The sequence below is a fragment of the Tenrec ecaudatus genome, chromosome 1, assembly GCF_050624435.1.
Source record: "Tenrec ecaudatus isolate mTenEca1 chromosome 1, mTenEca1.hap1, whole genome shotgun sequence".
In the NCBI taxonomy this organism is placed as follows: domain Eukaryota; kingdom Metazoa; phylum Chordata; class Mammalia; order Afrosoricida; family Tenrecidae; genus Tenrec; species Tenrec ecaudatus.
In genome coordinates this window covers 21,232,016-21,339,132 of record NC_134530.1, presented here as the reverse complement: position 1 = coordinate 21,339,132, position 107,117 = coordinate 21,232,016, and the positions used below count along the sequence as shown (strand labels likewise).

Here is a 107,117-nt window from a genome sequence, read left to right as displayed (position 1 = left end):
CACTATCATAATTCCAATTCTACTTTACAAATCTGGCTAGAACAGAGGATGTACACTGGTACTGATAGGAACTGGAAACACAGGGTATCTATGGTGGATGATCCCTTCAGGATCAGTGGTGTGAGTGGTGATACCGGGAGGGTAGAGGAAGGGTGGGTTGGAAAGGGGGAGCCAATTACAAGGATCTACATGTGACCTCCTCCCTGGAGATGGACGGCAGAGAAGGGGGGGGGGGAAGGGAGATATCAGACAGGGAAAGACATGACAAAATAATAATTTATAAATTATCAAGGGTTCATGAGGGAGAGGGAGCAGGGAGGGAGGGGAAAATGAGGAACTGATGTCAGGGGCTTAGGTGGAGAGCCAATGTTTTCAGAATGATGAGGGCAATGAATGTACAAATGTGCTTTACACAATTGACGTATGTATGGATTGTGATGAGTTGTATGAGCTCCCTAATAAAATGATAAAAAAAAAAAGGAAAATCTCTTCATCTGGTCGGATTCTGGTCAACTCAATGTGGGCTGCCTCACTCAGCCTCCACAGGGTGCCCATTGGTGGCTTTGCCTTTAGACTATGGGCCCCATCACAAATTCTCAACAAGCCTAGCCCCTTGTGCTAGATCATGAACTTCAGACCAGTCAACCTGATCTTGACTTCACCTCTAGTTCCCGTGAACCAAGTCCAAGGTTGTCAGTGGCCAGACTCAACTCCTCTTTTTATTGCTTCATTTCTCCCACTTCCACTCCAAGTAGATCCAGGTGGCCACTTAGCAAGCATTTCAGTCTGCCCACAGGCCCTTTAACATTTAGTATCAGAGAGTTTTCTTCATGGTTCCAGATTTTTTCCAGCTTCTGACAAAGACCACTAGAGTTCAAACTTCAAAATCCAAAGGGTTCCTTTTCCTTTATCATCAATCTGTCAAGCTTGCCCCCAGGCAAGTCTGTTGGAATGCAAATGTCCTGAGTACTCCAAAGTACTGGGTGGGGCTTATCTTTTCTGAGACTTCTCTGCTAGTGTGTCCTAAACCCACTTAATGATCCAATTAATGGCTCAGAGGCAAGTGGGCTTAAGAGCTCTATTTTCATACTTCCCCCAAATCCTTATATCTACAATAATAAGCATAAGGAATCCTAAACTCAATTCTTACAACAGCCAAGGTCAATCCTTATTTCGCTTATCTAAATCCTTATGTAAACTTTTCTATTTATACAAAAATGTGGGGTTAGGTTTCCGAAGGCATCAAAACAGATCCATGCTTTCAGTCAGTCAGTCAGATCTTCTGTCAGCCATTTTCCTTAAGCAGTATGGTTTCTGAGACATTCAAATGGTGATTTCTATCCCTGAGCTCAAAGTATACATTAATCACATTCATGTTTGCCATTTCATATAGGAATAACTAAAAGCTACAACCAAACAAAATAACCAAAGCTTTAACTTCCCATATTCTTTCCAGAAAACAACTCAGTAAACTGCAAGAATATATCTGACATCTGGCTAGCCAAAGAAGAAACAATACCATGAGACAGAAGTCAAACAAACATCTACTTTCTATCTTTATAATTTATTTATCCAGTACCACACTCCCAAGTTACCATAATGTGTTAGTCCAGGTAGACTAGAGAAACAAATTCACAGACACACATATGTATATATAAGGGAGAGGTTTATATACAAGAGGAATTGAACATTGAGAAAATATCTCAACCCAGTCCAGGCCAAGGTCATAAGTCTGATGTTAGCCCACATGTCCGTCAACAATCTATAAAGTCCTCTTCAGACTCACAAAACAAATGCAATGATACTGAATGTAGATCACAGGCCAGTGGGTAGAAATTCTTTGGTGGGAGAGCATCTCAGCGCTGGCAGGAGTCTCCACATGGCTATTCCAGTTTCCAGGGCTGCATCAGGGTAGGTCCATGTGGCATCTACTCAAGGATGCCTCGCAGGAAGTCAGCCTTGTCGGTAAGTCTCCAAGGGAATGAACCAAGAGAGATAGTGTCTCTTGCCTCCAAGAAGGAATTCCCATATTTCTCAGGAGGCCATGCCCACACAGAAGTCTCATTTGCTATCTGCAGATTGAAAGCCTAGACTCCACCCCTACATGCTTAATCCTTAAATTGACCCCGGATTAGGTGTCTACCACAGTCCCCTACCACCTCGAGACCCAATGAACCTCACTGTAGTTAAGTTGTTGTCAGGTGCCATCAGGTTAGCGCTAACCCATAGCACCTCTCTGCCAAACAGAACGGAACTCTCCCGGGTCCTGTGCCAACTTCACTCTTATTCCTATGCCTGAACCCATTGATGCAGCCATCTTTCAATCCATTTCCTCCAAGGCCTTCCTCCTTTTCGCTGCCCCTCCACTGTACCAAGCCTGATGTCCTTCCCCAGGGACTGGTTACTCCTGACATGTCCAAAATATGTCAGATGAAGTCTTGCCATCTTTGACTCTAAGGTGCACTCTGGTCTTACTTCTAAGTTTGTCCTTTTAGCAGTCCATGGTACTTTCAATATTCTTCTCCAGCGCCACAATTCAAATGCATTGATTCTTCTTTGGTCTTCTTTAGTCAATGTCCAACTTTCACATGCATATGAGGGAATGCAGAATACCATGGCTTAGGTCGGGCTCATCGTAGTCTTTCAGGTAACATCCTTGCTCTTCTTGTGCAATGGGACTTACTTAATGCAGTATGTCTTTTGATCTCTTGATGGTTGCTTCTATGAGCATTGATTGTAGATCCAAGTAAGACAAAAATCCTTGACAATTTCAACATTTTCTACATTTATCATGATGTTACCCTATTGGTCTAGTTGTGAGATTTTGGTCTTCTTTTTACATTGAGTTATAATCCATACTGAAGGCCTGATCTTCATCATTAAGTGCTTCAAGTCCTTCTCATTTTCAGCAAGCAAGGTTGTGTCATCTGCATACCCCAGGTTAAAAAGCCTTCCACCAATCCTGATGCTGCATTCTTCTTCATATAGTCCCAATTCTCTGATGATTTGCTCAGCATACAGACTGAACAAGTATGGTGAGAGGATACAACCCTGACACACACCTTTCCTGATTTTAAAACAAGCAGTTTTCCCTTGTTCGGTTTAGACAGTTGTCTCTTGATCCGTGCATTAGTTCTGAGTGAACACAATGAAGTCTGGTGGGATTTCTGTTCTTCTCAAGGTCTTTCAGTTTGTTAGGGTCCACTCAGTTGGATACTTTAGCACAGTCAATAAAGTACAAGTAAACATCTTTCTGGTAATCTCTGCTTTGAGCCAAGATCAATCTGACATCAGTTAGATAGGTCCATAGGTCCATGTCATCCTCTTCTGAATCCAACTTGAACCTCTGGCAGCTCCCCGTCAATGTACTGCCATAACCATTGTTGGATGATTTTAGGCAAAATTTTACTTGTGTGCTTTATCAATGATATTTTATTGTTTGAGCATTCAGTTAGGTCACCTTTCTTTGGAATGGGCACAGATATGGATCTCTTCCAGTCAGTTGGCCAGGTAGCTAACTTCCAAATGTCCTGGTATAGATGAGTACTTCTAGGGCTTCTTCAGCTTTCTGAAATTATTTCAGTGTGTATTCCATCAATTCCTGGAGCCTTTTGTTTGGCTCATGCATTCAGTGCAGCTTGAACGTCTTCCATCAGCACCACTGTTTCTTTCTCATGTGTTAGTTTAGACCCACTCATCTTCCTATGCAGAGATCCCCTTATGAGTGCGGTCTGCTTTCATTCAATTGATGGCAGCAGGTTATTCTAGAATGGGAGGTTGAAAGGGAAAGGCAGCCTTGTTCTTTTTCCTCTATATTCTTTTGTATAGTTAATATTGTTTCATATCTTGCCTTATTAAAAATAAATACATATTTAAAACCAGTCCACTGGTAAAAAAAACTAGTTATGGGCTCGATGATGACTCATGGCAACCCTGTGTATTATAGTCGAATTGTGCTGCACAGGGTCTTCAATGGCTTATTTTCAGAAGTAAATCACCAGGCCTTTCTTCCAAGGCACTTTTAGGTAGACTCAAACCTCCAACCTTCCATTTGAAGCTGACGCTTAACCATGTGAACCACCAGGGACTCCTTTAAAGGTAGTCATGAGAACTATACTATTTCACTTAACATCTTAATCATTCTCTTCTATGGTACTATACACAGTAATATGAAAAAGTAGGAAAAACATATTTAAAATATGAACCATAAAGCAATAGGTAATTTTTATTAAATTGACTCAACTATCAAAATGTTTTGAGTTTGAACTTTCTGAGGGAAATTCGGCTGGGAGCTATACAAGGCAGAATGAACGAATCACCGTGCTCTAAGAGTTCTGGAGACAGCTTTTGGACCTGTCTAGAGCTTATATTTTAAGAGTAGACTTGATTTGTAGTAGTAGCCAAATGTCATCAGAGTCCATTAAATCATGCTAGGTATGATGGTTTTCGTCTAAAATGTAGTGTGACTCTAGAGCAAAATGACTGATTTTATTGTGTGACTGACTTCCAAACTAGCAGGACTAAATTACTTCCCAAAGCATTCATTCCCAGCACCAACAAAAAATTAAGTGAATTATTTAACAAGACAAGACAGTGATGGGGGAGGGCGCTTTAAAGTGGATTAATTCTCTACCTAATTCACAATTAAAAATTATTAAAAAGTAAAACGAAAAAAAAGAAAAACAAAAGAAAAAAAAGTAAAATGAAGATACCTTCTGGTTTCCTTCAAAAAAAAAAAAAAGCTGTTATGCCATATTCAACCACCCTTTGTACCTTCCCAACATATTTTTTTTGTTTCTGATCAGCTTCCATAAATTGCAAAGTATGCAAAATTAGGAGCCAGAAGATATCCACAAATTTTAATATTCTGTAATAAGATATGAAATAATTTGAGAATGATTAAATACAGAGCTAAAAAGAAGTTTATGAATCAATTAGTTGCAATGACCTCCTTTGGTTCTTGCAACTAATAATGTATCTCATGCTTTGTAATAATAAAGATTAGAATTCAACCAGGACCTTATGATTGCCCCCGGTGAAGAGTCCTGGTGGTTTAGTGGGTTATGTGTCGGGCTGCTTGCTAACAGCAAGGTCAACAGTTGGACTCTACCAGTCAGTCCTTGGAAGAAAGATGAAGTTTTCTGAGGCTCAATCTACTCCTTATAGGGATACAATGAGTTGGATGCAACTTGATGGCATTTTGGGGGGTGGGGGGTAGGGCATGAGGAAAAGAAGCCCTATTGGCACGATGGTCAAACATTTGGCTACCAACTAAAAGATTGATGGTTTGAACTCACTGGTTACTCCTCAGGTGGAAGATGAGGTAGTCTGCTTCTATAAAGGCTTGGAAACTCTATGGTGGCAGTGCTACTCTGTTCTATGGGGGTCACTATGAATCAGAGTGAGCTCAGTGGCAACAGGTTTGGTTTTGGTGAAGAACTAGTAAATAGTATGATAGTGAGAATATTATCCCCCCCCCCCACCAAGGGCTGAATTTTTGAAAGTAGATCATGAGGTCTTTCTTCAAGGCACCTCTGGATGGACTCCAACCTCCAACCTTGCAGTTAGCAACCAACGGCATTTGTTTACCCTTTTCACTACTTAAGGACTCCATTATACCCTATTGTATTCATAGATTCTGAAATGTCATCAAGAAAATGTTTTGTCACCGACTTTTTTTTTAGTAACTCAGCTATTTTATAAAACAAGGAGCTGAAAATGTTCACAGTGTGAAGGTAAGGGCAATAGAGGAATTTTTGCAAAATTAACATTGTAAGCTGCAAGAGACCCGTGTCTAACCTTCCCCTCAACGGACCATGAAAATACCAAATGTTTACGATCTCTTGGAGAGTGAAGAGGCTGTCTGCATCCTAAAAGATTCACAGTCTCTGTAACCCTGTATGATTGTTGTGTCTGAATTGACTGAATGGCAGTGGGGTACTCAGGTGCAGTGCTCTGGGAGCCCCAGAAGAGGTTGGGTGGCTTCCGGGTCATATTTCTAGAGGGCACACTAGAGTGTGCCTTGTGTACTGAGTCTTAAAGGTAGGAAACAAGTCACCAGGGCCACCTGGATGGCAGCCAGTACCTTCTCACCAGCAGATCTTGAAAAGTGGCCCAAGTCATTCCCCATTTTAGCTGCTCTGGCCCTTAATTAATGTCCAGCACGGGGCCACTCCAGCCTCCTCTCAACATACCTTAGCCCTTCCACCAGGGGGCCACCTTCAGACTGAGGCTCTCCTCAGCTTCTTCCATCAGTGTTTAGGGGCCCCTCCTTCCATCCTTTTCTATAGGTTCTACCATCACATCCTTCCTACATTTTTGGATGCCCTCCCTCCCATCTCAGGCTTCCGATCTATCCTCTCAAGCCCAGCCCTCGGTCTGTGGAGCCTCTTTCCTGCTCCTCACTGAGTCCCTTGGGTAGTTCCCGGAGGTCCTCCCTCACTCTGAGGTTCGCCTCCAGGGTATATGACTTCTGCAGACCAATCCAGTGCGCCCCCCACCGAAGTTCTCCCAGGAATGTGGGGAGTCCTCCGCCTTAGGACTTCAGATCCCTCCCCTCGGTCAGCTGGGGCTCCCTCCCCTCAGCTTGCGGTGTCCCGCCTGTTTCTTCCCTTCTCAGTCTTCAGGGCCTTCTCGCGACCCTGACTCAGACTGTCTCAGTTCCTTCCCCCGGCCTCCTTCGCTGTCTGCGGGTCACCTCCTCCAACTGCTGGATCCTTAGGCCGACCCCCGCAACGCTGGACGGCCCCCGACCCCGCTCACCTCCGCCGCCAGCTTTCTCCAGCTAGTCCGCGGCGGGGCGGGACGGGCGGGGCAGGGCGCGGCGCGCGCACGCCGGGCGGCAGCGGCGGTGCGGGGCCGCGCGCACAGCGTGCGCGGTGACGTCAACGCGCTGGCGGCGGCGGCGGCGGCGGCAGGGCTGTTTGTTCTGCTCTCCCGCAGCCGAGGAGCCGAAGCGGCGGCGGCGGCGGCGGCTGCCGGCGGTGCCCGCAGGCGAGCGGGGCCTGTGAACGCGGCGGAGCGACGAGCGCGGCGGGCAGGCCCCGGCCGCACGGAGCCCCGAAGCGAAGCGCAGGTCGGCCGGCCGGCGGGGGCGGCGTGCGGCCTAGCGTCTCAGGTGAGCTCCGGTGTCCTTCGCGGCGGCGGGCGGCGGCAGCGCCGGAAGCGCGCGGGGCGCGGGGGCCGGCGCGGCGCGTAACCCGCATTGCGTAACGGGCCGGTGCGCGGCACTACGCCATCGGCGCGGCGGGGGCGGGGGCCGGGGCCGGGGCCGGGGACGCGCGGGCTTGGGCCCCGTACTTCCTCGCCGGGGCCCCGCGTCGTTGGCGGCTGCGCGCTCGCGGGGCGCCTGTCGTTGTGGCGCGGCCGCGGCTTGGGCCAGCGCGCGGGGCCGCGGGTGGGGGGCGCAGGCGAGCGGGCCGGGGGCGGGTGGGGGGCGGGCCGAGGCGCCCGGCACTTCCTGCCGCCGCCATTTTGTCAAGAGAGGAGGAGGAGGAGGAGGAAGCGGCCGACGCTGGGCCCTTGGCGCGGCGCGCCTGGTCCGGTGAGTGCCGGCCGGCGTGGAGGCCGGAGATGCCCGCTGTCTGGGCCACCGTCCCCTGGGCGGTTCCGGGCGCGCTCACGTGGTCCATGTCCAGTGCGCGCCCTTCTGGCGCCCCGGTCCTCCTGTCGGACTGGGGCTATGCGCCCCTGCCCCCATCTGCCCTGGGTCAGCCTGGCTGGGGCTCCGCCGGGAACAGAGCTCGCCTAGGCCGGAGGGAGGGCCTTGGGATCGTGTGGCTGCCCGGGAACAGGCCCCGGGAGGCGGGAGCAGGGCCTTGGGGAAGGGCAGCCAGGCCCCCTTGTCCCACTGCCCACCCCAGCCTCGAAGCCCCTTGCCAGTCGCTTTGTTTTTCTCAGTCGGTGCTTGCTGGCGTCCTTGCCATGATGTGGTCTATTTGCTATTCTGTATGCGTGGAGGCTTGGGGTGTGATTCAGCGAAATAAAATGACCCCCCCACCTCCAACACTGCCCCAAACGGAAATAGCACAACTTCACCCAAGTGCGATGCCCCAGAGGTCCAGCCTTGGACGTACCGGGAATTCCCACTGTGGTGTAGTGGATGGTGTAAATACTTTTGCCGGGGCATGAGTCATGTGCCTTGCGGCTGACCTCTCCCCCCCTCTGGGCCATGCTTTGTCTTTGCCTTATTTGTTTGTTTATTCGTGTGGTGCCTCCTGCAGCTTGGTGGGGTTATCGGGCCTGGTCCGAGAGTCCCTTTCTGGGCATGTGTTGGATGCAAGATGTGACCTCTTTTAGTGTCTGCCTCCGAAGAATCTAAATGTCTTTCTCATGCTACCATCGTTGAAAACAAAACAACCCCCCCGCCCAAAAAAAAAACAAAAAAACCAAAACACCACCACCAAGGCGCTTTGTGTGTTTAAGCCGGTGACTCTTAGGCGCTAGGACAATGGTTTGGGAGATTTTTATGAATGGAGCTGTCAAGTTCCCAGAATTGGGAGTCCTTAAAGTTGTCCTTGGAAGTTGTGAAGAAAGCAGCCCTCCAAAGGATTTATGAATGTGTATTCAATTTGAAGCAGGTTTTAGACAGCACGGTCTGTTTTATGACCTTGCAATTTTGTAATTTTACAAAACATTCTTTTCGGTTTAATTTGGGTGGGGGTTATCTTTCGACCCAATGAGGGAGGCATTTTAGGTAACAACCTTGCTTTCCTTCCAAACTAGCAGTGGGCACTGGATAAGCCATGCACATGGTTCTGTTGACCAGATTGAGAAGCCAGAACTTGCCTCCCTACCTGTTATCCACAATACCCCTTTCTTGGATGGGATACTTAGTATCATACAGCTAGAGCTGTGGAGTAAATCGTCCTGTGATGAATAAGGAAATTTGCTTAGGCTGGAAGCTGCCTTGTGGATATAGTAGCATTTCTGGGGGAGTGGCCTCTACCAGGGAGGGGTGGGGACTAGCTAAGAATTACAAGGGAATCATTGACCACTTGGGAAAATGCCACCAAATTATTGAATTGCTTAAAGGAATTTAGACTTTGTTTCCAAAAGTTCTCTTACTGTGATCTTTGTACCAAATTGCACTTTTCCTTTTGGGGGCGTGTACAATATTTTCATGTTTCACAATTCTGGTTATTGAATGACTTTCAGTTTTACAAACTAGAGGAAGATTGGAGTGTGTGTAGACTCCCCGCCTCTTTTCTTTTTAGGGGGCAAAAAAAGTTGGCATCTCAGTGATTTGTTAAATTTAATGACTGCATAATCTGTTGCATGGATTTGCTCTGTTGTATTTATCCATTTATCCTATGGTCAGCCTGTTTGTTTCCACCTTTTGGTCTAACACTCTTGTTTGCATTTTTGTGTGGGTAGTGTATTTTCATTTCTCTCTCCTGGGTAGATAAGATAGCTGAGTAGCATTGCTGGGCGGTAATGTAGGTAGCTCCTTTTGGGTCTGCCTTTTGGCTTTGGAGAGATGGTGATGGTTTGGAGCTTCCACAGAGGGAGCAGAAAAGATGGTGCAGCCGAGGAAGTAGAAGTATAGTAGAACCATCTACGGGTTCCTCTTGGGGTTTGAGAAGTCGTACATGCCCACTGGACAATTTAAAATGCTGGCTAAGCCTAGAAAATAGTCTAGGATATGCACCTCAAACTTGTTTTGCTAATTTTAAAGTGCTTTTAAAAAAAAGTTGACTGGTAAGTCTTAATGGCCGGGTGTGCTGACAAGTACATTTCAACTCACTGCAACCCATGTGACTGTAGCACTAACTACCCCAAGGGGTTTTGGGGTGGTTATCTTTGTGGAAGCAGATCGCCAGGACTTTCGTTTTCAGTCATCGGTCAAACTGCCATCCCTTGGTAGCACTTAACCATTGCACCACCAGGACCCTTATAAAACAGGTTACAAACTGATTAAATCTCCTACACTTGTCCTGATATAAATCATGGTACATGTTCCATTCTGAAGCGAATGGAGTGTGTCAAAACAGACTGGTCATGTGTCCCATTCAGAACAGAGCCCTAAGGGGGACAAGAACTGGTCGGTCGATCCACAGCATTTGAAAATGAGATGGTAAAGATTTTTATCACTAAGTAAAAGTAATTAATGTGTGCTTCTTTGCAATTATATGGAAAATACAGAATGAACATTTTGGCAGTTGATTATTAAAAATGATTATCTCATAATTAAATTTTTATTTCCTTCCAGTCTTTTTTCCCCCCTAAATGAGTAACAATATTAGATTACACTCTTAAGTTTTACTAAAAATAGTTATATTGTGAGCATTTCCAAAATGCTTTAAGTGGCTTCCTACTATTTTGCTACTTTTGTATATTTGCAAAACATTTTTAAATTCTGAGAACATAAGTTTCCCTGTTTTCTCTCTTCATTTTAAAAAAAAAAAGTTTTCAACAATTTTTACATTGTGATTTAGGCAAGGGCTATATCTATAAAGAAGATAAAACAGAGCCACACTGGAGGAGTGGGTTACTGGTTAAATTACCAACTACAAGGCCAGCAGTTCAAACCCACCAGCCACTCCGTGGGAGAACGATGAGGCTTTTCTGCTTTTGTAAAGATTTACAGCCTCAGAAACTCACAGTGGCAGTTCACTCTGTCCTATATGAGTCAGAATTGACTCAAGTAGCAGTGAGTTTAGTTTTTGTTTTGGTATAGAGATCAAAGAGGTATGTATTTTGAAAACCTAATAGAAACTACTTTTCTAGAAAGATTGCGTAATTTTTATTTCTACAAACAGCTTAACAAAGTCTGGCTCATAGGGGTGAAAACCAGTGTACATCTTCTTGTGTGTGTTCTAAGGCCTTCTGAGTTGTGGCGTGGTTCTAGGGCAGTGGGTCTCCACCTTCCTCAGGCCACAACCCTTTCATACAGTGCCTCGTTGTGACCCCAACCATAAAGTAATTTTCGTTGCTGCTTCATAACTGTAATTTTGCTACTGTTATGAATCGTAATGTAAATACCTGATATGCAGGAAATATTTTCATTGTTACAAATTGAACATAATTAAACATTAAAGCATAGTAGTGATTAATCATAAAACAATATGTGATTATATATTGTGAAATATTTGTGTTTTCCTATGGTCTTAGGTGACCCCTCTGAAAGGGTTGCTTGACCCCCAGGTTGAGAACCTCTGCTCTAAGGTCTTTGACCTTTCCACCTTCAGTTGCCCAGAGTTGGACTTTGCTTCCTGAAATCAAGTCTTGGAATTCTTGACCCTGGTTGGCAGCTGGATGTTATCTGATTGTGGGAAGGTGCCTGGGAAACCTTGAGCAGCCTTTCTACATCCAGGCGCCTCCCCTCCCACCCCTACCCCAGTCCTTGCCCTGTTTAGCTGTCTCCTCCCAAAGACTAATGACACAGAGGTGTAGTGTTCCCTCTGTTCTGCAGTGGAACCTGAGCTTGAATCCTGTGTGAACGTTGCCTTTTCTTTCCACCCTCCTGGGTTCCCCTTGCCCATGTTTCATTGTCGTTAGTTGCTGTTGCATTGTGTCCCGACTTAAAATAGACCACAATGTTACCTAGTCTTGCACCAGCTTCATGGTAGTTGTATGTTTGCTATGTTTGAGTCTATTGTGTCCATTTGTGTCTTGAGTGCCTTATTCACCTGTGGGGTTCATCTTTTAGTACTCTATAGGACAATCTTAGCTTGTGATCTATATGGTTTTATTTGGCTGATTTTGGAAAGTAGTTGGCTAGCCCTTTTCCTGGTTTGTCTTAGCATGGAAACTCCACTGATCCCTATTCACCATGAGGGACTCTTTCTGGTATTTTAAATTCAAGTAGTAGAGACCGCTTCCAGCAACCCACAAGTCACGACAGTCCAACAAGTTAACATCTGGGTGGCGGATCTATCTTTCAGAAGGGGTACAATAAGGCAGTGCCCTCTAGGCTAGCTACTTGTTGTAGTTGTTCAGGATGGGGAGTGGAAGTGGGAAATAGGATGCCAGGGATGGGAATAATGGGCGCAGCAGGTGACCCAGTGGGTTCCAAGTCCTCATGCTAGCATATGTCTTCAGACTTCTCATTACTATTCTTATTCTGAGTGAACTGTGATTGGAGCCTGGCAGAACTGGAAGGGGCATTTAGAAAGGGATCGCATTTGATCTCTTGTGAGAGAGGAGAAATCATGGGACTGGTGGAAATACAGTACTTTGGTGGGAGGGGCATCTACTCTGAGATATTTGCTACAGAGCCTGGGAGACTTGATCCAGGAGTGGATCAGGATGGTCCCATGTGATGTGTCCTGGGGCCTAAAATGTAATTAGTTCCGCCCCCCCCCCAAAAAAACCCCCACAAACCTGATAATTTGGGAAAAGACAATGATGACAAGGGAGCCCAGCAGAGAAGCTGATGGACAGAAGTTTCCCAGACACAGTAACACTTCTCCACCTTCTGCCATGCTGATTCACATTCTGCCATCATCAGGGTTTGGTGATGGGATTCTGGCTTACCAGGAAAGTTGGAGGTGCCACAGTCTCAGAGAAAGGCTTGGTTTGTGTAGGCTGAGCCAGGTAGTGAGATGAGTCAGGGAAGGAAGTGGGTGTTTGGCTGTATGGCTAAGGTCCATTTCCTGGGCCAGAGTCATGGCCACAGCCCTACCAATGGATTTCTGGCTTTTTGATGGAGAAGAACCAGTCACTGTCAAGTCATTCCTTGGGACTCTGGACCAAGTTCCATGTGTGATATCTCGTTTCTGGCAAATGTAATGGGAACAAATGTTTCTCTCAGCGATATTCTGGTTCTGTGAATATTAATATAAAACTAAGAGAATTGTTTCTATTCTTTTTGATCTATGGCATGCTTAACAGATGCTTTGTTTGCCACATTGTTGTTAACTGCCTTACAGTTGCCCACCTCAAGGTTATCCTACCTGCAGTGGGATTGGACTGGTGAGATCCATGGGGTTTCCATTGCTGGTTTTTGGAAATGGACCTTTTCCCCTAGTGTGTCTTAGTCTAAACATAACACACACTTCTGACAGACTGGTGGTGGCTACTCAGAAGGTGCCTTAGTAAGACATGAACCCAGATCTCTTGCCTGGAAGGTGAGAATGCTACCACGGAACCACCACTCCCTCCTAGTGTGCCCTTAACGGAACCAGAAGCCATTGCTATTGAGTCATTTCTGACTCATGGTGACCCCATGTTTCTCTCTGACTGCCATTGAGTTGATTCCAACTCAGTGATCCTATAGGACAACATAGAACTGTCCTGTGGGTTTCTTAGGAGATTAACTTTATATTTTTTTTTTTTGAGATTGACTTTTTATGAGAGTAGAAAGCCTCATTTTTCTTGCACTGAGTGGCTGGTGGTTTTGAATTACTGACCTTGCAGTTAGCAGCCCATCGTGTAACAACCCACTGTGCAACCAGGGCTCCTGACTCATGTGTAATTACTCTGTGGCTATAAATATGGGAGCAGACAGCAGCCACTTTTTCTGTGGACTGACTGGTGAGTTTCATTAGTGGACCTTGTGATTCGCAACACAGAGCATAACCTACTACTTCATAGGCTGTCCTCATGGCAAGTGGACCAGAGAGGAAGACTCAGTTCACTGCCAAGCAAGGTTGAGTCTCAGCCACCCTTGTGACCTTAGGCATGCGACAGCATCTGCCTGATCCTCAGTTTTTGCCATATTTAAAATGGCAGAGCATTGAGTAGGCCCAGGTGCATGGGAGGGAAGGAAGGTAGGTCTCTGTACTGTGTTCAGATGCCATTTTGTTCCAGGTGCTCCTGCTGTGTGTGGTTGCCACTCTGTCCTTGGTCCCCAGTCCAAGCTGAAACTCCTCCTTGCTTCTGTGATGGCAGGAGAGGTGTGAGATTGGGTGTTAGGCAATTTCCAAACATAGATTAGTAATTCCTGTGTCCTTGTGTATTTCTCATACCCCCAGTTGTCTACCTGAGGCAATAACATGTCTTCAAGCTGGGTGGCCTTTGAGTGTGTTTTGTTGGCCTTTGAGTGTGTTTTGTTTCGTTTAAATGGGGATGTAAAAAGGAAGAGAGCCGGATAATTGTGAAGATTTTACATTTGAAACATTTTCTACTCCAGTTCTTAGGCTTGGTCTTCAGTAGCATAGAGTAGAAAGCAGAAACTACAGAGCTAACAGTTCATTTGCTACTGGAAAGCATATTCTGGGCTTTATGACGGGTTGAAACACACACACACACACACACACACACACACACACACAAACTTCAAGAAAGGGGAAGCCTGTCAGCACAGTGGCTTCATAGCCTGGGCTCTGCAGGCAAGTGCTGGGGAGTCAACCCAGGTACTATCTACCAGCTGTTGTCTAACCTCAAGTTCTGATATGTAAAGTGAGTTTGGACTTGGGAGAATTGTGACCAGAAACTGAATCATAAGAGAAAGTAATTCTTTACGTAGGTGATTTTATTTTTTAAGCACACCGGGGCGCTTTATTGAGCTTGCTGGTAGATGGAGATACATGTGCAAATGGCTGTGGACAGGAGTTGGGACAGGCAGGCCAGGGGGTAGGGGGCCAGGTCGTCCAGCAGGGAGGACAGGATGGTTCCGGACACAGCATGGTGCAGTGGCTAGTGGTCTTACTGGCTGATCATCTGTGACAGGGCTTGGAAGCTCATCACTGTGCCGTTGGTGAGAGGAATGATGAAAATGAGAATTCCCAGGAGGCCAAGGGCTGTACAGAAGATGTTCAGGTAACTTGGAGGTGGACGTGTGCGTGGCTCTGTGCCTCAATCATGTCTCCTACCATCTTTCTGGTCCCTAGACTTCTTGGAGTAAGTGTAGGTCCCCGAGCCCAGACAGCAGCAGTTGAGGAAGAGGGACCACCATGTGCTTGGGCACGTGGGTTTCACTCTGGATGTTGATCACAGACTTTGTGGGGCCGGCATGGTATAGGACCCGCAGCTCATGCATCTTGAGCTCTTGAGCCATCTCCTGGGTGTGAGAACACAGATACTTGTGGAATGGGAGAGGTCACGTATGTGATTTTCAAACCATGGGTTGTGAAATGAATTTAATGGGTTGTAGTCAGTGACTAGGGAAAGAAATAGCAGAGGATGTCACACGTTTTAAGAGCACCTAAATGTGTATCTGTGCGTATGAGGGCACGTAAAGTTATTGCTGTTAGGGCTTCTGTTCATACAAGCTCAGGTTTATTCCAAATAAAGTGGGTTTGGACAAGCCTCTGTGATTAGTGGATGGTTGTAGAACACTTCTGGTTTATTTCGTATCATTAGGCTGCTTTCAAAAAAAGTCCAATCAAAACTGACTTCCAAAGGCATCTGTTGGGTCACTTGAATTTAAATGTATGGAGCTGTTTTGGGGGATTTCAAAGGGTTAATCTTGGTAGTTTTTCCTCAAAGGATACAGGATGATCATGGGAGGAGCCGTTTTCAGAAAAGAGGTTTTCAGAAAACTGAAAACTACAATAGTGAGGAAAAGGCCAGGAAAATTGCTCTGAAGCATCTCCTCTCCACCACCACCCCCTATCACAATGCAGCTGAAGTTCTGTAAGGGCTGTCTTAACAAGAATTTTTTGGGGGGGAATCTTACTCCATCCACCCTATAGCCCTGGTCTTGCCCCTTCAGATTTCTTTTTGTTCCCAAAATTTAAAGAACGCTTATGGAGCACAATTTGAGTCCTTGAGGGTTCCAAAACTACTGGAAGTTGTGGGTGGGGACTGTCGAGTTAGTTCAGACTCACAGTGACTGCAGCAGAATGAAGCGGCCACATTTGCACCAGCCTCATACTTGTAGAGCCTGTTGTAGCCGCACTGTGTCAGTCCTTCTCCCGGGGTCTTGTTCTTTTTTGTTGGCCCACCACGTTACCAAGCATGATGCTCTTCTAAAACACATTCACGGTCATACCACCTTCATTTTGAAGGAGCATTCTTGCTGTACTGTTTTCACAGATTTGCTTGCTCCACTGGAACTTCATGGTAGATTTAATATTCTTTGCCAACACCGTAATTTAAAGGCTTCAATTCTTCAGTCTTCCTTATTCATTGTACAGCTTCCATATGCATATGAGTGATTGAAATACTGTGGCTTGTGTCAGGTGCACCTTAGTCTTCAAAATGACATCCCTGCTCTTTAACACTTTAAAAGTGGTCTTTTGTAGCATATTTAACCAGTGCAATATGTCCTTTGATTTCTTGGCTGCTGCTTCCTTGGACATTGATTGTGGATCCAAGCAAAGTAAAATGAAATCCTTGACAACTCCAGTCTTTTCTCATTTTATTGTGTTGTTGCTTAACAGTCCTATTGTGAAGCGTTTAATTCTTATTTATGTTGAGAATGTAATCCATACTAAAAGTTGTGGTCTTTGACCTTAGAAGAGTTATTAGAGGGATGGAAATCCGAAGTGTATAGGTCTAGGTGGAGGGTTTAGCAAGAAAAAGTAGCTTCCCATTTTGATATTTTTGTTTAATGGTTCTATAACTTGTAGCAAAACGTTTTGACTCTTGCCACACATTCTAACTGTAGTCAAAGAAGTATGAATAACATTGCTCACAATGTTACTTTTTAATTGTTTACTGTTTCTCACAGTGTTTCTTCATCAATACCCAAGAGTGACATGCTTTTCAGCACCAAGGAACTGTTTCAAGCTTCACTTTCTCTTCTCTTTCCTACTCACTCCAGAAGGCTGTAACTCTTGTAGGGCTTGGGGTAGGGACAAAACAGTCCTGCAGCCATGCGCTAACAGGCAATCGATAATACAAGAAACGTAGGAGGAGGCTTCAAAGGATTCATGGAAAATGGAATTTAAAAAGTAACAAAATTTCCCACTACTCAAGGAGCCAGTGAAGTATTGCCCAGTTTGCACCCTTTTCATGATAATTTGCACGTTGGAGTCCTCTCACTGCCATTGGGTTGGTTCTGACTCAGAGCAGCCCTATAGGACATTAACACCCCCCCACCCCCCACCCCGGGTTTCAGAGACGTGCTCTTTGCAAGAGTAGAAAGCCTCACCTTTCTCACATGGTGTGTTGATAGTTTTGAATTGCTGATTTGTGATTCACCTGCTACATCACCAGTGCCCTTTGTTGGAATCCAGTGGGACAATATCCTGTTGTGACCCATGGAGATTTACCTTGGTAATGTTTTCAGAAGATCATCAGGCCTTTTTTCATACTCTTGTCTGGAAGTTCACTGTTAACCCATCCGTCACAGGTACAGCTCCTAGCATCACAGAGCCGTGCAAGCCACCACAAGACTAGAAACTGGTGGGTTAGTTGTTTGTCATTTATTCTCACTATCATCCCACCCTTTCATTTTATTTATTTACTTTTTCATCCCACCCTTTTAATTAAGATGTTCTATCTTTTAGGAAATGGCTATTGTAATTAAGTCTTTTGTTATAAATGCAAGCACAAACTTAGTTAAAATAAGAAGACATTGAATAAATGATGTACCGTGCGTGGAAGTCTGGAGAGGACTAGGCCAGGAGCCCACACAGTGACATTAGGGATGAATCAGTCTTCCCTACTTAAGCTCTCAGCAACTGATCGTGGAAGTCTCTGGCTTGGGTCCCCAGTGAACCCTGACCATGTGCTGAATGAGCGGACCTGCTAGCCAGCGGGCCCCAGTACAGCTCCTCCTCCTCCTCCTCCTCCTCCTCCTCCTCCTCCTCCTTCTCCTCCTCCTTCTCCTCCTCCTCTAGGTAGTAGCTCTCCCAGCATCTTGCCTCCGGGTTTGTTGTGAGGCACTCACTAGGATTAGAGGGTGCACCCTCACTTTTGAAGCAGACCGTTTTGGATGACTGAAAGGGAAGCCAGTTCACATTAGGTGGAAAACCAGAAGGAATTTAAAACTGTCTAGGTAGATTAATTACTCCAGGAGAAACTAAGACCTGGCTAAACTGAAGCTGGATCCTCGGTGGTGGATGACAGTGTCAGCTGGGGCATTGGAAGAAAGCCTGCAAGAAGACTACCAGACCTGACTGGTGTTGGAACCCAAGGGGGGGGGGGATTGTGGGAGTAGAGACTAGGGGAGACTCAGAAAAGAGTCCAGTGGAGATTTTTCAGTCAACATTTTCAGGAGAAATTGTGATGAGAGACTATTTTTGTAGACTGATTCATCTATTGTCTGTATCTAAAAAAAACTACCACTGTAATTTTGTGATTCTCTAGGCTGTTTTCTCTTCATAAATTCTTGCAAAGACTGCTTCTTGGCATTCCTCTAGTGTGACAGAAAGCCTACTCAGATTTCTATAATCAAAAACAAGTGTTAAGCACAACTTGTAACTGTCGCTTTCCTGCTGTTTTCTATGTTGAAAATATCCATTCCTCTGTGGAGGCCCCAAATACTCGAGAGTCCAGCGTGAAAACGGAGATCAGTCTTATTCTCAATAGAGTGACTCTTCTTTTTTTGTCTCTGAGGAAGCCAGAGGCCACTGGCATGTGTCATGTGCTGTGTTCTTTCCAGAAAGATACTTCCTTTGCATTGGGTGGGGGACAACGACAATTGATTCTCATTCCCTCAGAGCCCATTGAAGAGCATGCATGGAAAATGAACTTTGAAGTAAAAATGTATGAATCTGCTCATCAAAGGGCTCTTGGGTTTAGGGAGGGCTTTAGGTGGCCTGTGATTTCTGCTTTCCGAAAATCCAAGGTGAAGGTGACTTCCAAAAACCCAAACCAAACTCATTGCTGTTGACTGGGACTCATGGTGACCCAATAGGACGGAGTAGAACTGTCCCGTAGGACCTCCAAGGCGGGTATCTTCACAGAAACATCATCCACAGGTGGCTCCTGAGGAATGGCTAGTGGATTTGAACTGTCAACCTTTATGTTAGTAAGCAATTCCTTAACAAATGTGCTGCAAGGTGCCTTTGTTTATCAAAAATAGCTGGGCAACATTTAAAATATGCAAATGGTCACAACTGGGACCAATGGTTGTGGGGGAGGGCATGATGGAATCAGTCATGTGTAGTAGTAGTCAGTGAGGCAGTCAATCATCTATTTAGTAAGGCTCTGGTTATGCATGTACATTGATGTCCCACTGACTAGTTCAAGGACTTTGGGCCTCTGGATAGATGATGCAAGTAGGAGGACCGGATTGGCTTGGAGGTTCCTTGCTAAAAACTCCTCCCCGACTTATTGTGCATCTCTTCAGGTGTTGTGGTTTTATTAAAAGGTTATTACAAGTGTAGCGCTTCTGTGAGTTTTGAGTCATATACTATTGAATTATCCAGCCTGTCAGAGACACGGATGCCTGCCCGTTTGGCAGTTGGTTAGAAGAAGAGAATTCTAACGAGAGCATAGTGATAGCTCAGATGTTTTGTGAAAGCTCCACCTGTGGATGTGTGTGTGTGTGTGTGTGCGTGCGTGCGTGTGTGTGTTATATTTACACTTTCGTGACTCTGAAATCATGTGGCATACTCAACTTGGTTTGTCCTTATAAAAGGCCTCCAGTGAATTTTAACAGTCATTTCGTGACCTTTCTGTCAGTGGCATTGTGCACCTGGAGCCCACCCTTCCTTTGTGCTCATGTTCCTGGAGCTGGGGAGGGTTGTGTGTGTGTGTGTCTGCAGCTTCAGGTGAAGAAAGGGGCACTTAGCTGAAGCAGCTGCTATTTGGGATGTCACTTCCTGGATCTGGAGTTGATTTGGGGCCTTGACAGCAGAAGGTCACCCAGTGGGCCATGCACCAACCTGATCACTCAGTGGTGCCAGGCGTGAGGACCTGGAATCAATCTATTTACATATTCCTTCACCTGTGGGTGGCCGAGGGGCCTTGTGGGATGGTGCTGCTCTTGGGCATTTTGCTTAGGGTTATTGCTATACTGTAGTAAGTGTTGCACGATGTCACTCTCTGGCTCATCCGCACCCCCTCCCTCCTCCCTCCAGTCTGTTGGATGGAATAGGAAACACAACACCATAAACACGAATAGTTCATTCTTTTGCAATTGGGGTAGAGTTGAGTCAGGATGGAAAAGAATCACTACTTCTAAGAATAGTGCCTGTTAGAAATCCCTTCCTTACCCAAACCAAACTCATTGCCATGGAATAGATTTCAACTTACTGCAGTATTGTAGGGCAGCGTCCAAATGCCCCACAGGAGTCACAAGGCTGTGTGCTCATTTATGTCTCACGGGAGCAGACTGCTGCATCTTTCCTTTCCCCATGGAGCGCCAGTGGTCTTGACCTTCTGTCTTCTAGTTAGCAACCAAGTGCTTGATTACCACACCACCAAGATTTCCCTCAAACACTTTTATTGTTGCTATTGTCATTAAGTTTGTTCTAACTCTTAGCTACTGTGTGTATAACAGTACAAAGCACTGCTGGGTGCTGTGCCATCCTCATAACCACTGCTATGTTGGAGCCGATTATTACAGGCATTGTGCCACTCCGTCTCATTGAGGGTCTTCATTTTTTGCTAGCCTAGCTTAATGTCCTTTCTCATATCTTTCCTGATAACATGTCCAAAGAACGTGAGATGAAGTCTTGTCATCATTTCCGAGGTGCATTTTGACTACTTTTTCCAAGACAGATTTGTTTATGATGTACTCAATACTTTTATTTAATATTTATGCATGACATCACCAGTGTGCCATATTTAATACTTTTCTCCATAACAGTTTAGATGCATAAAATTTTTTCTTGTTTTTTTAAGTTGAGGAAGATTTTATTGAGGCAGGGAAAGAACTCCCAGAGGGGAAGGAGAACAGAGAAAGCCCTCGGGCGGTTCTGAGTCCCAACGAATTAGGTCAGGGAAATTGCCCCTAAATTTTTTTCCGGTTGCATTCATTCATCGTCTAACTTGACATGCATGTAAGGCAATTGCAAATGAAATGGCTTGGCTCAGACCCATTTTAGTCTTCAAAGTGATGTCTTTGTTAACATCTAAAGAGATCTTTTGTAGCAGATTTGCCCAGTGTAGTATGTCATTTGACTTAAAAAATTTTTTTTAATTTAACTTATTTTTTATTAAAACATTTTATTGGGGGCTCTTACAATTCTTATAACAATCCATACATAAGTTCTATCAAGCATATTTGTACATATGTTGCCATCATTTTTCATTTGAGTTCTTGACTGCTGCTTCCCTGAACGTTGATTTTAGATTCAAGTGAAATGGAATCCTCTGTTAACCTTTGGTTCCGTTGTCAAAGTTTTTATTTTCTTTATGTTTTGGTTCGATCCATACTGAAGGCTGTGAGTATCTGATCCTCATCAGTGAGTACTCCAAGTCCGCTTTTGTGCTATAAGTTTTTATGGGCACAGAAAGCCTCCTCTCTCTTCCATAAAGCAGCTGGTGGGTTCCAACTGCCAACTATGAGGTGAACAGCCCAATGTATAACCCACTATGCCACAAGGGTTCCTCCTCAATGAAGGGACACAAATTAAGATTGTAAACATGAAAGAGTTTGTGAAAGGCGGTGCTATTTGTGTGAAGGTGTTTGTTAGTAATCTTTGTGTTAGGTTGTGGTGTCTAGAGTCACAAAACCAGTAACACTGAAATATGTATAAGAAAAATTTGTATCAAGAAGGTGCCCCAGCCCAGGCCAACTCAAGTCCTTAGGTCAGTCCAATGCTTGCTAGAGGCCTCTTCAGATTTACGGAGCTGCAGGGAGATTACAGGCCGGTAGGTACAGAATCATGTGGAATCCAAGGCTGGTGGAAACATGGCAGGGTGCCGGCAGCTCTCCAGGTCAGTGGCCCACGTGGGGCTGCCCCTGGAAGCAGACACAGAGCTCCAGCCAGGAGAAAGGTAAAGGGCCAGAGAGGAAGAGAATTTCCCAGTGTCCTTCATATCTAAACCACATGCCCAAGGAGTCATCATCGGGTTGTGAACTGATTGCTAGGATGACTCCACTCCTACACTTTTGCACAAGTTCAAGTGGATAGAAAACCATTGAATCATAGTGACTTAATACATGGTAGAATGAAACACTGCCCTGTCTTGTTCATCATAGCAACATATAAGTCTCCACTGACACATGGGCGGTGGCTGTGCATTAGGGGGATCATTGGAGCAGTAATGGAACCCTATCCACCTGCATGGCACCTTTATCCCATGAGCCAGCAGAGTACCTGGAAGGAACCCTGTGCCCATGTTGGTCTGTGTTGATATTGACTCACAGGTTGGACTCTCAGGCATGTAGTTTGGAATGAGACCCATGTTAAGAGTCTATTTCTATAGTGCCTCAATGTACCCAGAGCTTCACTGTCACCTCCTGGGTCACTACCCCTAGGCCTGCTTCCTTCTCACTGCATTTGAAATTTCATAAACATTCTTTTCCACATGTAAGTGAATGACTTTCTCTTATGGCTCCTCAGCCTGCCTCTAGAGCCCCCACATTCCACCTTATACTTTAAGGATGTTCTGTTAGTAATCGTTGGCTTGTGAGAAGGTTCAAGGCTTTTAGCAAATAGTTGCCTATGAGCAGTTCATGTGAAATATAGTTAAATTTTCTGAATTCTCCTTGGCAAGGAGTTCCTTATTTTTGTATGCCAACTCTGAAAGTAGTGAAACCACCAAGCAGTAGTCCCTCTAAGCCCTGTGGTAGCCTTAATATTGTGCTGAGCCACCGTAATAAGCACTCTGGCCTTCCCTACTGCCTCCTCCATCCCAGTGGAGAGCCCAAGCACAGCACTGTGGCTGGTGATTGCCTGTTCTAGCAGCATTTGAGTAGTAGCCTCAGTATGGGCCCAGTGAGTGTGCTGTGCTGTATTCTAAGGCTCTGTGTAGTCCTGTGTTCTGATCTGTACCCAGGATCTGGCAGCATTGAACTCCACTGTACATAGGGTTAAAGTGAGCAGCTAACAGCAAAGTGTATTCCTTTAGCCCTCAGAAAACAACTTGATGGGCGACAGCTGAGTGCTGGTGTCATCCTCATTTTACAGATAACAAATTTGATGCCCAGAGACCTGGACTTGGGCCAGAGGGCAAGGTCACAAAGCTAGTCAGCACCTGGCTCCAGAATGTGTGTGTGTGTGTGTGTGTGTGAGAGAGAGATAGACACACACACACACACACACACACACACACACCAGTGTCACAAGCTTGTAAGAGGCCTTTACAAATCCAAATAAAAGGTGTATATAATTAGGTCTGAACTGCTACTGTTTGCCATGTATGGTTGGAATTACACTAAAGTGTCTTCAAGGAAAGCAGTTTGATGGTTCTTCAAAAAGTTGAAGATACAGTCATCATATGGCTGACCTAGCACATCTACTGAAGCATATGTTGGGTCATAGTTGAGCACTTAACCACCGTGTCACCAGGTTTCCTTTAGGGGTGATGAAAATGAACTAGATTGTGGCAACATTTACACAGTGTTTTGAATGCCTAGGATGCCACCAAATTGCACATTTAAAAATAGTTTAAAAAGGCAACTTGTGTGGGAGGAGAAAGGGGGAACTGACCATAATGATTGATGTATAATCGCCCCCTTCCCCCTAGGGTGACGAACAATAGAAACATGGGTTAAGGGAGACAGTGAATAGTGTAAGATAGAAAACTAATAATAATCTGTAATTTACCAAGGGTTCATGAAGGTGGGAGGGTGGGGAGGGAGGAACAAAAAGAGGAGCTGATACCCAGGGGCTCAAGCAGAAATTTGAAAAGGATGGTGCCAACATACTGTGTATACACTCATGTATAAGTCAAGTTTTCCAGTACATTTTTAATGCAATTTTTGTGGTAAAATTAGGTGCTTCAGCTGATATTCGGGTTGGCTTATAGTTGAGTATTTATATGTTATATACAAATGTGCTTGATAACAATGGATTTATGGATTGTTATAAGAGCTGTAAGAGAGAGCCCCCAATAAAATTATTTATTGGAAACCCCTCTGTATTTTACTGCACTGAGAAAACCTCCAAAACTTTCAGTTAAAACAAAAAGCTGACCAGGAAAGTGAATCCATCTGTGTAGCGTGTATCCTCAGGGCCCTTGGCCATGGTTGGGGTGTGGTGAGCCACAGGGTAGGCGCTGCAAGAGGAGGTTCCTTGTTGCTGTGCACATAAGGCAGACTCCGGGGTCCTGTGGAGAGTGACCAGAGGGTGGGCAGGTGTGTAGGCCCGGCAGAGTGCTGCAGGGAGTGGGCTACTGGCTGGTAAGCTCTCTCTTCATCTGGCAGCTGGTTTGTAGAAGCAGTGTTGCCACCTTTGGAGGCTCGAGGGGCATTCACAGGCTTGAGATTTAACCTCAGCTTAAAGTCAGTTCCATCAGGACTCGGGGCTCTTTGCTTTAGTTCCACTGTAAGTTTTCTCTTTCATCTGCCAGTGAAAGTTTAAACAGAAGGGAAAGGGGTAACCAGCCGAACCAGCCCCAGGATGACTAGAATGACCCCTGGTGACTATGATGCCTGCTTTTAGGAGGTCCTTGTGTTGGGGTGAGGATTGAGTCCAGTTCCTGGGTGTGTAAAGGTAAGTTAGTGGGCCTCTCGTTCAGGTGTGTCCTGTAGGAGCCAGTGTCCATTGGGCTTTTCTTGGACATCCTAAGATGACACATGCTCTTGTGGAGCAGGAGTCTAACTCTGAGAGGCTGTGAGAAACACCAGCCCAGAATGGTCAACCGGTCTAAGGCTGAGCCAAGTTGCTTGAATTATCAAAATAGAGCACCTCTTTCACTGCTGTTGATACCCTATTGCAAGGGGGTGGCACTCACACAGCTGGGTGACTGTTCTTCACTTCTCTCAGCCCTTCCGGCGCCAGCTTTCAGGACACAGTTTTTAGGTCTTAACCTCTTTTACAGGGACCTACTCAATTTCTTTGCTTCTCAAGGGGCTAAGTAGTTGTTTTCGGCTGGTAGCCTAAAGGTTGATGATTGAAACCTACCCAGTGGCTCCATAGATGAAACATGTCTACTGTGTAAAGATTATAGCCAGGAAAATCCTGTGATGCTCAGTTCTACTAACCTACTGGCCACCGTGAGACGGAATCAACTCACTGATCATGTTTTTTAATAGTCAGTTTCTAAAGCTGCCCAACCAGTCGGACTTGTGCAGTGATGGGGCATTCTCTGTCTGAATTAACCTTACATGAGCCACTAGCACACATATCAAGTGAGCTAGCCAATGTGCCAGGCTGCCACAGGAGCATTGCAGCTTCTGGGCATGTAACCCATCCACACTGGCAAGTCTTTGAGAGGACAGAGTCATTGTGGCCTGTGTGGTCACTGGGGTGTTCTGGTGGAGGAACATGTAGGTACGTGATTGTGCAGGTGTGGAATTCAGAGACTGGTCTGGGCTAGACTGAGGGCTTGGCAGGGAGGGTGGGGACAGTAGAACTGCCCTTGTGGGTTTCTGAGACTGTAAATCTCAGAAGGAGAAAGCCCCATCTTTTTCTCTCAAGAGTAGCTAGTGGTTTCGAACTGCCGAACTTGTAGTTATTAGCCTAATAGGTATGCCAATCAAGTGTGACACAGGAACTTGGTGAGGGCTAGGGGGTGCTTTTTCGGGAAGTTTCTATCAGGTAGTGAAAAGTTCTTCACTCCCCAATGGAATCCATTTTTTTTCCCTGATACTGTCTTTTTTTTTTTTTTTTTAACATTCAGTCCACACTGCTTTCCACACTGACTTCTGGGAGCCACGGCCTTTGTGGGCAGGGGCAGTCTGCTCGACTGTTGGTAATTGTGTGTGTGAAGTGAGCATAGGTGACACACACCTAGAACTACAGACAGCTCTCATTGTGGAAGGTGCACTAGATCTGCCTCAAGTGGAGATTGAGATCGCCTAAAGGGAAGGTCTGCTGCAGAATTCAGGCAAGGTGCTCTGGGGGCTCCTGTGGGACTGACATGGTAGACTTTAGCCTCTTCCCTGAAATCCCTTGGAGGGGTTTTGGTGGCAGGACTGGGTGCTGAGGTGGTAGGGACTGCAGTTTGGACCAGCAGGGAGGTCTCCTTTATCCTCTACTCTGTGCCTCTAATGAATGAAATCATCTTACAGGCTTGTGAAGTGTGTTTATTTTGAATTTATCATTGAATTCTTATTAACCTTGCATAATGAGTGGACACTCAGGTCCTACCCTAGCTAGTGGGCTGTAGCCCCACCCATTTTGTGGCCTCAGCCTGTGGGCTCGTACCAGATCTCATTTCCTTATCCACCCTGGGTTGTCGGTTCACCAGTGGGAAAGAGCCTTGGCAGCGTAGTGGATTCTGTGTTGGGCTGCTAACTATAGGTCAGCAGATGAGGCTTCTGTAAAGCCTCGCAGCCTTGGAAACCTAAAAGGGCAGTTCCACTTTATACTGTAGAAACGCTATGAGTCAGCATTGACTCGATGACAGGGTTGTTGCTTTCTTTGCGGCTAATGCACGCAGTGAACATGTTCAGATGCTAACTGAACGGTTGGCGATTTTGAGTCTACCCAGAGGTTCCTTACACTAAAGACTTGGTGATCTCCAAAACGAAAGAGCCATTTAAAAACCATCTGGAGGACCTTTACTCTGACACACATGGAGTCACCATCAGGTGGAGTTTACTAGATGCCTCCCTCCCCCCCTCCCCAAACAAGCTGATGAAGCACTGGGGAAAAACAATCGTCTATGCCGGGAAATTTGGAAGACCAGGTACTTGGTCAACTGACACGAAGAGATCCATATTTGTGCACATTCCAAAGAAAGGTGACCCAACAGAATGCTCAAACTGTAGAACCATAGAATTGATAACTGCATGCAAGTAAAATTTTGCTGAAGGTCATCCAACAAGGGTTTCAGCAGGACATTATTGACAGGCAACTGCCAGAGGTTCAGGCTCAATTCAGAAGAGGAAGTGGAACAAGGACTATCATTTTAGATGACAGGTGGATCTTGGCTGAAAGCAGAGGATACCAGAAAGATGATAGCTTGTGTTTTATTGACTGTGCTAAGGCATTGGACTGAGGGGACCATAACAAACTGGACAGCCTTGAGAAGAATGGGAATTCCAGAACACTTGATTGTGTTCATGTGGAACTTGTACGTGGATGAAGAGGCAGTTGTGCAAACTGAACAAAGGAATCTGCATGGCTTAAAATCAGGAAAATTGTGCAGCCAGGGTTGTATGTTCTCACCATACTCAATCAATTTGTATGTGGAGCAAATCATCAGAGTAGCTGACTTTATGAAAAAGAATGTGGCATTAGGAGTGGAAGAAGGGTTATTTAATAAGTTGGGATAAGCAGATGATACAACCTTGCTTGCTGAAAGTGGGGAGGACTTGAGGTGCTTGCTGATGTAGATCAAGGGTTGCAGTGTTCAGTATGGATTGTGACTCACTATAAAGAAGACCAAAATCCTTACAACTGGACCAGTAGGTAACATGATAAATAGATAAAGGATTAAAGTCCACAATGAGTGCTCATGGAAGCAGTAGTCAAGAGATCAAAGGATGTGTTGCCCTGAGTAAATCTGCTACAAAGACCTTTAGACTACAAAAAGCACAACTATTACTTTGAGGAATAAGGTGCTCCTAACCCAAGCACTGGTATTTCCAATTGCATCATATGCACATGAAAGTTGGACATTGAGCAAAGAAGACCGAAAAAGAATTGATGCATTTAAAGTGTAGTACTGGAGAAGAATATTGAAAGTACTATGGACTGATATGTCTTAGAAGAAGTAAGGCCAGGATATTCCTTAGAGTCAAGGATGGCAAGACTTCGTTTTACATACTTTGGACACAGCCAGGAGAGATCAGGCCTGACAGTATGATGCTTGGTAAGGTGGAAGGGCAGCGAAAAAGAGGAAGGCTCTTAATGCGATGGGTTGACACGGGCTGCAACAAGGGGTTTGGGACGATGGTGAAGATGTCACTGGACCGCACCGTGCAGTGTTTTATTCTGTCACGTATAAGGTTGCTGTGGGTCAGACTGAGTTGGCACCTAACGACACCAGTAGATGCCATTTGTCTCTGTTGCATATAGCCCAAACCTAGAAATTGTTTTTGTGTATGAGCTGTGGTAAAATTGTGTTCTTTTATGTAGCCTTTTGCATAGATTCCTTGGAAAAACAGGTTGTGGGATTTTTCCTCTTAGCCCTGAGAAGCTACTTTTGCCCAAGTTTTTGTTCCTCCAGTGGCTCTGTGGGAGTAGGACTTGGTGATTTAGACCCTATGGTGCAGTTTTACTCTTAAATGGGAGCCACTCGGAGTTGAAACTGACAGTGGTGCACCAGTGTTGACTTGACAGCAGACGTGTACCAGGAGAGGTTATATGTCCCTCTAGAGAGCATCCAGGTCTTTGTGCTGGAGCCTTTTAACCCTGGCAGAGGAGAGCTCAGTTCTCACTTCACTGAAGGGGAAGGGGAACTTCTTAGAGCTTTAAAGCCTCCAGACCCTTGAAGTGGAGGAGCTGTTTCCAACGTACCTACCAGTATATCCCACCCTGAGGCATTTCTGTTTTTCTTCATGCATGTTTTCTATATCTGGATAATAGTGAGTGGATACACACAGTCTTTAACAGAACCTTTGCCAGTGTAACAGTTTCTACATATACAAACCAGTGGCACTGATTATGTTCATCATGTTGTTTAGCCGTCACCACTATCCTTTTCCAGATTATTCCAATACTGTTCAAACAGAAACTCAGTGCCCACCAATTACTTCCCCTTGCTTTCCTTTCTCCCACTCCTGGTAACTTGTTAATATGCTTTAGTCTGTCCATTGACTGTTTCACTTAAGTAGATCATTCAATATATGTCCTTTCATGTATGTCTTTGACTTAGTATGATATCTTAAAAGGTCATTGTGTTGTGGCATGTACCAGAACTTTGTATCTTTTTATGGATGAGTAATGTTCTGTTGTATGGGTGGGTCACATTGTGTTTATCTGTTGATGAACATTTAGGCTATGCCACGCCTTTCAGCTATTATGAAAAGTTCTATTATGAATGTGGGTGTACAGGTTTCTGTTTGTGCACCTGTCTGTCTTCACATCTTCCAGGTACTTACCTAGGAGCAGAATTGTGGGACATAAAGGAACCCCCTGGGAATGCTATTGGGTGAGTGTTAGCTAATCTCAAGGTGAGCAGTTCAAACACAACCACTTCTCAGGAGAAAATAGAGGCTTTCTGCTCCTGTAAATATGTACGGTCTTGGAAACCCACAGGGGCAGTTTTAACTCTGGTAGGCTCAAAATGCTAACCTTGTGGTTAGTAGGCCAATGTGTAACTAGTTACACCACCATAATTTCTGCAAACATGCACAGAACCAGCTAATAGATAAGGACGCCAGTTTCTCCACAGAGACATCAGCAACTGTAATTTTCTGTATTTGTGATCATTGCCATTCTGTTGGGGTTTTAATCCTTCTAGTGACTATGGAATCCCAGGGTGGCACTAACAGTCGCTACCCTCTGAAACAGGCGTCCTCAAACCGTGGCCTGTGGGCCACATGCGCGCTGCAGCGCCCCCCCCCCCCCATTTATCCAGCCGCCAGGCGTTTTTGCCCTGTTTGTTTTTTACTTCAAAATAAGATATGTGCAGTGTGCATAGGAATTTGTTCATAGTTTTTTTTAAAAACTATAGTCCGGCCCTCCAATAGGTCTGAGGGACAGTGAAGTGGCCCCCTGTTTGAAAAGTTTGAGGACCCCTGCAAGTCTGAAAGGTTGGAGCTGGCACCCATCTAGAGGTACTTTGGAAGACAGGCTTCTGAAAGGTTACCTCCTTGACAATCCTATAGGACAATTCTGCTCTGCATACATGGGGTCTCAATAAGTGATAATGAACTCAAAGGCATCTATTAGCAGCAGCTGTGGCTAATGACATTGAATATGTTTTCATGCACTTACCGACCATTTGTATATCCTCTAGTGAAATGTCAGTTCAAGTCCACGCATTTTGCAATTTTACTGTTTCTGTTAACATCTCTCCAGTATTTTAACTTCTGAAATGCCTGGGTACATGTTTAATTACATTTTAAATCGCAATGTTTAATTGCGATTTTGGTCAAACTTGGTTGTCCACCCAACAATTCATACACACGGGCCTTCCTGTGCATTCTTTAGCAGAAAATGGGTCAAGGAAGTGACTTCAGTTCCAAGCTAATGTGACTCTGGGCCATCGTCCTGGTCTGAAGGTTCTGCCAACTCCTATCATGTTAGTAAGCTGGGCACCACTTAGTTTTTCTAGTCTCAGGGTCATAGAGGCCAAGGTTCATGTGGGTCTCGTTGGACTAATTGTTTCCATGTGTCTCAGAAGAAGAAAGACCCAACATTGTACCATTAATGGTTGCTCATGAGCAACATCAAAGTAGGGTGTAGAACACTGTTAGTGTGAACTATGTTTGCCAATTTTGCCCAGGTTTTTAATAAAGTTTATGCTGGAAGTGAAATTTTTTTTTTAGCATAGCTGAACAGAAGCTGTTGGTTCACCTGCCTTCTCTGCGCACACTGGTATAGTGAGGCTTGATGCCACCCTTATCTTCACCCCCTGTGCCCTCTCTTTGCATTAGTGGAGACAGAAAAGCTCTAGAGTGGGGTGATTCTTTTCCCTGTGGCAGTTTTTTTAGTTGGGCAAATTTGGGAACTCTACAAGTTGTTGGCCTCAGGCAAAGTTCTGGATTTCTTCCAGTATCAACTTTCTCCTCCCTCCATGGAGGAGCCAGGGTCTGTGTCAGCTGTGTGTCTGAAGAAAGTGGGCGTTTTGGGACCATTGCCATTGATCCAGGGCATGAGCCTTCCACTGAGGGATGCTGAGCTGGGCCTAGAATAACATTCATCCAAAAACTTGTTGATCTTTCTAGTAACCTGTGCAATGTCCACACTTGGAGAACTGGAAACAACCCAAATGGGAAACAAGTGGAGAGTGGTTATGCAAGCTGTAGCCTGGGTGATGGGGTCCTGACTGTCACATGACAGTTAAAGGTGACAGCACATAGCGTACTAGCAGACACATAACATTGATGGTGTGAACTACCCTGATTGTGTGTCTGTGAGATAGTTGGGGACATGCATGTGGTGCTGTTCTGTTGCTCTCTGTCCTGATAGTTTTCTACAACATCAAGGAAGGCTGTATGTGTGGACCTCACTGGATAGGATGCACAGGAATCAAATTGACTGCATCTGCTCTATCAATCAGATGGAGGGCAGAGGTCAACATGGAACACAAACATCTCAGTTTGTATGCAAGTTCAAATTGAAGTGGAAGAAAATGGAAACATCCACAATGAAAAAAAAAAAGGCCCTTGATGAGATTAATTTACACAGTAGCTCCTAAACATCTTTTACAAGTTCGCATGTCAAGAAGATGACAGATGGCACCACCTTGGTGAAACTAGAGTATTTCCAGTTACGCGCACCTCCCTTCCCCCAAGACCCCAGCAACCACCGGTCTGTTTTCAGTTTTACATTTGTTCTTTTTCTAGAATGCCTTGTGGATGAGATCAGTGTGTGTGTGTTGTACACCTTTTGAGTCTGGCATATCACATCTGTCTTAGTGTATATGATACCCTGAGGTGGAGAATTTCAGGAAATGCATTTCATTGCTGGGTGGCTTTCTGTTGACTGGGCGGACCATGGTTTGTTTAGCCACTTCCCAATTCAAGGACAGGGGGCTATTTCTAGTTTTCAGTGGTTATGAATAAAGCTGTTCTAAATGTTTATACACAGGCCTTTGTGTGGCCATAAGTTTTCCTTCCTTTTGAGTAAATACCTACCAGTGGCATTTGTAAGTGGGTTATTAGGGTAAGTGTATATTTAACTTTTTAAAAGTGGCCACACTATTTCCCACCAGCAGTCCACACGAGTTGTAGCTGCTTCCTAACTTGATCGGGACGTGGGGTCGTCTGTAGTTTTCTTTTTACTTTTGCATGTGTGAATGCATTTAATAGGTTGGCAATGCTATCTCAACTTGGCTTGAATGTGCACTTCCACTAAATGACGCTTAGCATCCTTTCATGTACTTGCTGGCCACATAGTGTTCTTCGATTCTTTGCCCCTCCCTTTTGAAAAATTGGGTCAAGAGAGTTCTTCAGTATTCTAGAAACAAGTCATGTTAGATTATGAGTTTTGAAAATACTTTTCCTCAACCAGATGACTTTTTGTGGTCATTTAAGAAAAAATTGTATTGTGTGTGCACACAGGTGTGTGCACAAGCACATGAGTTCAGTCTGTTTATAGATGACATTCATCCCCCCCCCCAGCAATTTTTCTGTTCAGCTGGAGATAAACACTTCATGCTCCACTAGGCAAAGCTTCATAGTACACATTTTTTCCACTAGGTGAGCACAGAGCAACTTGCTCTGAGTTAGTGCACCCAGTGGCATTGCCTGGGAAGGTCCTCTTTGGTCACAGTGAATTTTTTCATAAAAGCAGTTTCACTCAAATCTTAATTTTTGTGAAGACCAATTTAAGAGAACAGCGTGGGGCTGTGAAATTTTGTTTTCTGCTCAGGAAAAATGCTGCAGAAACTGTTGTGATGTTGAACACAGCTTACAAGGCCAGTGCTGTTGGGAAAACTCAAGTGTATGAGTGGTTTTCTTGTTTCAAAAAGATGAGATGTCTATTGATGACAAACCTCCTTTTGCTGGACATCTGTCAACTTCCCGTATGAAATTGTTAACACAATTGTGCTCAAGACCTATGATGGACCATTGAAGAGTTAGGGTTGTTATCTGGACTATATTGGAGCTCTGTCCAGTTCATTTTAATGGAAGATTTGGGAATGAGAAGAGTCGCTGCAAACTGGTTTTGCCAACATGGCAATGCACCTGCTCACACAGCCATCATTGTGCCCGTTTTTTTTTGGGGGGGGGGCGCAGAAAAACAGCATGCCCCTCTTGCTCCACACACCTTACTCACTTGACCTGTGACTTCTCTTTGTTTCTGCAAATGCAGAGGCACATGAAAGGACAGTGATTTGAAGATATAGAAAAGGTGAAGAAAAAAAACAAGGGCGATGCTGTTAGCCATCCAAACAGATGAGCTTGAAAATTGGAATCACAGACTTGACAAACGTAGTAAGTGTAATGGAGAGTACTTTTATTGTTTCATTAAAAAAATTAAATACTTTGGAAAAATTCCCGTTTCTTTTGGGTACCCCCTTTGAGTCCCTGTTTCTTCACCTCTTCCTGCATATGTCTGTTGTAGAAGCCCGTTTGAGGTTGCACACTTAGTGGACTTGTCTGCCAATTTTACAACCCCACCCGCTCTTCTGCTGGGATGGGCCCTAGTCTAGATAACTTGAACCTTCCTGCCATCCACATCCCTTTTCTTCTGCCAGAAGACTCTGAGTCGGTGACTGCTGAGTGAACACATAGGAGCACATATGTCTCTGCAAAAGAATCATGTGACTTTCTGTAAAAATTACAGCATACTTCCGCAACCATTACTCTGACTTGGGAGGATTTATTTTTAATGTATTTGAAATGGGCCTTTTAATGTACTTGGATCAGCTTCTATTGGTGACACTAGGTTTCAGAGGAGGTGGTGTGGGGGCAGAAGCCTCTGAGCCAGGCCAAGGGAGCAGCTGCAACCCTAAACACAAGTGTTCCAAGGGTCTGCTTCAGGGAGGAGGCTGCTGCTGTTTGCTGAGCACCTCCTTGCCAGTGGAGCACCAGGTCTGAGAACTAGCAAGACTGTGAGGGGCTCTCTGGTGAGGCCGAGTTGAGTAGATGGTATGTTTAACTAGGGGCGAGTGGTTTGGCGTTCTCTCCAATAAGCTGATTTTCTGGTTGGAGGAAATGAATTGTTAATTTCAGCTCACCTCCCAAGTGGCCTGGAAGCTGTGGGGAAATGGCTCTGCTGTCGACCGCAAGTGGCTCTTACGTGCCGAGAGCCAAGCAAGCTTGCAGTGCTTTTCTTGACAGCCTTCCGAGTTAACCACAGTCCTGTTGTGACTGTGCCAAGATTCGGGCAGAAACAATCCGAACATTCCAGCAGTCTGTGTTTGCGTCTGTGGACTCCTGCCCTGCATGTCCTTGGCAGAGCCACCAGCATACTGTTGTTTAACCGTGATGCATGTTAGGCTCAGACTGTGATTGATTACGCCTGCTGAGGTTACTGTAATCGGGTGGGGGAGCCTGTATAACCCCTTTTGGCGATTGTTGGTGGCTGTAGAACCCTGATAGCAGGAGTCTGCTAGTGGCATGGGTTATGCCTTGGGCTGCTATCCACAGGCAAGCAGTTTGAAACCATGAGATGCTTTGAGGGAGAAAGACAAGGTTTTTCTATTCCCCTAAAGATTTACTATCAGAAACCCACAGGGGCAGTTCTGTCCTGTTCTGTAGGGTCACTGTGGGTCACACTTGACTCAGTGACAGTGAGTTTTTGTAGTGTAGGCTGCTTGTATGTCTGGCTCTCAGTAACTCTCCGATCTTGGACATGGACTTCCTGTTTGGGTTTGTCTGGTAAAGGAGCTTGCAGAAGCTGACTGGGCAGATGGAGATCGTACCTAGGAGGAGCACTCCTCTCTTCAGCCTGCCCCACAGAGGTCCCTGCCTTGGAGTTCCACACGAGCCAGCTGTTTTCTCCCTCTTACATCATCCCCTGTGCTGACCTCATGTGGACCAGGTGAGGGCTCTCCTTTGTGGAGTTCACAACTCTCCTTGCTTTGTCCCAGGCGGGGCCTCTCCCACTGGATCTTATCCTGCACAGAAGCAGATTTAAAAGCGGGTACTCTTACCTGTATGCCCAGAGAGAGCCTCGTGCAAATGTCAAGCTCCCTGTATTTGTCCAGTAGAGAAAACAAAGGGTGGTACTTGTGGGCTTGCTGGTTTTGTTGAGTCAAAGACCTGAAAAGCTACTGCATCCCCTTAAATGATGGTTTAAAAGTAATGGAAGGGCAGGGATAGCACTTCTGATCTCCTTTGTAGATTATTGGTTCCTTAAGGGAAAAATACTACAACCAGTTGCCCCGGAGTTGACTCTAACTCATGCGGTTCCACGTGTTATCATTTGAGTAGACACATTGGTTTTCAATGACTGGGACTTTTCAGAAGCAAATCATCGGGCTTTTCTTTCGAGGCATCTCTATGTAGATTTGAATCTCCAGTCTTTCAGTGAGTAGCTAGTGCAGAACTGTTGACACCAGCTTAGATTTTCTCAGCAACAGAAGAAAACACGGCGTGCACCTGGAGGATGGTCAGGCATGTACCTTGGCACAGCCGACCCCACTGTTCCTTTGGCCTGGGTGACAGGTTGGGTGGGAGGCCGAGTCCTCTCTGACCTTCCTGAGATGAAAAGCACCACAACAAAGTTGCTAGATGTGGCTGACTGCACAGCCAGAGAATAGGGAGCTCGCTGGCAGCAGCTTCATTTTCACATCTGTGACCACCAGTGTGGAAGGGATTGGTGATTGTGAGCGAGCATTTGAAAGGCACTGTAAGACAGTTTATGCATACAGTGATACCTCAGTTGTTGAATGCCCCACTTTCCACTTCTCACTCAAACGGCAGAATTTAAAAAAAGAAAATCAGTGTTCGTAACTTTGATAATCCAACTGAAAATCTGACTTGAAAAACCCTTACGGGCCAAGTGAGTCATGTGTCCTCTCACTGAGGACACAGGGTGACGCTTCAGTCTAAGCGCAAGCTCTCGCTCATTCAGACAGACATCATACAGTGCTTGTGTTAGTGTTAAAACATTCCTCATTGTACTTTGAGTAAATATCTTAACCACGGCTCCAAAGAACGTGATACCGGCAGTAAAGCGAAAGAACTGAGAGAGAGAGAGAGAGAGAGAGAGAGAGATAGCAAAATCTGAATGCCTGACTGATTTGGTAGCTGAATGCAACATAGCTAAGTTGACATTATCAACGTCTTGGGGGTGGGGGCTGTGATTAATGTAATTAACCACAAAACCAAGAACCCAGACCCTGGAAGAGGATGAGAGATCACCGTTAGTTTGGACGAACCAGAACAACTGGACAGCCATAGCTCATCCGAGACCCTGGTAGGCGAGAAGGCTAACCGCGTCCGTAGTGATTTGATGACAAGTGGTGAGGGGCGAGTGCTGAGCAGCCCTACGTGTTCAGAGCCAGCTAGGGCTGGTTCGAAGAATTCCGAGGGAGCCGCAGACCCAGGGTGGTGAGGCACGGGGAGGGGCAAGAGCAAATAAAGACAATCACGCCAGCGAATGTGCGCCTGGATTTGCTGAATCCGGAGAGGAGGCTGAGGGTTTCGTTCCCCAGCAAGTGTTTGCCTGTGAGGAAGCTGGTCCGTTTGGAGGAGGAAATGCCCAACGGGAAGGCACACTGTGAGGGCACAAGCCCAGGAAAGACAGGCTCACTCTGTGTGTGGAATGCTAGTGGAGATTTTAAAAGTGAAGCCTACAATAGTGAACCATTCCGGGGAAAAACAACAACAACAAAAACCGTTTTTTTAAAACAATGAAAACTAAGATACTATACAATGTTTATACTATACTATACTATACTATACAATGTTTTCATATTTAATGTACCATATTGTGCTTAGTTGTTTTAAGGGGGTATTTCCACAACCTAGAGCTGTTAATTATTTGTGAAAGTCCTAGAAAAGGGAATTTATAAGTGTGGTTTTTGGGCTCCAGAACCAGTTACTTGGTTTTCCATTATTTCTTATGGGAAAAATATGTTCTGTTAATGACCTTTTCAGTGTTCTGAGTGAATTGAATTCATCACTGTAGTTTGTTTAGTATCATCAAACCAAGAGATAGGTGTTACAATGTTACAAAATCCCACAGGAAGCTTCTGGGACCGCATGGGCCACCAGCACAGAATTTTATTGTGGCTGTCAGACTAATGTCCGGCTCTTTTCAAATGTTATTAAAATCGCTTGACCTGTTGAACATATACTCAGTGCTGTCCACACCTTTAAGACTGAGCATTACAGAGTGTTTGATGTGGCACTTGTGACCAGCCAATAACTGGCCACAGCAACACTAAAGGCTGACTTAAGCTAGGGTGGTTTCTTGAGAGAGGGGAGATGCAATGGTGGAGGGTGGGGCCTGGACAGCACAGGCTGGTGCATTCCAGGGAAGAGCTCCAGAGTGCCAGGATGGCCAGGTGCCAGCTACAGTAAGAGCTGACTAGTCTGGCAGAGCCTGGGGCACCATGAGTTACCAGGGACACAGGATGGCCAGGCCCTTGCCCTCCAGGCACTTCAGACTATGGGGTGTTGGAGCTGGAAGCAGAGTAACTTCTCAAGTTGGCTCTAGGATGGGCAGGCTCACCGGGTGCAGTTTGACACCATGTGTTTGTTTCCCTGGGCCCCTGACCCCTTTGAAGAATCTCTGATTGGCAGCCGACTTGAAAATTCCATAGATCACGAGTTGAGAGTTGGTATTAAATGGAGAAGCCATCCTGTCCCAAGCCTGATTTTTGTCCATTCCCTTTCTGGAGAACTTTGGAGCACGGACCCTGCACACCATCTCTTTCCTGACAACAGTGCTGCTGTTTCCTTCCTACACAGGACCCTAGAGGCCAAGCCCCAGCCCCAGCCCCAGCCCCCACTGATATCTTCCTTCCTTGGGAACCAGCAGAGGTAGCCCAGGAGCTGGTTCTGTGGACCTCTAGGATACCACGCCTGTCGTGGGCTGCTGATCCACCTGCATACTGAGATAGCTTCCCCTGCAGAAAACAATCAGGACAAGCCCATGCCGAGACGTCTGCCCTTGGGTCAACTCTTCCAAGCCCAGCCAATTAGACGCTGCTCTGTCTAGCCCTTCCTGGGCTCTTGACTTCTGGGTTGGAACTAGGCAGTAGAGTCGACTCCGTGAGGCCCAGTGAAGCTTCTCCACCTTGATGGTGGAAAGCATGCCAAACGCCCATGTCTGTCTGCCAGATGTATAGGGGCAGCCAGTTTCTTCATATGTCTGTCTGTCACAGCTGCAGGAACACAGGGAAGAGCAGGAGAGCTTCACTTTCTATCAGGAGAAACCTCTACTGTAGGTGACTTATGTGGAAACTCCCAGTGCTCCTGATGTGTTCTGGGGTAGGGGACCCTATTTATAGTTTCTCGATAGTACACTAGTTCCATCTTAGCTCGAAGGTAGAACCATCAGTGCGTTCTTACTAGGGCTAGTACTACCATGCTCCCCTGAAAATAAGACATACCCACAAAATAAGCCATAGCAGGATTTCTAAGCATTTGCGGGCAACCCCATCCCCAAGGTCGGCTCCCCCTGTCAGGTCCCAGTCGTTCCGTGCGGGCTGCAAGCTGGGGCACAGAGGGAGACATGGGCGTGAAAGTCAAAGTCTCCTCAGTGAAGTAGGGGGCTGAAGGAAAGCTGTGGCTGCTGTTGGACTCAGCACTGTGGGTCAATGTTCTAGAAGAAGACGACTTAACTATATTTGAATAAATGTAGATTGAGTTCCATACTTAATAAAATAAGATACCCCCTGTCTTGTTTTATTTAGTGTGTCTTCTTGAGGAAATACAAAGATAAGACAGTGTCTTTATTTTCGGGGAAACACAGTCGTGCTCCCCATCAGACCCTTTGAGTTCTGTGGGACAGGGGCCTGGCAACTAAACCAGTAGATGGCTCAGTCAACCGGGGGCCCACACTGTACAGGCACTCAGTTGATGATCTGGAAGCCACCCTGTCTCTTGAAGAGGCCGAGTCGCCTTTCTCTCTATCCCTGAGGAAAGGTTTCTTGTTTACCTTTGAAACCTATTTTTTTGACATGGAAAAATTTCCTCAGATGATTTACCAGCACTTGAATCCTGAGACTTCCAGTTGCTCTCAAGTTGACCCTGATCCCTAGTGGTCCTGTGTGTGTTTGAGTAGAACTGTTTTGTGGGGTTTTAATGACTTACTGAAACTGGATCGCCAGACCCTTTTTGTGAGGCACGCCTGGAAAGGCTCCAGCTTCTAGCCTTTCAGTTACTAGCTGAGCATTTGCACCACCAGAGGACTCCTTGCCCTGTGAGTCGGGGTAAAAATGGTTGTGCTCGGTGTAAGGTAGCTCGGTGTAAGGTGTGGTTGACATCACTCAGCTGTCATTACAATCTGCCAGGACGGTGGACCCGAGATGGACGGAAGAGGTACCCGACTGCTGTTGGAGAAGTGATGCGTATCTATCCTCTTAAATTGTCAGTTATCAGGCAGAAGGCACCAGGGTCCCCGAGTTGTAGTGATCTGGGGTTATACTTGCCAATTCTAAAAGATAGGTAAGTCTACTTTTCACTGAAAATAAGCGTCAACCACCCAGTGTTGAAAGGAGATGTCTGTTTTGGGCATCTGACTAGAGGTGAGTGAGAGGTCCAGTGGCGAGGGCTTGTTCTTTGGATAGGCCTTTTCGGCTTAATGTGTAAGCAGAGGAAGTGAGAGAAAATAGGAATGGAAGCTGTGCTACCTGGATGTGAAGTCCATCAGGGTTCCAGGTTCCAGACAGCAAGAAGAGAGGTGTGCTAAATTAAAAAAACAGACTCACCGCTGTAGAGTCGATTCCAACTTAGTGACGACCCTGTAGAACAGAGTGGTATTCCAATATTAAACACCCCTGTGGATTTCCAAGACTGTAACTCTTCACTGGGAGTAGCAAGTTTCATCTTACTCTGTGGGACAGTTGGTGGCTTCAAATCGCTGATCTGGCGGTTAGCAGCACAACCATTTTCCACAGTGCCACCCAGCCTCCAGGTCTGGTATTATAGTAATAAATTTCTCACCAAATGGAATCATAAAATATTTGTCTCCTTGTGACCGACTAATTCCACCCAGCATAGTGTTGCTGGGTTCATCTGGGATGTAGCTTGCATCAGGACTTTGTTTCTTTTCCTGAATGAGGAGCCTTGCTAGACCACAAGATATATTGACCACGCTATGCCTTCCATCCATCAGTATGTGGGCATTTAGACCATTCCCCACTCTTGGTTCTGCCCAACGTTGATGTACAAGTATCTGTTTGGGTACCTGCTTTCAGCTTATTCAAAAGACTTACTTTAAGCCTACATTTTTACAGCTGGGACCAACATGAAAATGGAACAGATCAGAAACATGAAAATGACCTGATTTTTGGAAGAAAGAGGGTGGTGGTGTGATTTCAGTAAGGGGTGTGTGTGTGTGTGTGTGTGTGTGTGTGTGTGTGTGTGTGTGTGTGTGTGTGTGTGTGTGAAATACCCACCTCCTCATCCTGTCAGGTGTGGAAGTAGTATCGAGGTCTTATGTGGGGCTAGGGTCCATACATTTGTGTTGAATTCTTGGGTAAACTCCCTTCTCTCCCAGTCTGTAACCTGTGTGTTTGGGTGGTGGCTTGGGGATTTGGGTTTGAATTGGATCTGATGTGGATTTTCATCTTCAGCACCCATGGTGTATTTCTTCACCTGAAAGTATAATGCATTTTGATGCTATTGCTATGGCAACTGGTGAACTCCAAGGGAACAGATTCTATTTTTGTGTTTTAATGCAGCAGCAGGATTGGGGAAAGCACACAGAAAATTCCAAGTCAGTGCTGCATTTTGAAGAGAGTTGAAACTGCCCAGGCCTGCAGTGACTCTCAGATACTATCTCTCTTATAAGCTGCCTGTCCCCACACTTGGTCTCAGTTTTTAATGGCATTGGGTTTTTGGAGGAGCTTGGTGGAAGCTGAATTTTAATCCCTGATACATCCTAGTGTTCCACTGCACTTGCCCTATCCGACCAGAAGATCAGATTGTTTTTCTTCCCGTGTGGTAAATATATTTGTAACAAATGTACTGTTGATTGAAAGCTTGGGGGTGCCTCTACCTAGAGGTGGCTTAGAAGAAAAACCTGTCAATTTATTTCCAAAATCAGCCCTGGGAAACCCTGTGGAGAACAGTTTACCCTTACTCACACTGGGTAGGTAGACATGACACCAACTGGTTCTTACTGGTCCTGTGTTTAAATCAGATGCCATTATTACCACAAAACAAAAACGGGGATCCCTTCCTCAGGGAGCTTTCTCCGACTTGCCCCTGGCTGAAGCTCCTGTGCCACCCTGGCCCTTATTTTCCCTGTCCCCAGTGCCCCTGTGGACACTCTTGCCCATGTGTTACATCTTTTCTAAGTTCCTTCCTTCCTCTTGGATTTGTCCAGTTGAATAATCCGTGTGGTGGTTTTGTCTCAAGGAATGGTGCCTGTCGGTTTGCTGCTTCTGAGTAGATTGAGAAGCTACCTTTCTCCTAGAATAACTGGAGAGGGATGGTGCCAGGTGGCAAGGGTGTGGAACTTGTTAAAGTCCTCCGGAGGTAGGAGGAACTCAGCCTTCCGGCGACTCAGCGCTCACTCTTAGAGACTGCCTGATGGAGCTACCTTGCAGGAAGGGGATGCAGGCATTGAGCTTCAGCAGGCTACAAGTCCAGGCCGCCTCCACTGACCTCCCCCATACTGCTGCCTATCCTCCTTGGCTGGTGAACGAGCTCATTCATAACCATTCACTGAACTTGCTCTGACCCGGCCCTCCATCTGCTGAGAAAGTGCCTTTCCGTGGATGCTGGCTCCAGGGCTGTCCAGCTAGCACCAGCTGCCCAGGGGACAGGAAAGAACAAGGGGAGACTGTGAAGCCTTCAGGGGTCTTTTCCTGGTGGGAAGCCTTGTGAGTTGGGGCAGGGTGCCTAAGAAGGGACTCATGTTTGACAAGGCAACTTGTAATTGCCCCACTTTCCACTGTCCCACCGCCAGCCTTCACTAGCTCTCCTCTCATCATAGCTCCCTCTTTGGTATGTTCTGTTCCCTCAGTCTGAACTCTTCATGTCAAATTGAGAGCAGTTGCTGTGGAGTTGAAATGGCAACCCTGCGCGTGTCAAGAATAGAACCGTGCTCCTTTTAGAAACAATGTCTGCTTTTTCTGAAGTAACCCCTTTCTCTGGACATAGCCAGCTTCTCAGCATGAATCTGTCCATGTGGACACTTGGAGTCAGATAGACGGATAAAACCAGCGTGAAATTCCCCACTGTGTGGCTAATGATTTGGGGATTGAGATTAATCCTGGGATTGGCCTCAGCCACTCTTCCCACTTTTTTGGGGAGGGGGGCCTGCAGTAGCCTGTTCTCCACCCCTTCCTCAATGTTCCCAAAGTAAAGGACATGGCTTTAAGGAGAACCAGGACTTCATCCTGGCCAGGGGTAGTGTGACCCTGGCGCCCCCCACCCCCAGACTCATTGGGCATATGTTGCCCTTGAGGCCAGGCCAGATGACAGCTTAGCTTGACCCCCTCCGAGCAGCACGCCAGCGGTGTGAGTCTCAGGCTTGGTTTCTCTTCAGAGCTGCTGAGACATGCCTCTTCCTCCCCCTTTTTTCCTTCTCATTAAAAATTGGGTTATTCGACATATTAAAGAAATAATAAATTGATTTTCTTAAAATTGTAAATTAGGTGGAGTTTTAAAGTTACACTTCCCTTTCTACCCCTTATTCACATTAATTTCATTCTTGTATATACTGGGGTTTTTGTTTGCTTTTGTTTTTTGCTAAATTATTTAAAAGTAGGTTGCAGATGTGATTGAGCAAGCATCTCTTTAGGCGCCGGGTGCTCTGTAAAACCTAAAAGACCACTATTTTGACATGTGTTGAGATTTCCCATGATGGCTCCAAGAATAGCCTAATTCCCAGGTTCTTTTAATATTTTAATATGTCATTTTGTACAAAGCAAGCTCATTTGGCACAGTGGATGGTGTGGATGGTGTCAGAGATGGGTGGTTGAGGGGCTGATGGTGCTAACCTCCCTCAACACAGGGCAGGGGCTGTGCCTCCTGGTATGAGGGGGAATTTTTGTTTTGCTGTTCTGAATTTTAATATGTCTTAGTTTTCAATCTCATGATTAAGTTGCTGCAGGACTTTAAATATGTTGGGGAGTGCGAGAGGGGTTTGTAGAACTGTTCCTCCCTCAACACAGGGCAGGGGCTGTGCCTCCTGGTATGAGGGGGAATTTTTGTTTTGCTGTTCTGAATTTTAATATGTCTTAGTTTTCAATCTCATGATTAAGTTGCTGCAGGACTTTAAATATGTTGGGGAGTGCGAGAGGGGTTTGTAGAACTGTTTATTAATAAATTTGAGCACTAGTCAAATATTTCTCATGAAAATATAATTTCCGAGCTGTGATGTGCTGTATGTGTGGTCTGTTACTGTTGCCCACTCCCCATCCTGACTCTGGTGAGCATGTGTGCAGGGCAGAACTACTCCATAAGCTGCCCGGCCTTAGCTATTTGCAACACCCAGGAAACCACTTAGAGATTAGTCCTTCCATCCTCCCCAACCTGAAGAAAAGTAAAGCATCTTGATGATTTATGGTACTTCTATGTTGACACAGTATTTTGACTATGTTGGGATTTAGGCACAGTGAGATACATTGTGAAAACGGTTTCTTTTTAGTGATTGTGACTTCTGGGAGGACTGGGGCGTCAAGGAACATGGTGGTGGAGAATTGGGTGTATCTGGGAAGTTTTCAGGGAGTAAATTTCACCATGTGACAGAATCCTGGTTGAAGTGCTGGCCTGCTACAGCCCAGGCACTTGGACACAGCCCCCAGGTTGGCTCCAGGTAGTCTGCCAGCTCACAGAGGGCCTGTAGGGAAGCCCAGGGTGGGAGATGGTGCTTGCTTTGTGTCCTATATGCCCCTTTCTCAGCCAAAGCCTAACAGAAGTGGATGCCAGTCCTGTGCTCACTAGGGTATCATTACTGCACGTGTGCCTTCATAATAAATACTTAAATGCTATACCCTGATGTCCGGGCCCTAGATTCCCTAAATGGTGGCACAATGCTTGCATTAGCTGAGACAGATAAGAACTTGGGGTTTGGTTTGGGCCCTGTGATGCACTGACCTGCCTCCTCCCCCTGCTGGTAGAGTTGACAGGTTGCCATAGAATTGATACTGTTTCATAGCAATCCCATGTGTGTCCAAGTAAACTAGTCCCCTGTAGAGTTTTCAGTGGCTGACTTTTCAATAATAGATTGTCAGGCCTTCCAAGGACCCTCTGCATAGACTTAAGCCTCCAACCTGTCAGTTCACAGCCAAGCTCACTATTCGCACCACGTTGGGCTCCTCAGGGCAGGGTCTTGTGGTAAATCCAGCCATTCTCAAAGGTATCCCCCTCATAGTTCATCTTTAAGCCATCCAGTCTTCAGTTGCTGTTTTGTAAACTAGGACCGAGGTTGTTTGTTGGTTTTTCTTACTCTGTCATTGATTTTGTGTCATTATCTGTTCTCTTTGCGAAAAGATTGCATGGTCCCGTCCCCCGTCCTGCGCCCCCCTCCCCCCGCCACATACAGGCACCCTTCCCCTTGGCCCAGTTCTGTGCCTGGGGGTAGGGAGATAAGAAAAGTGGCTTCTACTGAAAAATCATCTTAGTGTCTAGATACTTACAAATGTCACTCCCCCTCCTGGTCCGCCCCCCCCCCCCGAGCTATCTTTTAAAATTGAGCCCAACAATGATGGGCAGAGGGTGCCGTCATTGAAGAAAAGGTCACCCCTTAAAGCGCCCGCTCTAAGGTAACCAGGCTCTGTCTGAGCTCAAAAGTCACCTTGGGTCCTTGCCCTCATTCCATCTCCTTGAGTGGGTCTCCATTGAAGACCTGACTTGGTCTTCTTTCCCAAGGAGAGTTCCAGTGGCCATCACTGTGTTGTCCAGATGGCAGAGCATGGGTCTCTGGCACCGGTGCCAGTGCTATTCTTTGGACCCATCCAGGACCCGTGGTTGTGGGCGTGTCCAGAGGACGCTGCAGATTACTTTCCCATTGGGTGGTTTGCTCACTGGTTGATTCCAGAGGGCAGCATTGACCTGGATCCCTGGGGTCCAGTGCTTGGGGAACACCATCTGTGTCTATTTTCTAGCTTTAAAGTTTCATCTTTTTGTTGGGAATGAGAAGGATTTAGAGTGACTAGGGTGGTGTTATCTTTAAAAGCTTCCTTTCTGGCCACCCCAGGGACGGTCCAGGACTTTTAACCATCTTGTGGGATTAAACCCAGGTTCTTATTCTTAGGCTTTCCCTCAATTCTGTTCTCCTTTGTCCTCCCAAAGTACGCACCATGCCCCTCTGCTACCAGAGCCTCCTGTTCCCCAAGGCCCTGTGCTTGCTTCTGGCTGGGAACCCCCTCGGGCAGAGGGCCTGCTCTGCAATTGAGACTGTGCTGTCGATAACACTTTCAAGCAGGGTCAGGTGTGTTCCATCAGGACTGCTGTGCATAGTTCGTAATGGTGTGAAGTAGATCTGGTGCCACTGTTCACAGCCAGCTCTGTTGGGAAATGAGTGACTGAAAATAACTGTGTAAAGGGGGTGGGAGGGGTGTCACAGGTTTTAAGAGGAGTGACACTCACTTCAGCTGTGGAATTGAAGCCCAAGGCCCAGACTGAACGCGCATAGTCTGCATGAGTGACACCACTGTGTGCCTGGGACAGCTTCCCAGATTGTAAATGATGCATCCTGGGACTTTGTTTGAGAGGCTGGCAAGAGGCACACACTTTGAGTGGGCTCAGTGAGTGCTCCAGAAGGGCAGATTACATTAGTCTTAGATCCAGATAGTTGGCCATCAGTTACAAACCCAGAGATTGGCAGTTTGAACCCCCAAATTGGTACCGTGGAAGAAAGACCTTGCGATCTGTTTCCATAAGGATCACCGCCCAGAACACCCTGTGGAGCAGTTTGTTCTGCTGTGTAATGTGCAGGATCACCATGAGTTGAAATCTGCTGGATAGTTACAGGTGTGATATCTTTGCTAGAAATTGGAAAATGATAGGCTAAACACTCAGGTGAGTGAAAAAGTACAATTGCTAGGATTCTGATTCAAGACACGTTTAACATGTCTGATCAGGGAATGGCTGAAGACTAAAAGTTTTCCCGATAATAACACTTTGTCTTAGTCTTTTTTAAAAAAATCTTTATTGATATTCCGTAAGACTTATCCATTGGAAGTGTACAAGTTAGTGGTTTTTAGTACCCTCACAGAATTGTGCAATTATCCCAGCAATACATGGTTAGGCCTTTTCATCACCCACAAAGACAACTTCTATGCAGTAGCCATCGTTTTCTGTTTCTCCTTGCACAGGCCCTAGCAACCACTATTCTACTTTCTGCTCTCTTTTTTTAAAAAGATCATTTTATTGGGGGCTCTTACAGCTCTTTTAACATTCCATATATCAGTTGTATCAAGCATATTTTGTACATCTGTTGCCATCATTATTTTCTAAACATTGACATTCTATTTGAGCCCTTGGTATCTGTTCTTTTTACCCTCCCACCCTTGTGACCTCTTGATAAATTATAAATTTTTACTATTTCATATCTTACACCGAGACCGCTGTGTCTCATGCCCAGTGGTTTCTCTCCCATGCCCTCCTGGTATTGTTGTTGTCTTTAAGTCTTTTTAGGGGGCCTTCAAAAAAAAAATCCAGTCTAATCAAAACAGTGGCTCCTGAAGGAGATATTCTAGGCCAGTGAAATTGAAAGTAGAGAAATCAGTGCATAAAGTTAGGGAGACAGTTTTGGGGAGGTGCGACTCCAAAGTGGTGGTGGTGATAGATTTTCTCAGAAGACACAGGACAATCCAGGGACTTAGTATGAAGAAATAGAAAACTGCATTGGTGAGAAAAAGTCCAGGATAGTTGTGCTGAGGATTCCCTGCCTCTCCCCCCCCCCCAAATCAGGACTATGCAGCTGCTGATTGTTGGGAATAGCAAGAGCCGTCCAGTACTATTGTTTCATACTTGCGCGGCCCCTCCCCAGTCACCTAGATATATTTGTGGGCTACTCCTCTCCCTCCCATACCTGTTCAGCCTGTAAGTCTAACCAGCCATCTACTCAGATCCCCACTGTTGCAGGAATATGTATATAAAAGTATCTGCCCCTTTTGCTTTTTACTCATTTCAAACAAAAACTTACTTATTGTGACTTAGGTGAAGATTTACAGAGCAGATCATCAGTCTTACATTCAACAATTCGTGCACGCGTTTCCATTCTTCCATTGCAGTCCCTTAAAGGTACCATTACTTTCCCACCATTTCCCTGTGTTTACTGTTTATCTCTTCCTCCTCTAACCCTCTGAACTCAATCCTTGGGTAAATTCTGCTCCTTTGGTCTTAAATTATTGATCATTGAATTCAGTTCCAGACCTGAAGAGTGAAGGGCCGCCGTTTGGGGTCCCACCAGTCTCGGTCTGACCATGAGTTTGATCTCATGCAATTTTTTGAGCTCTCCTCATTTTTCTGCCACTCTCTCCAGGACCTTCTAATGTGACCGTGTTCAGAGCAGTTGGTAGTGGAGTCAGTTCTCAGAATTGTGGAGACTGATGTTTGTGTGGCCTGTTGGACTGATTGTTTTCATGGGGCATTCCATGTCCACAACTCTTCCTTCTTCTGGACAAGAAGAGATTAGCACACCTTTGATGACTACTCACCAAAGTGTAGGAAGTAAGACATTGTCTTTGTGAACTTTTTTGCCAGGTGATCTTAGTGTCCCTCATGACTGATCCTGATCCCCCAAGTCCCAATTCATTCCCTCCCCATTTTTGGTATGTTTAAGAGGTTTCCCTAATGTTGCCCCTCTGTACTTCACCACATTCCTGGATTTATTTACAGCAAAACTAAATACCCACTGCCATTGACCCTATTCCGATTCATAGTGACTCTTTGGGACAGAGTAGCATGCCTCTTCCTCCCACCCCACCCCCCCACCCCGGTTTCCAAGCTGTAAATCTTTATAGGAGTAGAAAGCCTCATCTTATTCCTGAGGAACGACTGGTTCAAGCTGCTAACCTGTGGATATCAGTCCAATGTGTAACCCACTGTGCCAGCAGGGTTCCTCAGTGGTAAACATACATGTAAAAATACCCTCCATCAAATCTGTGTGTACTCCAGGACACATGCCACTCTTCCTCACTCACATCCCTGTGCAGCCCACGTCTCTAACCAAGCAACTACTCGGAAATCACTATTGCAGGATTGTGTGTATAATAGCAGTTGTCTCTGCTGCCGTTAACTCTTGCAGACCGCCCAGTGTCTTCTCTTGTCTCCATTTTTTTGGCCAACCTTTCTCTTATTGTATGCTGCCTTCACATTCACCTAAGACTCGTCTACCCCCTGGCCACTAACTGCTCACTCGTGGTAACCAGCAAATTGAGAAAAGTTGCACGGAGAATCCTCCCGCCCCATCGTGACAGTGCACCTGCTCATCCTTAAGACTCAAAAAGGCTGTCCTGTGAGAATTTTGGGAAACAGTTCCCCATCCACCCTTCTGTCTTTTTACTCTCCAGATTTGAATAACCTTGACTAAACATGTGGTTTGAGGCCCTCAAAGGTGCCAGCTCTGCTGTTGGACATGTGGTGTACCTTGTTCTTCAGAGAGGCCTAGAAAGATGGCCTTCGCAAGTATTCCGACTGCGATGCAAGAGAGGCCCAGAAGGGTAGTTTCACAGTTTGACGCTATTCTCTAGTGAGGGTGATTTCTGAGCTTTTGCAGCAGTACTTTACCTCAGATCCACAGCAGGCTTTCAGTGTAAGTAGTAGATATGCAGTCATCCATGTGCCACCTGGTAGCTCCATGCACCCGCCCCAGCAACTTGACTCTGTGCATTCTGACTTTTTAAAAAATAGTTTTATTGGCATACTTCATATCAGGAAATTGAATCATTCAGTCATTATTAAGAAGAGTCTGCCATCGTCACCACATCGATTTCAGAACATTTTCTTCTCATACTCATTAACTCCCACATTCTGACTTTCGGTGAAACATTCTCACATAATTTGCTTTGCCACGCCACAAAGTCTGTAAAGTGTGGAGCTTGAGGATCACAGACTGAAGCCCGTGGGCCAGTTAGAGTTTTCACAGCACACAGCTGTTCAAGGATCGTCTAGCAGAGTTTTGAGTGACTGCCGCAGATGTCCTTTGTTAGGGCCCTCGGGGCCAGTAATAATTTGCTTTACAGAAAAGGTTTGCCAATATCTGCTGGAATATGTGTAGTCCAACAGTTTTGCTCTTATTTTTTTGTGAGCGTGTTTTATTTTTTTTAAATTCATTTTATTGGGCGGCCTTTACAGCTTTTATCATAATCCATATACCCATCCATTGTGTCAAGCACATTTGTATGTTTCTATCATCATTTTCAAAATATTTTCTTCCAATTTGCGCTTGGGTGCACCAAAATTGGCTGTTTTTTACTGTAAACTTATCCCAGGACCATGTTTTAATTCACAAATGTGTCACCCAGATGTAACCATCAGTCCAGCATTGTAAGCCCACCAGGTGTCAAGTGATACCTTTGACTACACCTGGACAGCTATGGGTACCTTTTGTAGGGACAGTACAGGACTCTCCCTCCCACCTGTGGCCACAGAGTCAACTTACACACATGTCTACCCCCCACAAGTGTCAGAGGAGGACTGTGCACCCATTGGGCTTTGCAGAAGTAGATGGGCAGACTTCTCTGATGAGGTGCCTTGGGTTGGATGAAGCCTCCTGCCTTGTGCATGGCAGCTGACCTAATTTCACCAGCGGCGGCACCCAGGCCTCCTGCAGGATTCTCAGCGCCCCCCATTGAATTGGCCTGCTGACTAGTTCCTGAAGTAAAGGAACTGGGATTCAGGTTGGCTGGCTTCTGGGCTGCAAGGTCCCTGTGGCTTTCTGTCGTCTTCAGTGGGGAGCAGAGAGCTTGAATGTGCTGTATACCCAGCAGGATGTGCTTGTCTCGTCCTTGGCTCAGCTGCTTTAAGGCAGGCTGCTGGGCTGAGTCAGACGATGGGGGCAGTTTCTGACAACAGGTGTGGGGGCAGGCCATTGCAGGGGCCAATGCTGATCAGGAAAGTCATGCTGCCTTGCTCTCCTTGTGGCACAGTTGGCACTTGCCCGGGGGTCTATTGCCATGAATGTGGGTCAGCTACTTCCTTAGCAGTAGGTGGATGGACTTTGATATCTGCACTGTCACCATGTAACCATCTTAGCAGGAATGTTTCCAGTGCAGGATGAGATTGATTGCAAGTCAACTCTTCTCTAGGAATTAACTCATTTTGCCAAAGTCTTTGTTCCCATGGAGAACTTTGAGTCTCCCCAGTGATTGTACAGGAGTCATGCAAAGGTGAACAGGTAGTCTCGTTTGTCAACGGCAGTATGGGCCAGCACCTGGTTTCTGCCTGCCCAGGCCCTGCCAATGCTTCAGGGGAGCCTTGCACCTTAGTTCTTCCTCAGGACACCAGTCTCTTGTAAATAGACAACCAAGGGACTGGGTGGCCACCTGCTCCTGTTTGGATATGGGCATGATATCTCTGGAAATATCACTATCAGACATTTGCTGGAGTCACATTTTGTGGGCATTGAGACCTTCAGCTGCTTTTCAAGGGTAGAGAATATGGGACACGACACACGAAACTCTGGGTGACTGGGCAGACCAGGTCACTGTCCACTTTTCTTTTGTCATGGGATGATGACAAAGCTGTCACTGCTACCACCTGGTAGCGCTGCTGGAGTGTTCGGTATGCTGGCAGCCGTCTAGTTCTCAGTAAGTAGCCAACCACCCTTACTCTCCTGTAGGTCACTGGCCACGGATGGAGCCTTCTTGATCACCCGGCCTCCCTTGAGGCTTGCTCTCTGTTCTCTTGAGGAGGGTGGACTGTGAGTGGGCAGGAGTGAGGTGATCAGGACCTTCAGGACAAAGTGTGACCGGCAATAACCACATTCTTGTGATGGGTGAGATCGCTGAGGTGCTGAGTTTGGGCAGGCATGCTTGGTCTCCCTCTTGTCCCCTCCTGCAGTCCTCAGTCCCAGACAAGGCCTCCACCCCTGCTTAACCTGCTCCTCATCTCCTTCCCTGGTCTGGGAACAAGTAACTGCACCCAGCTTCTTTGCCACAAGTCAGCCCTGAGAAGAACCTCATCCCACATCAGGGAATCACTTGTAACTCATAGCATCCCCACGTTTTGCAAAGTGTAGCTATTCCTTTGGGTTTCTTGCTATAATCTGCACAGAAAGAGATTGACAGGCCTTTTCTCCCATGGCCCTACCAAGTGGATTTGAACGCCCTTCTTGACATTCTGAATTGGTTTCTGATCTATTTGTGCAACATTTTTCTGTGCCTGATTTTAGACTTACATGTGCAAACTGCCTAGATTGTAAGTATGGTTAAGATTATTTTGAAGGAAGCATTAAATAACTAGAAGAAAGTTGTATGTTTCATTGGCGCTGTACTGTACCCTGAATGGCTCGTCTCTACCTTGTGACCCTTCTGTGAGGGGATGTTCAATTGTCTACAGATGGGCTTTGGGTCTCCACTCTGTCTGCACATACACACTCCCACCACCACCACTGCTGCCCCCCATTCACATTGGTATGATTTTTTGTTCTTGGTCTTTGATGCCTAATCCTATAAATACCTCGTGATCACATAGGTTGATGTGCTTTTTCTTCCATGTAGGCTTTGTTGCTTCTCACCCAAATGGCCGCTTGTTTATCTTCAAGCCTTTAATACTCCAGAGGACGCCATATCTTTTGATAGGCGGGCACTGTTATCCTTCTTCACCATGCTTCAACACCCCCCCCACCCACACACTATCATGACCTCAATTCTACCGTACAAATATGACTAGAACAGATCATGTACACTGCAACAGATAAAGAGCTCACAAAAAAAAATTTAAAAAAAAAAAAGAGCTCACAACACAGGGAATCCAGGACAGATAAACTCCTCAGGACCAATAATGAGAATAGAGATAACCAGGAGGGTAAGGGGAAAGGTGGGGGGAGAAAGGGGAAATCAATCACAATGATTAACTTATAGCACCCCCCCACCATGGGAACAAACAACAGAAAAGTGGGTGAAGGGAGACAGCGGCCGATGTAAAATATGAAAACAATAATTTATAATTTCTCAAGGTTTCATGAGAGGGAGGATGGGGGAAGGAACAAAAATGAGCCAAAATCAAGGGTTCAAGTAGAAAGAAAATGCTTTGAAAATGATGGCAATATATGTAAGAATGTGCTCGACACAATGATGTATATATATGGATTGTGATAAGAGCTGTAAGAGCCCCCAATAAAATGATTTAAGAGGAATGTTTTAAAGAAAAAAATGAAAGTATTTCTCTTGAAAGCCAACCAACATTACAGCTGCAGTGTATTTATAAATGCTGTCTGTCCTTCCAACATCAGAGCCTTCCGAGCAGCTGGGATGATAGCAGAGTGTACCCTGAAAGCCTGGGGGACTTGCTCGGGGTGACGGAGGGCTTGGCATTTTATTTATTTTCCATTTTATTTTCATTAATCTTGAGTTTCCCAAAATTTTTGATGCCAAGTCCTTTGTTAGATGCCATCGAGTCAATTCTGACTCAACACCTTATATACACAACAGTGAAACATGGCCCAATCCAATTGCACCAGCCTCATAATTGTGTTGTGTGAACCCATTGTTCCATCCACTATGTCAACTCATCTCATTACTACCCTTCCCTTTTTTTGCTGTTCCTCCACTTTACCAAGCATGATGTTCTTCTCCAGGGACTGGTCTTTCCCTGGTCACATGTCTAAAGTACTGGACAACCTCACCATCCTTGCCTCTAAGGAGCATTCTGACTGTGCTTCTTCCAAGGCAGATTTGCTTGTTCTTTTGGAAGCTCGTGGGGCTTAGACTGTACTTTGCCAGCACCAGAACTCAAAAGCATCAATTTTTCTTCAATCTTCTTATTTAGTGACTTTCACATACATATGAGGCGATTGAAAAACCCAACAGAATGCTCAAATTGTAGAACAGTATCATTAATAATCACATGCAAGTAAAATTTGGCTGAAGATTATCCAGTAACAATTGCAGCTATACATTGATTGGTCCAGGATAGATTCAGAAGAGAATGTGGAACAAGGGATATATACATCATTGCTGATGTCAGATGGATCTTGCCTGAAAATGAAATGGAAGAAATAAAGATAGATATAGTTTAGTGAGTGGAAATGGACTGGTTGGTATTGGCCATTTCGAAACAGATAGTTATTTGGTTCACTATGCTCAGAATGATGAAATCAAGAGGAACGGGGCTGCATTCATCAACTAAAAAGGACATTTATAGTTCTTTCTTGAAGAACAGTTCTTACAGAATTGTACCTACCTGCATACAAGGAAATCCAATTAGTACAACGGTTATTCATATTTATGCACCAACCACTAAAGCTAGAGATGAAGAAATTGAATTCTACCAACATTCTCCGTCAGAAATTCATTAAACATTTATCAAGATGCACTGATAATTGGCGATTGGAGTGCAAAAAGTTGGGGGTGGGGGAAAGAGGAAGAAACAGTAGTTGGAAAATAAGCTCTAAGTGAGAAAAATGAAGTTGTCTTGCAATATCACTGACTTGTTCATAGCAAATACATTTTTTCCAACAACACAAGTGGCGACTATACACATGAACTACTTTAGAAGGAATACACAGAAATCAACTTCCTTAGTGTCAAATTGTTCATAGCGCTCTTAATACAAAAGAAACAACCAGTTTCTAAAAGAACATTCCTGGTTTGGGCAAGTTTGTTTTACACCACTCACTTTTAGAAAAGACCTGCATTCCTGCCTGCTGTCACTAGTGTCAGATGAGAAGACAGTGGAAAGCCAAGACTAGCAGGCTGCTGGTGGTTTCCCAGTGAGCTGTTACCAGGCAGCGCGCATCCTGAGCAGTGCGGAGTTTCTTTCTCAGAAACTGCGCTCAGCAGCAGACTTTGAACTGGCCGTGGACACTGTGTGCTAAGACTGTTTTTGTTTGTTTTTATGCACTATGCGGTACCATTTGATAGATTATTTTGGGGTTCTAGGAAGTCTTGAATCCCGCCCCCTACCTTCCACCCCCCACCCCAAACCATTTGTAATTGTTTTAGCAGGTACACCTCTTCAGTTGTACCTTTGGATCCGAAGTAATTTGTTGGCTATCGTCCAGTTAACCCACTGCGCACAACAGAATGAAACACTGCCTGCCTAGCCCCTCCACCCTCATAGTTGCTGTGTTTGAGCACATTGGTGGGATCACTGTGCGGATCCATCTCGAGACTTCCTCCTTTTTCCCCGACCTGCTTTATTTACCAAGCATGCTGTCTCTTTGGAAGTCTATCATCCTCCCTTTGGGGGAACATTGTAGCTGTGCTTCTTCTGAAGCAGCTTAGTCCGTTCTTCTGACTCCAGTGTTCTTCATCAACCCCACACTCAAAGACTTTGATTCCTCTTCTGTGTTAGTCTGTAGTCTGCTTTTGTGTTCATGTGAAGTGATGGAAAATACTGTCTTTAGCCAGGTACACCTTGGACCCCAAGATCACTGTGCCCTTAAACATTAAAAGAGGTCTTTCCAACTTGAGCCTATTCTCTGTTTATCATGATGTCAATCGGTCTAGTTGCTAGCATTTTTAAAAACCTGTAACAGTTGTTTAATGCAGTTTGTCAATGAATGTAATAGTGGGGATTTTTTTTTAACATTGAATTGTAATCCATATGGAAGGCTGTATAGCAGCGCTTCTCAACCTGTGGGTTGTGACCCCTTTGGAGGTCAAACGAACCTCCTAACAGTAGCAAGATTACAGTGATGAAGTAGCATTGAAAAGAATGTACTGGTTGGGGGTCAGCACAACATGTGGAACTGTATGAAAGGGCCGTGGCATGGGGAAGGTTGAGAACCACTGCTGTATAGTCTTTGATCTTCCTCAAGAAGGTCTTTCACCAAACAAGTTTGGGTCATCTGCATAGCTAAAATTGTATGAGCCTTCCTCCCATCCTGATGCTGTGTTCTTCTCTGTACAGTCCAACTTCTGAGATTGTTTTCTCAGCATACAGGTAGAGTAAGTGGTGAAAAAAAATCCAACCCTGATGCACACCTGCTGAGGTTTTTAACCCATTGAACTGACCGCCTCGTAATGGATTGAACCTCAGTTGCATTGAGGGTGGTGCTTTGTCACTTGAGTATGGATGGAGGCTGCCCCAACTAGATCATCAGCCTGAGCCTTTTTTTTGGGGGGGGGTGTCCTCATTTACCACTGAAACCACCTAGGAGTCAGGCAGGTTTAGACTCCTGGCTTGTTAGCATGGCTCCTCCACTTTATGCTGATAGTACTATAAGTCACTGAGCTTTGAGACTATGTCTCACAGCTGTTGTGAACTCGGAGTCCCTCTGTGTGGGCTTGGATTGGAGGGGGCGCTTGTTTAAGGTAAGGCAGAGATAGAAAAATGAGTTCTCTGCAGAAAAACATTCATTTGTCTTGTGAGCAGAGAAATCACTGTCCTGCCCCTGGGTTTGCCTAGTGTGAAGGTGAAGTGGTAGGTTGCTGGCCCGTGGCCACAGTGCCCATGTGCCCTCTTGGGGAGAGAACACACGCAGCCCAGCCCAGCTGTTCCAAAGGCCTAGCGAACACCCGTCACCTTGACTTCATCTGCCTGGAGACTTCCAGAACAGCCTGACTTAGTGGAAAACTTCCTGGGACTGCTTCATTTTGCAGTGATGGTGCTGGTACAGGTCTGACCTGGTGCCTCTCGTCCCACATGGTGTCCAGGTAGCCTGCTTGGAGCAAGGTGATGCACTGTCCCTCTGACTTACTCTCAGCACGCCCACTGCTCCCTATCTCCCCACACCCCCAACCTGCTCCCTTCTGTGATGCTACTCTTCTAGTCAGAAAGACAGATCTGTTTGAACTCCCCTCTCATGTCTTTCCTGTGCCCCAGCTCCTGTAGTTGCTAGTGATCCCCTTCTTTCTCTTGTGAGAAGGATGTGTGAGTGGGGGCCTCTCTTCCTCTTGCTTTCTGCTCACTCTTCTTCCAGCTCCCTGGCCTATGATGTGTGCAGCCCTAAGACTCTTGCCTGGCCCCCCGTCCTCACGCCGTTGGTTTATTTAGTGGGTCTTCTATTGGTCTCCCTAGTGTTCTTAGTTTTGTTTTTGAGGAGACAAAGCATTTATTCATGGATGTATTACATAACAGTAAAAACCATACAGAACAAATGTACTAATTAGCTTCACAATGGGATACCTGTTAATTGTATAATATAATTCATTACTAAAAATGATACCCTCACTTGTACTAGATAATAAAATATTTCATTTGGTAGCTGTAATGGATATGTATATGTTTATTTAACATAAGTAAAATGGAGGAAACAAAAGTTCAACAATTTTTTCCCCCACTTTTTTCCCCCGGCCCCGCACCCACCCCTTTCTCCTAAGTTCAACAATTTCACTACTTGAGTTATTTTAATTTTAAATAACAAATTCTATTTTCTGCCATATTCGGTCTTATTTGGGACTTGCATTGTAAGGCTTTTGAAACTTATACGGTGCTATAGTTTATTGTGCCAGCCTGGCCGATAAACACAAGTAGGATTAACTGAAGGGCAGAGGGATAAATGGCTTGCTTGTTCTGTGCCTCAGTTTAAAGGGGTACACTATCTGTGGGATGCCTAGCCTGTGGACTGTGTCACACTAAGTTGAGGTCCCTTTAAGCCCACACGATTGGAATGGTCATCTCTGGAGCTGGGGACTGACAGTTGATGACAGTTGGGTACCTGCCTTGCAGTTTGCTGCCTGGGTATCTATAGCCCAGCTCTCTCTACAGAAGGGGACTAGTAACTGGCAGCTCTCAAAAACTTGAAGGACTGCTAGTGTCTCACTGCTTTATAACTTAACTGTTAATTTCTTGTATTATCTATCTGTATATTATTTAACGGTTTATTTCTTGAATTATATATCTATCTTTATAAATATATTTATATATAATTACTAGCAATCTGGTTTGTCTCTCTAGAGAACCCTGTCCAATACATACGGTTTCCCTGTAAAGTATCCTTGAGCATACCAAAAACCAAACCCACTGCCATCAAGACAATCCTAACTCACATGACACCTCTATGGGGTCTCTGAGTCCATAAATCTTTTTAATTAATTTATTTTTTAAAACATTTTATTAGGGGCTCATACAACTCTTACCACAATCCATACCTATACATACATCAATTGTATAAAGCACATCCGCACATTCCCTGCCCCAATCATTCTCATAGTATTTGCTCTCCACTTAAGCCCTTTGCATCAGGTCCTCTTCCCCCCCCCTCCCTCCCCACTCCCCCCTCCCTCATGTGCCCTTGGTAATTTATACATTGTTATTTTGTCATATCTTGCCCTATCCGGAGTCTGAGTCCATAAATCATTATAGGAACAAATAGCCTCATCTTTTTTTCAGGAGAAGTTTATAGATTTGATCCATCAACCTTGCAGTTAGTAGTCCAGTGCTTGCAGGCCAGGGCCACCAGGACTTCTAACCTTGAACATGCTGCTGTTATTAGGTGTCTTTCATCAATCAGTTCAACTCAGTGCAACCTTTTGTACAAAACAATGCCAACTCCTGTACCGTCTGCACAATTCCTTTTCTGTTCAAGGCCATTGCTGCAGCCACTCTGTTGAGTGCACTACTCACTCATGATAGCAGCTTTAAAATAAATGATATGACATCACCATTCTTGCTTCTAAGGAGCATTCTCGTTGTACTTCTTCCAAGACAGATTTGTTTGTTCTTTTGGCAGCACATGGACCTTTCAATACTCTTCTCCAGTACCATAATTCAAGTGTATCATTTCTTCTTTTCCTTATTCAATGTTCAACTTTCACTTGCATATGAATGCTTGAAAATACCATGGTTTGGGTCAGGCGGTGCTCTTATTTTTAAAGGTAGCTCAGGCATGGCAACCAGCACTCTAAAACCATGAGAACCAAGCACCAGAGTCAAACCTCACAGAGCCCTTCATCTGGGAGTACCTTGGAGCACAGCCTTTCTTTCCATTGGCACCCAACTGGGCCTACTTGTTGGGTGCTGGGATGAGACTGGGGAGAAAGGAAGGTAGTTAATTACCTGAGTGTGACAGCCCATCCCTTTTGCCACCCTGCCTTGAAAGAGCCATACTTGCCTCTGAGAAGGTGGAGGTCCCTGTTAGCCATCAAAAGTCTAGATTTGGAGAAACCGCCTCCCTCTTCTTGCCCCTGCAGTGTCCCTGCCTCTTTGCCTTCCTTGGTCCACACCACCGTGCTTCTTTCTAGGCCTACATGACAGGCAGTTCTGGCAGAATTTCCACCAGAAATTCCCCCAGTGGAGGAGAGGATTCTCTTGTGTCCCCAAGCCTGGCACGGGCTTCCCTAGCCACAGATGTCTGTCCTAAAAATTGCTATCATTCATAACATTTGCTATTGGCTGGTTATAATAAGATTATAGTGTCTTTTGATGTCTCAAACGACTTGCCCTCTACTGGGGTAGGTAGCTCATCTCCATCTTAAGCACCATGTCGCACTCAGGGTGTCCACCCCAACTCCTCTGAGAAAGAGTCCTTAGCCAGGTGGAGCAGGTAGAGTCAGCACCAAGGAAGGGGCCTGCAGTGTGTCCTCTCTATCCACGCCTCAAAGACTTGGAAGGCTTGGACAGTGTGAATACCAGGCTTGTGTCTGGGCTGGAGATGGCAGGTGGGTGGCCATTGTGTACTTTGTGTAGCAGTAGATTTGAGACAAAAGGCACCCTCAAATCTTGTGTGCATATATTGTGGAAAGTCAGGGAGAGAATGAATGTTAATCACTAATTTGGGCAATCCTGGTGGTGGTAGTGGTTTGGCCTGCTAAACACAAGGTCAGCAGTTCGAAACTACCTGCCGCTCTTAAGGGAGAAAGATTAGGCTTTCTACTTCCTAAAGAGTTATAGCCTCAGGACTCCATGGGGACAGTTCTGCCCTCCCTTCATAGGATTTCTGTGAGTCAGCATTGACTCAATGGCAGTGAGTTTGGAGGGTTTTTTCGGCGGGGTGGGGGGGCGGCGGCGATTTGCGGGTATCCAGTTGGTCATGCTCCCTGTAAGGTACATAGAATAGGCCAGTCCCAGGACAGACTGCAGTCTAGGGATGTCAAAAAATGATTAAGCCATTATTCTTCCCAACACAATTGCTGAAGCAAAATGGGTGTATAAGTAAATGTGGAAAAAGCTGATGGTGCTCGACTGTTACAAGATAGAGCATCTGGGATCTTAAAGGCTTGAAGTTAATCAAGCAGCCATCTAGCTGAGAAGCAACAGAACCCATATGGGAGAAGCACACCAGCCCGTGCGATCACAAGGTGTCGACAGGATCAGGCATCAGAAGATCCAAAAACACAAAAGTGAGGGGCCCGGAATGGGGACCCAAAGCCCAAATGTAGGACCTCCCCTTACAGAAGGGCCACAAGGAAGGGACGAGTCAGCCAGGGTGTGGTATAGCACCTACGAAATACAACATTCCTCTCGCTTTTTGGTGCTCACCCACACACACTATCATGACTCCAGTGCTACCTTACAAATCCAGGTAGACCAGGGCATAGACACTGGCACAGATAGCTCTCGACACACGGGGTCCAGGACAGATGAGCCCCTGAGGAACAGTAATGGGAGTAGCGATGCCATGAAGGTAGGGGAAAGGGAAGGAACTGATGGCAATGATTGATATATAACACTACCACCCCTCCAGGGGATGAACAACAGAAATGTGGGTGAAAGGAGACAACGGATGGTGTAAGATGTGAAAATAATAATTTATAAATTATCAAGGGTTCATGAGGGTGGGGGAGGGAGGGATAAAAGGAAGAAATATCAAGTGTTCAAGTAGAAAGAAAATGTTTAAAAAATGATGGCAAATGTGCTTGATATAATTGATGTATGGATTATTTGTAAGAGCCCCCAATAAAATGATTTATATATTACAAAACAAAAAAAGCCTGGGAGCTTTACCCCTTTATGTTGCTTCTCCAAAGCCCGAGGGCAAAGGTAACTGTTTTCCACCCAAGAACCAAGGCAGAGGCCACACATAAAGGAACATCAGTTCAGCACCACAGCAACATCAAAAACATCCAAGCCTCCACTGCTGAAGGACCATTGGCCAGGAATTGAACCACGGCCTCCCACCTGACAACAGAATTTTTCCACTGAGCCACTCAAGTCCCTAGCAGGGAGGAACAAGCTAGGGTTCTGACACAGTCCGAGTCCCATATCACATATTTCTGATGTGGCTAGCCACTGGCCAGTGAAGTACTGTAGTGGGCACAGCCCTCGGACGGAGACAGCCTGTGCAGATGCAGTAGACAGACACCTTATCACTGAGGTGATGCACCAAAAGGCATTAGTGGGACTTGTGACTTGAAAGGACTCTTGGGCAGAGACAATGGGGGGAGGCATGAGGGATGTCAGTGGCAAGGGCATGCCTGGACCTTACTTGGTCTGAGTTGCCTCTCCAGCCACCTAGAGTCTGGGGGTGGGGGGACTGCCACATTGCCCATAATTGAGTGAAAACCTGCTCCTGGGACTTTAGGGAGCACTTTCCAAAGTCAAACCAGCCAGGCCTCCCTGCCTCTCCAGGACCTGTGCCCTTTACCCCCACATCCTTCTCATACTCCTTGGCCAGAAGATTTTCACCCACTAACAACTCCTGGCTTTGTTCTGAAGGGAGTTTGGGAAGGGCAGGCGGCCTCAGCTCACATTGATCTCTTCCTACTACTGAAACTGGTATAACACCAGATCGGCAAAGGTGGCTAAGAGGGGTGTATTTCTATGATCAGGTTAGACCAGCTGGTTATCGCCCGGTTCCCTGTTTGGGTTTTAAATTGCAAATGTGCACAGCAGGTTTAGGGCTACCAAGAAAATGTCCGTCACCAGGATGTCCTCATCCGCCACCCAGCCTGTTTCCGCTCCATGCCTGGTTCAGCTGAGGTCCCTGATGGCTCTGTGGTTGGCACCAACCAATTGGAAGGTTTCAGAAGGCTCACAGACACCGTCCATCTCTTCATTCCACCACCACCACCCCCCTTTACATGCAAGAACGGAAGCGTTTTAGTACTGTGTGGTTCTCATAAGGCAGTTGTAGTATGCTGTGCTGTCTGGGGCCCTTGTTCTTCCTGCCCTGTGGTCACCATAGTGCCTACAGCCATGTCCTTCCCTGCGTGGAAGCAGCTCCCACAGAGCTGGGTGGCTGTAAGCCTAAAGGCCTCCTGACAGTTGCGTGTAGCTCGTGGTACTGCTTCTCCATAACCACCAGTTCTGATGGAGTCTTCCCTCCCCACAGAGTGCCCAGTGGAGAATGTGATGGGATCGGTAGCATGTCTGTGGAGAGTGGCTCTGGGACGAGATTGAGGAATCTGCCCGTGATGGGGGATGGACTAGAAACTACCCAGATGTCCACGCCGCAAGCCCAGCCCCAGCCCCAGCCAACCGCTGCAGCCAGCGCCAACCCCCCACCTCCTGAGACCTCCAACCCCAACAAGCCCAAGAGGCAGACTAACCAGCTGCAATACCTGCTCAAAGTGGTGCTCAAGACACTATGGAGACACCAGTTCGCGTGGCCTTTCCAGCAGCCTGTGGACGCTGTCAAGCTCAACCTCCCTGTGAGTAGTGGACAGGCTGGGGACCCTTGGGAAGTTGAACACCTGGCCCAAGAGGCTTCAGCACTCCTGTGAGTTGAAGTCACAAACAGTAACCGATTGCTCAGATGTAAGGATACTCAAAGGCCCCCATTGTCTGCAATGGGCTAGAACCAGAACCCTTGGGCATGGCTCCTCAGCGCTGTGCGGCGGCGCCTACCCTGGTGCCCTGCGCCGCCCCCGCCCCCCCTCCCCCCCCATATGCTTTCTAGTGAAGTAATTGTTGCCTTTCATCAGAACTGGGACAAAAGAGGCCATGAGTGCACAGGTGAGTGCTCGCAGCCTCTGGTGACGGCCCCAGTAGGCCCTCCTGTGTCTGTGACCATGAGCCATGCACTGCAGGAGCCATGCACTGCAGGCAGTATTGGGAAGGGTGAGTGTTCCTCCAAGTCCAGGTTTCCTAGCTGCTCTCCTGGCGACCAGGATAAGTCGTGTGAGGTTGAGCGGCATTGATGATCACCGGTCGCATGGTAGGTGACATCAGGGCAGCTACTCAGGGGCCAAGGTGTAGACAACCAGAGCAAGTTTCACAGGTGACTTAGGAGGAACCAGCAGAGAGGACACCATGGAAATGTGATTCTCAAAGCCACGTTTCAGCTTCCGGGTTTGCAGAGGGTCAGAGATGAGGGATGGCCTGGTGGCACTTAGAGGGACTGGCATAGTGGTTCACACACATTGAGCCGCTAACCACAAGGCCAGAAGCTGGGCTCCACCAGTGGGGCTTGGAGAAGGCGAGGCTTTCTGTTCCCATGGAAATTTATAGCCCCAGAAACCCAAAGGGACAGTTTTACTCTGTCTTGTAGGGTTTCTGTGAGTTGGAGTGTTGTTTCTGTTGTGTGGAACCAGAGGGGTGGCCCCTAGAAGCAGGACAAGAGCATGCTCCAAGGGGTAGAATGACAGCGCAGCAGCAAGGACAGGAGAAAGGGGAAGCCGAGACCTGGAGAGACCCTGAGAGGGAGGAGGACTGTGTGGCTGAGGGGCCAGAAGCACCTGCAGGACAATTCAGGTGATAGAAGTGCTGCTGCAGGAGACCCCACTGGGCCAGAGCCTGCCCTTCCCCATCTGACCGAGCTGGCTCTCAGGGTGACCCTTCCTCGAGGTGTGGTAGGACCATCAGAACACGGCCCCTGTCACCTGCTTTTTGCCACCTTTTGGGCTTTGAGCTGGGTTTAAACTCTGGCTCTATTGGACTGTTCTCAAAGGTAGCACCCTCCCCAAGGGAAACCCCCCCCCCACCTTTTACCTCCAACTCTGTCCCCTCCTTGATCTGTGTGTCCCCAAGCCACTTAGCACCCTGTGACTGCCTCAGTCTGAAAAACACATCTCAACACCTCACCTTATAAGAGACCCCTGGACATAGAACAAACTCTTGTGTTCCCACCACAGCAGGTATGTTTGAACTTGTTCTTCTGAGTGGTGTCATTAGCAAGTCCCTTCAACCTGTGGCTCCTTTCCCTAGCTACCTTCATCTCCCGTGCCTCCACCTGGGCCCAGTGCCAGAGCCACTTAAAAGAGTCGGGCAAGCAAGTCACTTTAAAGAAGGTGGCTCTTGGAAGGTCTGAGCAGGGCCGACATCCCCGACCTTGGCCGCTGTGTGCAGCCCGATGGCCACCTAGCCCTCCAGTCTCAGCTGGAAGCATAGGCACTGTTGTTCCTATGCCTAAATTCCTTACGGATTTCCCCCACATTTTTCGTTTAGAGTGGGTTTAGGCTTAGAGAACGTCTCAGTGATCATCATTCAATTATTATCATCCAGAGCTTGATTTCAAGGGCTTGGCCCACTCAGTCTTCCAAGGTCAAGCTCAACCTTGGGCACTGACTTGATGGTTGCTGAGCTTGGAGGGACCCATGCTGTCAGGACTTTAGCTCTTTAGACACTGTTCTCTGGGGGATCTGGTGCAGGCTCCCCCCTCCCACCCCCCTTTTCCTTTTCAAGTGGCATGGCTATGTTTACTCTGGCTTAGTGTGTTTCTTACAGGTCTGAGGACTTGGGGAGTTTGTGTTGGGCATCTCATCTCAGTGACCCAATATTCTTTCATGATCCCTGGCCTCGACAGCCCTGTGATTGGTGGGTGTCAGCCAGACGCTGTAGAGGAACTCACTTCTACCACACACAGGCAGGTGTAGCCACCCAGCTGGTTTGGCCCTCACTTCCTCACACCCTGATGCTTACCCGTGGGTCCAGCTCCTATCTGCCTTCCCCGGGGAACTTTCCTTCCACTGCACCCAGCACCTCTGGGGGAGGGCCTTGGCAATTGGCTAGCCCTCCAGTCTTGGCCATCTTCCTGCCGTCACTGACCACATGACAAAGCCCCACATGGAATACTACGCCCCCACCTGTACATGGCCAGGCACAGGAAGTTGGGTGATTTAGGGGTAAGGGCTCTGTTCGGGGCCCCTCAGCGAGGCGGAAAAGCAGCAGCTGGGGAAAGGCTCAAGCTGTCTTCACGGGATTGGGACTTTAAACACCTGTAAGAGGTGCAAGTGGGTGTGAAGAGGACCTGCTAAGCATGCTGTTACCAGCTAAGAACTATTCTGTTTTTACTTAAGGCTGTCTGTTTTGCCTAGTAATTTCTTAAATCAAAAGCCTATTTGAACACTCCCCCTCCAACAAAATTGTACCGGAGAAACCCTAGGTCTCAGCTGTTGGAGAGAGGCTGATGACAGGCCTGCATTTTGACACCCGAGAGGGAATATATTCTTTCCAAAGAGGCCCCAGCACATGGCATGCTCTGCCCTCTCCAGGATTACTACAAGATCATTAAGACCCCCATGGACATGGGAACGATAAAGAAGCGTTTGGAAAACAACTATTACTGGAATGCTCAGGAATGTATTCAGGACTTCAACACAATGTTTACAAACTGTTACATCTACAACAAGGTGAGCTGGGGGCGGCACACAGGAGGGCAGGGGCAGAAGTGGAGAGAAGTTGGGCTTGGGTCTGCAGGAGGAGGAGGTGGTTGGAGTGGAGGTGCTGGGCCTGGGCTGTGTGTGTATGTGTGTCTGTCTTTTATGGGGGAGGAGGGTCTCACCTGTCAAGCTGCCCCTGTTAAGCCTGAAAGTGCCCTGAGGGTGTGGTCCGTGAGCATGTCTAGAGGAGAAGGTGTGAGGATGGGGGCGGTGGTAGCAGTGGGGGCAGCCCAGTACAGCGCCCACATGGGCAACTGAGGAAGTTGTCAGGAGGGCCCTGCTCGGATGTTGCTGTGAAGGGGTGGCTCGAGCTCTGCTCCCAGCCCCCAGCCTTGGAGTCGAGTGTCCCCTTGACCTTGCACATAGACCCACAGGCTGCTCCTTGGCCCATCGCCACAACCCATGGCTCCGCTGTGCCATGAGGCCGGTCCTTTGTTCACAGTGAGACCACAGGCGTGATTAAAACCCACCCTCCCAAATAGAGCGGCTGTGGAGGCAGACCCCAGACAGAACTCAGCTTATGACCTCTGCTGGTGTAGTGGTAGAATGACCCAGAAGAGATGGGTAGGTGAGTTTCCCGAAGCTTCCTCTGCTCGGCCACGCGGCGCTTGCACAGATAAGGTCCCTTCCAGCTGAGAGCCACGTGGGGCAGCGTGTCAGGGCAGAGCGCTCAATGTGGGGAGACTCAGTGCCCCAGCGTGGGACCCGCTGGGGATGGAGCCTAGGGAGGCATCCGTGGCAGGAGGGCCTGCATGACTCACTGGAGCGGGTCTGAAGTATCAGCAGAGCAAGAGTGCAGGGGCATCACTGCCAGGGAGCCGGGAGCATGACAGGTTCCCAAGGCATTCAGATGGTTTCTCAGGCCTGGAGAGGAGGGAGGCATGGGGGCCAGGTGCTTGCTCAGCACCTGAAGACAGGGTTCCTTGGTGACACTAGGCGCTCAGATTGAGAAGGGCCTTGCTGGAGATGGTGCCTGGCGCTTTGGGGCAGGGGTGGCTTGGGTGGGGAAGGGAGCTCTTGCTCAGTCCAGAGAGATGGGACAGACTTACCGGTTCACCCCGTGCTTCTTCATCCAGTCTGGAGATGACATCGTCTTAATGGCTGAAGCCCTGGAGAAGCTCTTCTTGCAAAAAATCAATGAGTTGCCGACCGAGGAGACTGAGATCCTGATTGTCCAGGCGAAGGGACGAGGCCGAGGGAGGAAAGAAGCAGGTGAGCCTGGAGACGGGCCGCCCTTCCTGGCCTTTGCCCCCTTTCCAAGTTTGATTGGGAGGCTGGGGGTGGCTAGGCAATGGCCACTGTTAGGCACAAGCTGCTGCTGGACACGCTGGGTCTGGCTAGTGGTGAGCCTGCCCCATTGGGTCACTCACTGGCCAGAGGACCACCTCTGAACAGAGATAATGGAACTTTTCCTTTTGTGGGGAGGGATCCCTGAATAGTACAATGGGGACCATGCTTAGCTCCTAACCAAAAGGTTGAAGGTTTGAGTCCATCCAGAGCAGCCTGGTGAATCTACTTCTTAAGGTATTTGAATTCCTCCCCTGAACCAGTGCTAGAGCTGGTTTTTGCTTTTCTATTATCGAAAAAGGCAGTGACCTGAACGAAAGTCACTTTCGCCAGTGTCCCATTAGATCTTGACAATTTGGGGCTTGCTCCTTTGCAATACTTGCCTGTGTGTGCCTGGGTCACAGCCATACTTGTTTGGAACCTGGGTTCTCAAGGTCAGCTGGCAGCAGTGGCTTATGTAATAGACAAGGTTCTGGGGCAGCACTGTCTTCAGTGGCTACCTGTGTGCTTCCTGATGCATGCGGCAGGGGTGAGGTTAGCATAGTAGGACTGGGTCAGGCCCCCCGCTGCTTGCCTGGAGTGAAAGCCCATCTCATGGTTTTCTGAAGCCAGGAGTGGGGGCAGGGCTGCAGCTAGGGAAGCATCAAGGGGTGACCAAGGAGCAGGTCTCACCTGGCAGCCTCTGATGTTTCACATGTTTACAACTCGTTCCTGTCTACCTGGTCAGGTACCTTCCCCAGACCAGCAATCTGGTCAGTACATGAACCATGTGACTGCACCTTCTTTGCTCCATTTCTGAGCAGCCTGGCAGCTCAGGGAACCCCATGGTCAGTTTGCTTTTGCTGGACGCTGGGCACGTGTGTGCGTAAGTAGGAGACAAGACTGTTGGCTCAGCCTGGCTCCACTGTCCAGTGTGCTGGTAGACACCCTCCCACATGTGGCATAGTCACCGTTACACTGCTGCCACCCTCGGTTTGGAGTCGCTGGGCATGTCCAGGGGCCGTTGGTGCGTGGACTCCTCGTTCCATTGTGGGTCACTGAGAACAGCAGCCTTTCTGCCTCCCCTGGGGCTCAGGGTGGGCGAGCCAGCTTCTGGAAGCCTTGGTGATGTCTGCTAGCACAGGGCCCTGCAGCAGACATAGTGCTTCTGGAACAGGATATCCCGGCCAAGAATTCGAAGGGCACTTCCTCTACCTTAGCCTCCTCGCTGGTTCCACACCCAGGCAGGCCTCCATGTGTGCTGAGAGGGTCTCTGTCCGAGCCAGGTGCTGTGTGACACGACCCCCTAGCCTTGCTTCCTGGGCAAGGTGCTAGTGTATGTGCAGCGTGAGCTGCGAGCAAGGCCCTCTGTCTCTGCTTGTGGGCTGTATGGGGACATTCCCTGGGAGGAGATCCAGCTCCTTACCACCCTCCCTTTCTCTGTGCTCAGGGACAGCCAAGCCCGGTGTCTCCACGGTACCAAACACGACGCCAGCTTTGACGCCACCCCACACCCAGACCCCTCAGGCTAACCCACCGCCTGTGCAGGCCGCACCCCATCCCTTCCCTGCCGTCACCCCAGACCTCATCGTCCAGACACCTGTTGTGACATTGATGCCCCCCCAGTCCCTGCAGCCGCCCTCATCGGTGCCAACGCAGCCTCCTCCCCCGCCCCCACCAGCCCCCCAGCCTGTGCAAAGCCACCCGCCCATCATGGCAGCTACCCCGCAGCCTGTGAAGGTGAGTAGTTGACAGGGTGGGCCCAGCCTGGGCTACTCTGAGCCTCTGGGGCCCTGGGTGTGTGAGTGGGTGTCTCAGTCTACTGTTTGACGGAGCACAGCCCAGGGGCCCGGGCCACAGTGTGCTGCCACCGGTGGCCACTCCTCTTTGACACAAAGCAGCTCTTTGCATAGAGTTGCAATCTGCACTGTGGGGTTGGACCTCAAGGTCCCCAGCTCAGCATTTCGTAGCTTCTGAAGGTGTTTGAGGCTGGGGGGGAGGGAAGAAGCTCCTGTTGTCATCCTTGGGCCTGTGTCAGAGAATCAGGGCTAGGCAGACAGCTCTGCAGCTGGCCCCTTGCCCCCTCCCGACACTCCTGTGCGCTCTGTAGACCAAGAAGGGGGTGAAGAGGAAAGCAGACACCACCACCCCCACCACCATCGACCCCATCCACGAGCCACCCTCACTGCCACCGGAGCCCAAGGCCACCAAGCTGGGCCCACGGCGGGAGAGTGGGAGGCCTGTGAAGCCCCCGAAGAAGGACGTCCCTGACTCGCAGCAGCACCCGGTACCCGACAAGAGCAGCAAAGTCTCCGAGCAGCTCAAGTGCTGCAGCGGCATCCTCAAGGAGATGTTTGCCAAGAAGCATGCGGCCTACGCGTGGCCCTTCTATAAACCTGTGGACGTGGAGGCGCTGGGTCTGCACGACTACTGCGACATCATCAAGCACCCGATGGACATGAGCACAATCAAGGTGAGCCTTCCCCACACAGCACCCCGTGGACAGGAGCACGGGCTTTGGAGGGGCTCTCTCCTGGAGCCAGCAAGTTTTCTCCGCCTGCCCGAAGGACCCAGCAGCTACTTCTGGGCAAAGTTGAGGGGGGGTGCACCCAGACCATGCACTTAGGGTTTTATGCCAGGGAGATGGTCCTCATGGTCTCCTTCGTGGGCTTTGGGATGATGGATACAACCAGGTCCAGTGGTGCCGGGCGCAGTCCCACAACCTCAGGAGCAAGCACAGGGCGAGCGGATGGCTCAGACGAGAGCAGCGTGTCTGCAGACACCTGTGTGGTTTCTTGCCGCAGCCCCTGAGGTGGGATCCTCTGACCAGGGCCCTGTCTCGTGTCTGCCCAAGTTAGAATGGAGTTCAAGCCTCTTTGGAGGGCTGCTGACCTAGGCAGTGCCTCACCCCACAGATACATGAGTGTGGGTGGCTAGTTCCCAGCTCCGAGGCTCACTGTTGAGTGTGGCCTTTTCTACTTGATAACAGAGAATTGGGCTGATGGCCTCCCCACCACTAGGGTTTGGGTGACCTGAGAAGCCTATTTGCTCCCCAAGCAGCCCTCACGGCTGCCACCACCCCGGAGACAGGTGCGCACAGCTAACAGGCCCGGTCCTGTCTTCCCAGTCTAAACTGGAGGCTCGCGAGTACCGCGACGCTCAGGAATTTGGTGCCGACGTCCGATTGATGTTCTCCAACTGCTACAAGTACAACCCTCCCGACCACGAGGTGGTGGCCATGGCTCGGAAGCTCCAGGTGAGGCTTGGGGTGGGGACCGACCCAGGACAACTTGGCAGGCCTTGTTTTTTGCCGCCTTCTTTGGCAAAGTGGAATGTGGTCTCACTTTGGGATAAAGTGCTAGAAGCCAGAACCTGTGAGGCAGTAAATTTTTTTCATTTTTTTCCACTGTTGTTGGTCTTGTGTGTGTGTGTGTGTGTGTGTGTGTGAGAGAGAGAGAGAGAGAGAGAGAGAGAGAGAGAGAGAGATGCTCTTTTGAGGACCCTCAAGATTTCCCCACCTGCCAATCCGCAGTTGTCTGGCTGGTGGAGTGTCACCCATGGTCAGAGCTTTACTTCAAAACAGGCTTATCTCAGTGGCAGCAGTCATCTGCCTGCCAGGAAAGCCCTGGGCTTCAGTGCTATGACCACCACTGTGACCACCACCCCGGCCCCTGGCAAGATGCTCATGGACCGGGGGTGGGGGGCTGGGCACACAACACAAACACATTGACTGACTCCTTTTCTTTACTTAATCGAAAGCAATAAAAGAAACCACATACCCAAACCTCAACAGTGCCTCTTTGTTTGATCAGATTGAGGATTAAAATAGTGAAGAATAAAGTCAGTATTTGACATTTTATAATTCTATTTCCAGTCTTTAAAATCATGCGTGTGCATCTTGCTCAGTTTGCTTCTACTCCACCACCAGAAAAGACTGGGGTGCAGGGGTGCAGGTTCAGTCCACGCACACCTGCCTGCTGTTACCTCACCCAAGTGCCTCTAGGTCAGAAAGGAGAGATATGTGAAGCCTTGGGCCTCCACGGGGCTATCTCTACATTGGTAGCTGCCTCCTTGTTGTCTAGGCTTGTCACCTGAGCACCCCCCTACCTCCCTCAGAGCCAAGGTGGCAACCCCATTCTTGAAGTGGGCCCAAAGGAATCATCCTTCAGGGTGGGGGTGGAACTGCCACAGCGTGAGTTCAGCAGGCTCCTGCTCTTGGGTGCCTGTCTGGGTTTACGTTGTGTTAACATGCTGACTGGAAGGTCTAGTTTTTGCTTGTTCAGCTTAGTTTCCTTTCCTCTGGGTTTTTGTTTATTTCAAAACCATTTTATTGGGAGCTAATACAGATAGCATATAATTTCATAGTGTAATCACACCAAACAGTATCGCATAATTGCCACCAAAGTTTTGTTGTTTTTTTAAGCAAAAGGGAAGAAATTTATTGGAGCCCATATGGGAAACCCTAGGGGGGCCCCAGCATACCCTACTGTGTAGGCATGCCCAGCAAAGAGTCATACCATTCACTGTACCCCCATGTCCCAGAGGGACTCCCCTTGAGCCAAGCCCCAAAGCCCCAGGACTGGCTGGGGGTGGGGACGGCCACCACAGTTTCAAAACAGCTTTTCCTTCTTGAACTCCTTGATAACAGCTCCCCTTTTACACCAGTTCCCACGCATTTTTTTTGTTTGTTTTTTTGAGGGGTGGGGGGGAGTGTCTCAGTTTGGTGCTGTCTGCCCTCACAAAACTGTTTGCTGCATTTCTTCTTTTGGCACCATTTTACTGCAATTTTTATAAAGGTCCACCAGGTGGCAGTGGTACCTTCAGAATTACACCTGGGAGAGGATGGGAGTTTTCCATCCATTGCCTTTGTCATCCTGACAACAGCCAACCAAAACAGGTTCTCTGCCAGCAACCAAGACTACTATTTTGTTTTAAGAAAAAGAAACAAATACTCTCTAATTTTTTTCTTGCCTGGTAGCCACCTTTTAAAAAAATTCCATAGCCTTCATTTTCTAACCAATGTTTTCCTATGTTTCGTTTGTTGGTTTGGGGGCTTTTTTGCATTCTGCTTCCTGGAGCGGCAGCGGGTGCAGCAGGCCTGCTTAGTGTGGGGTTTACAGACATAGAGTCTCAGAAGATCCCCCTCTTCTCCCCCCCACCCCCGACCTGAAGGTGCTGAGGTCTTGGAGGTGACTGGACTATGCCACATTTGTAGAAAGAAGTGTTTCTTCCTGGCTCTATTATTAGGGGTAAAATTTATCTGCCTTGATGACAAAGCTCATTCAGAGGAGACTCCTGGGGGGTTTCCTATCAGCTGGCAAGTTGGTTCTCACTCCTGGCAACCCAGTGTGCGGCAAAAGTAGAGCAATTTTTGGTTGAAGTTCAGGTGAAAGTTGACAGCAAATTGATGGCCCATTCAGCAGTTTTGTTTTGCAACATTGCCGGTTCCATAACGTAACAGCACTTTCCCCCACTTGCTCTCCTAGTTTCCTGTTTGCATGTAGCTCCTTTCCTACCTGCCCTGCTCCCCCAGCTTCTCTCTGGGCAAAAGCTGCTCCTTTGGTCGCTCGCCGTCTTGGTGTCCATTCTTCACTGTTCACTGTGTAGGACTGTCCTTTGGCCGAAAGCTGAGTCCCGGGGTGAGTTCTGTTCCAGGGCCTAAGGGTCATAGTCTTAGGGTTCCAGCAGTCTGTCAGATCAATACGCCCGGGCTTTTTTTACTGGGGTTTGAGTCTACGTTTTTCTCTCCATAGGGTTTCGGGATGAGTGTCTGAAAGTAGATCACCAGTCCTTTCTTTTGAGGTGCCTCTGGTTGGACTTAAACTTCAGTCTTGAGCATTTTCACTGTACATCAGGAAGGCCAGTGAAGTCACGGGCTCTGTCATCTCTTCCTGCGAGGTCTCCAGCATTGCTGTGGTGCTGATAGCCAGCTCGTTTCAGGGCTCCACTTGTCAAGGGTCTCCCCTCTCTCAGCACTGCTTTGGGAACCAGAGTTTAGAAAGTGGTCTCAATGATGAACCACATGAGGGACCTGTTTTACCTCCAGAAAGCTCTGCAAATTCAAGGTGGTTCTTTGTTATTTTACACCAAGAAGCGAGACAGAAGAGGCTGGGAATCCTGCATGCCATCCCAGGGGCAGGGAGCTCTGGCGGCAGGCATGTCTGTGTGTCGTTTTCACATACAAGCTGTGTCCCTAGCATTGAGTCTTCCCCGCCCCCCCTGTTATGCACCTGGGGTGTGTCCAAGACAGGAGCTGTGTGGGCAGGTGCTGAGGCAGAGCTGCCCGCGCCCCTGGTTATTCTGGGAGTCTTGGGTTACTGTGGCTTCCCAGCCTTGTGCGTCTCTGCCTTGTGTGAATCTGCTGCAGCCTCAAGGAGGCGACGCACATTCAGGTCTTCATCCTAGCAAAGGACCTCTCGAGAAACTGTCACTTTGGATTTGCTGAGGGTCATGCTGTGACCTGGGCTTACAGGTGGAGGCTGCTGCTGTCACCTGCAGGCAATGGTGCCACCCCGCCAGAGGGGAGAGCTGGAGCCTTTTGAGTTGCCTCATATTCTGAGGCCCACCTATTGCTGCTGGGCGCCTCTGTGTCCAACAACCCTTGGCCTTGTGCTCTGGGAAGGCCTGACCCCTTCCCGCCTCCTGCGGTCACTGCAGCATCTTCTCTGCCCCACACTGACTTTGACCTGCTGTGTGCCTATTGCTTTGCATGCACTGCACCCTCCCATTTCCCTCCCTCTCCCCTGAATTGGGAGGTAGTCTCTTTCTGTGTAGCAGTGTGCCTTTCTGAGCCAGAAAGAGACCGTGAGCACCTGGAGCCCTGAGACTTTGCCAGGCAGGAGGCTCTCAGCTCGCCCTTTTGCCTAGACCTCCTCCCTGTCAGCAAAGACACCTGTCAGCAAAGGTGGTCTGTCTTAGGTGTCCTCTTCTAGGACGTCACCAGCCAAACACTGCTGAGACAAGGTCTTGGCTGGACCAGTGCTGCCCTGCCACTGTGGTGCTCTACTCTGGAGCCCGGGGTGGGTCTTCCTCAGACCCCTTGAGTAGAGACATGGCTGTGTGACTACACAACCAGCCCCCCTCCCCCCCACACACACACCACTGGGGGCACTCTCGGAAGCAAACCAGACAACTCCTTCTCTGCCTGCGTCCCTGTGCTGACTGCCTCCATCCAGGTTCCCATAGGGCTGTGTGGCTGCTTAATCCTCACGGATGGTGCTCCTAGACTAGTGCCACTTACACCTGACTCCTTGGTCAGCATCAGCATTGTCTTACGTGGGGTCCTGGCTCTTTCCCTCCCGAACTTCTCCTCGCCCCCACGGTGCTGCCCTGCCTTTTTCCTTCTCATACCTGGGAGAGGTGCTGTCCTGTGTAGACACTTGTGTGCCACAGGGTTTGGCATCCTCACTGAACTGCACGCTTTGTGCCACTCACCTCCTGCCTCTTCTGTTGGCACTGTGCTCAAGGGCTTCCTTATATTAGTGAGCACGTGCAGGCAACCACTTCAGCAAGCTGGTCCACTCACATGGCACCCTGTGCTCATGCTGGGCTCTACCCTGGGACCATCTTCCCCTTCAGAGCAAACTTTGAAGGGGGTCTCCTGTTACAGTGACACTGGACCTTGATCCTCACGGGCCCAACTGTTCTCCCCCTAAATCCCCAGGATGTGTTCGAGATGCGATTTGCCAAGATGCCAGATGAGCCCGAGGAGCCTCTGGTGGCTGTGTCCTCGCCCGCTGTGCCTCCCCCGACTAAGGTGGTGGCCCCGCCCTCGTCCAGTGACAGCAGCAGCGACAGCTCCTCAGACAGCGATAGTTCCACTGACGACTCTGAGGAGGAACGGGCCCAGCGCCTGGCTGAGCTCCAGGAACAGGTAAGGCCACCCTGGGCCCCTGTTAGGCTAGGCCCCAGGCTAGGGCAGCTTTTCCTTCCTTGGCCCTGCCTTTTTCCTCCTGCATTCCAATTCCTTTTTGGCCTTATCCCCCTCCTGGGCGAGCGCCTGGTTGGTTACACACACACAAAACGCACAATACACAATTGGTGATTGGAGGGAGGGAGCCTACTCAGAGTAGGTTTTTCGGTCTCTGAAAGATCAGAGGGCAGGGCCAGTGTTTGCCCTCCTACTCAGCCCCCCTTAGGACCCTTTCCCTAGGTCAAAGTGACCATTGGGCTTGATCATCAACTTGTATGTGGACCCAGTTGAGGGCCCCTGCCCATGTCCCTGCCCCCACCTGTGCCTTGCTCCTGGGTGCCCAGAGGGGCTGAGCCCATGGTCTCTCCACAGCTCAAAGCGGTACACGAGCAACTCGCAGCCCTTTCGCAGCCTCAGCAGAACAAGCCAAAGAAGAAGGAGAAAGACAAGAAGGAAAAGAAGAAAGAGAAGCACAAAAAGAAAGAGGAAGTAGAGGAGACGAAGAAGAGCAAAGCCAAGGAGCCCCCTCCCAAGAAGACGAAGAAAAACAACAGCAACAACAACGCCAGGTCTGTGCCTGCACTGGCAGCCCCTCTCGCCCCCACCTGCCCATCCTGGGGCCGGCCGAGGGGGGTGGGCAGAGATCACAGCCTAGCACTCAGCCTGCACATCCGCATCAGCACACCCTAGGCACCCAGTGCTGTGTCTAGGCTCCTTGAAGCTCCACACGACTGGGGCACGGGGACAGTGATGTGTGAGAGCTTGCTCTGACGCCGTCTGTGTCATGTTCTTGCAGCAAGAAGGAGCCAGCGCCTGTGAAGAACAAGCCGCCACCGGCATATGAGTCTGAGGAGGAGGACCGCTGCAAGCCCATGTCTTATGAGGAGAAGCGGCAGCTGAGCCTGGACATCAACAAGCTGCCTGGCGAGAAGCTAGGCCGCGTGGTGCACATCATCCAGTCACGAGAGCCTTCACTCAAGAACTCCAACCCCGACGAGATCGAGATCGACTTTGAGACCCTGAAGCCGTCCACCCTGCGAGAGCTGGAGCGCTACGTCACCTCTTGCCTGCGCAAGAAGAGGAAGCCCCAAGGTGCGTGGATTGAGCCTCCCTTCCTGGAGTATGGGCTTTTCCTGGGGACTGCCTTTCCAGCCTACCCCAAACTGTCCCCCGGAGGTCTATCTGCTGTCCAGGGACAGTGCAGCTTAGTTCTGAACTGAGTGTACTGGTCTGATCTGTGCTCTGCTCACGCACACTCGCCAGATTGGCCGGCCTGGAGTTCTCCTGGAGGCCACGTTTTTTGAGGTCGCATGCAGTTGTGCCTTAGGAGCTCACCTCTGGGAAAGGGGGTGGGCAGCGGACCCCACCTGAGCAGCCCTGTGTTTCACTTGCAGCAGAGAAAGTGGACATGATGGCCGGCTCCTCCAAGATGAAGGGCTTCTCATCCTCGGAGTCGGAGAGCTCCAGCGAGTCCAGCTCCTCAGACAGTGAAGACTCCGAGACAGGTCAGGCCATTTGTGTGGGAAGCACCTCCTCCCCTTGACCCGCCAACCCCTACCAGCTGCTAGTCTTCAAACTGGGCTGAGGGGTGGCTGGGATCCTACATCCTCTCCAGCAGTTGTCTTTATTCTCCCAGTTGCCACTTTGGCTGGGGGTTCAGAAGGCCTAGATGGTGAAAGGGGCCCGGGTGGGGTGGGGGGTGGGGTGGAGGAAGGGCTGGGAGAGCTATAGGTCAGTGGGCCCTGGGTGCTGGCATTGTCTGTGGATGCCCCACCCTGCAGTGTGACCCAGTGGATGTGTGCTTCCCGGTACTGCCCCCCACACTAAGTCATTGTCGATGTCAGCGGCTGCTTTATTGCAGGGGGTACTGTTCTTGGTGATTCTCAGTCCATACCCATGTGGTTTATCATTGACCCTGTAAGCAGCTAGGGTGGGAGTGGGCGGCAGACCGCAAAATGCTGGCAGCTGCAGGAGGTCTGTCCCCCAGACCTGCATTTTCTCAGTTTAGATGAGGGATAGAGACACAGAGAATAATAGCCCATTGGGTGGGTGGGGGAGAAGGTCAATTCCTATGGAGGAACAGGTGGGCTGGACAGGAAGGAGTATCCCTGGAGTACTAATGGGAGTCACTTGGGAGTTGGGTAGGAGTAATCCACAGATGCCCTTCAGAAGTTGGTGTGAATATCTTGACGTGAGAGTGGTCCCGGGGTGGAGTCCCTTCTACAGCATGATGCTGGGTGCGGGTGTGTTGGGAAGGGTGGCATGTGCATGACGGGATAGTGTGCGAAGTGTGGTCTGGCTGGGTACCCTTGGGTCTCCTGCCCTGAGTGAATGACTGGGTTGGGAAGGGGAAATCGCTAGCTCGGGTCAGTCCTGTGTTTATTGGACACCTTGTGTACAGAGACTGAGTGCCCTGTCTGGACCAACTGCCCCCATGTGATTTCTCTGTTCGTGTCCAGCAGGGGGCGCAGCACCCTAAGGCCCGAGAACTGGCCCATGTGCCATTTCTCTGTCCTGTGGTCCCAGGAACGTGCTCCGAGTTTGGCCACCTTTAGTTATACCCAGCAGTTCCACCGAGGGCCCAGCTATTGAGTGCTCAACATGGAGGGGAGGTGGGATGGGGGTAGAGGTGGGGTCTCTTCGATTGCAATGTACATGCTCGAATGGCAGTCGTGGGAGTGAGCGAGGTCCACAGTGTCCACCGCCCACCTGCCGGCTGAGTAGCCATGACGCATTGCCAGCCAGGCTTGGCTGCCGAGATTTTTTTCCCCTTCATATTTTCCACTTTCTTCCCCTTAAAGAGTGGGGTGAGATTGTGCAACAAGTAATCCGAGAGTCCTGGGAACAGCTGTCCTGGCGGGAAGGAGGCAAGATTTACAGGCTTGGGCCACCGGCTCCCAGGCTTCCGCCACGGCTCCTCAGCCAGCCCCTCCCACCTTGTGCTGGCTCAGCTCCCTTTGTCTCCTGCCTTCAGCTGAGCCCAGCGATGAGCTCTGGGTCCAAGCGGCCAGCACTTGGGGCCGCACATGGGTGGGTGTGTTTTCTGGGTCACCTAGATAGATGCTGGGGATCTTGGCACCCATCTGGAGCCAGCAGCCCTAGTTTCTGTCCTACCTCTGGGGAGTGGGAATGGGTAGGTGGGTGGTGAGCATGGGAGGTGGCTTCTCTGGTCTTTCTTCTGGTTCCCGAGCACACCACTGTTTGGAAAGCTGGGAGTTCAGAATGCACCCGTTTCTGTCACTTGAACTGCTGGCACTGCCCTAACATGGATCACCATGAACCAAAAATCCCTTGAGAGGGGCCAGGGGGCTGTTGGTCCTGTGCGTGCTCACACTCCCCTGTCCCACCTTATCTTCCTCCATTCCCTTCTCATTCCACTGGTGCCTGGGTGGCTAGTGTAGTGGGAGGAGTCTGCTAGGTGCGTGGATGCTGGTGGCTGTCACCAGGGGCTAGGATTAGGGATGTCCCAAGACCCTTCTCTCCAGCTCTAACCCTGTCCCTGTCCGGTTGCTGAAGGCTTGGGTAGGAGACACAGCCTGAGATCTTCCTGGGAGCCCAGGCACCTTGGGGTGGGACCAGGGCTTTGGGACTGGCTGGCAGCCTGTTACAGCAGCATGCGCTCAGCTATTTTTGTCTCCTGGTTTCCTTTTCCCAGGACTGAAGTCTGGGGGTGTTTCTTAATAGTTTCAGAGGAAAAAAGAATGCCTGATGTTTTGGAAAGATCTGGGCTTAAAAGTGCAGAGGCCAAGGGTCTTCTCACCTGACTGGCTGCCTCCTACCAGAATCTGGGGAGAGCCCCCAGTACCCTCCACCCCGCTGTCTAGTCGGCCTGCTGCTCCACAGGTGACCCTGGGCCCTAGGTGGAGGGACAGGAAAAGATCTGGAGGACAAGTGACACGTGCACACACTTCGGGCTCAGGGGTAAGATCAGCCCCTTGGAATGTAGCCTTTGCCCTCAGAAGGTCTGAGGACAAGGGAGGGCCAACGTGGCAGCCTCCTCAGTGACTAGACCGAGTGGGATGCCCCATTCAGGAGAAACAAAACAGTTCTCCTTGCCGTGCTCCTCCTCCTGTCCTCAAGCCTGTGTGGCTGGCGCCTCCCCTGCCAACTTGTGTTCTTGATTGTCGGGCTCTGGTGACAGGCCGAGCCCGGGCCTCTAGTTCTTTTCCCTCCCTGAGCTAGCGTGAGTGCTGCTCTGAGCCTCCCTCCCCAGGGCTGGACCGCATGTAGGAGACATGCAGAGCCGCGCATGCAGAGCCGGGTTTCCAAGAAGGAGGGGCAGGGGCAGGGGCGCCGCTCAGAATTCAGAGGAATTTTGATAAAAGGAAATGCCAGCATTGTACTGTGCAGGGTGCATATGGAACTCATTACAGAAGCTCTTGCTCTGTCTAGAATTACAAACAGGCATGGGGCGGTTCTGGAGCAGTCCACACACACCACACTTTCTGGGGCAAGGGGGTGTTGCTTTGTGCCCTCCCTCGGGATGCAGCTCTGCCCCCTGGTTCTCTTGGGCCCCAGGGGCACAGGAGGCCGGCCTGCCGCAGCTCTTGGTTCTTGTGACTGACTGGGCGGAACATTCCACACCATCTCTCTCACACTGGTTTCTCTCTCCCTCTATGTAGGTCCTGCCTAATCACTGGACATGGACTCTTAATAAATCGGTCTTCAGTTCCAGATTCCTTCCCAGCGAGCTATAGCTTAAGTCCGTTTTCTTCCGTGAGAGGGACAGGACTCCACCAAGTCACGCACCCTCAGAGCCTTGGGCCTGTCCCTGGGGGATGGGGCCCTCAGTCACACCCCGCAGCCCATTCCTGTCCCCCTCTGGGGAGAGCTGCCTCAGGCCCCCTGGGCCCTCCAGGGTCAAGACTGACTGACTGTAGCAGCCGGCTCACTGTGGGGGCTTCGGGGTGGGGTGGCTTCCAAGGGCAGCACAGTCCTCCCCCCTCCTCCCTGCCTCCCCACTTTGCACACTTGGGGGCGCTGCCCAGACTCAAAGTGTGTTCTCTTCACCTTCCCTCTTTCCTGGGACTCTGGATCCTCTGCTCCCTCCAGGACTTGCATTGGCATTAGGCAAGGAGTGCTCTCGTTCAGCCCAAGGAAGAACAACTAGAGTTTTCCCAGATGAGGCCTGCCAGCCGCTCCCCCCCCCCGCCCCAGCTTCCTTCCCTCTGTGTCCCATCAGGCTAACTCGGCTACAGAGCTCTCTGGCCACAGCCAGCTCTCAGCTCCTGGAGGCCACTCCAGTCTTCCTTGTCCAGTGCATTTCCATAAACTTTCCATGCCTGCTCCTCCTCTTTGGCCTCTTCCCCCAGTCATGTAGGGAGGGGCCGGTACTGCTTCCCCGGGCATAAAAGAGGGCTGTAACCTCTTTCATCCTGGCGGGCCAATCCATGGAGGTGGGGAAGGGCACTAGGGCGCTGAACAGCTGCCAACCTTGTGCTGCTGTTCCCCACCACCACCCCCTCCCCCAAAGGGTCTGGGGTCTTCCTCCATGAGTTGGGAGGGCCCTGGCCTCACCACTTCCACCCTGGGATCTGCCACAAGGCCCTGCATCCCAGTCTGGAATAGTGACAGCCACCAGGGGTGGGCAGGCTGGTGGGCCACTTCTTCCTAGAGGCCATTTTTCTCTAAAAATACACACCAGCCCATTTTTGGTCACAAAATCCAACATTGGGACAGAAAACTGTGTGACACAAACAGTCCCCTAGGAGCACATATATCTGAGCCGGCGTGCCTGTCCTTCCATGGAGTCTGCGTGCAGACGCAGGGCCCTTTTCAGGCTGCCGCCTTCTGGGACCTGGGGAGGGGGGGGGGTCGGGCTACCAAGAAGGCATTGTCTGTTACTGCCAAGTCCTGTCTGACCTTCACCTTGACCTTGGTCAAGCTCCCAGCTCCCAGGCAAGCTCTCTTGGCCGGACAGACTATTTTGAGCTGCCCTTTGGCCTGTGCCTGACTCTTCCCAGTGCAGGGGTAGCCAGGCCCAGAGTTGCTGCCCAGAGCTTCCCAGGCCACTGGTGGTGTCTTTCTGGGAAGATTTGCAGGGTTCCCAGTGTTGGGCTTGCGTTTGTGCCCCCCCACCTCCCCCTCCCTGCTGGGCACTCTGGGCCTGCTGATGGGAGCTCTTCATCCCTGGTTCTCACTGTGCCAAGTACTCCTGGGCTTGGCCACAGCCTGAGGGGTGGGCACAGCTGGGGCCGTGGCTCCCAAGGAGGAATGGGAAGTGTTAACCACCTCTGGGGACTAGGTCATCTGACCCTCATGCTCCCAGCACCAAGGCTTTCCCAGGAAGCTCAGATCAGGCCACATACCGCCTCTGCCCTATGCTCACTCCTCCGTCTTCACCCGTTTGTTCTCCCTCTCCCTCTCACCTGTGCCCTGTGCTGTCCTCTCCTCCTCTCCTACCCCTGTCACTGTTCTGTCTCTTTAACTTCTCACTGTTCTGTCTCTTTAACTTCAGGGGGGCCGGGGACGGGGTAATCAGTGTTTTAATCAAATTTTACAGAAACTTTTTCAATCTTTGTACAATTACCATCCTATGTAAAGTTGAAATTGTGTTGAGTTCGAGATTGTTGTGGAATAAAGATCACACCGTGCTTGAGGCCATCTTCATGTAACCCGTTCTAGAGAGTTTTGTGGGGGGGTGGGGGGCGTGGCGTGGCATGGTTTTGACGTACACTTCTGTCCTGTCTTCTCACCGGAAACCCCGCCGGGAGCCTGTGAACACTGAGGGCCCGCAGACCTCCCTCACACTCTCTCCCTAGTCTTATCATGGGTCCTCTGCTCGTGGGCCTCCTCAGGGTTACCTCTAGACACCCTCACATTTGGGTCGCCCCTCAAGGTTTCTCCTGGTCAGATTCCTCTCGTGGTCTCACCTCCTCCTCTGCCTTCCCACACCTGCCCCTCAGGGCCACACTCACCATGCCTGCAAGCTGCCCAGCCTCCCCTGGCCCACAGGCCCCTGTCTGGCATCCACCTGCCGTGCAGCATTGCGGCCTCATGCACTGTGACACCAGCCCGCCCCACCCCTGTTGCAGTCCTGCAGATCCACCCAAACCAGCACTCCCGCACATCCTATCTGAAAGAGTCCCCTCTTAGCCACAGCACGCTGTTTCCTGAAAAGCCCTGAGCCTGTGTCCTGCCTCTCTGGTGTCTAGCTGGGGGCTGGGCCACAGGCCCAATGCCCCAGTCCTCATTGCTGAACCTCCTGTTGCGGACACGTGTCCCTGGCTGCTGAGGTCTAGTGGTGTCTCGTCTCTGGCGTGGATGGTCAGCATTCACAGTGGCATGACCATCCTTTAGTGGCATGCTGTGCCTTGGGGCCCACCACCCACAGCAGCTCTGGTGTGGGCTCACCTCGCCTTGGGCAAAGCCCCGGCCTCCACCACCTGTAGAGGAGCTGGTGTGCTGCCCCTGAGCCTGCCCCTTTCAAGCGCCTCTCCTTCCCTTGGTGTTTGGCAGGGGCCACTCAAACCAAGCATGTAGGTCTCAGGTGTGTGGGGACAATCTGCACAGACGTTGGCATCTGAGTTACCCTGTCACAGCAGGCTTACCTGGGCACATTCACCACTGCAGCCCCAAGAACCAGGGCACAGGTTGCCACTCCCTGCAACACAGTGTTGAGGCGGCCGCTTCCTTCCTGCCCACAGCTCACTTGTCCCTGTTTGTAGGCCCAGCCGGCCTTGTCCTCGGTCCTGCAGCTGGTACAACACGGCGTCTCAGCCTTCGCCAAATCTGTTGCCCTTTGAATGATGGGAAGGAGTGGGGGCCCTAGAGGATGATGGGAAGGTGGCCCCCATAGCTTTGTGGCTTTTAAGTTGTGTGACGCTGGGCAAGTCCCTAAGCCTCACTCTGCCTCCCTTAGAGCATGAGGTCCTTTTGATTATGAGTAAAGCCACTTGGGCCTGAAACACTCAGGCCCCACCGATGGTTGAGAGGGACCCGGTTGGCTTCACCAGGTCTCAGCTCCTGGCCTGCGCCGCCTCAGGGCTTGCCTTGTAGTGGAGCTGGTGATACGTGTCAACCAGGGACAGAAGCAGGCAGAGGAGAACTGACAGTGCACATATTGTCCCCAGGGATCTGGGGTCCAGCCTGGCCATCCTGTATTAGTGCCCCCAGCCCTGCTCCTGAGCTGGTCCTCTGTGTCCTTATTCCCGGCACCCATCCCCCTGCGCCTACGGCCAGTGCACACTGTCAGCCCTGAGTCTCACCGTCTCCTTTTCTCCACAGAGTTGGCTCCAAAGTCAAAGAAGAAGGGTCACCCTGGGCGGGAGCAGAAGAAGGTACATGGGTTCCAGTGGGCTCCTGGGGGTGGCCCAGGTTGGTTGGTCATATCTGAATCCCGCACCTCTGTCTGTCTGCAGCACCACCACCACCACCAGATGCAGCAGGTCCCTGTTCCTGTGCCCCAGCAACCCCCACCGCCAGCTCAACAGCCCCCCGCACCGCCCCCACCTCAACAGCCACCACCTGCCCCGCCAGCCCCGCCCAGCCTGCCACCACAGACCGCCCCAGCCCTCAAGGCCTCGCCCCCACCTTTCATCACCACCCAGGTGCCCGTGCTGGAGCCCCCGCTCCCGGGCAGTGTCTTCGACCCCCTCAGCCACTTTGCCCAGCCCATTCTGCACCTTCCCCCCCCTGAGCTGCCACCCCATTTGCCCCCGCCACCCGAGCACAACACTCCGCCACATCTCAACCAGCACGCCGTGGTCTCCCCACCAGGTGAGCCCAGGAGTGGTTTCTTGGCTCTACGGTGGGGTTGCTAGCAACGAGGGAGGCTGCCTGCACGGTGCTAAGGGTAACACTTGGTGCATGTGGGCCTCCAGGCTCCAAGGCAGGGTGGCCACAATAGGCTGAGCATTCAGTGGGGAATGGCCTTTCCTCCTCCGGCTTCTGAGCCGGGAGAAATCTGGGTAGGGAGTGGGGGGATGGCTTGAAGTGGGCTCATGAGGGGGACAGTAGAGGGAAGGCCACTCGCCCCCCAGGTTGGGGAGGGCTCTCAGCTTACAGTCCACCCACCCACCCACCTCTCTTTCCCTTTCAGCTTTGCACAACGCGCTGCCCCAGCAGCCTTCTAGGCCCAGCAACCGTGCAGCTGCCCTGCCCCCCAAGTCAGCCCGGCCCCCAGCTGTGGCGCCCACCCTGGCCCAGCCAACCTTACTCCCTCAGCCACCTATGACCCAGCCTCCGCAGGTGCTGCTGGAGGAGGAAGAGCCCCCAGCCCCGCCCCTCACCTCCATGCAGATGCAGCTCTACCTGCAGCAGCTGCAGAAAGTGCAGCCACCTACCCCGCTACTCCCTTCCGTGAAGGTGCAGTCCCAGCCCCCACCCTCTCTGCCACCCCCGCCCCACCCAGCGGTGCAGCAGCAGCTTCAGCCACCACCACCACCCCCGCCCCAGCCACCTCAGCCTCAGCCACCCCCTCAGCCGCCGCAGCACCCACCGCCCCCACGGCCCGTGCATCTACAATTCCCTGCTCACATCCAGCAGCCACCCCCACCACCTAGCCAGCAACCCCCCCACCCAACCTCAGGCCAGCAGCCACCCCCACCACCTCCCGCCAAACCGCAGCAGGTCATCCAGCACCACCCCTCGCCTCGGCACCACAAGTCGGACCCCTACTCCACAGGTAAGTGCCCCCCATGGTAACCCCAAGAAGCTAGGATTTCTGGCTGGAGATTCTGAGTGTCTGGCCGCCATCTGCTCAGCTTTGAAGCTGCAGCTGGGCAATCTGGTCCTCGATTGGATGAGGGTGAGCATGACCATGGGGTGTCCGGAAAGGACTCATGGAGGAGCTCATGACCATGGGGTGTCCGGAAAGGACTCATGGAGGAGCTCATGAGAAGCAAGTCCCCTGAGCAGCAGGTTGGCCTGGGTGGCCTTGTTTAGGAGTGGCAGGCCCTGCCTTTAGTCTTCGGGAGAATGAGACATGAAGTTCAGGCCCAGCTGGGCCAGTACCTGCCCAAGGTGTCACTGAGACCCTAGTGCTTTTGTTCTTTGAGGGCTTATATACTAGAGTGTCCCACCGAGGCCTCGTCATGTGATGGGCAGGGAGGGGCTAGGCTGTGGAACGTGCAGTGCACCCTGCATACCTGCCAGCCCCAGGGGCTGTCCTTGGCAGCTCTGGAAACAGTGAGAGCCCTCAGGGCCAACGCTTCGGGCACTCAAGGGTGGGTTCTCCCTAGGGTGCTGCTGCCCCACTCCGACCTCGAGCGAGGCCAGGGCTCCTAGGGCCTGTGGATGGATGAGTCCTTACAAATCGGCAGCACTGGGGCGCATGCCTGGCCCAGCCTTGTTCAGAGCCCATGGGCCTGGCATGGGTCATGACTGGGGATATGGGCCCAGCCTGGCCCACAGGGTGCCACATGCAGGGGCCTGGGCTGGTGGGGCCCCTGCTGAGCCGCTGGCCTCACTTTCTGGGTGGCATTAGTAGAGTGACCCTGGCTGGGCAGCGGAGGCAGTGCCCAGCCCCAGGACCCAGGCCTCTGACCCCGTGCTGGGTCTATGGTGGACTTCGGGAACACCAACTAGGGATCAAGTTCTGGGCACAGTCACCATGGGGTCACTATAGAGGCCAGATTTGTCAGCTCCCAGTGGTGGCAGGACCAGAACTATAGGTGATTGGACTGCCAAGGGCACTTGTCTAGGTTGAGGATGGGATGAGGCACCTGGCCAGGGTGCTGAGGCGATAGGCCAAAGTTTTGTTATGTTCTGTGGATGTAGAGGGCCTAGCCTGCGGAGCCATTTCCCAGAATACCTCTAGCTCACCAGGACTCATTGCACAGCCCAGGTGGCAGGTCAGGGAGCAGGACAAAGGTCAAGGCTATCTGGACAGTGGTCTCTCCATTCCTGGTGGATTTCATGGCACCACTAGCATTTGACCGTCCACTGAAACACTCGAGGGCTTTTTAAGCATACGCACGGCCTGGGGAGCTAGCCTTCTGAGCAGTGCTGTGTACCTCTCCGTGGGGGTAGCTTGTCTCTCAGGGGCTCCCTGCCTTCCCCCAGCCCCTCTCCAGGTCTCTCAGTGCCTCCTGACCCGCTGTGCTGACTCGCTCTGTGTGCCCTCTCCTAGGTCACCTCCGAGAAGCCCCGTCCCCGCTTATGATACATTCCCCCCAGATGCCCCCGTTCCAGAGCCTGACGCACCAGTCCCCGCCCCAGCAGAATGTCCAGCCCAAGAAGCAGGTAACAGGCAGGGAGGGGCTACTGTTTTCAGAGTTGCCAGGCCGGGGCTGCTGCCCACCGGCTCACTGCCAGCCCATGTCCCCCAGGAGTTGCGTGCTGCCTCTGTGGTCCAGTCCCAGCCCCTGGTGGTGGTGAAGGAGGAAAAGCTGCACTCACCCATTGTCCGCAGCGAGCCCTTCAGCCCTGCACTGCGGGCAGAGCCCCTCAAGCACCCAGAGAGCATCAAGGCACCTGGCCACCTGCCCCAGCGTGAGTGCCTGGCCGCCCGCCTGCCTTGTCCCCCCACAAGGCCCTGCTGCCCACAAACTGACACCCTGTGTTCCAGGGCCGGAGCTGAAGCCCGTGGACCCTGGGAGGCCTGTAGTTCGGCCCCCTGAACAGAATCCCCCTCCGCCTGGGGCCTCAGACAAGGACAAGCCGAAACAGGAGCCCAAGACGCCAGTTGCTCCTAAGAAGGTAGGGATGGGGCATCATCAATGCCCGGGAGCCTGGACCTGCCCCCAGGGGTACAGTCTGGCTCTCAGGCCATCCAGCTATGGTGACCCTAGTCCCCTCTCCGCCCACTGCAGGACCTGAAAATTAAGAACATGGGCTCCTGGGCTAGCCTGGTGCAGAAGCACCCGACCACCCCATCCTCTACTGCTAAGTCGTCCAGCGACAGCTTTGAGCAGTTCCGCCGAGCGGCGAGGGAGAAGGAGGAGCGGGAGAAGGCACTGAAGGCGCAGGCAGAGCATGCGGAGAAGGAGAAGGAGCGGCTGCGGCAGGAGCGCATGAGGTGAGAGTGGGACACAAGGACAGTGTGCGCCAGGGCAAGGGGTGCCACCAGACGGATGGTTGAGCTATTCCGCTTCCTCTCCAGGAGCCGTGAAGATGAGGATGCGCTGGAGCAGGCTCGACGTGCCCATGAGGAGGCACGCCGGCGCCAGGAGCAGCAGCAGCAGCAGCAGCGCCAGGAGCAGCAGCAGCAGCAACAAGCAGCCGCTGTGACCGCTGCTGCCCCCCAGGCCCAGAGCTCCCAGCCCCAGTCCATGCTGGACCAGCAGCGCGAGCTGGCCCGGAAGCGGGAGCAGGAGCGGAGGCGCCGGGAAGCGGTGAGTGGGGGGTGCTGGGTGGGAACCTGGCCCAGAGAGAAGCAGGCAGGCAGGCAGACAGTGGCTTCCTCTAGAGCAGCTGCTGGGAGAACAGGACCCTGGATCTCACTTCCTGCCTCCCTCCTCTCCCACAGATGGCAGCTACCATTGACATGAATTTCCAGAGTGATCTATTGTCAATATTTGAAGAAAATCTTTTCTGAGAGCACCTAGGTGACTTCTGACTTTGATTTTCTGGCAAAACGTCAACTCTCATAGTGTTAGGGGCGGCGACGGTGGTGGCAACAGCAGGGCAGCGAGGTGGCGGTCTGGCCCTCGTGCATGCTTTGCCCGGGCAGGCCTAAGGGCAGCGAAGGCCACCAGGCCCGTCTGCCTTATCGCTGCCAGACACTCGGATGCCGAGCAGAGCACGCCTCCCGCGCGAACGTGCTCCTGGACCCGGGCTGTGCGGCCTCCACGCCAAATGTCCGAGCCGTGTGCACACGCCACCGTTGCCACCGCTGCGACAGTCTTCTGTCCATGAAAACAGGATACTCCTGCCTGCAGGAGCCCCTGCGACTCCGCCACGCCACACGGGATCCCCGCCCCCTTGGGCAAGCCCGCGAGCTGGAGGCACGAGTGCCGTGCACCCCTGTCGGCGCTGACTTTGCCTTGAACAGACACCCCTCCCCCACGAGCCTTTAACTGAGAGCCGCTCTCTGTAAGTGTTCGCTTGTGCAAAAGGGAATCTCGCCGTGGAGCCGTGGGTCCCGGGCTGCCTGCCCCTCCCGCCGGGGAGCAAGGCCACCAACCAAAGTCAGTCCCTTCCCACCTGTATTTCTGTTCGGTTTCGTTTTTCTATATATATATTTTTTGTTGGATTTTATTTTATTTTTAAACTCTTTCCTCCTCCAGACACAATGGCACTGCGTATCTCCGAGGTGGTATGGCCGTGCCTCGGGGCGGCCCCGCCGTGGGTAGTGTGTGACCGTGGGCGTGTTGTATAGTGAACATAGTTGGCATATATTTGTTCGAAGTTTGTTGGTGACTCCACCAAACTTGGTGTAAAAAAAAATTCCACAAAAAAAAACAACAAAACAAAACACAAAAACACTGCTTATATTTTACTCAGTTTCAAAACTTTTTATTAGTCTATTTTTTAATTATTAAACCAAGCTACGTTTCCTTTTACTTTGGGGGGTGTTCTTGTTTTGTTTTTCCTTCTTCCTTTGGTGACTTCTTTGTTTTTTTTTAAGTCAAATTTGTTTGCGCTTTTGTTTTGTTTTGTTTTGTTTTGACTGGGAAAGGCGGGTGGGGGGATTGTGGCAGGCATTGGGGCTGGAGCCACAAGCTGAACCCTTGCCCACCCCAGTGGCTTTCGCCTCCTTCCCCCCACCTTTTAAGATTTTATTTACACTCGGAGCCCTCAGTGAATTTTGCGTGCCATGAGAACCCACTCTACACCACAACGCTGGGGCCTCAGTGTTGGCCAAACTCTGGAGTCCCTGACTGGTCTGACTTTAATATGGTGAATATGCATCTGGCCTGTACTGATCATGGAATAAACACATCTCTCTTTTTTAATGCTGGCGCCTCCTGGACATTTCTTTGTGGACCACCTGTTAGGCTGGGCCCCAGGCCCCTGCGGTGAAGAGCAGCCACCCCACTCCAGCAAGATCTGTGACAGGAATCCAGGACAGGGCCCAGGGACTCTGAGAAGACCAAACCTCAGACAGTATTCTCCCTTCCCCTGCTTCCATCATGGCCCCCCAGGGGTACACATCACAGCATAGCCTGCCCACCTCCCCCTGACGACTCCTTTTCGTGTAAGCTCAGGGTTAACCCACTAACTCTTGCATGCTCCCCGTCCAAAACCGGATCCACTGGGTCATCATCATCCCCACTTCCCTAGAGAACTGTGAGGGTGTCAGATACAGCCCCAGACCTTTGCCCGGACACACAGCAACCTAGGGGGCCTTCCAGCACTGTGCACCGACGCTTCTGCGCCAAAGCCCCCACCTCCTCACGGTTCCAGCCCTCTCACCTGACCCTCCCTGTGCTGGTTCAAGTAGTATGACAGTCTGTCTTTGGGGTTCCATCTCACCCCACCTTTACACACCTTGTTTTGTTTAGAAATCTCTGGCTGGGCCCCAATTGTTGGCTGGAGAAAATGGTTTTGTCTATTCCTTCCCTTAAAAGGCTTTCCTCAGTCTCAGCCCTCTCTACAACCACTGGTAGGAATGTCCCCAACTAGGTTGTAATTAAAACTAGGACCGGCTACTTAATTTCCCCGACTGTTGCCCAGGTCCCATTGAGAGCACTAGAAATCTTTGTCCTGTACAGCAGAGAATAAGGCGTGTACAAGCCCCCACTGTACTGATTGCACAGGTCTCTTGGCCAATAATTATGTCCAGGAATCTGAGATGTGTTTTAAACACTTTAGACATTTGTAGAAGGGGACTCAGACTTATACACTAAACGTTCTCCCCCCCCCCTTTTTTTTTTTTTTTTGGTGCCATTCTCATTGCAAAAATAAACATTTGTACTGAATATAAGTTACTTATTTGTGGCCTCTGCTGTCTCTGTGTGTGAAGGTGCTTAGAGGGGGAGCCGGGGTTGTGTGGGAGAACATGATGGAGGGGCTTCCACACACCCACCAACCATCCATCTTTTTTTTTTTTTTTCCAACTATCTATCTTTAAGAGGCCACGGGAGGGACCCTGGGATATGAAGTGGGCGGGATACCCAAGAGAAAGCAGGGACACAGAAATGTGTGTACTGTGCCCACTGCAGACCAGTCAAAAAAAATCCACTATGTGGAAATCGGTGGTTAAACCAAATGCGTGTACTTGGTGGGGGTGGGGAGGTGCAATCCATCAAGGGAAAGGAAAGCTAAGCCTCAGCCCTGATCCCTGCCAAACCACAGGCGAACCTTGAAAACCTCTTAGCAAGTGAAACAATCAGAGGCCTAACTCTGCCAGGGAGCCCGTGCCACCTCTGAGTCAAACTGCCGTGAGTTTCCAAGGCTGGAACTCCCGAGTCGGCTTTCAAACCGCTGACCTTGCAGTCTGGCAGCCAGCGTGGAACCACGAGGGCACTGAGGCTGCTGGATCAAACCGCCCGGATACAAAAGGACAGGTACTGCACTAGAGACCAAGCAAGCTCACTGAGGGTGTGAGGGAGGGGCCCCTGGGTTGCTAAGTAACTAGTAGAATTTGGGAAAGGTTAGTGGTGGCAGTTGTACCACATGAGAAATCCCAGTGGTAAAAACTACCCAGTTGGTAAATGTTACCCATCAGGGGCTATTCTCCCCCCCCCCCCCCCCCAAAGCTCAGAATTGCTCTGGGCGCAGCAGAACTTTCCTAGTATGCATCCCCACCCTCACTCCACCCCTAGTTGAGCATTCAACAACTGACTCTGAATTGGTGCACCCAGTGGTTTTTGTCACCATGACGGTACACCCTCCCACGCAGCCATCTCCATTGCACCAGTTTTTGGCAAAAAACAGCATGGCTCTCTTGCCTCATGCCTACCAAACGACTTTTGGTTTTCACGAATGAAGGTGGATATGAAAGGACTGAGATTTGACAAAGTAGAAAAGGTGAAGGAAAAAAGAGGGAAGGTGCTGTCCGTCCAACATCCAAACAGGTGTGCTTGAAAACGGTTTCCAGGCGTGGATTCTCAGATTTGACAGATTTCAGTAAGTGTAATGGAGAGTACTTTGAAGGTGATAAGGTCGTTCTGTAAAAAAAATTTTTTAATACATAGCTTTGAAAAAGTTCCTGGTTTTTTTTGGGGGGGGGAGGTACCCCCTTGAATTCTACCTTGATAGCAAGGGGAGAAAAGTTGAGGCTGGCTGCTCACCCAAAGATTGATGGACTCAGAAACCCTATATTGAGTCATGAGTCAGAATCAACTGATGATGGGTTAGGTCACCACCCAGGGCCCTCTGGTGCAGTAAGTCAAGGAAAGGGTTGCTAATCTAAGGTCAGGGCATCAGTTCACGAGCTGCACTGGAGGGAGTAAGATTGGGCAGTCTGTTTCTGTAAGTCTCAACAGCTTTGGATGCCCCAAGGAGCAGCCCTACCAGCCCTGCCCTGTAGGGCCACTGAGTCAGAATTGATGGACTGACTGACCGCCACCAGAAGACAGCTAAAAGCTTCCAAGTGGTTGCCGAGGCAGCCAGGAGAGGGTGGCAAATGAAACTGCTAATTGTTTATCCGGCTGAACTCTCCTAGTCTGTGTAAATAGTTAATTGCTAGTCCTGCCCCTCTTGGGGTTGATTGATAGGTGTCTCCAAAACGCTGATGTGTCACTCATTCATTAACCCAAGGACCTTTAGGAATGGTTGCGACAGAGAGAAACCAGGGACTCCAGTTCCCAGGTGTAAGGGTACCTGGGCCCCACCCCCGTCCCCACGGGCTCCGCCCACCCCAGGCACGTCCCTGCTCTCAGCACAGGCCGATTGGCTCCTGGGTCGGGACCTGCGGCCAGCGCTTCAATTTTCCGCCACTGTCCAATCACAGCTGCGGGAGTGGGAGGGCCGCAGGACCAAGCAGGCCAATCAGCCGGGCGGGACCGAGGCCGCTGGAATTACTTGCTACTGCGGCTTGTGAAGGTGCTGCGGGGCCCTGGGAACCCGAACAAAGGGAAGGGCCGCGCGCACTGCTCCGAAGGAGCGATGTCCGAGGTGCCTGCTGGCCTCAGCTATGGCTCTACACGGCCCTGACCTTCCATTTCCGGGGACCGCCATGCCACCACTTGAAGCGCTGTGTGCTGGCGGGTCCCGCCACTCCCGCAACCCACCTTTCTAGGCCTTGGCGCCGCCCTCTGCTCAGGTTCTCCTTTCACCCAGGGCCCGTGTGCCCGACCCTGAACCTCAGTCTCATCTTCGGGCGGCTACCCATTCCGCCTCGCCGCTCGGGCTCTGTGCCTTACTCACGGGCCGGCCCGCCTCTCCGGGCGCCACCGCATCTCTAGGTTCCGCCCACTGGGTCCCATCCACTCATCTGGCCCCCCACCTGCTAAGCCTGCCCCTCCTTTCTCGGCCCCGCCCCCTGTTGTCTCACCTCATCCCGCCCAGGCCCCTCCGCAGACCGGGCAACCCAGTCCGTGAGACCAGCCCCCGGCCCGCGAGCCCAGCTCCCAGTGAGCATCCCGCCCAGGTGTGCACCTAGCACTTAAACGTGAGTCGTGCGAGCCGGCCGTGTCGATCTGAGTGACACCCTGGTCCCCCGTCGTGTCTCACAAGCCCAGCAGCACGGAGGGGCTCCAGAGCAAGGGTGGGGGGCTTCCCAGCCCGGACTCTGCCTCGCTGTCCGCCCACCCGAGTCCCGACAGCGACGCGACAGTGGTCCCCGCGGACGGCGGCAACATGCCGGAGCCGGTGGTGACTGCGCTCCTGGCGCCCTCGCGCCTCTCGCTGAAACTGCTGCGCGCTTTGATGTGGAGCCTGGTGTACCTGGGGGCTCTGATGGCCGCGGCCGTGTACAGCTGCATAGCGCTGACCCACGTGCTGTGCCGGCCCCGGCGAGGTTGCCTCGGACCCCCCCGGTGCGCCGTCCCCGCCTGCCTGAACGACCCCTCTCTGGGCGAGCATGACTTCCTGACCCTCAAGGTGAGTGTGCCAGAGGGGAGACATGGCACCCGGGCTGCGGGAACCCAGGACAAAGGGCTCAGGTTCACCGAGCATTCTCTCACAGAGTTCGGGCCTACGTCTGCACTATGTCTCCGCGGGTCGTGGGAACGGGCCCCTCATGCTGTTTCTGCACGGCTTCCCCGAAAACTGGTACTTCTGGGGTCGGGGAGGGGCAGGGGAGGGGACAGGGAGATAGAGACCAAGAGCGAGGAGGACTCCTTTTGGGACAATGCACAGGGTGCAGAGATCCAGAATTATCTACGGGGTGGGACACAGTAATCTATGGTGAAGCCACACAACACCTACGGAGGGGGGTGGGCAGCCAGCCTGATCTAGGGTTCCCTTTCCTTCCGGGAGTCCAGCCCTGGAATGTGGGTTTGCCAACGTTCCCTGCTGGGGTGAGGGTGGAGGTGCAGGCCCTCTGGGCTCTGACTCAACTTCCCTTCCTACCCCTGCTGTGCTACTGACAGGTTTTCCTGGCAATACCAGCTCCGGGAGTTCCAGAACCGCTTCCACGTCGTGGCTGTGGACCTGCGTGGCTACTGGCCCTCCGATGCCCCTCGAAGTATAGACTGCTACACCACCGACCTGCTGATGACAGACATCCAGGATGTCATCACGGGACTCGGTGCGTGGCAGCAGACCCCCTAGACGTGCCCCAGTTATTCGCGGACCCCACCCCTGCTTCTTCCCGCCCCTTTCCCCAGCTCTACCATTGCCCCAATTAAACCAGCTCTTCTTGGTCCCGAGGTTACTCCAAGTGCATCCTGGTGGGCCACGACTGGGGCGGGCTTCTGGCCTGGAATTTCTCCATCTACTACCCAGCCTTCGTGGAACGGCTGGTGGTGGCCTGTGCTGCCCCAATGTCTGTGTACCAAGGTGCGTGCTGAGTTCAGGTAGCCGAAAGTGTGTGTGTCGGTGCTGCTCCACCCACCAATTAGTGCTCACACACCCTGAGGGGTGGCGGCCCCGCCCCCATGGTGCTCCCATGCTGTTATCAGTGGCTGGCTCATGAGTATCACCCGCACTGTTTGAGGACTTCAGGTAACCATGGCTCTGACATGACTCTGCATGCCTTAACCTACCAATGCCACCTGTCCTGATGTCAAGGAACTCAGGCACAAGGAATTAGACCAGCACTGTAGCTCAGCAAGCACTCCTGTCGTCGGAGACCTTGTCTTTGGCTACCCAATGCCCCGCCCTCCCCCTGGTTTTCCTCATCCTCATCCTCCTCTCCCTTTCTCAGTGAGATTTCTCTCTCTCTCCCTCCTCCTTTCCCTCCTTCCCTGAGGCCCATCACTGTCTCTGTTTCTTCGCGTTTCTAGTCTCTCTGCCCCTCTGGACTCCAGCCGTTGAGGATGGGGATGTTTGTCTTCGGCCCTGCTTATACCCCTGTCTCTAACAGGGCCTGGCATACAGTAAGCACTTAGTAATTGTTTGTGACGCCCCAAGCCAAACTCACTGCCCTCAAATCTATACTGACTCACAGCTACCCCCATAGGACAGGGCACAACGGCCCTTGCTAAGACTGTAACTCTTTACGGGAGTCGAAAGTCCTTTTTCCCAAGGAGCTGCTGGTGCTTTTGAACTGTCCACCCTGTCAGTTGCAGCCCAATGCATAACCACTACACCACCAGGGAAAAGGCCTCCATCCGGGGGCCTGCGAGCCATCCCTGTCACAGAGTGAGGCCCAATATCCTGCGTCATGTGTATCCCAGGGTGTGGGTGTGTGTAATGCAGGGTGGGGGGGCCTCACGTCTGCTTCCCCCGCCCCTGTCCAGACTATTCCCTTCACCACATCAGCCAGCTCTTCCGTTCCAACTACATGTTCCTGTTCCAGCTTCCCTGGCTGCCCGAGAAGCTGCTCTCCATGTCTGACTTCCAGGTGCCGAGGGGAGCGGGCCTAGGGGACGGCCAGGGTGGTTGGCTGGGCCTGCGTGGGGAGGGCACTGAGCCAGGCTTGCTATGCGTCCAGATCCTGAAGGACGTCTTCACCAACCGCAAGTCGGGCATCCCACAGCTGAGCCCCTGTAAACTGGAAGCTTTCATCTATCACCTGACCCAGCCAGGCGGCCTCACTGGGCCCATGAATTACTACCGGACCCTCTTCTGGTGAGCTCCGGCCCTGGCCAGGCCCTAAAGAGATTTGAGGGCTGGCAGTGGGGTGGGGTGGGGTGGGGTGGGGTGGGGAAGACAGCCACCTTCTGCCTGTCCCTCTGTTTCTGTCACAGGAATGTCCCCCTAGAACCTCAGGAGCTGTCCACACGCACGCTGCTGCTGTGGGGGGAGAAAGACAGCTACTTGGAGAGTGGGCTGGTGGACGCTATCAGTAGCCGTTTTGTGCCGGGCCGGCTGGAGGCCCACATCCTGCCCGCCAGCGGGCACTGGATCCCCCAGAACCACTACGAGGAGATGCACCGGTACATGTGGGCCTTCCTACAAGATCTGCTGCCCTAGAGGCCCCAGCTTGCCCGACACACAGCAGGCAGGCACACAGGAGCACACACCTGCAGCATGCAGGGCATGTGTACATGCAGGGACACACACCCACTGTCCGTGTGCACCAGGCATCCACACAACATGCATGAACATGGACACTCAGGGAGCTACATGCTGTGTGCCTGATGTGTGCTGACGAGGGCGTGCCCGCAGTGTAGACACTCAGGAACGCACAGCTGGGGATCCATGCACCCTGGGGGCCGGCGTGGACACCTGAGCTGCACACCAGAACATCTGTGCTCACTCCGATAAGCCAACCGAGAGGCAAATGTGCGTGAGCTTGGGACACTTCTCCACCGAGCCGGCCTCCAGGACCCAGGATCCCACTTCTCCCTCCTCCTCAGACACGTCCCTCCCTTCACCTTGCCAAGGTTGCCCCCCTGTGACTGTACAAACACTGAAGGTGGGCCTTCCTGTTCCTGGATTCCATCTCCAGCAGCTGACTCAGCAACTTCCATGGAAATGAAGCTTTTCAATCCCATGAAAAGCTAGCTCACTTCTGCAGACCCACCAGCCGTATCATCAGCCCGGAAAGTTCTAGCGAACGGCACAGCAGACAGAATTCCTGGCTCTTCCAGCCAGCGGTGGCCAATCTGCACCCCACACGCCCTCCCGGCTCCTGATGAGTTCATCCAGGGCAGCCCCTTGAGGGTAGGCAGACATGGTTGGACCCTTCTCTCACCACCACTGGCCACCCTCCTTGTCCTCTGCTCCACATTAGCTGGCTTGCTTTTCTGGGGAGTCCTCCAGCTACAGCCTCCAAAGAAATGCAGGTGAGGGGGGTCCAAGTGGAGGCGGAGCCCCAGGCCTCTCCCAGCACTCAGGCTGCTCAGAGCACCAGCCGCTTCCCACTCTCCTGGACTTTGGGGCGGCAGGTCCCCGGGCCCCACAAATGGCTTGTGCTTAATGAGTAACCTAGAGGTTAGCAGTTTGTACCCAACGGGCAGCGGTGGCCGAGAACACCCCGTGGAAAGTTCTACTCTGGGAGGCCTGCCACCAGAAGTCGGGCTCCTCTCCACCACAAAGGTTTTTATTTTTGTTTCTGTCACCGTTTGTCACCTGCACGCAAGGACAGTGTGTGGCCCTCTCTTGGGACCCAGGGGACCTCCAGAATACATTCTCTCCTTTAGGGCACGGGTCTGCCCGCTGGTCACTGCCATTCCAGCCCATCCCGCCCCCACCCCCACCCCCACCCGTCACCAATATAATATCCTTTCACCCGTCAAATATGTCCGCTCTTTGGGTTCTGGGGAAAGGTGTGAGCAAGAACGGCGGTCCCGTCCCGGTTCTAGGGCGCACAGAGGAGAGGGAGGCGGGCAAGGTTGGGGGAAGGGGAGCACTAGAGGGGGCACAGGCTTTGCAGGCCGTGGGACCACAGGGGCATGGATTCTTCAAGTGGTGGGGCCAAGTCTGGGCTATTGGCCTCACAAGGCAGAGGGCCGGGGCCAGGGCAGGGGGCGCGTGGGAGGAGAGGCGGCCCCTGCCAGACAGCCGGGCCCCGAGGACTTTGGATTTGAGTCTCAAGGGCTTTTCAGGAAGGGCGGGACATGGCCTGCATTTTGATCAGCTCCCTGGGGCCGCTGGACAGTCCCACACAGGAGAGCAGGGAGGCACGCTAGGACCCCAAGGCCGCTCCCCCCTGACCCCCCAGGCAGGGTGGGTGCAGCGGTCCCACAGGGAGCAGTCAGGGGGTGCAAAACGAGAGAGGGCCTCTATCCCAGGGTAGAGATGTGGGGACAAGGAGCCCGGTGGGCAGTCCGGGGACGGTGGGGCTGCGCACGGTTGTCTAGGGAACCAGGGAAGGGTTGATGGCGGACCGGAAATGGCAGCGGTTGTCAGGGGGACCGCAGAGGCCGGGCGCAGGCTGACGGGAGGCCTCGGACACAGTTACCAGGACGACCGGGTCCGCTGACGGTTGCCAGGAGCAACGGGAGGGTGCCGCCTCCGCGGCTGCAGGCGAAGCACAAAGGGAGGGGGTCTCTGGTGTGGGTTGGGCAGAGCCCTGGCGAGGGGGCTACTACGCGGCCCACTTCCTCGAGCCCGAACCAATCCGGGCGCGCCCTTCTTCCGACGGGGGGGGGGGGGTAGCGGGGGCGGGGGTGGTGGTGGTTGTTAAGCGCGCCCATCGCCTTGGGCGGGAGTGGGGACCCCAGGGATCTGGAAGGGTCAGCCGGTTGGCACCCCTCCGAGTCTCCCAGGCTTGGCCTCTCCCCGGCTTTGCTTTGCGTTCCCGCCTCCAGACCTCCTTTGACCATTCGCTCGATCGTTTATCCGTTTTTCACTCGCTCGCTCACTCGTGCATCCATTCGTTCACGTGTCTCCATCAACTTTGCTGCCCGCTGGCCCCGCTCCAGGGGAGGCGCGGACAGGGCGGAGCTGGGTATTAGATACAGCTTTCCAGCCCTCAGCGGTCCCGCCTCGCGGGACTGAAAAACTGGAAGGGAGAGAAGGCCGTTACCTGAGCACCACCTGGAAGACTGCCTGGAGGAGGCAGTCTTGGAGCCGATCCTGCCTCCCAGAAGGGGCTCCAATCCACAGGACGTTCGGTGCAGCGACGGTCTGGGTTGAGCATCTCCGTGACCCAGAGAGGAGGCGTGGGGGGGGGACGGGTGAGCGGAAGCCGTGGGATCTAGATCCTCCTCCGAGTGCTGGGTGGGAGTCTGGGGGGGGGGTGGTCCAGGCCCCGATGGAGGGCTGGCGGGTGAGAGGGCGGGCCCGAGGAGGGAGACGAAGGGAGAGGCCTCCTTGGAGACTGGGTGTCGTCCAGGCAGTGCGGGTGGGGGGGGGGGTGAATCCGGGAGCAAGGATATTTGGGAAGGGACAGAGGCAGGACTTAGTCCGAAGGTTCCGGACAGGAAACCAGAAGCGTTTTAGAAGCTGCGTCTAAGCTCTTGTTCACTGGACTCCGAGCGAACCTCCCCATAGGACAGCGTGGAAGTGCCGCACCTCTGCGGTTTCCTAAGCTGTAATCTTTAGGGAGCACCAGGGCTCCTGTGACCACCACGTGACCTAGCAGTCCCCTCCTCCCGGTGTCTACCCTGCAGGGAAGGCAGAAATGCCAACGGAAACCTGCGCACCAATATTCATGGAAGCGCTGTTCACAAGAGCCCGAAGATGGAACTAACCCAAATATCCGTCAACAGATGAATGCATGAACACAATGCGGCCTGTGAGCACAATGGAGCACTGCTCAGCCGCCCAGAGAATGACGTCCCCATGCATGCCACCACAGGGACGAACCTGGGGCACGCCGCGCAGAGTGAAAAGAGCCCGTCACAAAAGGACAAATACCGTATGAGCTCACTTGTATGAAATAAGCAAATAAATAGAATCCCAAGATTATGAGTGGTTTCCAGAGAGGGAGGTGAGGCCGGGAGCTTAGACAGACAAAAACAGTCTGCCCCTGTGTGTGCGCGCATGTGCGTGCGTGTGCAGAACAGAACTGGACCAGAGGGTTCTTGAGGTGCTGACCTTTCAGAAGCAGATCACCAGGCCTTTCTTCTGAGGTGCTTCTGGGTGAGTTCGAACCACCAACCTTTGGGTTTTAGTTGAGTGCGTAATCACGTGCACTGCTCAAGGACCCTACAGAGTTCCTGCTTGGTGGACGGTGAGTTACTGCTCATGATGGTGACCTTATTTAGAAGAGGCTTGGGAGAATGTGCAACAGGGCTTGACAGATGTCATCTGTGCCACTGAAATTGTCCACGTATAAACTGTTGACATGTTTGTATATTTGTGCGATAGTTTATTGTGCCAGCCTGGCCAATAAACACAAGTAGGATTAACTGAAGGGCAGAGGGATAAATGGCTCGGTGAGCCTCGCCTTGCTTGTTCTGTGCCTCAGTTTAAAGGGGTACACTACCTGTGGGATGCCTAACCTATGGACTGTGTCACTGTAAATTGAGATCCCTTTAATCCCACACGATTGAAATGTTCGTCTCTGTAGCTGGGGACCGACAGTTGGTGACTTGCCTTGCTGTTTGCTGCCTGGATATATATAGCCCAGCTCTCTCTATAGAAGGGGACTGGCAACTGGCGGCTCTCAAGCCTTAAAGGACTGCTAGTGTCTCACTGCTTTATAATTTAACTGTTAATTTCTTGTATCATCTATCTGTATATTAATTTAACGGTTCATTTCTTGTATTATATCTATCTTTATAAAAATATTTATATATAATTACCAGCAATCTGGTTTGTCTCTCTAGAGAACCCTGTCCAACACAATTTGCACCACAAGAAAAAGAAGTATATATAAAAGACGGCAGTGGGGAGGGGAGGGGAGGGTCGAGGGAGCTGAAGCAAAGAGAGTAAAGTTGGACATCCCACCCTGCCCCCACTCCTCCACCCCCACATTTCAGGGACTGGCAGAGGAGGGCAGAGATGGGGGAGGAGAGCCAGACAAGCGTGGAGCCCAGCTGTGGAGGAGGGAAGGTTACCCTTCTGGAAGAAGGCAGGCAGTCAGGTAGGCAGTGGTGTCCAAAGCTACTGAGAGCTCACATGTCCGGGGAAGCGTGACACTCTCAGATCCTGGTGCCCCAGGGGCCCATGGGATGTCAATGGACAGAAGACCGGGAGACTGTGAGTATGCACTAAGCAGGCTTGGAGGTGGGGGGCACAGGCAGGAACCTGAGGGACCCACATTATCTGATTAAACGGGGTAATCCAGGGAAGGTGTGCTACAGAAGGAGTGCAGACAGTTCATGTACTTTGGCTGCTGAACAGAAGGTGAAAGGTTCAAGTCCTTTCAGCAGCACCTGGGAAGAAAGGCCTGGTGATCTACGAGTCCTGGAAGAAGCAGCCATGGAAAATCCTATGCTTGAAAACAAACAAGATGCATAAACACAACACGAAGACTCTAGCGCGGGAAAGGAAGAGTGATGGAGCACAAGTAAACTCTGACATGCGTGTGTGTGGGTGGTGATGAGACAGAGGTCACTCCACAGCAGTGGTTCTCGACCTTCCTCAGCCTGAGACCCTTTCACACAGTTCCTCATGTGGTGGTGACCCCCAACCATAACATTATTTTCATTGCTACCTCATCACTGTCATTTTACTACTGTTATGAATCATCATGTCAATATCTGATAGGCAGGATGTATTTTCATTGTTACCAATGGAACATCATGAAAGCACAGTGATGAGTCACAAAACAATATGTAATTATATATTGTGAAATATTTATTTCTAATGACCAATAAATGAAATTTTGTCTTGAAGCATGGTTTAGCATGGCTAACAGTCTTAATATAACAATAGTAAAGTACATTGCTACAGGACAGTATGCATAAAAAAAGCCGATGTCTCTCAGCTCCTAAGAAATATGTGTTTTCCGATAGTCTTAGGCAACCCCTGTGAAGGGGTGTTTGACCCCCAAAGGGGTCATGACCCACAGGTTGAGAACTGCTGCTCTACAGCAACCAGTGGGGCCTGGGGATGCTATAACATTTGGGGAAAACAGAAAGCTGGGACATGCAGCCTTAGGGAGCCTCTGAGGAGCCCTGGGGCACAAGCGATGACCAAGCTTGGATACTTAGGGAAAGGTTGGAGATTTGAATCAACCCTGAGGTGATGCAAAAGAAAGAGGGTGCGATAGGCTCCCCCAAATCTGCCCTTTGAAAGTCCCTGGAGCACATGGACAGCCTGGCACAGACAAGGCTGCCAGGAGTTGGCATGTACTCAACTGCAAGTGGGTTGATTAGGTGCCCACAGCTGGCAAGGGAAGGAAGGTGGGTAGCAGGGGCCACGGAGGCCCCCCACCCCCCAGCGCAGAGGGCCTTGGGTCAGTTGAGGAGGGCCTCTGCCAGCCTACATGGCGGTGTGAGAGGGGGTCCAAGAGAATGGAGGTCTATTCTCCCCTCCTCCTCACCTCCTACCAGCACCTCCTATTGGCTAGACCCACCTGGAGCCGGAGGACAAGGATGCGCATTGATGCTCAGTTCAGTCAGTAGAGGTCAGCTTCCAGGGCACAGACGGGTGGAGAAGGGGGAGGAGGCGCTGGAGGGGAGAAGAGGCATTGGAGGGAAAGAGGTCAGAAGCAGGGGCGCTTGGCTGAGAGCTGGTGGGGGAAGGGCTGGGAGTTGGTGTGTGGGGCTGTTGGGTGCATATCCTCCTGGTAGGCACCCGCTGTGATTGAATGGGCTAAAACTTTAAGCCATCTAGTCAATTCTGATGCCTGGGGACCCCACAAAGCCCAGCAGAATGGCTTCATGGGTTTTCTCAGCTGTAACGGTCCTGGAAGGTGGCCAGGTGGCTGAGCTGGTTATGGGTTGGGCTGCTAATGGAAGGTCTGTGGCATGGCCACTTGGAGCAAAATAAAGCAGCCCCCTCTACACTGCCCTGTAGGCTCTCCATGGGTTGAGATTGACTGGATGGCCTGAGTTTATTTAAGTCTTTATGGCAGGGGATTGCAGACCTTTCTTCTGTGATGCAGCTGGCTGTGTTCAATTGACCAAACTTTAGGTTTGTGGGTGTAGCAATTACATCATTTCCTGTCAACTTGAGCGAAGGGGTGGAGTCTAGCCTTTCAATCAGGTCATAGCCAATGAGGCCTTAGTGTGTGCACAGCAGCCTTCTGAGGATTCTGGGAACTCCTGTCTTCCTCCCTGGAGGCAGGACGCACTCTCTGCTGCACATTCCTGTTGCCAAGTAACATGGAGCTATGCTGATGGAGCCAGAGCCCTAGAACTGGAGGAGCCACGTGAAGACCCAATGCCAAGGCTGAGATGCTTCCACTGCCACTGGACCCACAAGACTTTCCACCCACTGGCCTGTGATCTTCCTGCTTTTGGCATCATTGCATGTGCTGCATGAGTCTAAAGAGGAATTTATAGACTGGTATTGGACATATGGGCTAATATTGGACTCATGGACTTGATTTGGACTGGGCTGGGATGTTTTCTTAATACACTTTATATACTCTTTATATAAAGCTCTGTCTTACACACGTGTCTATGATTTTGTTTCTCTAGTCAACCTGGACTAAGACAGTGGGGGTGGGGCTAGCTGTTAATGACACCCAGGGACGCTCATGGCTGGGTGCAGGGAAAACCAAAGAAACCAGGCTCACTGCCATTGGGTCAACGCAGACTCATAGCCACCCTTCTGGACAAGGTGGGACCGGCCTCGTGAGTTTCCAAGACTGACTCTTTATGGGAGTAGAAAGCCCTCATCCTTCCCCCTCAGAGCAGCTCATGGTTTTGAACTGCTGACCTTGCAGTTAGTCCAACTTGTAACCACTAAGCCACAGGGCTCCTGCTTGGGCTGAGGGAGGAGAAGGTGGTGATCAAAAGCTGGGGATGGGGTGCTGGCGGTGTAGACCCCTTACCTAAAGCTGGAAGGAAAGTTGGGGGTGGGTGCCATGCCCACAGGAAAGGGGGCATGCTTCAGGGTCAGAGAGACCAGGACTGCCAGGACACATCAGAGCAGAGGATATGGGGTCCAGGGGGAGGTCATGGCATGAAAGGCTGGGGTGACCTGGATGGAAAGCAGGACACTGGGGCCCTTAGAGGGTCCTGAGGCAGAAAGTGTGGAGGGCTACCCTCCAGCTGTCCCCTGTAGGTGCATCCCTGAAATAAATTCCTTTCTCTCTAATCCCTGTTCCATCTCATTCACCCCTCAAAGCCCAGCAATCCCACCCCTCCTCCAAAAAGTCCCGCTTGGGACCCACAGTTCTCTCTGACCCAGCCCTGGCCCCATAGGGAGGGGCTGGCCCTAGTTGTGCTCTGACAGTGGTGTAAGGTTTCTAGGGTGCCCCCAGCAATAATGCAATCTTTGGCCTTTGAGTTGATTCCGACTGCGGGCAACCCCATGTGCGTCCTAGGTTTTCTTGGTCGTAATCTTTAGGGAAGCCGATCTCCAGTCTGCTTTTTTTTTTCTTTCTAATTTTATTTTATTGGAGGGTGTGTTAGACAGGGTTCTCTAGAGAAACAAAACCAGAATGCTAATATATATTTATTTATTTATTTATTTATACAGATAGTTAGATGTATAACATAAGAAATCAACAGTTAATCTATAAAGCAGTACAAATGGCTCAGTATAACTCACTCCCATGAGACAGTTGTGAGACACTGGCAGTCCTTCAAGTCTTAAGGGCCGCCAGGTCGTCCTCTGTAGAGCAATTCATGCTCTCTGGGAACAGGCAGCAAACAGCAAGGCAGGTCACCAACAGTCAGCCAGATGACAGGGTCTGACAGTCCGCAGCACAAGAGATGTAAATTCCAATGGTGTGGTGAAGCAGTTCTTGAAGGAACCTCAAATTACAGCAACACAGTCCACGGATTAGGTGTCCCGCAGGTAGTGTATCTTACCAACTGAGGCACAGAACAAGCAAGGCAGCCGCACACTGGTCCGATGAGCAAAGAGCAAGAGACCAGAAAGGCGAGGCTCACCGAGCCATTTATCTCTCCGCCCTTCAGTTAATTCCACATGTATTTAACGGCAAGGTTGGCACACTAAACTACCTCAGGGACTCTTACAGCTTTTATCACAATCCATACATCTATCCAGTTTGTCAAACACATCTGTCCATATGTTGTCATCCATGGCACTGCGGAGTGGGTTTGAGCCACCAACCTCTAGGTTAGTGCTGTTGTCAAGAGCCATTGGCCGGTTCTGACTCAATGCACAACAGGAGACACTGCCTGGTCCTGCACCTTCCTCACAATCGCTGTGCTGAACCCTTTGCTGGAGTCACGGCGTCAATCCATCGCTTTCACGGTCTTCCTCATTTTCGCTGACAATGTTTCGCTGTTATCCATAAAGTTTTCGGGGGCTAATCCCTCCAATGTGGACAGCCAGTTTCTTTCTTCATAGCCTACTCTGAGTCTGGAAGATCTGCTGAGACCTGATCACTTTGGGCGACCTGACCTGGCTTCCAGCATCATGGCAACAGGCAAGTGCCCACCGTACAACAAACACAGGCAGGCGGTGGTCTGCGTTGGTGGTAGAGCTCAAAGTATGTCCGTCCACTCAACTGGCAAGGACTTGGCATGCCATGCACCAGGCTGTATGCTGCTTATCGGGGATGGCCCAGAGAGCGAGACAGATGCCCACAGAGGTGACCCTGAGGGCGATGCAGGACCACATGGAGAGCTTGGAGCTGTGCAAAGCCTCAGGGATGACTCGTAGGGCAAGAATTGGCAGAGCTTCCAGAATGTTCCTTTTACAATCGAAATCAGATCTGCTTCCCGGTGTTGAAACCAGTGGCTTCCTCTAGCTTGAGAGTCCCAGGCCCTCTGGCCCCTTGGGACTTGGCCCCGCCAGCTTCCCTGACCTTCACCTCTCACTCCTTTCAACGCCCCACCCCGGCTTCCTCCATGTTTCCTTCTCCATCCGCCTCTCCGTCCTCTGGGCCTCTGTACTTTCTCTTCCCTCTGCTGGGAATACCCTTCCCTGGCTCTTTGCTTCCTGTCGCCATCTGCCCTTGCAAGGTCTCACCTTGGTGAGGCCCGCCCTGTCCCGTAGGTGGAAATCTTTCGCACGGTCAGACCAGGCTTGAAGCTCTCTCTCGATGGTTCTTGTTTGTTCTTCCTCCACCAGGCCAGGAACGGGGTCGGACCTGGGATAGGGCCTCAACCCAAGGGCCAGACCAGTCGACAGCAGTGAGTTTGGCTTCTGGTTTTTACAGGGAGGGTATGGCAGCAGGCCTACAGGGGAGGGTAGAACTAGGTTTCTACAGGTTTTCCTTGGCTGTAATCTCTATGGAAGCAGATCACCAGGCCTTCTTTCCATGCCCCTGTTAGTCATTGAGCATGAACTCCAGGTGTCACCCCAGGATGTTTGTTGAATGACTGGATGAAACCGAGGAGAAGAGCCCGAGGGTCAGAGTGAAACCCAGGTGGAGAGAGCCCTCAGGGGTGAGGGTTGGCAGAGCTGCCTGGGCAAAGACTGGGCAGGCTGAGAGAGCTGGGGTGAATCTGGCAATGGGCAGGGGCTGTGCCACCTTGGCCACAGAGGACTGGAGCAGGGGAGGGCCCAAGGGAGGCAGCATCCCCAGCCCACAGCCACTGGGGTCCACCCAGCAGCCCCTATCCCTGCTGGTCTCTGTCCAGCTCCCACGGCCACTGCCTGGTGTGAGGGCCCGGCCTTGGCTTCCGTGCAGAGGGTGGGACTTTCTTCAGTCCCATCCCGGGAGGCGAAGCCAAGGGCACGTTCTCAGGTTCCCGGTCATCGGGCTCAGCAGCTGTGTCTTGGCCTGGCCCCAGGTCCCAGGTCCCTGGGGACTGAGCTCATTGAGGAGAAATGTGGTCCTCCGGCCAAAGCGGCCAGCAGGGGCAGGGGAGGGGGCTGCAGCCTACCCCCCCCCCACCCACCGGGTTGAGAACTGTGTGGCTGGCCGCTCTGAGGCCGTGGGAACGATCATTCCGACGGTCCTGCCCTCCAGGGATCAGACACCTTCTTCCCGTCCTTCGAGCGTGGCTGAGGGGAGTTTCACGGAGCTGCAGCCAGGACCCTGCAGCCTCCCAGGGGGCCCTGGGCGATGGGGGCTTCAGAAAGGGGCTAGTACACACGGAGGGACTCACTCTGCAGATCATGTGTTTCTTCCTTTTCTCTCGCTTCCCCTCTCTGTCTCCCTCTGCGACCGTCCAGGGGACAAGTCTGCAGATCCTCAGCCTCTGAATTCCTTCCTAGCAAAATGTGTGTCCCAGTTCCTTGGTTACTCCTTGTCATGGGGGGCTCAGCACCGCTGATTGAAAGTCCTTTCCCAAGTGGTTCAGGGAGGGACTGGTTCCCTAAGGTTCCTAGCTTTGTCCTTAGATCCCCAGGTCTTCGCTGGACCGCCAACACCAGAATGGTCCAGAAGACAGTGTTTCCAACCCCCCTGTGGTGGCTCTTGTGAGCTGAGCTGGGAATCCCAACTCCTTCAGCGATTTCCTGGGCCACCAGAGCTTCCCAAGTCACCTCTGTAGCTACTCCATACAGGGTGATACTGGGCCATTGACAAGATTCATCCTCTGGCCCCAGAGGAGCCTCCAATTTGGGAGGGGGGGAAGACAGAGCAGATCACAGATGTCCTCCTCCTTCTACGGCAGGAGGACACAGGCTTTGGGTTCAGGGAGGATTCCCTGGAGTGGGGTCTTGAAGAAGGAACAGGAACTCACCGACCTCAGGAACAGGGAGCGGAATGGTGTGCCAGAAGAGGGCTCTCTCTGAGCAAATGTGTGGGTTGTGCAGGAAGTAGCAGACCATTCAGAAATCCCCGGATGGTGCCAACGGCAAGCGTGTTCGGCTTCTAACAAAAAGTTCACAGGTCTGAGGCCACCCAGAGGAGCCTTGAAAGAAAGTCCTGGGGTCTCCTTGCAATAAAACCCCCAACCCCAACCCCCTGAGCTGTTGAAAGCCCTGTGTGTGGAGCACAGTTCTGTCCTGACGCACAGTTCTGTCCTGACGCACATGGGGCGGCCATGAGTCAGAATTGATGGGACGACAGGCCCTTGGCTTTTGTTTTGTCTCCCCCCCCCCCCCCTAGAGCTAAAAGAAGAGGAATTTCTTTCCTTTTTTTAGAAGCCTGTTTGTTTTGGAATAAGCATTTTGGAGAAAGCACATTTCCTAAGGGTTCCTGCTTGGGGAGAATGCACAGAGCCCCTCCCTGCCAGCAACCAGAGAAGAAAGGCCAGACAAAAGCTGGGCTTGGGGAGCAGGGGGTTTGATGAAGTCCGATGCTGAGGGGAGGGGGACTGTAGGGAGGGCCAGCCCCGCTCTGAGAAGCCTGGAGGCTGGTCTAGGGGCTTGGGTTGGCCTCTGGGCCGATGGGTGTCTTGATGTCCTCACCCATCACAAGTCTGTCTGTGTCTCTGTCTTAGGAACACTCTGTCCTTTCCTCTGCACTCGGTGGTAAGTGTCACTCAGAGACTAGTGTCACTCTGATGGAAAGCCCCGGATCTCACTTTGATTTTCCTCTGGGAGTTCTGTTTACAAGCCCCTGACCCCTGACCTGGGAGAATGGGCAGAGATGGGCACACAAGGTTGAGCCCCTTGGATGCACGGGTAACCTTGCCAATGGGGATTGTACCTAGGATGGATGGTAACCCAGATGCAGGGGTCACCTGCAGTGTCACCTGCAGCTTAGGGGTCAGGCAGGATGGACTTGGCTTCTGCCCTCTGGAGCTGGGCTGTCTGCCAGTTTCAGAGGGGACAGGGTGAGGTGGCTCTGATGCCAGGCCGTAGTCTCTGCCAGTCTCAGAGGGGACAGGGTGAGGTGGCTCTGATGCCAGGCCGTAGTCTCTCATTCAATTTCTGTTTCTGCCCTTCTCCTCCTTCCCCAGGAGGGACCGCTGCTTTAACCATCATGCAAGGGAATCATTAACAAGTGCCAAAACGAGTGGGTGAGAGGCTGATGGGAGTGGGATGTTTACACAGTCTCCCCACAACACACTTGCTAATTACAAAGGAATTAGTGAGAGAGAGAGAGAGAGAGAGAGAGAGAGAGAGAGAGAGAGAAATCTGGATGGTTTTACCCAAGTGATCAGAGGTAACAGGGCCCACATCAGGTACCTCTGCTCTGCTGGGGGTGGGGGTGGGGGTTGGGGGGACAGCCATGCCTCCTGTGACTCCTGCTGCAGCGGCTCACCCTTTACCTTTATCAGGAGATAGCCAACCAGCCTGCTGAAGGATGCTCTTCAGAACAACTGACCCCAAACTCTCCCAAAATGACCATGTCACCAGAAAGGTGGAGGGGCCAATTCAGAATGAAAGTGACCAAGGGATGTGACAATGAAAAGCAGCACACCCACACCCAGCCTGTGCGATGAGGGAGCGACAGGATCAGGCATCAGGCAGCGGGCATCAGAAGACCCAATACAATCATATTGATGCGAATGAGGAGGGTTAGAGGGGAGGCCCCAAACCCATCTGTAGACAATTGGACTGCCCCTCACAAAAGGGTCACAAGGAAGGGATGAGCCAGCCAGGGTGCAGTATGGCACTGATGACACACACAACCTTCTTTTGGTTCTTTAATGCTTCCTTCCCCCCACTATCATGATCCCTAGTTCGACCTTACAAATCTGGCTAGACCGGAGCATGTACATTGACTAGAACAGATAGGAGCTTTTGACACACAGAATCCAGTACAGATAAAACCCCTCAGGAACAATAATGGGAGAAGTGATACCATGAGGGTAAGGAGAAGGTGAGGGAAGGGAGAAGGGGGAGAAAGGGGGGAACTGATTGCAATGATCAATGTCTAATCCCTCCAACCCCAGGGGGACAAACAATAGAAACAGTGGGGGAAGGGAGGCAGTGGTTAATGTAAAATATGAAAATAACAATAATTTATGATTTATCAAGGGCTCACAAGGGTGAGAGGGTAGGGGAGGGAGGGAGCAAAAACTAGCTGATACCAAGGACTCAAGTAGAAGAAAATGTTTAGAAAATGATGATGGCAGCATATGAATAAACGTGCTTGATACAATTGATG

The 107,117-nt window shown here is 50.4% G+C and overlaps 2 protein-coding genes across 7 annotated transcripts; both read left to right on the top strand.

Moving 5' to 3' along the window:
• Positions 1-6,911: 6,911 nt before the first annotated feature.
• BRD4 (bromodomain containing 4) lies at positions 6,912-87,144 on the top strand. 6 transcript variants are annotated; one of them, XM_075548362.1, is made up of 20 exons: positions 6,912-7,117; positions 60,861-61,179; positions 63,961-64,098; positions 65,205-65,340; positions 66,845-67,134; positions 67,505-67,867; positions 68,522-68,650; positions 73,058-73,267; positions 73,679-73,875; positions 74,103-74,398; positions 74,701-74,811; positions 81,533-81,585; positions 81,667-82,024; positions 82,347-82,931; positions 84,378-84,490; positions 84,577-84,739; positions 84,816-84,946; positions 85,060-85,265; positions 85,350-85,581; positions 85,716-87,144. In XM_075548362.1, the coding sequence occupies exons 2-20, from the start codon at positions 60,895-60,897 to the stop codon at positions 85,782-85,784; spliced, it is 4,065 nt and encodes a 1,354-aa protein (XP_075404477.1). In that variant the 5' UTR covers positions 6,912-7,117; positions 60,861-60,894; the 3' UTR covers positions 85,785-87,144. The 6 variants fall into 6 exon arrangements, with proteins under 6 accessions (XP_075404477.1, XP_075404482.1, XP_075404492.1 ...); XM_075548367.1 differs by lacking the exon at positions 6,912-7,117 and adding an exon at positions 7,409-7,543; XM_075548377.1 differs by lacking the exon at positions 6,912-7,117 and adding an exon at positions 32,869-32,890.
• Positions 87,145-90,745: 3,601 nt separating this feature from the next.
• On the top strand, positions 90,746-95,028 carry EPHX3 (epoxide hydrolase 3). The gene is made up of 7 exons (XM_075537628.1): positions 90,746-91,177; positions 91,263-91,348; positions 91,669-91,826; positions 91,949-92,077; positions 92,980-93,083; positions 93,174-93,310; positions 93,430-95,028. Exons 1-7 carry the CDS (start codon positions 90,935-90,937, stop codon positions 93,653-93,655), a joined length of 1,083 nt encoding a protein of 360 aa, XP_075393743.1. The 5' UTR covers positions 90,746-90,934; the 3' UTR covers positions 93,656-95,028.
• The last annotated feature ends 12,089 nt before the right edge of the window (positions 95,029-107,117 follow it).

Coding starts and splice junctions, on each gene's coding strand:
- BRD4 (XM_075548392.1), top strand. Junction 65,341..66,844: donor CCGAGGGAGGAAAGAAGCAG/GTGAGCCTGGAG, acceptor CTCTGTGCTCAG/GGACAGCCAAGCCCGGTGTC. Junction 85,266..85,349: donor CTGCGGCAGGAGCGCATGAG/GTGAGAGTGGGA, acceptor CTTCCTCTCCAG/GAGCCGTGAAGATGAGGATG.
- EPHX3 (XM_075537628.1), top strand. CDS start 90,935: ATGCCGGAGCCGGTGGTGACTGCGCTCCTGGCGCCCTCGCGCCTCTCG. Junction 91,178..91,262: donor ATGACTTCCTGACCCTCAAG/GTGAGTGTGCCA, acceptor ATTCTCTCACAG/AGTTCGGGCCTACGTCTGCA. Junction 91,349..91,668: donor CACGGCTTCCCCGAAAACTG/GTACTTCTGGGG, acceptor TGCTACTGACAG/GTTTTCCTGGCAATACCAGC.